This window comes from Limanda limanda, chromosome 16 (assembly GCF_963576545.1).
Source record: "Limanda limanda chromosome 16, fLimLim1.1, whole genome shotgun sequence".
NCBI classification, from domain to species: Eukaryota; Metazoa; Chordata; class Actinopteri; order Pleuronectiformes; family Pleuronectidae; genus Limanda; species Limanda limanda.
Genome location: NC_083651.1, coordinates 13,154,350 through 13,294,671, shown reverse-complemented (window position 1 = coordinate 13,294,671; position 140,322 = coordinate 13,154,350). Strand labels below are relative to the sequence as shown.

At 41.5% G+C, this 140,322-nt stretch overlaps 11 protein-coding genes and 1 non-coding gene across 16 annotated transcripts in view; 7 read left to right on the top strand and 5 right to left on the bottom strand.

Annotated features, from left to right (window-relative positions):
• Positions 1–37,055, top strand: part of sytl5 (synaptotagmin-like 5) — a 42,192-nt gene extending 5,137 nt beyond the window's left edge. The window contains exons 2-17 of one of the 3 annotated variants that reach the window (XM_061088414.1): positions 16,679–17,039; positions 17,124–17,339; positions 18,361–18,479; positions 19,514–19,631; positions 21,149–21,286; positions 22,293–22,395; positions 22,508–22,637; positions 24,589–24,701; positions 25,376–25,471; positions 30,220–30,398; positions 30,826–30,928; positions 31,023–31,184; positions 31,290–31,398; positions 32,978–33,116; positions 33,209–33,417; positions 34,657–37,055. In XM_061088414.1, the coding sequence (XP_060944397.1) occupies positions 16,921–17,039; positions 17,124–17,339; positions 18,361–18,479; positions 19,514–19,631; positions 21,149–21,286; positions 22,293–22,395; positions 22,508–22,637; positions 24,589–24,701; positions 25,376–25,471; positions 30,220–30,398; positions 30,826–30,928; positions 31,023–31,184; positions 31,290–31,398; positions 32,978–33,116; positions 33,209–33,417; positions 34,657–34,799 (2,196 nt within the window). In that variant the 5' untranslated portion in view covers positions 16,679–16,920 and the 3' untranslated portion in view covers positions 34,800–37,055. Of the gene's footprint in view, positions 1–16,678; positions 17,040–17,123; positions 17,340–18,360; positions 18,480–19,513; positions 19,632–21,148; positions 21,287–22,292; positions 22,402–22,507; positions 22,638–24,588; positions 24,702–25,375; positions 25,472–30,219; positions 30,399–30,825; positions 30,929–31,022; positions 31,185–31,289; positions 31,399–32,977; positions 33,117–33,208; positions 33,418–34,656 lie in introns of all 3 variants that reach the window. The other 2 variants (XM_061088415.1, XM_061088413.1) reach the window with 2 other exon arrangements.
• Position 37,056: 1 nt separating this feature from the next.
• On the bottom strand, positions 37,057–54,200 carry srpx (sushi-repeat containing protein X-linked). The gene is made up of 10 exons (XM_061088416.1): positions 54,100–54,200; positions 48,963–49,019; positions 46,165–46,353; positions 44,516–44,692; positions 43,117–43,243; positions 42,908–43,029; positions 41,117–41,296; positions 40,105–40,238; positions 38,771–38,892; positions 37,057–38,486 (listed from the first exon to the last, which is right to left on the bottom strand). The coding sequence occupies exons 1-10, from the start codon at positions 54,152–54,154 to the stop codon at positions 38,303–38,305; spliced, it is 1,347 nt and encodes a 448-aa protein (XP_060944399.1). The 5' UTR covers positions 54,155–54,200; the 3' UTR covers positions 37,057–38,302.
• Positions 54,201–57,788: 3,588 nt separating this feature from the next.
• Positions 57,789–69,862, bottom strand: LOC133021231 (X-linked retinitis pigmentosa GTPase regulator-like). The gene is made up of 16 exons (XM_061088015.1): positions 69,832–69,862; positions 69,285–69,410; positions 69,067–69,159; positions 68,681–68,743; positions 68,439–68,597; positions 68,196–68,345; positions 67,634–67,792; positions 66,947–67,102; positions 66,310–66,434; positions 65,888–66,085; positions 65,084–65,284; positions 61,898–62,027; positions 60,113–61,546; positions 59,625–59,968; positions 58,040–58,718; positions 57,789–57,856 (listed from the first exon to the last, which is right to left on the bottom strand). Exons 1-16 carry the CDS (start codon positions 69,860–69,862, stop codon positions 57,789–57,791), a joined length of 4,116 nt encoding a protein of 1,371 aa, XP_060943998.1.
• Positions 69,863–70,728: 866 nt separating this feature from the next.
• On the top strand, positions 70,729–75,350 carry otc (ornithine transcarbamylase). Its single transcript, XM_061088792.1, has 10 exons — positions 70,729–70,853; positions 70,969–71,107; positions 71,219–71,300; positions 71,937–72,024; positions 72,265–72,418; positions 72,488–72,610; positions 73,514–73,567; positions 73,656–73,805; positions 74,349–74,486; positions 74,601–75,350. The coding sequence occupies exons 1-10, from the start codon at positions 70,771–70,773 to the stop codon at positions 74,658–74,660; spliced, it is 1,071 nt and encodes a 356-aa protein (XP_060944775.1). The 5' UTR covers positions 70,729–70,770; the 3' UTR covers positions 74,661–75,350.
• A 1,511-nt stretch (positions 75,351–76,861) lies between these two features.
• On the top strand, positions 76,862–85,242 carry gpr161a (G protein-coupled receptor 161a). The gene is made up of 6 exons (XM_061088750.1): positions 76,862–76,921; positions 78,329–78,716; positions 80,521–81,242; positions 82,039–82,146; positions 83,073–83,198; positions 83,325–85,242. The coding sequence occupies exons 2-6, from the start codon at positions 78,373–78,375 to the stop codon at positions 83,603–83,605; spliced, it is 1,581 nt and encodes a 526-aa protein (XP_060944733.1). The 5' UTR covers positions 76,862–76,921; positions 78,329–78,372; the 3' UTR covers positions 83,606–85,242.
• On the bottom strand, positions 84,900–104,553 carry dcaf6 (ddb1 and cul4 associated factor 6). Of its 2 annotated transcripts, XM_061088747.1 has the most exons (19): positions 104,166–104,553; positions 100,540–100,601; positions 99,233–99,325; positions 98,486–98,671; positions 98,256–98,369; positions 97,183–97,318; positions 96,650–96,861; positions 95,154–95,247; positions 93,912–94,031; positions 93,407–93,811; positions 91,138–91,197; positions 89,996–90,197; positions 89,582–89,682; positions 89,112–89,433; positions 87,695–87,833; positions 87,362–87,518; positions 87,164–87,252; positions 86,713–86,818; positions 84,900–86,562 (listed from the first exon to the last, which is right to left on the bottom strand). In XM_061088747.1, exons 1-19 carry the CDS (start codon positions 104,251–104,253, stop codon positions 86,504–86,506), a joined length of 2,745 nt encoding a protein of 914 aa, XP_060944730.1. In that variant the 5' UTR covers positions 104,254–104,553; the 3' UTR covers positions 84,900–86,503. The 2 variants fall into 2 exon arrangements, with proteins under 2 accessions (XP_060944730.1, XP_060944732.1); XM_061088749.1 differs by lacking the exon at positions 91,138–91,197.
• Positions 104,554–106,219: 1,666 nt separating this feature from the next.
• mpc2b (mitochondrial pyruvate carrier 2b) lies at positions 106,220–111,787 on the top strand. Its single transcript, XM_061088563.1, has 5 exons — positions 106,220–106,579; positions 108,831–108,871; positions 109,276–109,360; positions 109,833–109,944; positions 110,716–111,787. Exons 1-5 carry the CDS (start codon positions 106,486–106,488, stop codon positions 110,765–110,767), a joined length of 384 nt encoding a protein of 127 aa, XP_060944546.1. The 5' UTR covers positions 106,220–106,485; the 3' UTR covers positions 110,768–111,787.
• A 1,163-nt stretch (positions 111,788–112,950) lies between these two features.
• Positions 112,951–116,741, bottom strand: rpl24 (ribosomal protein L24). Its single transcript, XM_061088562.1, has 6 exons — positions 116,701–116,741; positions 116,499–116,574; positions 115,654–115,764; positions 114,020–114,156; positions 113,265–113,328; positions 112,951–113,076 (listed from the first exon to the last, which is right to left on the bottom strand). Exons 1-6 carry the CDS (start codon positions 116,703–116,705, stop codon positions 112,996–112,998), a joined length of 474 nt encoding a protein of 157 aa, XP_060944545.1. The 5' UTR covers positions 116,706–116,741; the 3' UTR covers positions 112,951–112,995.
• Positions 114,564–114,744, bottom strand: LOC133022262 (small nucleolar RNA SNORA23). Its single transcript, XR_009683011.1, has one exon. It is a non-coding gene; the product is annotated as a small nucleolar RNA SNORA23 (small nucleolar RNA).
• Positions 116,742–118,656: 1,915 nt separating the features above from the next.
• On the top strand, positions 118,657–123,543 carry LOC133021611 (NLR family CARD domain-containing protein 3-like). Of its 2 annotated transcripts, XM_061088525.1 has the most exons (7): positions 118,657–118,760; positions 119,223–119,360; positions 119,662–119,814; positions 120,044–120,246; positions 120,393–122,190; positions 122,599–122,772; positions 123,316–123,543. In XM_061088525.1, the coding sequence occupies exons 2-7, from the start codon at positions 119,230–119,232 to the stop codon at positions 123,536–123,538; spliced, it is 2,682 nt and encodes an 893-aa protein (XP_060944508.1). In that variant the 5' UTR covers positions 118,657–118,760; positions 119,223–119,229; the 3' UTR covers positions 123,539–123,543. The 2 variants fall into 2 exon arrangements, with proteins under 2 accessions (XP_060944508.1, XP_060944509.1); XM_061088526.1 differs by lacking the exons at positions 122,599–122,772; positions 123,316–123,543 and having other exon boundaries at positions 120,393–122,194.
• Positions 123,544–123,550: 7 nt separating this feature from the next.
• Positions 123,551–129,289, top strand: LOC133021632 (ribonuclease inhibitor-like). Its single transcript, XM_061088560.1, has 5 exons — positions 123,551–124,939; positions 125,865–126,041; positions 126,418–126,591; positions 127,008–127,181; positions 128,567–129,289. The coding sequence occupies exons 1-5, from the start codon at positions 124,818–124,820 to the stop codon at positions 128,574–128,576; spliced, it is 657 nt and encodes a 218-aa protein (XP_060944543.1). The 5' UTR covers positions 123,551–124,817; the 3' UTR covers positions 128,577–129,289.
• A 4,076-nt stretch (positions 129,290–133,365) lies between these two features.
• On the top strand, positions 133,366–139,081 carry cep97 (centrosomal protein 97). Its single transcript, XM_061088527.1, has 11 exons — positions 133,366–133,416; positions 134,625–134,764; positions 134,910–135,068; positions 135,206–135,307; positions 135,401–135,514; positions 135,619–135,785; positions 135,872–136,036; positions 136,143–136,321; positions 136,412–137,057; positions 137,210–137,285; positions 137,459–139,081. Exons 1-11 carry the CDS (start codon positions 133,380–133,382, stop codon positions 137,951–137,953), a joined length of 2,280 nt encoding a protein of 759 aa, XP_060944510.1. The 5' UTR covers positions 133,366–133,379; the 3' UTR covers positions 137,954–139,081.
• Positions 139,082–140,322: the final 1,241 nt, after the last annotated feature.

Below are 140,322 nucleotides of genomic sequence, written 5' to 3'. Positions count from 1 at the left end.
GTTTATCTTCTGCTGAGGAAATAGACGATGTTTTATTCTTCATCAGGTCAAAGCGATTGCTCTTATCAAGGCAAGGTAGACGCTCAGATGGATTTATGATGTCATTATAGGTGGAGACCAACAGGTGGAGGATTAAAGGGTAATTCCCAGTGTCGTAATAAGTATTAATCATCAGTTTCAGCAGGATTTCCTGTCAACGCCACCCGTGTTCGTTGTTGAGAGCGAAATCAATAAAGAAACATCTGTATTCATGGTACTGGCTCACAGCTACACATGTGATAGAAGTCAAATTGGCCTCTTTTGCTTTAGTCGTTGACTTCTCTGACCACATCTCGCTCTCTCTGTTTTCCCTTCACATGAGTCGGATCACAAGAGGAGTGGTGTAATTCGCGCACCTCTAGGTGGTCGTTTTATTTCCTTGCGTAGTGAAGTTTCATTGTGCACCTGATTGTAAGAGCCATCTGGAGTGTCAATACTTCCTGGGCTGAATGTTGGTACACACATCTGCTGTGTTTTATGTGCCCATGGCAGTCAGAGCTGAAGGTTGTGGTAACACCTTCTAATAAAATGTTTCTAACCTGGAATAACTGATTTTGTTAATTGTTTGGTGATGCTTTAAAGATTACTTACATTAATAAGTACAAGCTTTGTGTTGGCAAGTTGGTAAAATCCTCCTCCACCAAACTTGTTGCAGAACATCTGGTCTTAACAAGTCGGGCCACTGGGAACAGGCATCGTGCAGCTTGTCTGTCTGTCCTTATGTCCCATTCTTGTGAACACGATATCTCAAGAACGCCTTGAGAGGATGTCTTACAATTTGGTACAAAAATTCACTTGGACTCATGCATGAAGTTCTTAGAATTAGGTTGTCAATGGTCAAAGGTCAATTTAGTGGTGACCTCACAAATCCCTTTTTGACTTAAGAACGTCTCTAAAAAATCTGTTCAAATTTGGCACAAATATTCACTTAGACTTACCGATAAACTGATTAGATTTGGGTGGTCAGAGGTCGAAGTCATGTTGGCTTTACTGAACTTTTTTTGGCCTCTTGTTTAGCATATGTCAAGTCTGTCTTTAGAGAATTTCTTCATATTGGGACCGGTTGTCACATTGGACTCAAAGATGAACTGAATATAGAGTATTTCAGCATTCAAAGGTCCAGTGACCTCATTGTCTGGAAAAGAGTCTGGCTAGTGATAGTTTTTTTTTTTTTGCTTGATACTGTAGATAAATGCAGTCAGAGCTTTTAGAGCTGGAGGATTTAAGTACCACCTGTCTGAAACTGTTTTCCTCTTTGCTGAAAGATGTTAATCCATCGATCCCCTCTCCAGTGTCGGTCAGCTCAGACACCCATCTGTTCTCTAAACGCTGCATTTCATTGTGCATCTGTCTCCTTAATGTGTTAAAACTAAAATGACACAAGGACTAATCTAAAAAAAATATTTAAATCACCATCCATTTGCATCCACTCGGCATCAAACTACACACGTTTTACAGGTTACACTCAGATTAACGCTAACTCAGAAGAGGCCAGAACTGAAAGTGGGTTAATAAGATCCAACCTCTATCTGGAAACCTCTTATCGCTTGTTCTTTAAGTGCTCGTGCAGAGAAGTATTGAACACATGAGGCTGAAAACCAAAAGTGGAAAAAATCTTAGATTTATCTTTTCATAGTTTCTTGAAGACTCTTAAATATCAGTTTTCCATTTGTTTTTGCAGAAGGTGTGCGAGAAATGAAAAATGAAATGGTCATTTTTGTTTCGCTAAAGCAAAAGATTTCAGACAATCTCCAATAACCGTGTAGTTGTGTGTGTGTGTGTGTGTGTGTTTGTGTTACAACCAGTCTGCCGGCACCCGAGCTGCATGCTAAGCCTGACCGTTGCCAGATCGTTGGCATGGACGGCAGATTGTGGAAGATTGTGGCTTGAAATCTGGACCGTTTTCACTGCAGCTCCACAGAATAATCAAGAAGCAAACACACTGGTTTACACAGGGTGCAGATGGGGAAGAAGAAGGGTGAGGAAGGGGGGGTGGATATGACCTGATCTGGTCAATTTTATCACATTTAAGAGTCGATTGCGTTACATATCATGATAAATGATCCAAATCATTATTTCCTTCTAGGCTAAATGTTGAGTTTTGCTTGTTTATTAATGTAGATTTTTAATTGTGGCTCTAATGTATTCTTTATGGTCATGACAAGCACTTGCTCACAACTTTTCTCAAATCCCTGGCAGAACAATCAAAATACGTTAAATGATTTTGAAGTCAAAATGTGCAAAATTAAGTAAAAACCTTCAGTTTTTCTTGTTAATTATCTTGATAGCAAATTATCGTTCCCAATCATTACATGGAAATTAATTCTGTTGAACATTTATCACACATTTGTTATATCATCTAAGGAAAATTATATTACAACAATAATTGTTATTTTATCATCCGGCTCGAACAATTTAATGTGCATTATGCATTGGAGTCATGTGGATTATTTGCTAGAAACATAGACATAAGAAAAGAGAGAAAGAGGTGGATAATTATTGAGTTGTGTCCGTCTCATTTCATAAGATAATTACTGTATTTATCATTTTCATTCAGCGGCATCATCAGGTTCATGCAAAGAGGTTGTAATGTTATCAGTGAAACGGCTGCAGATACAATGAATGAACAATATGCAGCACATTATATGCCAGGCTCTTTGTTTTCCTGCCCCCGACTTAATTTGAACATGACACACTTTACAGTGAAGAGGCTCTCGATGCTCTTTAACGATGCTGGCGCCCTGGCTGCAGAGATGGTACAGATGATGTGTTGTGATTGGTTCTCCACTTTTGTCCAGACAAAATAGCCTGATAACTTCTTCACAGGCAGGGCCGGAGTAACACAATACACGGACCCAGCTGTGGGGTTGGGGTAAGTGTCATCTCATGATGTTTACACCATATTTACAAGCAACCGAGTAGAAAGATTATTATTGTCAGTGTCAAAAACTAACTTTGTTCCATTAACACACTGTAATTCAGCTACAACATTTTAGAGTTGCTATAATCTTCTCATATCCGATTTCACTCGGTTAGAAGCTGCAACACAACAAAAGTGGCTAATGGGCTACTGTGCTAGTTTAGCATTAGCGCTGAAAAACATTTACTTAGATGATCGAATGTGGTAAATGTGTCCCTGCTAAACATAATCATGTTAGCATGTATCATTTTTCAGCTGGAATCACTGCTGTGCTGAAGTCGGAGCTGCTAACTCGGCTGTAGACTCGTGTTTAAGCACCAAACTTGAATTTAAGTTGAATATAAGCTTCATTAGTTTGATGTTCAGTTGGACTGAGCTCTGATTAGTCTTCTTCTTCTCTGCACTGCACAAAGGCTTTTTCGTCATGCTTCACTGGCTTGAGCCTTCGAAGGTCAGGAAATGATCTAAGGCCTTTTTCTTTGTCTTATTCTTGTCTTGTGTAATTCGATTTCATCATATTAGGTTATTTTTTAACGTGAGTACGTTTTGTAGCGCATCATTGTGTAAACAAGGGAGGAACAACAGTTTTTTTAACTTATGAAAGTGTTGAAATAAATAAACCTGAACCTTGTTTAATTTCCCTCACAGAAGTCATTCAGATGAAAGTGGAAAGTATTCAGGAAAAATCTGCTTTATAACTGTGATCACACAATAATTGCTCTGTACGTTATCGGCTAAATGAGGAGGAGGAAAGTCTTGAGCTTTGCTTTAGTCACATTGAGCCTCATTCTTAGATGTGCCGTGACTGAAAATCAGAGATTTCAAGGTCAGAACATTTAACCTGCATTGAAGTCATGGCTGAGTGCCTGTTATATCTGTCTGATTCCTTTTCCCCTTAAAGTCCTGATCTCCTCTGCTTTTATTCCATGAGTCACACCCAGCTGCTCAACACAATCAACTAAAGCAGTCATCCATGCCTAGTCTCCGGCTCTGTGCGTTCTCTGCTGGTCTGCGTGCAGCAGTTGGAGGCCACGCTGTCGTTTCCTCTTAATTATGGCACGAAACGGCACAAACAACCCATCATTGTGAGGACAATCAGCAGCGTTCAGATAAGGAGAGTGAGTCCAGTGAAGGTTAGAGTATAGACGAGCACAACGTGGAGGGAGGACTGCTGCGAAAATAAGAGAGGACAGCTGACAGGGAGGCTGTGGATAAGGTTTTTAGAGGCACTAACTCTGTTGGTTTGTTTTCCCTGTTTTCTGCTCCATCGAGCCCCGCAGGAAACTGTGGAGGCGTGCAGGCCTGATAGGTCATTACTGACAGCAGCTCCTCGGAGAGCTGTAATGTTACGGTGGTAGTGACATGTGCGCGATGGCTGCAAGGCCAGTGCTTCCAGTGTGCAGGATCACGATGCATGTATTCTGGAAAACAACCCTGAAACTTGTGGTGGAAATATTATTTACTTAAATAAATCGACCAACACTGGAGAATACATTTATGTCCTGCCGTGAAAAGGTACTTATTTTTAAGTCTGCGAACTGGCTGCGGTGTTGGTCATCTTCACAGTTCTCACTCTATTTAATTCATCCATGATCTGCTCGTGCTGCCTGAGGGGAATGTCAGTCAATTGTCACTCCAGCCTCCCACTGGTCCTGAGCTTGCTGTTTCATTGTGAGGAGCCACGAGGTCAGAGCTTTGATGCTGTACATAGACTGCATTAGTTATAATATCCAAAAGTCGTGGAATAGCAGTGGAAATAGTATTCATAACATCTTCTAGTAGAAACTCATCTTATTGTGGAGAGGAGCTCTGACTCGAGTATATGGAGTGAAAAATGAAAAACGCTGCAGGAGATTGTCTCGGTCAGATGTGTTCCCAGCAACAGGAACATTTCTGGAACATTCAGTTGAGGGGAAGCGCCTGAGGAGAGCATACAGGAGGCCAAAGCCAGGAGAACAAAAGCTCTGCAATCTCGTTGTCTTTGCCAGTTGACATCTTCGTCTGTGTTTTCTACATGTATGGCTCCTCTTTCTCTTCCTGGGTTATTTATATTCTTTCAGTTTTGAGTCCATCGCGTGTAAGAAACATAATCAACATGCCCGCTCTGACTATTATGGACATTTTACGAGGGAGTTGCCAGGAAAAGTTCCAGTAAATCAAATCAAATCAAAGTTTATTGTCACATGCACCGTAAATGTCAGTAAATGTCCTTAGTAACTGACTCAAACAATTTTATTTTATCTGTCTCTTGTGTACGAACAAGTGCAACATCATGAATGCATTTGCAGAGGCACCATCAGAAAGCAAGTGATGTTATCCCCTTTATCATGTGTGACGTCTCTCCGTGGTAGAAGCCGTTTCACTCTGGTCATTCAGTACTCTGATAAACATTTCTTCCTTTTTCGAGAGTTGAACTGGTGTATTCCAGGACGTCTTTCCACGTCCTTCCTCTCCCCTGAGGGTTAACTCATCTCCGGTGCGAGCATGATTATTTGTCGGCAGCCAATTTAGAGATTAGATCAAAAGCATTGGCTGCTGTTCTGGTGGCAGCTATCTTTCTTTTAGCTGCAACCTGACATCACCACCCTCCCTGTGGACCCATGATTAGAAGCAAAAGGCCAAATCTTGTGAGGACAGAATGCTAGTCACCATTATCCGAGGTGTCAGGCTTGACGTAGGTGAGTTATTCATATCGCTGTCTAATGTCGCTTCATTACCTTTGAGCCAAGCGAGTAATTACGGTTTCAAATTGGATTCTGATTGACAAACCACGACAGGCTGTCTTTCAGCAGAGTTATTGACTTGGGGAGAGTCCGCAGGACCAGGAGCGGTGACGAGAATGTTTGGAGACAGATCCTCGCTTGATTGGAAGTGGCATGGACAGTGTGTCTGACAGGTCTCAAGGCAAGGGAGGGGGGTGCGGATTCGCCCTGAGGAGTGTGTGTGTCTATGAGTCAAGAGAAAGACCGAGAGATCGCCACTTAAACACAAAGTACACACAGGCAGAGATACTTTCCACTTGGACAAACATGTCATGTATCATTGAATGAGTTGTTGCTTTTTCCTTGCTCGCTCAATCCAAACTTCTCCAGCGCATCTCATCTCATCTCATCTTGAGCTTTCCGAGGAGATGATGGCTGCCTATTGATTTCACCTTCGCTGAGAACCCAGGACCACATCCGACCTCCTGAAGTGGATTACATGCGGGGAGATGCACAGCTGAGATAACAGGACAAATGTTATCAGCTTCATTTCCTCTCAGTTGAGATAAGCAGGAAGTTGTTTTTGAGATACAACAACAAGCATGTGGGATGTTTGTCGCTGCACTCAGATATCGTGTGTTTGCTTTCTGCTTTATTTCTGCACTTTCAGTCTGTTGACTCACTGTTGTAGACTCACAATTGTACATTTAATTGTCCTTGCTCTATGAGTTTTATGTGCAGCGGCCCTACTAAGATGCAGCGAGTGTTGCTGCTCTTTCATCATCACTACATCTTTCACGTGATATTTCCCTCTGGATTTTCTCCTTGAATTAATGAATTAGGACATATAACACCTGTCTGGATTTATAGTCCAGTTTGCCCTGCTGCCTTGTGTGCTTCTTCTCTCACATGAGGTAATGAACATGTTGCTTTTATCATAGAGAATTTATTATTAGATCTAAGGAGAATACACTAGTGGTGTAATTAGCTCATAGAGCGTCTGGTTTGAGTCGCACATGTTAAGTTGTTCAAGGGACTTATCTGTGATGCAATTCATTTTGAAGGGTGATATTGCATGGGAAGGAAAACTTTTTACAAAGAATTGAACTAGAATGGCACAGACCCCCACAAAGGCCCAACAATTTAGTGGATGAAACCACATTTAAATCCACTAAATCCGGATTTTTATTTGGATCTGCACCAGGTAAACAAACACTGATCAGGCCCTTACAGAAAGTGATTAAAATTCCCAGATCCAACCTTTTGTCTGGGTCCATGACAAATATCCTCCCTCGTGCTATCCTCCACCAAATCTTGTGGAAATCCCTTCAATCCTGCTGATAAACCATCCAACCAACACACGTAAAACATAACCTCCTTGGCTGAGGAAATCAAGTCAGGTCAATACTTCCACTTACATCCATCAATGCCTATTTAAACCTTGCTATTTTTATGTTCCTTAGGGGGGCTTACCAAAACACAGGATATAATATAAATGCAATTCAAAACGATTAAAGCTTTTAGAGTACACCACCTCACCTGTGGGATGCTTTGGCATTTGGAGCTAAAAGAAACTAATAACTGCAGGTTGAACCAAGTTAAACGGATTCATAAAAATGAAACATCCAACTGACACAGGTTCTCTCTTTGTTCACCACTATAACAGATACAAGGAAAGAGTTTCTTTGAGGGTGGAAAATACTCCTAGAATTGAAACGTAGTACTCTATCTTTTAAATTTGACTGTAAAGGAAAAGCCTGGCTATTCTTATATTTCAATTCCCGTGACAAATCAAGAACCAACTATCATTTCTGTCACACATAACAAATTTTTATTTGTTTTAACAGATTAAGTCTTCTAATTAGATTACTGTAAAACTGTGACATTACTCCAAGATGAGTAAGAAGCGCTGCATAATTTCGGGGGCCAGGCGTTAATCCACATTAGTTTTTTTTAGCAGCAGGACGATATAAATTATGTGGGATGAGTGAGATTATATAAATTATACAACACCCATGTTCACAGACAAGGGACATGTCTGCCAACAACAAAAACACTCAAATATTTGTATAGTTGTGGGATATTTACCGAGCTCATGTGCCAAATAAGACAAAGATACAGTATCAGGCTTTGGCCACACAGCATATTGACTAGTGAGATGAATATTACTGTTGGTTTTGTCCTATGTATTTTATTTGTTGACGAGAAAAAATACAGAAAAGCCTTATCATTTAATGACCTCGAACAGCAGACCTTGGCCGATGCAACGCCTCCGCATTTATTTACAACTACTTTAGCGTCATTAAGCACCAAGACCCCCTCCTCTACATCTTTATCCCCACCCACCATCCATGCATATTCCGCATTCATACTAAATGGGAGTTGCCATAATGACTAGTTTGTCAACTCTATTTACTCCTCACATCAACATCGAGAGAAACCAAACCTCTCAAACGTTCGGATGTTGGACGACATCCAGAAAACCGGCACTTGTTATAGTCGATAGGTCATTTGAATTTGTGGTGTGTGCCATAGCAGTGGTGAAAACAGCTGTGAAGTGTCATTATTGACTTCTATTAATGAATAATTGATGCTCCATACACTTAGAGCATGCTTTTGAATGTATGTGTGTGTCTGCACCATATAAGACCCTGTGTTGCGACCTGCTGTTTAGTGGTCACCAGAGACGCTCTCTGCCACTCATCATCACTGTCTGCTGCCGACTCTGTCGCATTAATGATTCAAGAGGAGAATGTACAGCATCCTGTGTATTATTACCGCAGGATTTAGGGGTTGTAAATTCAAACGAGGTAGTAAAGCCACAGTCCGTTAGAGGCTGCAGGTCCCACCAACTATCATCTGGAAGAAAACCACCTCGACTCATGCCTATGTCTGTTACATGCAACTGGCAATGTGTTTGATTTATTAATGATATGGACTCGCTACTCTCTCCAAGCATTGAGTACTAGTGTACATGCGAAAAACAATGTAACGCCAGGGGAAATTATCTGAAAAACCTTGTCCTCCCTTGGGGATGAAGAATCTGCTGATACGAGGCAAGAGGAGCTACACTACTTTATGATTTATGTACGATCTGTAAAGCAAAAGGGATCTCTTGAGGTTCAGATCCGTGGGGCTCTTCTCTGAACCGACAGGGCTAAAAGCTGAAGTCTAACCTGATGAATATTTCCTTTGAAGAAGACGGGAGTGACCCACATTTCTGGAAGAAAATACCTTACACACCAAACAACGTTCTCTCGACCTTGTTTGCCCGACTTGGATGATCTCAGAGGTTTTGTAACAGATCCAAAATGAGAGTAGGATCCTCACAACAGAATGTCAGTGAAAAAAATACAGAGCTGGGCGATATTTCAATGCAATGGTTAATATCGGATAGCAAATCAATCCTATCGAAATAATTCAATTTCATCAAGGTGTCATCCGCCATCCAAATTAATAGTTCTGTGCAAGCTGTATTTTAAAATGGACATTTTCTTAGCTAGATGATTTTTTTTTTACCTTCATATACAAAGGGGTGTTACAACTACTACACTCTTTTCTACTTGCTAACACTGTATGGTAATGCTGTACCACTTGTTTTGATCTTTCTCTAAGGACGCTGCCCTTTCTCCTCTCGTCTCTCTCCCATTCTTCTTCCTGTCGATGCCCCAAACGCAATCATGATGGTATATATTGCTCAATTAGTGACCATCGGTCGTAAACTACTTGTCACGATGCATTGTGGGTAGGGTTGCAAAGGGGCGGAAAGTTTCCGGTAAATTTCCGGAAACTTTCCGGAAACCTTCCATGGGAAGTTAAGCTCGGGAATTTGGGGAATTTTGAAAAAAAAAAAAAAAAAAACGCAAATTAAACGCTGAGCAATAAATACATCATTCAAAACTCTATTTTAAAGATGTATGGAATGCAGCACACCCTGCACGTTGCATTTCAACCCTCCACTGTGCATTCTTCCATCACATGCACAGATAATTCCCAGCATCCTGCACACTACAGCAGGGCTATTATTGAGGCCTGCTGTAGTGTGCAGAACTAGTTATGTAAGTTTCGATGATATTACTGGGGAAAATATATTAGCATGCTGATTGAGGATTGTTCAACTGTTCATCTAGCCTATTTCCATGGATTTATCCATCAATTGTAAAATATGTTTACAGACTATTCTAATTGTTTGGCTAACTATTTATATCTCTGGCATTGCATTAGTGTGTTTTTACAAACTTTTTTCTCATCTTATTCTACAGAACAATGCCACGTGCACTATCTCATGTGTGGAGGCATTTCACCCCATCCAATGTAGAAGGAAAGTCTGTGTACATTTGCAAATACTGTGCAAAGACCTATGTTAAGAATGACACAACGATGCAGAAGCATTTAGTCAAGTGCCCAATGTTTCCTCAGGGCTCAAATCAGCCTATGACAAAACAAAATGTTTATATTTATGTCTGTATATGACAAGGTAAATACAGTTAGTATAAATTACCCACAACATTTCCAGTTTATTCCTGTTAATTCCCGTTAATTCCCTTATATTTCCGTTAATTCCCATATATTCCCGTTAATTCCCATGGAAAGTTTCCAACTTTGAAAATTCCCAGAATTTTGCAACCCTAATTGTGGGAAACAAGAAGTCCACTATATATGCAAACATTCAGACAGCACTTCAAAATGGCGACTATATAGATTTATAGATATATATAAATTTGATCAAGGTATTTGTCTGTTTGGAAGCAGAGAAACAAAAGGCAGAGTAAATAAAGCATGATGGCAAAGTTAAAGCTCATTTATTTAAAAAAACAGCTTTAAGTCGTCTTGGGTGACACACTAAGCACATGGATTTAAGCAGTTTATTTACCAATTTCTTCTTCAGCAAATCCTCCCAAGCATCGTCACATTGATGTGACGCATCTGAGCCGCCCTCCTCAGGTCTCTCCTTGGATCTTGAGCTGTGGTGTTGAGTCTGGGCTTCGGCTGGGCCACTCAAGGACAGTTAGTGACTACTGGGCCACTCCAGTGTTTTTCTGGCGTCATGCTTCAGGTTGTTGTCTTGCTGAAAGGTGAACCCAATCTCACTTGGGAGCAGGTTTTCTTTAAGGACCTTGCTGTATTTTGCTGCATTCATTCTGACCAGTGTCCTTGTCCCTGATGCTGAGCTGCACCACTATAACCTAAAATCATACACCTTTAACACAAAATTGAATCTGTGTCGCTGGTCTACCACAGGCCCTTTTCACAGCAGACATTTTGGCATGACAGAATGAAAAGCACAGGATTATATAACAAAATGAAAAACAGCCAAATCCTTTTTTGCACACATTTGACAATCTAATAGGACATGTGTGCTATAAAGACCTGATTGAAGGAGTGCAGATGAGATGGGTGTCCTTCTGGCAGGTTTTCCAATTTCTGAAGCTCCGTTAGTGACCGTTCGGTTCTCGATCACCTCCCTGAACCAAGCTCATCACTCCCCCGGCTGCAAACGTCCTCCATCTCACAATTATTATTATTGATGCTACTGTTCTCCGAGGAACACTCAAAGCTTTAGAAATGGTTTCATGCCCGTGCCCTGATCAATGCCTCATAACAATTTTATCGCTGAGGTCCACGTGGAATTCCTTGGACTGACATGCTGACACGCTGATATGCAGTGAAGTGTCGGTCCCTATAGAAAACATGCACGTGTGCCTTTTATAGACGATCATTTAGTTTAATGATAATTAACTGTTTCTAACACATGCTTTCACTGCGTCATTATAGGTTATCGAGTATAGATTGATGGGCACGTTTTTTTTTACATGTTATCAATTTAGAATTAAATGTACAACACAATAAAATGGGTAAAAGGGTCTGACTACTTTACAAATCATTGTGATTTGACATTTGACGGTAACCACATTAATATTGTGGATATTTCAACCACATCAAGAAGCTCTGATTCTGCCTGAAATAAGTGTCTTTAGTTTCCACATTAACCATAGGCCATTTTACAGGAACTATTTTCTGCGGCACATGTGGCTATTTTATGTGTTTTTTTAATGGTTTGTAGACAGCACTAGAGAGAAATAACTTATATCAGGCTTTGGCTGCACAGACAATGGCAATAAAAAACGGATAATAAAAATGTAAATTATGAACAGAATTATCCTATAAGTCTGACAGGGCAGCTATTCACAGAGTGCACCCATCCAAAGCCGAACATAACCCGGTGTGAAAAGCACAAGCGTGGACCCTTTGACGTTAATAAAATAAAATAAGTCATCTGACACAGTATATGGTTCTTCTGGAAGAACAGTCCAGTATTAAACCTTATACTAAAGTAGTGAAGGGCAGATGCTGTTGGAGGCTACGTGTGGCCCTGGGTTCTGACTTCATAGGTTATCTGCTCATTTGTGCGACCACTGAATGTTTAGTAATGAATGTGTTTCATGTTTCTCATCCACATTTACTTTGCTTTTATGCCAATTGTGGCAGCTCACCTGTGATCTGTAACTTTCAGATCGGTTGTGCTGTCTGTGAGCACCACACTGACTGGTGGTAGAATGCAACGGTTACAAAACACCTGTTGTTGTGACAAATGATCCAGTATGTCTTTGAACAACGTGTCCGTATGAGAATCAGAATTTTTTTATTTGCCAAGTATATTTGCACATACAGGAAATTTCCTTGGCGTGGTTGCTGCACTGTACATAAAACATAAAACAACAATGGGACATGAAACAACAATAGATACAGTAAGAAACAATAAGTCATGGGAACGTGGGGTGCTAAGGTGCAGTGGTGGTTTCTGGGGGCAGTGTGATGCAGGGGGCTTGTTTGTGAGCCCCACTGCCATGGGGAGAAAAAAAAGTGGAGAAGATGCAAACTTTCCTCTCACACTGTGTTGAGAGTGCGGTGAGTCACCGTGCTTCCCTCGGAGCTGGGTTGTATTTTCAGGGGCATTTCCTGCTCAGCAGTTTTACTGTCTCCTCCTCGCTGCTGTTTGCTCAGGGCAGAGAGCGCGGCAGGGGGAATGTGCGCTGTGTGTGCTCAGGGAGGGCTGCGTCAGACACCACGCCTACTGCAGCACACAATTCAAACTCTGCTCTCACAGCACAGATATAATATGATAGAAGCTCAGATAAATGTTAGCTCTGCTGCACTGATGTTGTTGACCAAGTGTTAGTCATGTGTGTCCGGTACATCAGGAAGATCATGTGCCCGCAGTTTCTCAGCTGCCGGGAAATCCATGTGCTGTTACAACCTTTTTTTCTGAGGTTGTGATGGCTTAGATTGGATTTATTTAAGTCTGCATATTCAGTTTTTCTTATTTCAGTCTGTGTAGTGGTGTCTGGTGTGTATCCATAATGTTGAAGTAGGGAAGCAAGCCTCTCCTAGTCTCCTGATACCTGGACTTTAGGTAATGAGTAACACTGAGTATCGATCTGATACCAGTGCCTAACTTTACTTAGCCTAAAGTTGTGTTATAACTTAAAGTGCTGCTGCCACCCATTAAACATTGCATGTACATATTCTGCAGGTAGCTGTGAAGCCGTTAGCATACCTCCAAACTGCTGACCATCATTTTTAGCTTCGTTTAGTTACATATGAGTCTACCAGTGTATTGCTGACTCACAATAACAGAAAATGGAAAAGTCGAAGTAGACGTCAAATACATTTTTCTCAAAGATGCCTTCTTTCATTGCATGTAGTTCACACCACACTGTTTGTCCAGTAAGTAAGGTTTAAATAACTTATTGCTATAAACTATAGAAACAAATTAACACAAGATGGCGGCATCCACATCCAGGCTCTTTTGGCTTCAATTCAATGTTCAATAAGAGTAGGTGGAGGCGCGTCGTACATCTTTATGTCCATGGGAAGAACTTGTGAAGAAGTTGTCATAACCTCTCTTTGTTTTGAGCTCCCTCCACATTATGTTAGCTCTCCTTTTAGAAAAACACACGTTTACCAGTGTGCAGCTGATTCACAACATAGCAGGCACCCATACACGTAAACATAAGAATAATGTTGAATTTCATTAAGTGGACTGAGCCCATAGATTGGCCCTATCGCTACGATACTTACGTATTGAATATATATTGAAGTGATATCACTGTCAGTGCATCACCAGTTTAAAGTCCAGATTACTGAGAGGTTACTGTGATATTGTTGAGATTGAGAGATGAACAACTGTGGATATTTCCAAACACTTTCTCCTGGAAGACATTGTTGCACTCATTATCAATAGTTGAGTGAAGAATGAAAACTCCGGGCCCAACAGTCCCCTTAAATTCATTCAAGCTGCACCAATTGCAGCAACTGATAGAAATTCATCCTGTGAATATGCCTGATTTTTCTTCCATCAAGATGCAAAAACTACAGGAGGGATAGACATGAATCTGTCTATCCCTCCTGTAGTTTTTGCGCAATCTTCCTGACAATAAAACTAACGGGTGAAAACCTTTCTTCTTTGGCGGAGGTAAGAAAGCACTCGAAAGGGAATTTCAAACATATAAAATGCGAAGGTACTGTATTTGCACGTGTTTGTTATTTTTCCTCTATCAATTCTCTACCTTCCAGAAGGAAAATCTCCTTGTTTGCCACAATGCAGCTGCAGTTCAGTTTAAAATGCTATAATCGTAGATGTCATGATGTGCTTCTGGCTGCAAATGAAGCTGAGATGATGTCTGCCGGTTCATTAGTGCTAATTCATGTAAAGTGGAGGGAAGAGAGGGAGAGAGGACCAGGATGAAAGCGACGGTAATGAAGAAGGACTGAAGGGGGCTGGTGTGGGCTTATGCAGATCCCTCCACTTCATTCTACTTTTATTTCCCAACTTCATTTTTTTGTCTCTCTCCTCAGTTCCTCATATAACCCTGTATTAGTTTGTGATCTCCACGGTTTATTGACAGCATGGAAAGCTTATTTTTGTGCAAATCAGGTTATTCACAGCAGTTAACTTGTTCAGCTGCTGCAGTAATAGAGAATCGTGTCTCTTTTTCTGTGTGTGTGTGTGTGTGTGTGTACTCCTTGTTTTTGTTCCTCTGTGGGACTGCTTTTCCAGCACAAACACCGACCCCTGTCAGGACCAGTAGACCTCATGTGGCCAACAGCTCATAGCTAATGAAGCAAGGCATTATTTCTGAGGTTAAGGTTAGGGGAAAGATGTGAATCATAATTAATCAGGTTAGGTTAAGGTTAGATTTATGCATGGATTGGTCATGGTTAAGGTTAACGTTTTGGTGACGCAAATGTGCTTGCGTGTGTGTGTGTGTGGCATTCAAAGCACATCATTTATCTCAATATCTCACAGAGACCTGATGTGAAATCAGAGCCGTTTGGCATTTCCACAGCACTGGTGGGAGTGACATTTCTATTGCTTTACCCTGCATCGTTTATCATCATCAGCTCTTAGAGCCGTGATCCGAAGGGTTGTCGCTTCTCCCGTCCATATGTCATAGTCTCTACAAATATGTAAAGATAGTTAACTACAAAAACGCTGCTAATAGTTGGGTGTAAACAAGAGTCTACAATCCACTCAATAATTATTGAGACATTTCACCCAAAACGACAAAAAAAATCATCCTTTGACGATCACCAAAGATTAAAGGCTTTGTTCTATCTGCACCATTTCCCAGCAGATCTCAACGGCTGCTGAGGTATTTCATTCTGAACCGACTGATGGGCAGACTTTGTGATCCCTGCAGAGGCTTGCTTAATAAGTCTCTTCACACAGAGGCATATGCCAAACGAATGTAACGTAGCTCAGTAGCGTTGGCATGCAGGTGTGCACATAATTAGTACACGTCTTGCTGTGTATATCGGACGGAGCTTCGCTAATGGAAGCTGAGAAATGTCGATATGAATGTCAGGCTCTGAGCCTAATTGGACGGTGGTTAAGATGCTGTGGAGCCGTCAAATGTCTTCCAATTACTTGTCCTTTTCCTTGTACGTCGGCAAATCATCTTTCTCTCATTCATGCAAGCACAATAACCTGGACTTTTACTGGACCCATATTCAAACACATTTTTTCCCTGTAAAAGTTAATCATAAATGGCTCGTTTGCCTATATGTTGAATGTATTTTATATCTGATTGTGACACAGAGACGTCCGTCCCTTTGCTCTAATAGTGACGCCTGAAGCATGAGGGGCGCTGCTTGTTTCTGTTTGAGGAGATCAATAGACAAGCAGACAGACCATGTGACTTGGTTCAGTTTCTTAGTCGAAATGCTTCTCTTGGGTTGTGAATGGAATTTCCAGCCATAATTCCATTTTACTCCAATTCCAGTTATCCACTGACACAGGGGAAACAACAGGGCGGTGAGGGGAAACAGAGGGAGCTGCCAGCCTTAAACAACCACTTCATCCCCTGCTGATTATCGTGACTGGTCTACTTAGTGAATGTAAACAAATCATTGTTCGTTCATTATGACAGCACTGTTTGTCCAATGTTCTCCAGACACTGTGGGGTTTTCGATGCACTCGTAGACTGTATTTAAGCTAGATGGATGATGTTTCATTTCCTGAAAGCTGAACTATCCTGGATACCAACACTGCCATCTTGCCCAGTCCTCCCATTGTTTAAGCCAAAATATCCAGGAACAGATGCTTGTGCTTTTGATGAAAATAGGATGTTGATCAGTGTGCGCACCCGAGGTATGGAGGTCCCATTGATACATTTGCTCAACAGAGTCAGTCATGGCCTGAAATAAAGTCTTAAAACCAAACTTCTCAGCAAAATTAGCGTGAAACCTTGAGATTTTTTATGTTCTTTGACTTTCTAGTTTGATCTATGTCCTCTCCACTAAAATGGAGGCGGCAGCGTTTATGACTTATTCTGCAGCCAGCAGAGTCTGTGTTATGACTCTGTAACTAACCTGCTGAAACCCCCTCGCTGTGTTCTGGGAACTTTTAATTTACAAATTATTAACTGCCTCTGATCCATTTACAGTTTCTACTAAATTATTAACCTCATATGTGTTTCATTGGCCTCTTCTTGTGTCTTGTGTCTCCTCTAAGCTTCCTGTAAGTGGTCGTCTCTCGTCAGATTTCTCTAAGAATCCGAAGATTGGAAGAGGAGGAAAGACTAGTGCGGCGCTGGGGAAGTTCAGGCTATGCCGGCACTCAAAGAACAAGAACAACCCGAGCGTTAGCAGAACAGAACGTGGAGCACTTTGTATCAGGATGTAGTTCTTTCTGACTCCCTTCATGTAACTTCGCTGCTGGCTGTTGTGACTGCCTGCGTCTTAACTGAGGGATCAATGGAGCAGGCTGATAAGGATCTGAACCTCTCCTTTCTGCTGGAACATGAGAGAGACATGATCCTGAAGGTGCTGCAGAAAGACGAGAAACTGAGGAAACGAGAGGAGAAGAGGATACGGTGAGGACTCCAGCTCGACAAATGTTCACCTCACTCTGACTTTTCTTAACATCGCTCCTCATGTCCTCCTCTTTCCTTTTCCAGGAAGCTGAAGAATGAGCTGCTGGAGATCAGACGAAAGGGAACCCGTCGGCCCCAGGATCTGGGCGAGCGACAGTGCGCCCGCTGCCTGAAGACGCTGGGCCTGATTTTCGACCGCGGGGAGCTCTGCGAGGAGTGTCAGCTGCGGGTCTGCAACAACTGTCGGGTTACGATCCACAAGGAACGCCAGTGGAGGTGCAACGTGTGTGCCAAGATCACGTAAGTGCGATGCCTGCAGGGGCCAAATCGATGTCTAGTATTTGGAAGACGAACGGAGTCCAGATGGTTTGGATTAGATGGTAAATGACACAACATCTGGCTCTGTTTGTCACTGACAGCCTCAGGTGTCTCGCTGCTGGGATCTTCTCCAAGGCTTAAAGGAAAAATCCACCTTAACCTCCTAAAGACACTTGAGAGCTATTTCTCATTTATTTATAACAGTGGTTCACTGCTGCATTTAATAGTAGTATAATAGCTGAAGCATTTGCTATTTGTTGTTTTGTGTTGATTTTGTTAACTTCTCTGACAGTTATTTCTGCTAATGAGGCGTTCAAGTGTTGAGCGGCTACTCTGCTGTTTCACTTTAAGTTTGACTCTGCCTCCCTCTGAGCTCCGTTTACAGGCGGGTTATGTTACTATGGCAACTACCGCCTGTCTTACAGTATCATTAAAACAGTTTTTAATGCTGCGATTTAGAGATTCTTCCATTGTAAAAACATAAAGTGATATTTTTGTGGGTGAAAATGTCAACCTCACTTTTGTAGGATGAAGGATTATTTAAGAAACTAATAAGTCTTGCAGCACCCAGCCTGTCATCAACGCTTCCACTTTGAGTTTTATTCGGTAGAATTACCAATGCAACAACTAATGTCTGATATAATAGTTTTGCAGAAAATCTATACCGCTTTGCCTGAAAGATTTATGAAAACTATTTCAGAAACATAACAAACTGCAGCTTTCTTAATGATTTTAAAGTTTAATCATCATCCCTCCAGAATATTTTCCATAAAAATTCAAGATTACAAACATCATGATGGAAAAATGTATGGCAGGACTTCTGACTGAGACATTTCCAGCTCTGCTACAGTGGGAATTATTCAGCACCAACTAAAATATAACTGGTTGTCTGCTCTCAGTGGGTTTTGTCTGATTACACCAATGAATAACTGATGATAATATCCAACAGTGTGACCTGGTGTTTTGAGGAGTTGAATTCTCAGTCAGCTTTGTGTTTTTGCAGGGAGCTGAAGGTGGTGACAGGCGAGTGGTTCCTGGAAGAAAGGTCCAAGCGCTTTGAGCAGGTAGCGCTGGGCACCGACGTGATCAAACAGACGATCCTCAGCAGCCCACCACTAATCAGTGAGTCCCACCACTAACATACACAGATCTAGAAAACTGTAAACTATCTATAATGAGCACTTTATTAGGAACACAGAGCGCCTCTAATGGCTTCAAAAACAGCCTTGATTCTGCGTGGGATGGATTCCATCAACATTTCTCTAAGATTCTGCTCCATGTCGACATGATTGCATCATAAAATCTCTGCAGATCTGTCGGCTGTGGCATTGAGACAAAGATTGATTGGTATTATCAGGCCCCAAATGTGTCAAGAAGACATTCCTCACAGCATTAGACCACCAGCAGCATCCTGGTCTGTTGACAAGGCAGGTTTGGTCCATGGATTCCTGCTGTTGTCGTCAAATTCAGACCTTGTCACTTGCAGTCTCATTAGAAATCAGACCAGGCTGTGGTTAATGGTCAAATGTAAATGTGCTGTACTTGTACTTTTCCAGTTATATTAACCACTCAAAGCGCTTCACTGTACAAGTCTCATACGCCCAAGGAGACTCCAGAAAGCAGTTTGGAGGGATCCATCTCTTCCTCCTGGGACTCAGCCGCTCCCATTTTCCCATTCTTTTTTTTTCTGTCCAGAGTTGATGAACCTGTGTCCACTGCAGCCTCAGGTTTCTGCTCATGACTGACAGTATAACCTCATGTGGGTTTCTGCTGCAATAGTCAATCTGCCTCAAGGATTCACAAGTTGTACTTTCTTAAAAAAACTTTTTTGCTCACCACAGTTGTAAAGAGTTGTTATCTGAGATACTGTGACCCAGTTATTTCACCTCCAATCTGCATCTCCTCTTGTTTCCATCCATTTATCTGTCGTTCACAACATTGTGAGTAAACTATGTGTGAAAAGAGATCAACAATTTTAAACTTAAATGTCACGTAACAATAACTAAAGCTCCTGGCCGGTACCTGCACGATTGGACAGTAATTATGAGTATGCAGATGTGCAGGTTTCCTGATAAAGTGCTCGGTGAGTGCAGTAGGTGAAGTTGTCGGATATGTGTCGATTGTATTAATGCTTTATTGGTGGTTTTCATCCCAAGTTGTAGATGAAAAGCCTCCAGAGAACGTACCGGCCCCTTCCGAGTCGGAGCGATCCTCTACGCCAAGATCCAAGAGGAGTGCGATACGCAGCGCTATGGACGGTGTCAGGAAAAAAGAGTAAGATGTTAACAAAGACTGACAGCTGAGTTTATATTCATGCAAATTTGAATTTAATAGGGTTTACTCAGTGACTTATTCCACAGCATGAAAACACAAAAGAAGCGTGACAGAAGAGAGGGCACCAGATAAGATCTGAAGAAATCTGCAGGGTGTTGAAGGCTCACTTCAGCACAAAGGCCTTAGATAAGATCAAATGGATGCTCCAGTGAATCCTGAGGCTCTGAATGCAGTTTAAATCACATTTAGAAAAGCAACACGACAATAATTGGATTGTGCAGGCTAACATCACCACATCTTGTCTGCACTCTAATGGTTCCTGAAGGCATCGCAGTGCCTCAGTCAAAGACGCTGCACAGACAAAAAGCAGAAAAGATCTGATTAACAATACATGTTAGAGCCATTCTGTCAAAAAGAAATTTACTCAATTTGCTGCTTTGACTTCAAAATATCAAGGAACGATAACTAATTCATCAGAGCGGTGCCAGCTGAGTTCTCTCTAATACAGCAAATAATCCATTGATTAAAAAGTAATAATTCCAACAATTTACTTCATAACAAATAATAAATACTACAGCAATATTAATAGTATTATCAAATAAACATTTTACGTGCTTTGAATATGGAAATTGTGGTAGCACAGAAAAATCTGCATATCAATATATATATATTCAAATGCTGAATTGAATATATATATATATATGTATATGTGTTTCAACCTCAGAAACAGTAGTGATAGACAATCAGGGGGTTCATAGGTTGTTCAGGTAGTGAAAGAAGAACAGACAGAAAAGTTTTTTGTTTCACCAATCCCCACACTTTGGCTTCACTTTTGGAGAGCTGCCATGACATCCTGTAGGGTTGAAACATTTCATTAAGAAACGAACATAGTCCACACTTATGTAAATGTATATTTGGGAGCATCCCCTTCCAATCTGTCAGAGCGAGGATGCAAATAAAACATTTTCCTTCCTGTGGGGAAGCAAATCACTGCAGGGCTTTGGGTGGAGTTCAACTTTGGTGAACTTTGACTGACCCCTAATGGTGATGCTAGAGGAAAAGTCAATGGATCACTGAAATATGACGGATTCATTCTCTGGGGAGCATGATCACTGTACACAATCTTTTGGCAATAATATAATACAATAACAGATGGTATTTCTCAGTGTGGACCCAAGTGGTGGATCAACCAACAGATCCTCACCGTCATGTAAACAGTTATTCAGCTAACGTGGGTACAAATTTTAGATCTGCAAAATCTGGAACATCGCAGATCACTTAATCAGCAGACTTCAGGACGGGACAGAAAATAACCTATTTAGTGGAAATAATTGAATAAAATATTGATGTACCAGGGCTGTACGTCTCTGCAGGATACCAAGATGATCCTGATAAAGTAGAGAGAACAGACAGACACAGATTAATGACTCAAGTAATGGACATGACCTTGTATCTCTAATACACATTAGATAACTGGCTCTGTGTATGTATGTGTGTGTTTGTGTGTGTGCTTGCAGAAGGATGAATAAAAAGGGCAACCGACTCACCTTGAAGCCACACAACGGAGTCTACAGTGCCAGCGTCAGATCTGGCTCGGACGGAGACGTTCAGAGTGTGCGAAGCGTTCGCTCTGCTCCGAGTCCACGTTCAAACAGGTAATAATATACTTATAATACTGGATTGTATTTATCATCTTTCATACATAAAATGCAGCTCAAAGTGCTTTACAATAAAATCAAAGACATGAAATAAGATATATCAATAAGAACACGTTAGCAAGTAAACAAAGACTTAAGATAAAAACATAAAACTAGCAAAAGGTATTGAAAGAAGTGAAAAATAACAATGGTGTTAAAAGAAATATCAAATTAATTAAAACCAAGGTGTCAATAAACATGTATATTGATATAACACTTATTTAAGTGTTGATCATTTTAAAATGTAATTCCATATTCACAACACGGTGACACAGTAATAAGAAATAAAATTAATATAATGATGTATAAGAAAGCAATAAAAAGTGTCTTCTCATGTGGACACGTGTTATAGCTCATTAGAAGATTAACACAGATTTGGAATCAGTCGATGTAGATCCCTGTTTAGCAGAGACAACAGCAGATGTTCTCAGAGCTCATCCTGCCAGTGTTGGTGCAGCCTCAGTCTCTTCAGTATAAAAACTACAGTGTAAAACCTCATGTGAATGGAGCGGATGTTTTCGGTGGCTGAAAAAGTAAAATACAGTTCATGTTTTTGAAAGTTCAGTCACATTGAAGCATCTGCTAAAGTGATATTTAAATAAATCCAACTACTGCAGCCTCAGACAGGTTATTTCAAGTGTTAAGACGACTGTTCAAATCTTAAAATGTTGTCACTGGTACTGAATACGTGCGAGTTGTGAACCTGCCTGTTTGACCTGGGCTGTTTGTTTGTCCTGTGGTGATGCTGGTGTGCAGTTTACTTTCTGAATCTGCATAAGTGACCTGCAGTTATTTAGCCTGCTGGACTCTGACGCTGCACCACCACTGCTGCACAAAGAGCTGTTCATCTGTTCGACTGAACGGGAGATTTCTGGAATAACCAGACCGATTTCATGCAAAATGCTCTTTGACAAGTGCTCAATACTTGTTGATGTCGTTTGACTCAGATCTTTCTGGTTTTCAGGAGCGGGGTTGTTGCCGTGGAGTCCTCAGGGATGCCCACAGTCCTTAACAACATGCGATCCAAAACTCCGGACACATTGTCCATTGCCAACGACAACCGGAGGGTCAGGGTCAGCAAATCATACACACACATAGAAACACACACATTCTATATTAAAATGTTCTTTTTACAGTTTTGGTGTTGACGTGTGTGTTTGTGTTTGTGTTTGCAAACAGCCCGACGGAGCGGAGAGCGTTGCCAGTTTACAGTCCAGCGACAGTGCGCCCGAGAAGAGAGGTGTCGGCCATCAAAGGACGAACTCTGGCACTCCGACTATTTCTGTGTCCAAGGCCTCAGTCTCCTCAGGTAACTCCATCAGATCCCACTCCTCCTGTTACTTCTACTTCTTCTTTTTTCTTCTACATTAGCTCAACTTGCCTCCTGCTGTTGTCTCACAGCTTCACAGCTCACACACAAACATTTCCCCATCAGAGTCACAGTTTGAAAATGTGTCAGAGGAAGCAGTATCACATCAGAAGGGATGTCAGACAGGCTAATCAGGGCTGCGGCACAGACTGCTAAGTATCTTTTATAGGTCGAGATTATTCCCTACTCCAGATGGTACGTTTGCAGAAATTACACTATTGACTTTCGCTCCCCGTCACTCGCTGCTGCTCTTCTTTATGTGTGGAGCTCTCTCCTTTTAAAGTATAATCATCTTCACTTTCTGTCTGTGTCAAACTCTTTATCTCTGCGAGTAGCAGCTGTGTGTGAAGAGTTTGAAGTGGCTCCGCTTAGTATCTCCACTTTCACCCACAGAAGTGTCACACCGTATCTTCAACAGTATATAAAAAGCTAGTACTTTTTTATATATATATATATATAAATATATATATATATATATATATCATTTTTTCATATATTTAATTTTTGTGTCCAGAATTTTACTTTTAAGCATGTCCCTTACTACATGGTTTCTTTCTTTAAAGACATTTTGAAACTGGAATAGCACTCATGAGAGCACATACCTCTGCCTTCTATTCAATCAAGCTGCAGCAAAATCCACACGCCCATAGAATTCAGTCCCCATAAATATTCCTGACTTTTATTATTCAGATCCATAAATGATTCCCTAGGAAATCATTGAAAATGTCAACAAAATGCTATATCTCACAATGTTAGAGAAAGCTAATAATTCCTGGATCCGACCCCTGATCCAGATCCGCACATCCTTCCACCAAGTCTCATTAAAATCCGTTTAGCGGTTTTTGTGTAATGATGCTTACGATCACACACACACCAACCAACTCAGCATGCATTTTGAAGCTAACTACAAGTTCATGAAAATACCATGAATTACTCATTTGTTGCATTAGTCACTGCAAGCCCGAGCTCAGCAGGCACCCCAGACAACGGCTGATTACGTTAGTCCACAGTAACTTTGTGATAACCCCATTAAACTCTATCATTTGCTATGTACAGGAGACTGTAATGAAATGATCAGAGCAACTCTTGTTCTACCTAACAAGGTTAGATAATGGGGCCCACAGGTTCCCTTTTGCCCGGGGCTCCCAAAGTCCTTTGAAACACTCCTGCCTGCAGGTTTTGGGGTTTTCTTGTCAGGCATCTTCAAGGATTCTGACTTTAACTGTGTTGACTGGAGTTTTGTCAACACACACACACACACACACACACACACACACACACACACACACACAAACAAACACACAAATAGATATTGTGGCTGAAAGTCTCGCCAACTCTCCCTCTTCATCAGCCTCCTCCTCTCTCTCCACATTAAAAAATAATGACTGAGCTCATGAAGAAGAAAAAGTGTGACTGTCAACCACAACGGCTAATGCAGTACTCGTACCAATACAGCCTAATGATGGTGATGCACTTGCAGGAACGCGACCACATTAAATTTCGACTCGCACACATTCAATAAATGGCTGCATATGAAAACAGGATGGGAAACGAATAATTTCAAAACGAGCCTGGTTCAGATGTTGGTTCTGATGTCGCTGACGAAATGGTCTAAATCAAACAAATTGAGCTTTATTTCTTGTACGTGAAGTGCAAAATAAATTGAGTTTATTGCCTTTATTATTTTTGCAAGAATTGTATTCACAGTCGTGTTCTTTATCCAAGCAGAACCATGGTCATGATCATTAGTTTCCTGCCTCTTTCACTGTCTGCTTCTGTTTCTCAGTGTTTTGCCTCCATGTCCCTCATTCCCTTCAAACACCATCTTTGAAACAACTTTTTCTCTCCCTCACCCCCCCTGCCCCACCCGTTTCCCTCTCCTCTCTCCCAGATCACAGTCGCTCAGAGATGGATCTATCAGTTCCCGGTTCTGAACCCAGCAGTGAGGAGGCCCTCAGCCTCAGAAGCCGCTCGGTCCCCGGGCTCAACGAAAAAGTAAACAGCGTCAGTACATGTCTTCTTCCTGTGTTCCTACTGTGCCCCCCCAGACACACACACACACGCTGATCCCATATTCCTGCAGCGGTGACGCCGCAGATTCTCTTCACAGCCGGAGCTTTTCAGTGTGAAATTTACAGAGACACTTAGATATTTCAGGCCGTGCCCCTTTTGTAAATCCATAAATGCTGTTTGTCCATATCCAGCTCAGGATCTGTGGCTGATCGTGATGCGTCAGAGATGTGGGGCTGAATGTTAATTTCACTTCAGAGCTCACTTCAAAGAGTATGAGGAGCATCTAAACGGCTGTAGGCTGAAAACAGGTGGAGGATGAGGCGCCTGTACGTGGCGGCTCGGTCTTTGTGTTTACTGAGTTTTCATTTGCATTCAGAGCTCTTCATGGATATACAAACACAGGGTCATACTCTCACCCCTCCACACACACACAAACACACACGCTATTTGGTCATAAAAGTACTCCTTCATTCAAGCCAACAGGTTTACTGTACACCCAGTGACATTTTGATTTTGCTGGTGAAAAACAATTGTCCATGACTTGTCTGATTGAATTTACGGGAACTGGCTGAATCCACCCACACAGAGCAAATCATAAAGAGGCACTGGCCAGCTTTCCAGATGTTGCCTCCCTTTTGATTAAAACCGAGCGCTATCATCTGCAGGAGTTTTCTGATGAGGATGCGGAGGAAGACATCGATCTCCTGATGGTGACCCACAGCCAGACGGCCCGGGGACACCTCAGCAACGCAGTGTCAACGGTAAAGCCCGTGTTCAAGCTACTGCAAACACAAAAATATGAAGAATATATTCTGTGTCCTGTGTGCTCATAAAAAGCTTGTGTATATGCGCTCTCTGTATACACATCACATCAGTGTCACCTGAAGAGTGAGTCAGGACTGTACGCTCCAGTGTTGACTGTGTAAACATCATGTGAGCTGTGGGGCCAATTTGTGTCATGGACACCTGCAACACAAATATAACAGCCTGGGGAAACCTGCTGCATTTATAAAACTCGTAGTAGTATGTTAATGCGAAACATTACTGCTTTGTGTATGAAAGTAATGTGTATTGTAGAAGTGTTTCTGTAGGTTAATACAGCAATTTAACAGTTTATATTTTAAACATCTTACTCAAATGAACCCTTGTGGCATCTGTAGTTATGTATTTTTTTTTGGTATTTTTAGCAAAATGGTTGTCTTTAAAACCTATTTCTAAACCCTAAAACAATGACCCTCAGCATCAAGACCCTATTTTCTCAGAAATCAACGAAAATGTTACAGAAAGAGCAAATATAATTCCTTTTTTTGATTTCTGATCCAAATCAGAAAACATCTTTACCTTCCACCAAATTTCAAGGAAATCTGTAGTTTTTGCTTTTCCTGCTAACTAAATAACTACCTAACAAACGCAGATGAAAACATAACCTCATCTTACAATCCTTAAGCTAATTGTTTTTTTGCTTTTGTTTTTCGGGCCAATAACTTTATTGCTTTTCTTTGCTCTTAATATCGTTTTGATTTAAGAAATAGTTCTGATCGCTCTCAGCTCTCAGACCCAAGGAGCAGGCACACGCAGCTAGAAACAGGCTGGTGAACAAAGTGCAGTGCATGCACAGGAGACGGTGGATGAAAAATCAACATGGGTTAATGAATATCAGGCTTGGGTGTGTAAATTGGGTACAAACTGTCACAGCTCCATCTCCAGTTAGCGGCACTAACTCAGGACCTGGAGCTGAGAACTGAAAACTGAATTGAAATGTGTTGTGCTGACAGAGATGATGTATGGATTTCCAAGCATCAGCACATTAACCCAAAGCTCTCTTTGTGGTTAAATATGATATTAAATACCATGGACCCTTTGACTTTCCCATGTTTACTCATTGGCCCACGTGATCAGCTATAACTTATCCTGGCAGAAAATCCTGTTATTCAAATGACCAACATAATTGTCTTTTGTCATGACTCATGGTACCGTCGGAGTGTTTGTGTGAGTGTGTAATTTGAGAAGTAGGCAGCCAAGACAGATGCGCTTCCTGTCTCATTTATTATGTCGTATAATAACGGCCGTCGCCAACCTGCTGTTGGTAGAGTGAATGGAATTGGAAGGAGGTGATGAGGGACATTATGCAGATAGATGAGTCCCTCATGATTCAATCTCTGATATACTCTGCCCACTAATACATGGTTGTGTCATAGAGGGCTCTGGGTGGATAATGAAAGCACAACTGTTGTGCTGTTTAGTGCCATTGATTATACTGTAGTGCAATTTACTGTGTGTCATAGTGTTGTCAAGCTTTAGAGAAATGATTATTTCTATTCTATTAATCAAGTTTTGCTGCTGCATCCAATAAGCAATAAATATATTTATTTGAATGATCTGGTAAAGGTTGAGGTGAAATAAGAGTGTACAGCCTCAGAGCTCTGTAAGGCTACATGTGTCTGAACATCACTCTCTCTTAATCATTGTGAGCTAGTACTACATTTACTCTCCACCATTTTATTTCCATTGTATCGGATGTTTTAAAATGCCCTTAATACACTGCAGAGGATTGACAATGTACTTTCTAATAACAAGCTCACAATGAAACATGCAGCATTTTATAGATTTAAAGATGCTTGTTCTTCTGCTCTCAGTGATGAGACAGAATAATGACGATGAGTAGAAATACATCACTCTGTGCTGAGTGTGTGTTATGATTTTTAACATTCAGAGTTTTAGGTCTGTAGTCGGACCTCAGAAACTGACATTACCACATGGCACATCAGAGGAAGGGACGTCTTTGTTGAGGGAAAGGAGAAGACATAAGACAAACAAGACGCACCCCTGGTCAAATAGCAATCTTGACCTGACGCTGATGCTTAATTAAACCTTAAAGCAACACCAAATGTATTTCTATTCATCCCAAGTGGATCATATAATTTCTTTACAGAATTCCAATGCAAAGAATCCACCAGTTGTTTAGATTTTTCTGTCTGATCAAATGATTGTCATTCTAGAGCTAACCTGGCTGAAATGAATGGTTTTCAAATGAATAAAATATAAAGTAATTTGAGAAACCAATCATCTCTCTGGTTCTGGCTGCTACTCTGTGTGTGTGTGTGTGTGTGTGTGTTTGTGTCTGTGTGTTGATTTTGCCGCTGCTGTTTCCAGATCAGTTGTAATCTCTTGTTTCATCTGATAATCACCATGGTGACTGAGTGTAATGGGGTTTCTGGCTTTTCTGCCGGAGACTGGGCTTTGTGCAGCTCCTCCTCAGGGGCCGGGGGACTGTGCTCGGGGTCTGCCTCTATCACTAACACATCAAAAGCTCTGATGTCTCTCCTTCCCCTCTCTTTCTGCCTTCCGTCTTTCCTTCCTGTCTCTTAAATGAATCGGCTGCTAGTGTTCCACTCCTGGCTCAGAGAGAAGGTGGGGGTACCTGAATATCCCAGACTCAGATGCTGAGACTGTAAGTCTCCTCTTCCACGTTTGTGCATGCGTTTATATTCACCACTGCATTATAGAAGAGTGAAGAGAGCTACATAGATATAGATATACATAGATTTGATTTAAACATACCGGTTTACGCCAAAGGAAGCTGCATGTTAGGTATGTGTTTGTGCTCATTCGTGTTGTGGTTTTATCCTCATCTCTTGCCATTAAGTCTAACCCCTTACATTGAAGTAGTCATTTATCCCTATGGCTCCCTGGAGGAGATAAACAAGTTACCTTCTCCAGTATTCCTGTCTTCCCTGGATAGGAATACCATTATCAGTGGATTATACCAGTTATTTCCTGTCCTGAACACTCATGTTAGCCTGCTTCCCCAGAAATGCTGGATTTATAATTACCTGCTGGGGTCTTTTGTTCATGAAATGGGTTTTCCAGGTAAACAATATGAGGAAGTGAAATTGGTTTTGCGAGCTAGTTTGTGGAAGAATTATGACTTTTTAATTTTGTAATCTATGAAACTCAGGGGGTGTAGACATACTCTGTCTCTTAACTCACACAGATACAGGAGATGTAAAGTTAACGTTCTGGATTTAACTGGTGACAACAAGAAGACAAGACAAGTTTCAATCTTGTGTGTGTGTTTTTACTGTCGACTGTTTCCTTTTTTTGTTTCTGTCGTTTTTTCGGTTTATTCTTCTGGTTATACACTTGTATATAATATACACATTTATTTAAAGGGGAATTGCAGTATTTTTTCAATTTGGGCCTCATGTTTATAAATGTGTGTAAATGTATGGTTCATACTAAAACATTTGGAATCAGTCTAGTAGCTCGTCTCTTCTAGCAGCTGTGGCACAGTTACAGGCTACCATGGCCACCTATTGGGGAAACTATAACAGTCCACGAAATGGCCACTAAAATTGCTGGTTTCCACCAATAAAAGGCTCAAATTGTTATTCTGGAACTTTGCTAAGAGTCTGGCAACATTACACTGTTATGTTTATACATTTTGATGACTGCCACAGTTGCCTCATAAGATTATATTGTAGTCACTACAACTGGAGGAGGCAAACTACTGAACCTACTCTAAAAATATTTTGTAAGTAGCATTAATTTATAAGCATATAGCCCACGTTGATTTTACGAACTAAAATCTCCAAGTTTCAAAATAAGAGGAGCTCCAGGTGTGATGTGCTTTATGTGATAGTACATTAAATATCTTTTATTCATCTTTTCTTAAGCAATTTGAGAAGATTTAAATATTGTAACAGCCATTTTTCTCGACTTTGAATTTCAAAGATCAGTAGTTAAGGACAAATAATTGACAAGTTGAAAGACAAAAAGGGAAACAAACAAATACATGGGAATCACTGTCACTAATGCACTTTCATGTCACTCTCTCGGTTGTGTGCATGCATCACTTCAGGGGAAAGGCTTTGCTGATCATCCTGACACATGACGTCATTTCATGTGCAGTAACCTTTCCAAACGTTGTCACTTATTCCTGAAAAAGGGGAGCGTCACAGGCGTCTTTCAGTCTCTCTCTTCTATCTTTTGTGAATAATAATAATCCACAAAGACAAATGATACCGTAATTTCTGCACATGATACAAACTGCAAACTTACACTGTGTAAAAGTGAATCTTCCTACAGAAATGTTTGGAATTTGGTCAACAGTGTTTGACCTTTTTCCATTTATTTACCGAGGGAAGCTTCAGTGAGGGCAGCGCTCTCTGTCATGAAGGTCATGCTCACATCTCTACAAGGTGTTGTCCACTGGAAGTCTTCTGTAGACAGTATGAGCCCCTTGGGATTCAGTAGTAGTGATGTAATATCTTATTCTTAATCTTAATGTGGATCGACACATATTTGTACTCTATTCATGTTCATTAAGGGCTGCAAAGTATTTCCACCATGTTTCATCAGCAATTTGCTAAACTTTAAGAATAACAAAGGTATTTTCGCCATCTCCATCTCTTCTGGCCCGTACCGCTCGTGTAACCTGTCTTTTCTTTACCTCTTCCTCCCTCTTTCCCTCCTTTGACCTCATCCTCCTCCCATGTCTCTCTAACAGAGTAGTATAAACAGCATGATGAGCATGTATAGCGAGACTGGTGACTATGGCAACGCCAGGGTGAGCGGCGAGATCCTGCTGAACATCAGCTACAGCTACAAGACCGGTGCGCTCAACATCCTGGTCAAAGAGTGTCACAATCTGGCCACGGGGGACGAGAGGAAGCAGCGCACGGACGCGTAGGAGTGCACACACACGCATACACACACAAACACACACTCACACACAAACACACACACACACACTCACACACACAGATATCGATACCCATATCATACATTTTTTCATGCTTTATTTGGATGGCTGATAGCAGCTGCAGATATTTGCTAATATCACTGTCACTCTTCATAGTAACATTTATTGATTTAATATCCGACTTCATGTCATTGTTTCAATCGACAAATTTGATGAATTCTTGCCAAACATTGCTCTTTCTGTAAAAAAGCATTTGAATTCAAAATAAGTTTAGTATTTTATTGATATTGGCCATAAAGACCCATAATTGCCTGTGCAAGAATCTGCTGTAATATAGATGAGACAGCAAGAATCTGCATGTGATTTCCTCAGATGGGGCTCGACTGAGTGTCCGTGTTGTTTTCACTGCAGATATGTGAAGACTTACCTGCTGCCAGACATGTCCCGACAGAGCAAGAGGAAGACGAGCATCAAGGCCAACAACATTAACCCTGTTTTCAATGAGAATCTGAGGGTCAGTGGCTGAAAAACTCCCCAACGTTCAGTCGTGATCTATGAAGCTTCATTCTTCTATTAAAGCTCCTGTGTTTCCTCATCATGTCGTGCAGTACGTGATCAGCCACTCGCAGCTGGAGACTCGAACCCTGCAGGCGTCCGTGTGGCACCACGACCGCTTCGGACACAACAGCTTCCTGGGAGAAGTGGAGCTGTCGTTGGACACCTGCGAGTTTGATTCCCAGATTGAGGAGTGGTACTCGCTGCAGCCTAAGGTAGCAACCCCAAATCAGCACGTACACAGGTTGTCTTCTTCTCCTGTGTTATACATTTACAAACACACAAGTGCCTGAGAGGTTTGTGAAAATGTGTTTGTGTAGATGGAGAGCGGTGTAGACTCTACCATGCAGTATAAAGGAGAACTGACAGTCGTGTTGAAGTATATACCTGCAGAGAAGAACCTCACACTGCCTCTGGACCAAGTGCAAGGTACACTCACAACTGTGATGTCTATTATTTATTATATTTTGGAACAGGTTGCATGGATGTTTAATGGGTCAGGAAAGAACCCATAAATTATGGAGTGGATCCAGATCAAGGGGCTGATGTAGGATGTTTTTTCACTTTCTTTAAAACTGTTAGATTGTTTTTTTTTGGACGATTTCACCAATTTCCCAGTGAATAATTTATTGATGAAACTGACACATTTTCGGGAGCTGATATTTAAGAGTATGTGGAATTTTGTGCAGTTGCAGTTGAAAGGAACTTTCAGGCTTTGGTATGCTATTACATTTTTTCCAATTTTGACTGAGAGAAATGAATTGTCAGTGTCTCCCATTTGTTCAATACCTTACATGGTTTTATAGATCCTCTAATTCCATATGGTCTGAAGGTTGCATCTTCATTATTCTTTTAATCAGGTCGTTCCAACTCTTCATTGAAGTTCTATATTTAGATTCTCTCAAGTAAAGCTCACTGTGTGTACTAAGTTCAATTTGAAAGATGTTTTCAGAATCTTCTGCAAATTTAATGAAAATTGAAAGACTGAAATCTCTCATTTACAAATGTGCACAAAGGTTATGTCTGGTCCGTTGTTGAAGACACTTTCACAGAAATTACCTCTTTGAATCTTCACGGGTTACAAGCAGATCATCTCAGCGTCTGTTAGCCGCTCTCTTCAGGCCTCTACAGATGTTCTAGGCTCTGGCCCCTCGATGACAGTCAGAGACTTGAAGCCTCTCCAGTATTTTCTTTGCTTAAGACTTAAGCAAAGAAAACACTGGAGAGGCATAAGCCTTAAGTGAACCTTCACCTCATTCTCAGGCCGTGTGCACTCTGGAGCAGGTTTTCTTCAAGGACCTCTCTGTATTTGGCTGCACTCATCCTTCCTTCCACTCAATACCATGCTTCACTGCAGGGACGGTTTTAGTCAGGTGATGAACTGAACGCGACAAAGCACATTCCGAAAATACGTCTACGCAAAATAATTAACACATAACGCTGCAACGAATCCAATTATTTTCTATCCTCTCTCCTCGCTCATTATGTCCAGAAAGCAAGAACTATAAACGCCATCACCGGATACCAGACATACTTCTGTGTGTGGTAACATATTCATCCGCGAGGCTTTACTTCTCATTAATTCAATTTCTAGCTTGATTTTCAAACTGTAGAATTAGCCATTTCTTTGTTGTTCAAATGTTAAAGCTCCCTTGGGTGATGTCAAACAAAAAGCTTTCTCTCACCTCTACCTTTCTCAATAATTTGTCCGGTACTCTAATTTGTGTTTTAATTTCATTGATTGATTGACTGTTTGAGTCTAAATTACCTGTTGATTTGACCTATTGTTTTCCTTACATCTACAGCCTATTCATTGTTGTGTGGTTTGTAACACCTGAGTATGGCTTCCTGTTGAAAAACACAAGTACATGTCGTGCGTCCATGTGTTTGTCTTTGTACACACTTGTGTTCATATGCTTTCCATGTAAAGTACATACTACAGACCTGTTTACATGAATAAATAAATGATTTGTTTGCTCTCTCTGTGTTTGCCTCTCTCCCTCCTCAGTGAAGAAAGGGTTCATGAAAGGCAAGAAGAAGAGCAGCTTCACCCTTCCTCAAGGGGGCATGGTTGAGCTGCTCGTCAAAGGAGCCAAAAATCTAACGGCTGTGAAGTCTGGAGGAACGTCTGATCCGTTTGTAAAAGGGTGAGTTGCTCCCTGCTGGTTACGTGACCTGTGATTTACAAAGAAACAGCCTCAACACTGAGCAGTAATTGTCACTCTCACCTTCATCCCAGGTACCTGCTTCCGGACAGCAACAAGTCGACCAAGCACAAGACGGCGGTGGAGCGACGCACAGTGCAGCCGCAGTGGAACCACACCTTCACCTACTGTGGCCTGCAGCCAGGAGACCTCGACAACGTCTGCCTGGAGCTCACCGTGTGGGACAAAGAGGCTCTGGCCAGCAACGTCTTCCTGGGAGGAGTCAGGCTGGGAGCCGGCACAGGTATGTGTAAGAAAAAGTAAAATATCTGGATAGACCTTGTTGGTAAAGCTACTTTCAGACATGCACTGAACTGTGAGCTGTATGAGAACGCATTTGTCCAAATCAATTGCTCCGGACAACGAGTAAAGCGCAGGAAAATGTCAGACACACAAAGCTGGAAAAAACCTACATTATACAAAGATCTCAGGATGACGAGGAGGAGCCAGAAACGTGGAAGACGGAGACGAAGATGTCACCTTTGAGAAACAACGAGATTTAAACGCTTTTGGCCTCGATGCCAGTATGAATTTGTGTTGTAAACAAAAACATGTGATTTCTCTAACAGAATATTTTTCATTACGACCCCTCGTCGTATTTAAGCTGTTTTTCAGTGTTCGGGCAAACAGATTAGTTTGGTTCTTCAAATATTGACATTTATTTATTTTGAACTCATTAAGATTTCTTTAATACTAGAGGATGTAGAATAGAATGTGACAGACTTTTTTTACTCAATTACTGTGCGTTACTACAATTTAGACATAATTAAACTATACTTTGACAGTCTGGTATATTTGTTTGTATGCTTGTTGCCAAGAAGCTTGATAATCATTTTTTTGTGTGTACAGTAAATATGAAGCTGGAGCGGTAATCCAGTGAGCGTAGCTTTGCATAAAGACAACGAAGAGGGGGAATGGTTGTCAAAAAGATAAAGATAAAATCAGACCATATTTAAATCAGTTTTATTCCTGTACCCTAATAGTTTGAAACTGTTGTTTACTTTTTCCTGTTACCTTCACCGAGGAGGCGGTTTTCATTGGTCTTTGTTTGCTTTTTATTTAAAAGGCTTATTCAAAATACTTAATACAAAACCAGTGAACAGATTAAACATTTGGTTAGAATCCAGATCAGAGGGCATATCCATGAATCTTTTCACTTTCTTTAACATTGTCTTTTTCAACATTTTCTCAGACATGCTATTTATGAGTTTGTGCAATTTGGTTCAGATCCAAATAAAAAATCTGGATCGAGCAAATTCAAATATGCATTTTACTGATGCCCTTATAGTTCTATGAAAATGTGTTGTTTTGTGAGCCCAGGGCCTCAACACTTAATTCATTCATCCATTCATTTACAATTCATCAAATATTAAAAAGTGAGCGGAGTGCCGAGGGAGCGTTTGTCTCCTCGGGGCTTCGCAGCACGAGTAGTTCTAGGAAACTAAAACAAATGTTTGCTTGTTTGTTTGTTTCTCCCCTGAAGGGAAAAGCTATGGGAGCGAGGTAGACTGGATGGACTCCTACGGGGAGGAACAGCTGGTGTGGCAACGCATGACTGACAACCCAGAGGTCCCTCAGGAGTGCACACTGATGCTGCGATCCAGCATGCGCAAACGTGAGACATGAGCCGGACCAAAGCCCAGAGGATGAAGGATAAAGAAGGAGGGAGAGGAGGAAGAGAAAAAGAAGAGGTTTGAGTGGTTGGAGACTGGTCCCGACTTGTCCTCCACCCTGAGATGTTCAGATCCAGAACAGCCAGTCATGCCTTACACACTCATCTACATGTGTCCCTCAGCATCTTGTCTTGACCAAACACTGCTGTTCACCGCTGAATATTAAAAAAAGAAACCTGTATGTAACTTACTATAGCTACAGAATAAGCACACGGTGTGACTCCTGATGCGTCCGTCCTCGTCTCTGTGATACATTTACTAGAGTAATTTCCTTGTGTAGTAACGGCTGAAGTAGACCACAGTCAACAATGCACCAACCAATAATGTAGAAACGTAGACGTTCCCTTTACAACGAAGCTGCATCCCGGTCTGAAGCACACAATGGTGCCTCATTAACAGCTGTGTTCAGGGGTGGAAAGTGACTGGTGTTAGTGCGACTGTGCCATCCTACTCCAATTAATTATAACTGAGGCAGAGTGATGATCGACTGAGAACACTTGAAGACTCCTCAGAGTACGTACACACTGTGTGGTCACTGCAATACGTCTGTTTCAGATGTATGAGGAATCCAAATAGAGAAATCCTCTATAAACCTTTGGTTTTGCAGAGGGTAGCACTGTAGCCTGGTTCCTGGTTTGACTCCCTGTTGTTTGGGGTTTTCTCCCAGAGTCGATGTTAATTGTTGATTTGAAGAGGGTATGTTGGCCTTGCGATACCCTGACGACATGTCCAGGGCGTACGTCCCCCCTTGACCCTCACAGGATAAGTGTTATAGATTCTATTCAATTTAATTCAGTTTTATTTGTATAGCCCAAATCATAAGAAGGCACTTAACATCGTAAGGTCGAGACCATACAAATACACAGGTAATGGATGGAAGTACAACAAAATTATACTAGGGTTGAAAGTAGAAATACTTCACTCAGATACTTTTACTCAAACTCCACCAACCAGTCAGTCACTCTGAATAATGGTCGAAATATTCATCTTTTTTAATCATCATTTTTAATTTGTAATTTTATAAATTTTTGACATTTCTGTTCAGTTTTGTCATATTTCACTTGTGAATTCTTGAATTAAATATTTCAAAAATAATTGCAAGGTCATAATGACCTTTGACCAATAAATCATTATCCGTCAACTGTACAATTGCTCACATGTTAAATGCGTCGCTCTGTGGCTCAGGCACAATTTGGTCCAGGTTTAAACATAGAATGGATTCAGATGAAATTCTGGTCAGACGTTTATTGTCCCCAGAGGATGAATCTGTGTGAGATGATCAGCCAAAGAACATTAGTGGCAATCAGTCCAATTGAGGGTTATTCATTATTATTTTGGTGATTTATGAATGTCTCTGCAGCGCCATCATCAGGTCAAATTTTGCCAAATTCTAAAACCTTTTTCACCCTGAAATTAAACTTCATGACACTGAACCTTATACCTGATTAGCATTCCCATGCTAGCACCGTCATTGTGAGCAAGTCAAGTAACAGGAGTATTCCCACTCAGTTCCTTTCCACCCCTGACTGTCTGGTAAAAAATAATCTGTGGCACAAAGTCTGGATGGATCCATGATTTAGACTAGATTCAATGTAAATTATCATGACACTGTATCAGTGTGATAATAGATATGCATGGTACTGTATTAGACAAGAACAAAAGGAGGTTATTAAAAGCACTGATAATGACATCACTTTACACTCAGAAGAGGACGTGTGATTTGCGGTGCATTCCCAGGAACCCTGAGGGCCGCCGCTGTGTGATAGTGAGTCAGCACTGAGCAATGCTGTGTTCGTCTCGGGGGGGAGGGGGGCCCTTTAACGTGTCAGTGGCAGTCACCTTGTCCCTGTCACCCACGGCTTCGCGAATCACACAGTTCACAAAAAGATGAATAAAAAGGTTCCTCCAGTTTAAAACCCTGCTCATCCATTTTTCATATTATTTTGCCAGTTTCTGAACGCCCGTCCTTGGCAAAACCGAACTAGCAGAGCAAAATAGTTTCACACTCCACACTTAAAGTAATAACTCATGGTGTTCACTGTACAATGTATTTTAGATGAGAGGCTCGTGCAATACCCGATTAACTGAAGAAGCTCTTGATGTACATCATGTGGTGTCTCTGCTCCAAACATCAGATTCACTCCATTCAAGCCTTTTTGTCCAAAATATGTTACAGGAATATTTTGAAATAAACACATCTTTCCATAGACTCACTGTTTGATTGATTTATTGAATGTTTCCAATTTTTCTAAATGTATACTAGACTATTTCAGTGTTTTCTTTGTAAGTGCTAGCTCCAACAGTATTTGGGTATTTCTGACTGAAGGAGTGTACAAAATATTTTTCAGTCATTTATAATTGTAATTTCCTTCCCAGTCGGAGGTTTTTTGAGTTTCAAAAACTCAAAGTTAAAGAAGTTCATTGATATGCGATAAACGTGGAAAATATTCACATTGAAATTCTTTTTTTTAAACAGTACGTCACAGGGATTTTGTCAAATTAAAAGAACGGTGGGATGATCAAAGGAGCTGCTGATTTATTTTCTGTCAAACTTTAAAGTGTTTGATTAATTTCTGTGACCCAAACCAAACTATTTTACCTAAAGATTATTCACAGTCTGAGTCGTTTTCATCATCAGCTTGTGTAACAGACTTTAACTCAACTCTGCTTTATGGTTTCATCAGAATAAAGTCAATGAGGGTTAAACCATCTGTTGGAGGAAAAAGTTTTAAACTATATCCATCTTTACTTCCAGACCTAGATGAGAAAGTATATTTCTTAATTAATTCATGTACATTATACTTTTCATGTAAGTTAAAAACGGTATTTACCTGTCGTCCCGGTTACTTAATTGTCCTGATTTGCCCTTCAGGGCCACCGTAATTTTTTGTCACACACCTCTTGCGTGCACTCTCACTAACACACTGAAGATCACGTCCTCCATGAAAAACATTTTTAATCAGTGTTTTGTAAATTCTGACATATGTACTTAACAGTTTTCCAGGGAGTGTCAGAGAACATCATTATCCAAGAAATGAGATATAAATATTAAGACAGGGAAAAGGATTTCTACAGTAAAAATACTTTTTGTACAAAATAGTAATACATATTTCTGATTGAAAATAATAATAACAAAACATACAGAAAGACGTGACTGAGGAATCAATATGATTGTAATGTACTGTATGAACCACTTAGTAATCTCCATGACTCAGCTTTTGATGGCACACACACAAACACACACACACACACACCTTAGGATACAGGACTGAAATGACTTCTCATTGGATGAGTAGTTGGGATGTTGCAGTGTTACCTGTGTGAGTTTAGGTAGAGTGGGACATGTGGACAGATACAGAAGGTCAGAGCAGGTCCTGTCTGCTCTCACTGGGGAGGGGAAAGGATCAAAGATGGCAGACAGTCCGCAGATGTGCACTGAAGAAGGCAGCCGTGTGTTTATGATTGACAGCCATGTCCCGCCTCCTGCTGGAGCAACATCTCGTCCTGGCGGAGCGGGAAGGTGTCGATGGTGGTGAATATTTCGGCCGCGGTGATGGGGAACGGGTAGCGTTGCTTGTCCATGCCCTGCTTGTCCACCAGCACCATTTGGAAAGACCTCTGTGTGATCTGGAGCAGTAACCTAGGAAACACACATCAGCCCAGTGAGCAGCTGTGGATTGTTTGTGTGTGTGTGTGTGTGTGTGTGTGTGTGTGTGTGTGTGTGTGTGTGTGTGTGTGTGTGTGTGTGCGTGCGTGTGCTCCAGGTATACTGTGTATCTGTTAACACGATCACATTATTGGGACTTGTCTTCCTTAAGGGGTTTTAAAAAGGCCCGTAACATAGATAATATAGTTTTAAGTTGGAGACTTGTTTTTAGGTTTACGGTAAACGGTTTGTGTGTGTGTGTGGGTGGGTGTGTGTACCTGATTTGCAGGGACAGCGCCGGGGTGAGCAGCTGGTGTCGAATCCGTCCAATCTGAGCAGGGTAAGTCCCGACCAGCTCGATCACTGTCACATGCCTCAGGTCCAGTCCACACTGGGCGTGCTGCTCCCACAGGACAGACGGAGGAAAACAAGACAGATCCATAACTTTTATAACTTTGCTATTGATTCCAGTGCAGCACAAACCAAACTGAGCACAGCTCCAAGTCCAGAGGGTATTAAACTCTGTTAAACTAAGTTTAGACAGCGCTCAGGCTGCAAGTAATGATTGTTTTCATGATTTATTCAATTCCTCCGTAACTCAAAAATGTGTTTTTACTCATTATTTCACTCGGATGCTCCATTTTCACTGAGCAGAATGATGTATGTGCAGAGTCTGATTGTATCATTACATTAACTTCCTCAATAAATCTTAAAAGGTTAAGTATTATATATATAACAATAATGAAACTGGTTTATACCAAAAAAACACACTTTGTGTTTGTAATTTCTGTTATATAAACACACATCACAGACTTATTCATATATAATTTAATAAATATATGGTTTACACGGTATAATGTAGCTATAAACAGATCCGTGTTTAGTAATGTATTTGTTTACTACAGTTGCTCCTTTTGAAGCTGCTATTTAAACTTGATGGACGACACATAGACTGTAAATAAAGAGGGACAACATGTCGGATTCAGGCAAAATGTATTGATCGCCACCTGGTGGCTGGCTGCAGTAAAGGACAAGTTATAGATTTCTATCTGATAGATATAGATAAATAAATAAAAAATAATTGGTTTTAAATGTGCCACAGAGACAGCATTAATTCAGAATTTAATTATACAAAATAATAATAATTTTCCAGAGCTCAAAAGGTTACATTTGTTCCTTTCAGCTGAAATTGCAAATCTTTGACATTTTATTTATTGGCTATCAAAATAGTTTCTGATTCGAAATAAGACAAACTTTTATTATTTGTTTGTCTTCCAGCTGATAACCCAGTCGCTCTGAAAGGTCGGGCGTTTAGAGACAGTTCAGACTTAATGGATTGTGACGAGCTCGGGAACATCCATCTCCGACACCGCCTTATCACAGCCAGCGTCAGTATCATTTATTCATCGCCTTGACATTTTCTCTTCATCACCGCACCCCCGCCCTCCTATTCTTCTGCTGCTCTATCCCACTTGGGCGGCTGAGCAAGAGTAAACCCAACACACAAACACACACACACAAACTGCGGTTCTCCGTGGGAGCAGATATGACACCAATCACTGCAATCGCCTCTAAGCTCCTGCTCGTTTTCTGTCTTTATGTCGTGTCTCACCTGTAAGTTCGTCATCTGGAAGCGGTAATTATGATTGGCAGCCGTTGGCGCCGAGATGATGAGGAGCCGTCGCTTCTCATAGAACTGGTCCAGCAGCGCCGCAGCTGTCCGGACGCCCACGTTGATGTTCATGGCTGCGATGACAATGAATGCACGATTAAGAGATAATGTAGAAGGGACGACGCACAGGGAATTTATCACAGCACAATATGATGAGGAGATGCCGCATGATTTTATAATGTTTATTCCGTCTGTAAGTGAATTCAGCAGTGAATTGAACACTACATTAATTGCTAATCGTCTGTTGAGCTGCAACACAGGCTGCCAAACACTACTTTTTTTTCTTTCTCACAGATACAGATGTTCGGTTGGCGAGCATCCGACATTGGTTTTCCAGATCGATGGAAAGCAGCGGGGGCCATTTTCACTTCAACTGAACTTCTCACAGGGAGAGCAGTTAAGCACAGGTAGATAAATACAAGCATCTGCAACATGATATTTTGAACTAAAAAAAAATGGAAAAACTAGATTTAATACTCTGCGTTTATGTGCATCCACCAACCAGTGCAGTCCCTTAAGGCAGACTTAAGATATCATGTTCAAGAGGCCAAAATTATGTTTTGTCTCAGTGAACATTTGTGCCAAATGTGAAAGGTTTCTCTTGAGGTGTTCTTAGAATTAGATCTTCATGAGGCGGAAAAGGATTATGTGAGGTCAGTTACTTTAACCTTTGTGGATGGACAACCTGAAAACTGTGGTCGGACGAATGATGAAAACAGAACCAGAGCAAAGAGATGTTTTTTGGTGATGAAGTAATTTCTCTCATAAATAATAATTATCCTTGCAAATAAACCCCAATGCTGCAGATCCTTCATTGATCAAACATTCATTTTTAAAAATTGCTATGGTAAATATTCAAATAAATAATAGGTTTAACTCTAAATACCAGCTTGTTTGTGACATCTGTGTGTTAGTGGATGAGTGTGTGTTCATCATCATGCAGTATACGTACCTGCACAGGCCGTGTCTGTGCCAGACCAGGTGAGTCCGTACTGACACACTCTGGCAGCGCTGCCACGCAGCTCGAAGCCGCCTGTGCACGTGAACGCACACGTGGCGCCGTAGTTGTCTCCGTCACTGTTGCACTTCATGTAACCGTTGTCAGGGGCGAACAGGGAGCTGCAGCGGCGCACTGAACACAGAGACGCACACAAGGCACACAATGGGAGCTCAGTCAGACAACTCACGTTTGAACATTTATTGCAGCATTACAACAGGTTTAGTGTTTAGGCTCCAACTTAATCACTCCCCCATATGATTACACTGGAATGATGGGACTGATGAACAAATACTTGTAACCCCCTGTTGGAGCGTACAGGTGGATGCTGGGGTGGTGGAGGGGCTGAAGCAACTGGTGGCCATACTGCAGCAGCAGTGCGAGCAAGAGGGGTTGATGGGAAATGTCTCTCTGGTTAAATAGACCACCTGATAGGGGTGGGTGTGTAATATAGATGGTTGTGGAGAGTGAGGTATGTCACATGATGTATGTCACATGATTGGTGCAGCGCAGCTCGAGTTGCCAAAAAGAACTAGCTTGCCGGCGTCACCACATAAGTCTGACTTTTTACAAAGAAGGGAGGAGTTTAATTGTTGCACTTCAACTGGAGGACTGAGGTTAAAATGAAAAGTAGTTCTGTCTAAATTCAGAGGCCTGATTTTTTAAAGTCTGTATGATTGGATGGCATCATGAATTAATCATTACTGTATACTACAGCTGACCTCATTCCAAAGGCTCTGACAGACGCAGCTGTTTACCTCAGTGTGTTAATCCAGGAAATATCACATTATCACCTAGTAAATCTCTGGTGCTTGTTGGTACAGGTGCTCATCAAAGCCGGGTGTGTACATCACCTTATGAGTATGATGGAGGACACAGATTCCACTGAATCCATTAAATCCCTTAACCAGAGATAATATGGGGATATTTCTCATCAAACAGCTTCACCCTTGAACCGCTGTGTGTTTGGTTTTTGTCATAAATTTTACTCAGAACTCAAAACTTTGAGCTTGAAAAGTTCTGACTCAAGCTGAAGAAGACACATCAACCACAGATCCTTAGTTCTCGTCTCTAGGAGGCAGAATCATCACATTTATGGAGAAGGAGCAGCTTCATCACAGCTGAGAGAAAAACCTCTGACCTTCTTCCAAAGAAATAACTTCCATCATACAATATCCAAACCAACATATTCCTAGAAAAGCTCCTATAAGTAAATAATTAAATCAAATTTAAACTACAATATTTTTGAGTTGTACTTCCCATTTATTTAACTTTTTTCCCCATTAAGCTGACCTGCTGTGCTCTAACCAAATGTAGGTTACACTAGCAATTGAACAAGGTCTGTTTCCTCTTTAAGTAGAACCTGTTACGATCTGCTTTGATTGCTGCACCCTGATGTGCTTCACCTCAGTCTAATCATCCTGGCCTCTTTGTGTATTTCATCTCTGTGCTCTTCTGTTCGGTTCCCCAGTGTTTCCTCACATTTCTTGTTCCCTGATGGGTTTGGTTAATCTGTCCTCTGCTGGAGTTTTGCCTCTTTGCAACCTGAGTTGGTTTTTTGATTGGATTCCCTGCATTTCTGCCTCCAACAAAGACTGTAAGCAGGCTGTTGTTTTGAGGTTTATTTCAAAATGTCACAGTTATTAAAGACTCTCCAGGAGACCACTTGGAAATAACCTCTTATAGTAAAGTTTTACTGAGACCCTGCCCCACACAGACAATCAGACACCGTCTTCAGAAACCCACCTCGCACTCTGACTGTGAAGCGGCAGGATCCTTTGTTCCCTGCTCGGTCAAACACGGTGTAGGACATCTTGTGGAGCGCCTCTGGGAAGTCTGATTTGGAAGGTTTCCCTTTCAGGATAACGCTGCAAAAGACGGGCTCAGGTTTAATCTTTCACTGTGATCTGGCTGCTTCGAGGGGGAATAACAAGTGTGTTGGGGATTAGACTGACTCTGTGAGGATTCCATCTGCAGTGTCGACCCCCTCCGGTGTGTCCCAGCTCACCCTCGCTGTCAGCTTTCCTGGCTCTGCCCACTTATCCTTTACAGTAGGACACTTAATTTTGGGAGGATCGATATCTACAGTGAGAGCAAGAGAAAACAAATGGTCGACATTTAAATGTACATGTTTTAGCCAGAAGATAATTGTACCAAATTCACTAATCCTGAACCCTTTTCACTGTTGTTATGCGTTCATGTGGTGTTGGAGAAAATGTGTGCACAACTGGGAGAATACATGTGAATCATGTTAAAAACCACAACTTCATCACTTATAGACCAATTAACACAATTTCACAATCAGCTCTAAATAGTAGCTTCTAAGTGAACTTGTTGTAATTGTCACGATGAATCACACGTGTTGGTTACATCCCATGAACTGTGTGTTTTTTAAGATGGAGACTCTGTATTTATAGAAGACAGAGGAAGCGCATTGTTAATTTATGTTTTTTCTTCTTACAGGAGATTCGAGGTTTGTAGATCGTCTCCTCTTTTTCAACTTGTGTAATAATTTGTTGATCCATCCATCCATTATCGGTCCCCCTTAATGTTTTGAGGGTTGGGGGGGAATTTAATTAAATTTAAATTCGATTATTTAAATAAATAAATAAGAAAACCTCATCTTAGCAACTACAGGCAGCGCTTACCTGTAGAAATCACCTCTCAAATACAAAATTTAGTTATCGAGACATAGAGACGCTGAGAGACAGGTTGATATGAAATGTTTCAATTATTTAAGAGAATTGTGTGGAGACTGGGTTTCAATAGTCACGGCCTGTTTTTAGGGCAATAACCGAAAAGAAAAATGCCTCATCGCTGTAAGGAGAATGAATCTTAACAGATGAGAAAGGAGATTCAATGTCATTTCACAAACATCGGTGAGTATATGCTTGCTGTGTTGCAGTAACATCTGAAGCTGTGTGTCTGTCTTTTTGTGTGTGTGTGTGTGTGTGTGTGTGTGTGTGTGTGTGTGTGTGTGTGTGTGTGTGTGTGTGTGTGTGTGTGTGTGTGTGTGTGTGTGTGTGTGTGTGTGTGTGTGTGTGTGTGTGTGTGTGTGTGTGTTATGATTGCCCACTGTTACCAAGGCTGCAGGACTTTGCAGCCATTTCTTTGTTCAGCTGAGTGCCTGAGTCTTATTTCTCATCTTTTCACAAAAAACTGTCAGTTTCAGGCTCAAGCTACAAAGACATGAAATACATTCATATGTTTTGCTGGTGTGTGTGTCTGTGTTTCTTTGTATAATGAATAATATAAATATAAACATGTAATTTAACCAGTCTCTCTCCACTGTAGGTTTTTCCAAGGCTTCCAGTCCTGTGGCGGAGCACGAAAGACGGACACACACAGTCTTACCGACACAGGTGGGAACAGCAGCGCTCCACACTTTGGTGTGCTGGCAGGTCGCCGTCTTCTGGCCCTTCTGACTAAATCCAGGAGAGCAGAAGAACTCGCAGCGAGAGTTGAAGTAAGAGCCGTCCGAGCACTTGTAGAATCCGTTGACGGGCATGTCCAGCTTAGGACAGCGGATCTCTGTCAGAGAAGAGTTCAATTCACAACTTTGTCTAAGGTCGTTGAGAATCGTTACACCCAAACACGACATCTTCCACCTACTGTAGCCCAATAAAACCAATAAGAGAAATACAACAAACTAAAAAGTCAAGACACTGGTTATATTATTAGCATATCAAACTATAACTTTGGAACCCTCGTATGAAAGAGAGTCAACATTCCTTCACAGTCATTTCCAGGTTTAAAGTCAATATCTTGCTCTATATCTATCTCTTTAAAATCCAGACAAATTAAAATCGTCCAAATCAGTACAATGATTCATAAAAAATAGTTCAGACTGTTAACGATGAGTCATACTGAACTAGATAAGTCAATCTCTAGCTTTTACTAAACAAATCCCTTCGAACATCCTCCCACACACCGAGAAGTTTCTTCACCTCCCTCTTTGCTTGCTAATGACTTGAGGAATAAAGCTTCTCTTCTTCAGTCTTTTCACGTACTTGAAATAATTTAAACCTGGTGCATTCATTCACTGATATTGGCCTTTAATTAAAAGATATCAACCACTTTGTGTTGACCTTTTAAAGTTATGGTTTTCATTTTGCTTGATTATATCATTATTGCAGAACTAATCAGCCCCACTCTGTCGAGAAAAGCCACTTCATTTATTCTGGAGCAGCCGTGGGGGTTTAAGATTTAGTAGCAGTGGCAGTAATTTTCCATCAGTGTCTGAGTTACAATGGAGCAGTTTAATGCCTCATGTCTCATAAATACTGTTTCTTTCCAAAGAGGCTTCACACTTGCCAAGAAGAGACTCCGGGGAGCCGTAATGGATCCAGGATATTGTTTACGAATTTGACTGATTAAAAAAAAATCTGCTGCAGATACGTCTTGGAAAACCAGCATCTTCCGACACTTCACCCCAAGAAATAAACGTTGAAGCTCAGGAATGTAAAGGATTATTGTTTTAAATCCACTTTAGACAAAGCTTGTATATTAAGAGATGTTATGTATGTGTCAGAGTTTCTGCAGGTTTTAAAAAGTCAAATTTCAGACCTTTTAAGACCACAAAGAAAACATTTTAAATCGAGGTGAAGTAGGACAGATATGAAGGAATACTCTCAGGGATATGAGCTCTATTGGGTGCCATTCAAGTTTAAGATAAAGGGACGCAGATAAGTAGTGAATAACCTAGGATCATAATCTCTTTAACTACAGACACACAATAGTTATCCATCCAATTCTGACCAGAGTGTTTGTAGATGATCAGTTATCAGTTCAAAGATGGTCTGATTTGTAGTTTTATTACAGTGTGCTAATATCTGACTATGCATGCCGCCAAAACAACCTCTAAAATGGCGACAGAAGTGGTGTTAAATCAACATTATCGTAATTTAGACCTAGTATGTAACCTTTTAAGGCCTGAAATTCAGATTATAACATTCATACGCATACACCTCAGAAAACCCAGCTGTGTGGATGTTAGTTCTCACCTCTGCAGGCGTAGTTAGAGGACCAGTGTTTGCTCGCCATGCACACCACCTCCGGGCTCTGGACCTCGTATCCCTGCTTACAGCGGATTTTACAGCGCGTCCCCATCACGCTCTTGTGGGACTCTCCTCTGGGTGTGCGGCAGCTCACATCGCCGTGCTTTATCTTAATGGGCGCGCACCACGGGGCCCCTAAAAATGGAGGACAGATTACGACACTGACTTCCTTTCCACAGCATCAAGGCAATTCAGTTTTTTTTATAGTTCAACACCACACTACTGGAGAAAGGGTTTGCGTTATCAGTGTTTAGTATGAGCTCAATAATATCTTACCTGAAGACTGTAAAAGCTAAGAAAGACTTCCCTGTGCTCTAAGTGTGAAAATGCAGAAACACGCCCATCGTCTGAGTTCAGACAGATACGGTGGATTTCTTATTACCTTGTCTGAGACTTCCCATAATCCAACAGTGTCTGATGAGGCAAAGAAGATGGTCTCACTTGAGGAAAAGATAATGATGTGAAGAGGGCACTTACATTTCTGAATGTGTGTGTGTGTGATAGAGGTTAAGATAAAAGTCTGTGTTTGGAGTGCGGCCATATTTTTACTCTCAGCTCTGGTTATTATGCGTCTGCTTCCATTTTCGCCTCTCTGAGATTTTATCACTGCAGAATTACAACCCTGATTACACCGAGCACAAACACATCTGTTGTATTTTAGTCCTCATTAAAGTGAAATCATGCACATCCACGACTGCCCTGTGAATATTAAGAGGTCTCAAAAAATTGTGGTCGATAAAAACATTCAATGTTATCTCTTTTTTTTATAAGCTAGATTTGACATGAAAGTCATGTGCTTCATGTACGCCTTGATTTATCACTAACTCTTTCTATTGCCCTGCATTGCATTCGTTATTATTATTATTATTATTATTAATAATTATAAACACACTTTTCCACCTCAGCCAAGTGTAAGACATTTGTTAACATATTTTGAGCTAAGGCTCAGTCAAAAGTAACAAAATTCACATCTGAAGATCGTACATATGTCTGCTGTATCTCATGACATTTTATGGGGGATTATATTATGGACTACTTCAGCTGGAAATCCAGGAATTTACTGGTCCAGACCAAAGCTGCTTTCAGACACGCACTGACGTCCAGACATTCTCTTAACATTTTCCATGGGGTCTGTACGTGAGAAAGGAAATGTCAGAGTCAGCTGCTCTGGACATTTGCAAAACTTTTCCTGCTAGGCCCCTTGAAAAATGGTCGAATGAACCCACTTGAGACTGGAAAAAACTAAAAGAATACAAATGTCTCTGAATAAAAAAGACAAGAAGACGCAGACGAATACGCCAACTTGGACAGATGAGATTTAAGAGCTTTTGACGATAGGGACCATGTTCAAGCGCTGTAAATGTTCCTGTTGCTGTTGCTTTAACATGTCTGACACAACATCCTGTTGCATAGAAATAGTCCAGCACACAATCCCTTGATTGAGCAAAACAAAAAGTGTCCCATCGGTCTAAAACTTCTCTTCTTGTCTCCTCCCATGGAAGACACGGCTGCCATCTCTACAACGCTTGCGTAAGAATCCCTTGTCTGATGCCAAGTATGAGAGGCAACAAGGTTTGTTTCCAGAACACAGAAATCCAGACCTGCAGTTTGTTTCCTGCTGGCTCAGGACAAACTCCAACCCACAGGACCAACGCATTGTCTGCACACACTCGGAGAGGACACGCACCATATTAGGCAGATTTTCAGTTGGAATGAAAAGGAGATTCATTACACAGCAAACCTCCCTCGCTCCCTCTTTCTCTCTCTCTCTCTCTCTCTCTGCATGTGTGTGTGCGAGTGTGTGTTGGCAGAGTCTCAAGAGCCGCTGAGTAAGAGAGAAAATAATACTACATTTCAGCTTTTACACACAGAGAGAGTTTGGTTTGGCCTGGACGATAATGTTCCGTATCTAAGTGAGCCTGAATTTAAAGTTGGAAGCTACTTTGACGAAACTGTGTCAGTTTACAAAACTGGTAGAATGAGCTGGTATTAAATTACGACTCTTTAAAGATGTAGTTAAATGAAAAATACAGTTTTTCTCATTTAACCCTGTCACTGTGACTTGCTGCTCTTAGTATATAACAATCCTTTGACTTTTTTTCTCTTGCTGTAAAACTTTAAAGCAACACTGTGTAATGTTTACTGAGCAGCAGCACCCTCTGCAGTCCCAATCACTGAACTGAAACCCAAATGAACGGTGGGTATTACCCATAATCCCCAGGTTCCAGAACCAGGAGAGCTGCAGCTGTAACAAATCCCCCAAACTCTGTTTAGAATTGTTCATATTGCCAACGTTTCCTGCTGAATATTGGAGATAAGAATAAGTAGTTTTTAATGACTTTTAAGTCTTTTTAACTGATGGTTGAGCATTACTGTTGAACTCGTTTTTGGATCTGAGACTTTGCTGGCATTTCAAAATCTAGATGTCTTTCTTATTTATTTTCTGATCTTACAATGATGATCAAGGAGGTAGGAAAGTTTACAGCACCACATATATCACTTCAAATCTACCACCCACGTCACCAGCACTTTTGAGCAATCCAATTAAATCTAAGAGATTTTATTTAAATCCCCTTCATTACCCTGCAACATCTCGAGAAGAGAAGAAGATGCTCCAAGTGCCATTTCACTATGATTCATCAGGACGAGAGGAACTGTACTTAACAGCAAAGAGCAGCTGCTCCTGATAAACAATAAACACTCCCTGGACATAAATAACTGTTTGTGTATCTGCATGTTGTCACCTTTATATCGACGAGAATACGAGTCCTCATCGTCTCCGTAGGCGTACTGTCCTGACCCTGGGGGGGAGAGAGAAAAAAGAAAGAAAAAGCAACTACTATGACGAAAAGAGCTGCGTCCAAGATGTTAGGCAACGTTTGACAGCATCGTCCTGGGCTGAACTGTCGGCCTTTTTTTTATTGTCAGCCACACAGCACCAAGAGAAGGCTGCAAATCATTACTTAACTTTTCATTTGTACCAAACTCCAGGCTGTCGATATGAATCTTTTGGACAGGACACATCCAGAGAGGATGAACCCGTAAAGATCCCTGTTTTCCCCCCTGATGATTAGGAAAAATTGATAAGTGATTCGTTCTGCGACCCCCATTTTCTGTTTGGTAGAAATGAAAGAAGAAGCTCCATTTATTTTGAAACTATTTGTTCCAAAACAGCTCAGATAGATCCTACTTACCATAGGCAGTAATTTCATTTGAGTTAACTTTGAGCAGATTTATCAGATGGAGCAAAAGTTAATTCAGATGCTAAAACTTGCAGCGTTCAAGAAGTGAAATGATTCCCAGAGCTGCTGCGGGACACAGCTGAGCCGCGCTGGTAGAAGACAAATGTGAGGAGAATTGTGATGAGCAAGGAGGATTATTTTGGGAAAGAGGAAGAAGGGATCAGGAGGAGCAGGTCAAGATGCAATAAAAACGAAGAGGGAAAAGGGAAATGGGTGAGGAAGGGGTTAAAGTCGGGGGGAGGGGTGTTCAACCTTGGCCCAGGGATGTTCTGAACCTCGGTGTGAATGTGTCCTCTGTTCGGGCTCCACAAGGGAGGAGTGTTCGAGCTCCTCCAGCTCCACATATCAGCCGTGTGTTGATCAATGAACCTGATACTGTGGTGAGCACATCTCCCGTCCCCCATTTCTCCTCATGGCTTTTCTGTCAGTTTAATCAAAAAAGTGTCTGGACCCAAAACGCTGCAAGTCACACACACACACACAACAAGCTTTGAGGTTTCAGCAGTCAGATCACACAGCGTGGATTGTGCAGCGCAAACCCACACACTGAGTGAGTCATATTCAGAGGTCTAATGGGAAAAAGTCTAGTAACAGCTTCTTAATGGGGAGAATGAGGCAGAGAAATGCATGGAAAACTAATAACAGGTGTGTGTGTGTGTTTGTGTGTGTTTGTGTGTGTCTTCTTCATAATAAGCCTTAGTTTGAGACTAAATCTCCAGAAAACGAATCAGTTAGAGTTCTGTAACATCGGATATAACAACGTACACCATGTCAGACGGAGGCAACCTGTTTCTGATTGGCTGGTACATGTTACAATAAACAATGAAGAACTTCTAATCTCCTCCAAATGTAAAAAACAATGGATATGTTAAAACAACTTCACAGTCACATGTGTCTTTGAATGTCTTGTTTTGACCGAGCAAGAGTCCAAACACTAAAGATATTCAGTTTACTTTGTTCTCATCAGAAAACATCTGTCACTTTTTCACCGATTTTCCTTGTTATTGAAAAAATCACTTCTCAAAATGATTAATTCATAAATGAGAAATCTAAATGTATTCTCCAAGTATCCCTCTAAACAGACGTCTTCATTGTTAGAGGCACAGCCCCACATACGTAAACCTCAGTTCAGACATATAATCGATATCTCTCCTCTGATGGAAGAGCACCCTCCAAAAGCCCATTAAAGAAATTGACCAATAAAAATTGCATCATTTTGTCCCTGTAGCATCCTGCAGCTAATAAATGCCCAAACATAAAAAATCTACTTGTGTTGCAAGTCCAGTCGTTGCCTTTCACTTTAACACTCATTATAGATGAACCAGGAGACAAGTTAGCTAAGCAATTGTTAAATTGTATTCATTTTTCTCTAATAAACATTATGAGCTGGGGTTTTCAGTCACAATGATAATTGCCTATAAAATATTTAGATGTCTGAAGCCAAACAATAAACAATAATTTGAGCAGTTACAAACAAAACAGAACGATAGATCCAGAGGAACAATTAAACGGAAGTTTATTGTTATTTGTCTTGAGCTGTTTTCTTGTGGCCCTCTTATTTCTCCAAAGAAGAACATATAAATATTTAACATGAAATGAGCTTTAGCAAAAAAAAAGCGAATTAATTAAAGAAATCAAACAGAACTCTCTATTTTGATGATGTGTGAAGTCACCTTTGTGATAAAGGACACTGAGGAAAGCTTACAGGGCCATGAATGTGTGTTAAGCACCAACTAAAACTCTATTTTTGTTTTGTTTTTCATGCTCTAATGATAAGGTTCATGGAAATAGATGATATCATCCTTTGTTTCATATATTCTTAATGTCTTTATTTGTAGACCTAAACGGTTGCTGCAGTTATTTGTCTTGCCTTTAGCTGGAAGGGGCCTTGCTGGACTATTGACTATGTATAAAAAATAGACAACATGACTGCACTATAGGTCATTCATTTAAAAAAAGTCAAAGTACATGTCAAGACAAGGTTTAGTGTCATGATTGACCGCTGAAACTGACTCGTTATTGGTCAAGCTTGTGTATCTATGGGATTTCGCTAACTTGACTCCATTCCCTGATCGTAACTGCTCAGACTCTAAATGAGCAAGAGGACAGTGTTCGTATTCGGGATACTTCATCTTCATTTCTGAATATTCAGAAGAAGTGGAGACATGTCGTCTATCTTTATGTGGAGGGTGTCATCTGGACCTGCAGGCTCGACACTTCTCGGTCTGCAGCTCTGCATTTGGATTAACTTGACTGAACCAATTCTCCTACTTTTAAAAGAGAAAGATGCCTCAGTGGCAGAAGTGCAGACAGCAGAAAACCTCTGGGACTGAGTAAGCTTTAAATTACAGAGGCTGATATTCCAATTAGCTTTTCTCTGCGGGTCTGTAATACACACTGTCATTATGTGAAGTCAGTTGAAGTATGGCTACAGGCTATCGGAGCAGGGGAGACGCCATGATTGCACAGTTATGTAATATTTTTCTCCAGCACTAATGATATCTGTTCCAGTTATACTGTATTTACCAACACATCCACTCCTGCAACCGTCTGTAAGAGTTGCTTCTTATGTCGCCATTAGTGGTTCAAAATAAAATTGTTTCAATGTTACAATAATGTCACATATTTATCTATGTTTATCCTTTATGTGAATCTATTTACACGTTATCCCATGATCCCGATATCAATTAAATCTAATTCATATGTACATTATGATGTCAGAGTTCTGCTGCTGGGATCTGAGTGATGAAATAAAGCTGCATTTCCAGTAAAGGCTCAGATGCATATCATCACCATCTGAGGTGAGACGAAACTAAGTATATTTACTTAGTTACTGTACTAAGTACATTTTGGCACCTTAATGGTGTATCCCTATTTTATTTCAGGTTAAATATGCTGAGTGGCCTTCATCGGAAACATAAATCTGAATTACTCATAACGCTGCTGGATGGTTTGCAGCTGTTTGCAAAGACATTCATTAAATCAGTTTTATCAGGTGATAAAGTATCGATGTTGTGTTTACGGCTTGTTCTGCTGCTCCTGGTTAATGCAGCTTTAAGTTATACACTGTAATATCAGCTATTCATTAATAAACACTCAGCTCCTGATCTGTTGCTCAGGCCACATTTCTCTGTCAGACACACACACACACACGTCTGGAGTCACTGTTTTATAGTGATTGTGCTCTGCAGGCATTTCCTCAGGTTACTCACTGTGATCTCTCTGCTGCTGAACCACATCAGTACAAGACTCATCATGGAAAATGTGATCGGCCTTTAATGAAAACTTGCTACAGAACAGTTCTCAGACAATTCCTACCCAGTTTTAGGCATCCACACACAACTGAGAATTGAGCCTACTGACCCCTAAAACAAACACAAACATACCCCTGTAAAATAAACACACACACACACACAGAGGAGCACAGAGCGAGAGAGGGAGAGAGAGAGAGAGAGAGTCGTGACTGTCGGCTCGACGAGCAGTTTTTAGTCTGTCAGTGTAAATCTGCTCTGCAGTTTTGTTCATGTTGCAGCCTGTATGATCATACAGCAGCAGTGAGCCACTCTCATACCATCTATAGGCACAAAGCCACGACACACACACACACACACACACACACACACACACACTGTTATGCACTTTCTGGCTTCATCATCTTCTTTGATTGGATGTTACACTTTCCTCTATTTCATTATTGCTTAATATGGCAATTATTTATATTTTTGACTAATGATTTCATCTAAACATGTCATCATTCATCCGTGTGTGTGTGTGCTTGATTTGTCAGGGAGCTTCTCCAGTAGATCTCATGGGAACCAAAGCCTGGTCCCAATGGAGTAAAACGTCCTTTCTGAAGTCCTGGTTCATGTTGGTGGTGAGATGTGAACTGTGGTTAGGTTTGGGTTAGGGCTAGAAGTGGTAAAGGTTAAGGTTTTGGTTCCAAGGCTTGCTTTAAGGTTAAGTTAAGGTTAAGGTTAAGTTGAGGGTTAGGGTTAGAGAAGTAGTAACTACAGTAATGGTTAAAGTAATACTTCAACCAATGTAGGTAAATGTTATGTCATCTGAAGTTATGCAGAAGTGTGTGTGTTCCTAACCCTAACCCTAGTGAGAGAGGGAGACCGAGACCTTCTGTGTTTGCTCAACACCAGGACAGAACCTCATCAGTACAGTAAAACACTCCCAGACCTCATGCACTCTCAAGTTGAGGAAGTTTTTTATCCAGTATTTAAAATCGAATAACTGATGATTTGATCATTATTAACTCTATAGAGACCACAGACATGTGAAAGGATCAAATGAAAAGTTACAGTGCTGGTGGAGGGTTTTCATCAGAGCCTCAGCACAGAAACGTCCCCCAGATGCACACTGCACTCCCCCCGCTGTCTGTCCCCCCCCTCCACGTAAACACAACCGCGGCTCACCAAGACCCAGCGGTGACAGGAAGCCTCGGTCTTGTGCGTAAAAAGTGGAACGAAAGGTCTTCCTTTGGGACAAACCTTTATACCTCGGCCTCCATCCTCCAGACCAGTGACTTCACACGTTTTCCACATTTAGTGCAAAGATCAGACGGTTGATTATTTTTGGGGGTTAATCGATAAAGTCCCTGCGGTGGATGACAGGCCCCTCGGTCGGTGCTTACCTTCGTACCCGGAGCAGAGACAGAGCTGGACGAGCAGGAGCAGCAGCGGCCACATGTCTGAACCGAGCGGGCTGCGGGACGGTCGCTGTTCAACACGTGAAGCGGAGCCTGCAGGAAAACTTACAGCGCATTCCTGCTTCCAAAGGCCCGCCTCTCCGTCCTCACACAAGGGAGGACTCTCCTCAGGCAGCCCGGACCGCCGGTGCGCAGGACACTGACACACTGTTTCTGTGCGTAAAACGCTCACATCTATCTCAATTACATCCACTGGAGAAATCTGATGTTTTCACTTTTAGTCCAGGCAAAGTAGCCCATTTTGGAGCCAAAAATAGAAGTAATTGTAAAAGAATTTTTTTCAGCATAGATTATTTCTATGAGGTGTCCAGAACAACATACTAAAAGTCCTAAGAAATCGTAGCTGAGGAAATATGTTTAATTCTCATCAATGTGTGCATATAAGGCCCGGCAACAATACACCCCAAAAAGACTATTTTTTTCCTTTACTCCTATCAAAATGAAACTTTACACAATGAAAGTAGCCATGAAACGTAACATTTTTTGTATTACAAGTTTCTTTGAAAATGAATTTATGTATGTATTTGCAATACATTTGAATGGTGTTTGCCTATGCAAATTAGGACATATTCAATAAGTGTGGAGCTCATGTGCTTGTCAAATTCATTTCAAAAGAAACTTGTAATACAAAAAATGTTACGTTTCATGGTTACTTTCATTGTGTAAAGTTTTATTTTGATTGGAGTAAAGGAAAAAAATAGTCTTTTTGGGGTGTATTGTTGCTGGGCCTTATTGGCACACATTGATGATAATTAAACATATTTCCTCAACTAGGATTTCTTAGGACTTTTAGTATGTTGTTCTGGACACCTCATAGAAATGATCTATGCTGAAAAAAATTCTTTTACAATTAGTCGGTCGTAAAACGCTACTTTGCCTGGACTATTTACCTGAAAACCTTAAAAACAAACGAGCAGCAAATCAGATTCAAAGAAACCATATGAATTATACCTATGTTGTCCAATAGGAGGGATGAGAACCCATTAATAGGTCACAAGATAAAACTGAAGGGTCCTAAACAAGGATAGTTCATAACACGAGATCAAACTTTATTGATCCTCAAAATTAGGGAAGTTCAGAATGAGGTAGACAAGAGAATAAACAATAAAAGACTATAAAGTGCAGATTGTACACAACATCTACATTTCACAAGATAAATATTGTTTGTACACAGATGTTATTGAGTAAAGTGCAGTGGCACAAGATACAACCTGACAGCTCCCCAAAAGTTAAACCAAAATGTCTCTATCGCCACCTGGTGGCTTGCTGTAGCACAGGTTATAAACATTGCCTCCTCCATGTTTGCATATGGGACATACACCAAACTAAAAACTCAAATGTACGTCAAATATATTTTTCTCAAAGATGTTTCTGTGATTTAGGTATTTGTCACTCAGACATATGTTTAAGTTTTAATTTTTCCAGTAAGTTTGGTTGGAATGAGTTTTTTGATCCTATAAAAACTTTGTGTTTTCTGTTTCCTGTTCTATTTTGTAGTCTCGCTTTCCTTGTGTGTTGTTCCAGCTTCTCTGGTGTGTCACTTCCTGTCTTGTTGATTGTCTTCCCCAATCCTCATGTGTTGCACCTGTGGCTAATTACCCCTGCCTTCCCTGTATCTCTTTATTAAGATTAAGATACATTTAACAAGATACATTTATTTGTCCCAAACACATGCACAGACATGCACAAGCACACTCATGCAATTGAAGGAAAATTTAACCTCTGCTTCTTAACCATCCGGTGCAGGACACACAGAGCAGTGAGCAGCCATGCCTTGCCTAGTCCACTGCCTCTGTGTTCCCCTTTGTCCCTAGTCGGTTCGCTACTCATTTTACTCGTTGTCGCATAAGGTTTGTCTTGTCTCGCTGTCTTGTCCAGCTTTCCCGTCCCGGATCTTCTGTGTTCTCTGTGCGCCTTGTCGCTTGGATTCTGCTCCTCGTGTTCTTGTTCCCCCCAGTGTTACCTGTTAGTGTTTATTTTTTGTTTTTGTCTTTTTAAAAGACTCTTGTTATATTAAATACATTTTCTGTTTAAACCTCTGGGTCTATCTCCTTCAACAAACCGTGACATCTCACTTGTTTTTGCATTTTCCTATCTCATCTCATGAGGGCTTTACCTTCACCAACAGGGTCAAGTTTTGTCTCCTGTCCAGTAGTTTACCCAAAATTCTGTTGACAAACAAACCAACCAACAAACAGAAACGGATGAACTCATAACCTCATGAGCTGTTAACCAAACAGCTAATTGTGCCCAAGAAATCTCTTTTGTTCATCTTTAAATATATAAGTATTAAGCCATTAGGAGCATATGAGATTGACTGTAGTGAGCTCCACTCTGTGTTTTGGATGATTTACTGAATGTCCTAGAGGCTTTTCAATTTCTATCTGCAGATGTGAAGATCTTACAGTAAATCTAGTTGGATCCAAGTTTAGAGTGTCTTTAGAATATTTATTAACCGAAGTAGATTGATACTGGCTCGACGTGTTTATAGCAGACAGCTGATTATTCTTCTGTTTCATAAGAGCTGCTTGTGTAAACAAACATGCACAGCGGAAAGGTTTACAGAAAGTTCAGCCCTGGTGAAAGAATAATCAGTGTTTAATTTCTTCTTCCACAAGCATGAAGTCGGTTATAGAGTGTCTGTGGGGGTCTGTGTGCGTGCTCGTGGAGGCGAGTCCACACATGAAGGTGTTGAATCGTTCCGTGTCTTGACTGGAAACAGGAAAAGGAGGTGTGTGGGACGATCCCCTGAGCTGTAATTACACAAGGGTTCGGCCAACGGTTAACGCCTGCATGAGCCTCAACCTGGCTCTTAGGTCAGGGGAAGAAAGAGTTGAAGACTGAACTGACTCCATCTTTGCTCACCTGGCTCTGAGGGATTGGTCTGACAACGTTAATGTGGTGTTACAGGCAATGATTTGGGATTGAGGCCGTCTCTGGGCTTTATCTTGTTGTTTTTAACTGTTGTTTACAGTTAAACTGAGTTGGTGCTCTCACTGGGTATATTTTGAAGAATGTTTAAAGGTTTAAGTATTTGAATTTATGTTTTTAACTCCAACGTACATACAGTATGCACTTTAGTTTAAACATAATAATTATACAAAATACAGGCAAAAAGAAGGAGTACAAATATGATCAGGAAGAACAAACAATTTATATATACAATTTAATGAGTAAAACAAATCATTCCAATAATGTACAGATAACCAAAATGTTAATTTAACTTGTTAAATCAAACGTTTCTTTATTTTAAACCAAATATATATTTTTAAAGGATGTTCTGTGATAGTCTGTTTTTTCTAACTGTCAACAAATCCCTTGAAATGACTAAAACCAGCATTAAATTGCCTTGGTAACATGTACTCAAGTGTTTCCAGAGCCTGAAAAATGATTATTATTATTTATCTTTAACAAGATCCACTGCTGTATGCACAATCGTTTTTTTACACCTATGAAATATGTATTTTTTGAATTTACAAAATATCTCTTCAGCTACTCAATATATATATATATATAATATTCAAAAAATATATTTTTACAAAAAATAAAACGTTCTCCTGCTCTAAAAACCACTTGAATACCTTTTGCCTGTTCAGGAGCATTGAGCTGAGCCTTCACTGCAGGTCCAGATACTGTGGTAGAACATTGTTCCAGAACTTCTTCTCCTCTGGGTTCTTCTCTCCTGCAGTTCTCGGCCTCGTTCTCGGAGCTGGTTCTGGTTTTTCTCTCTGCTGCTTCTCTTTTCTGTCTGGAGGCAACTTCTGTGTGTCCTGTCTTTTTGTTTGGGTCTTTTTCGTTTCTTCTTCCTTATCTTCTTCTCCTTCTTTTTCTTCTTCTTCTCCTTCCTCCTCTTCCTCCTCCTCACTCTCATTTTCTTCTGCGGCCACCGTTGAAACCTTTCCTTTTTCCAGACGCTCCTCTCCTTCCTCCTCTTCTCCTTCCTCCTCTTCTTCCTCATCTTCTCCTTCCTCCTCCTCTTCCTCCTCCTCACTTTTATTTTCTTCCTCAGGCCCCTTTGCAACTTTTCCTCTTTCCCGATGCTCTTCTCCTTCCTCATCTTCTCCTTCCTCCTCTTCTTCCTCATCTTCTCCTTCCTCCTCCTCTTCCTCCTCACTTTTATGTTCTTCCTCAGGCCCCTGTGCAAGTTTTCCTCTTTCCCGACCCTCTTCTCCTTCCTCCTCTTCTTCCTCATCTTCTCCTTCCTCCTCCTCTTCCTCCTCCTCACTTTCATTTTCTTCCTCAGCCACCTTTGCAGCCTTTCCTCTTTCCCGACCCTCTTCTCCTTCCTCCTCTTCTCCTTCCTCCTCTTCTTCTTCCTCCTCCTCTTCCTCCTCCTCACTTTCATTTTCTTCCTCAGCCACCTTTGCAACCTTTCCTCTTTCCTGGCCCTCTTCTCCTTCCTCCTCCCCTTCTTCCTCCTCTTCACTCTCATGGTTGTCCTCAGCCACCTTTGCAGCCTTTCCTCTTTCCCGACCCTCTTCTCCTTCCTCCTCTTCTCCTTCATCCTCTTCTTCCTCATCTTCTCCTTCCTCGTCCTCTTCCTCCTCCTCACTTTTATGTTCTTCATCAGGCCCCTTTGCAACTTTTCCTCTTTCCCGACCCTCTTCTCCTTCCTCCTCTTCTTCCTCATCTTCTCCTTCCTCCTCCTCTTCCTCCTCCTCACTTTCATTTTCTTCCTCAGCCACCTTTGCAACCTTTCCTCTTTCCTGGCCCTCTTCTCCTTCCTCCTCCTCTTCTTCCTCCTCCACACTCTCATGGTTGTCCTCAGCCACCTTTACAGCCTTTCCTCTTTCCCGACCCTCTTCTCCTTCCTCCTCTTCTCCTTCATCCTCTTCTTCCTCATCTTCGCCTTCCTCCTCCTCTTCCTCCTCCTCACTTTCATTTTCTTCCTCAGCCACCTTTGCAACCACTCCTCTTTCCAGACCCTCTTCTTCTTCCTCCTCTTCTCCTTCCCCCTCTTCTTTCTCATCTTCTCCTTCCTCCTCCTCTTCCTCTTCCTCACTCTCATGTTCTTCTTTGTCCACTTTTGCAACCTTTCCTCTTTCCCGACCCTCTTGTCCTTCCTCCTCTTCTTCCTCCTCTTCACTCTCATGTTCGTCCTCAGCCACCTTTGCAACCTTTCCTCTTTCCCAACCCGCTTCTTCTCCCCCTTCATCCTCACTCTTTTGTTTACCTTGTTCCTGTCTCAGATTTTTTGGTCTTGTTGTCAGTTTAACCATTGTTTCATTCTCTTCTTCGTCACCATCCTCTTCCTCATCCCCTTCCTCACCCTCTTCTTCTTCATCTGCTGTAACAATCTCTTTTTCATCCTCTCTCTCACTTTCCCCCTCATCCGACAACTCCTCTTCCTCACACGCCTCATCTTCTTTTTCACTTTTTTCATCTTGCTCCTCCTCCTCTTCATCACTCTTGCTATCCTCCTCTTCCTCCTCTTCAATCTCAACACTCACTTCATGGTTCTCATCATCTTTCTCCTCTCCTATGCTCTCATCTGACTCTTCATCTTCTGAGTCTTTCTCCTCATCCTCACTTTCTGTGGAATCTTGATCATCATTTTGCTCTTCAGTTTCACCCTCTTCCTCTACTTCTTCGTCTTCCTCTTCATCACTTCCTGCAGACTCTGCAGTGTCACTTCCCTTTTTCTGTTCCTTCTCTTCTTCTTCTTCACTCTTGCTGCCAATTGTGCTCCCTGACTCTTCAACACTTTCATCTTCTTCGTCCTCACTCACCTCACTTTCATCCTCTTCCCCTTCCTCTTCATTGGACTGTTCACTTCCCTCCTCCTCCTCTTCAACTGCTTCAGACTCACTTTCACCTTCACCCATCGCTTCACTGCTTCCTTCCTCTTCTCCTTCTTCCTCCTCTTCAATCTCAATACTATTGTTCTCTTCAGTCCCTTTATCCTCTTCCTCACTGCTAGAGTTTGTTTCCTCCTCACCCTCTTCTTCCTCCGAGTCATCATCTCCCTCTTGCCCACCCTCTCCAGAAACGCTCTCTTCTTCATCCTTTTTGTCACAGCTACTTTTTCCTCTATCCTCCTCCTCTTCTTCCTCTTCATCATCCACATTGCTTACACTCTCTCCCTTTTCCTCCTCATCCTCAGTTTCTCTGTATTCTCCCTTTTTACTCTCATCATCCTCTCCTACATCTTCTCTGGAGACCTTGGAGGTTTTCTGATCTTCATCCTCCTCCTCTTCGTGGTCTTGCTGGGACATTTTCAAGGTGTGTACTTCTGTTTGTGAACAGTCTTCATCCCCTGTCTGCTTGGTCGCGTCACTTTTCACAGCCTCATGTTCAGACTGATCACGATCATCGCAGTCTTCTTCTTGAACTCTATTCTGAGACTCTAACGGGACACTGACTCGAGAGTGTTTTTTTGCGTTCTCTTCTTCCTGATTTAACGATTCTGCAGAGGACAATGAGGAGGCGAAGGAAGGCTGCCTAATCGCACTTTGCTTTGTGAACTGTTTCCCTCGACTGGATGCTTTGGACGGTGTTGAGATGGCTGTGTCGCTGATGTCCGCCTGTACACTTGTAACTGCCTCAGCGAGGACCTCCACAGCTGCACCTACCATCCCAGCAGCGGGCAGAACAACGACTGCGTCACTGAGAATTTGTGCCCATCTTGGTTTATCCTCCGCTTCCTTGTTTTCGCTCTGTGAAAAGTGCAGATCTCTATCAGCATGTTCAAAGGCCTGCAGGAATTTGGCACCGCTGACAGAAACCTCCTCTGTTCTCTGAGTGGTTTGTGAGGAAAGTGTGTTGCCCACCACAGGTGTAGGTGTATCCTGCTGTGGAGATACAGTCTTTTTACTCCTCAGCTTGGCCCCTTTATTATCCCTAGTGCCTGCCTCACCTTTATCCTTGATCTCCTCTCCTTTTTCCCACACAGGCTTTTCCTGTGCTTTCTTTTCATCAGGTAACTTCTGCTCGTCTGCAGGTTTACCTTTCATTTTCTGATCCGTGCTATTGACAGATTTATCTGCACCGTGTCCTTCACTTCTACTTTGAACTGCATTATTTTCTACATGTTGACTTTGGACTGGTGTGGATTTGAGCTGTTGTTGCTTCCCTTTGACTTTCACAGGTGTGGACGTCACACTCAGGGCTTTCTTAGGGGTGGTGACATGTGTATTTCCTTTATTCACAGATAACAGCTTTTTACTTTGACCTTTCCCTGCTGCAGATTTAACCTTGTCCACATCTCTCGTTGGGGCCAGTTTGATGTCTGTTTTTTTCATCTGGATTGGTGCACGTTTGACGTCTTCCTCTGCAGCATTTCCCTTGAAAGTTGAACTTCCTCTTTGGACAGACATGCTGCTTGTTTCATTTCCTTCTGTGACCTTGATAACAGGAGATGTCTTGTCCAAAGCTGAAAAGTTAGAATCCCCTTGGTTTGCTGTCCTTATCAATTCTATCACATCCTCTTGGTTTATGTGGCCTTCTTGCAAATCTGTACTTTTCCTTCCACTTTCCTTCATTGCAGCCGCTCTCTGACCTGCTTTAGCCAGGTGAATAGATTGTGGAGCTTGTTCATTTAACTCTGATGGTTTATTCCTACTGTGTTTTGTGGATTTAACATGGTAGAGCTCCTTTTGTGCCTTTTTCTCATCTTGATGTGGGATTTTATTGGGCTGCTTTGTGATGTTCTCTTTTCCTTTGGATGTGACTTTGTGGTTATTTTTCTTTGTTGTAGTAGATGCTATTTTCTTTAAAGAGCTACAGCCTTTCAGGAGCTCGGCGGGGAAGGCCCCGTGAGAAGTTTTTTCTATTTTCCCTCCGGACTGGAACAGCTCAGCAAACGCAGCGTCGTCTTTTGTTGTTCTTCTGAGAGCTTGGCCTATTTTCTTTTCCTGAAATAAATCAAAGAGAAAGCAGAGATTTGTTTAAATGTGAAATTTAAAATAAAACAGGCAGAAAAAGGTCATATGCTGAGTTAAAAAAAAGTTGAACAAGTACAGCAACAGGCCTGCAATCAATGTGACTGGACATGTATAATTATGACATTTTACTGCCAAATTTCATCTGACTGTATAATTTCAGATGTGGCTGTTATTCATTAACAATATTTACATAAGATATTTTTGATATAACAATATATATACACCATCATGTCAGCAACAACACAAAAATACCTTATTTTGTATATTTTTAGATTAACTGTACAATTACATTTCTGTGGTGTGGCTGTTATTCATTAACAATATTTACATAAGATATTTTTGATATAACAATATATATACACCATCATGTCAGCAACAACACAAAAATACCTTATTTTGTATATTTTTAGATTAACTGTACAATTACATTTCTGCACAGTTTAATTTTTTTACAAAAAAGTATAAAGGAAGTCGTGGCTTGTTATGGCGTTTAGGTAGATTTCAATTATACTACCAAGAATATCACAGAACATATGTTGATTGCGGGCAAACTTAACAAATCAGTCATCAACAAATCTGTTGCTGGTGTGGGTGTGAGAAAAAACCATGGTGACGGTGGAGAAAAGAAGAGTCAACCTTATTTTTTCCTTTGACAGGGGAGATCAACAGATGGTGGTTAACTAGCGTCAGGTAGGAGATGTTTAATTAGGCGCAGAATTATCTTTTGTACTTCTCTAAATTATTACTCTCTCACATCAAGGCCTACACAACAGAGCAAATGAGAGGTACAGCCACTGGAATACTACAGCATATAATATTGAGTTTCTTGTATTTCAAATGGATGCAACTTTATATACTACACTTCACTACATTTCTAGGGGTAATATCCACTTTAGACTACACAACAATTTTGGACATTTAAAGTGACTTGCAGATTACATTCTAACATTCAAAACATACAATGTAAAAGGAGTCACTCACAGTAAAACATTGTGCTGGTTTATCAACAAAAATCAGCCAGCATAGCCAGATTGATGGAGCCTTTGTACTTGCAGTCTATGGAGCTGGCAGAATGCCTCAGTATCTCTGATAACCTGACTTATCAGAGATAAGCTGAGTTATCAGAGTCACTGTGTCATTTTCAGCCACCACAGGAAGCTGAAAAGGCTCCAAAATCCCCAATGTGCACTAAATGCTCAGCACCACACAGATAAAGGTACAGACTGTATGGTGAATATAGTGGAGAATAGCAGTGAAAGAGACAGGTAGTTCTCTCAGTGGCTGGTGGAGACCAAAAACAGAGATAATAGAGATTAAAATATTTGACATACAGTCTTCATGTCACCAGAAACATGACTCAATGTGATGAAAACTACTAAATGTGTAAATAAGGAATTGTTTGATGATGAATTCATGATGGCTGGCGGCTGTGGCTGAGGCCAATGGGGTAGAGCGGTCCTCTTCTAACCAGAAGGTTAGTGGTTTGATCCCTGTCTTCCCCAGTCTTGGGCAAGATACTGAATCCCACATTACTGCTCGTAGAAAAAAGACTGCCCATAGATGCACTGTGTGAATGCTGTCAGATTTGCAGAACTCAATTATATAAGAAAAGAAAATGCCAACATGTGACTCACTTTTTCATTTTAGTAACTTAATTCTATTGTTTTAATCTCTGGTGAAGCACTTTGAAACTTTGTAAAGAAAAGTGCTACACAAATAAAGCGTGTTATCTTTATTATTGTTATTATTATTTATGAGTAGGAGTTGTAAAAAATACCTCTGTACTTTTAAAAACTACAGCCAGGAGAGGAAGGAGTTACTGAGCACCACATGTTCATACATTACTCCACAGCTTGCTTCATCCCTGGCAGTGGAAACGCTGATGAGATGTGGCAAAGTTCCTGCCAACTCTTCCAAAGCATTGTGTGTGTGTATATATGTAAGTGTGTGTGTGTGTGTGTGTGTGTGTGTGTGTGTATGTATGTAAGTGTGTGTGTGTGTGTGTGTGTGTGTGTGTGTGTGTGTGTGTGTGTGTGTGTGTGTGTGTGTGTGTGTGTGTGTGTGTGTGTGTGTGTGTGTGTGTGTGTGTGTGTATGTGTGTGTGTGTGTGCATATATGTGTGCATGTGTGTGTAGCCCAACAACACCTGTTTATTGGTAGAATCAATCCAAACTAACGAGCAAATGAATGTGAAATATTGAGACACTAAAACACATAAACACACAGGCTGCAGACACACACACAAACACACAGACACACACACAAACACACACACACACAGATTGCTGAACTATGCACATTTCTTGGAAAACTCAGTGAGTGTTCAACATTGCCTCTTCCTGCCCTGGAGTGCACACAACCTCAACCACAACCAAGGAGCCTACAGGGGAAAATAACGTCCAACTATGAACAATGTGCTACACGCACCCATTATGAACTCCACTTCACTCTAGTTTGAGTCACGTAACTGCAAAATTCATTCTGCCTGTTTAATCCAATGTCTTAAGTTCCACTGTATATATTCGTATCTGCTTGTTTTTATTCTATTTATGTATTTCTTCTCTCTCACCGTATCTGGCAAAATGTCAGAGTCGACTCCTCTTCTGTTCTGCAAATCCTCACTCATCACTTGTCTCTGAACATTTTCTCCCTCTGAAACATAAGGCAAGAGTGTGTTTAACATCTGTAACATCTATTATTTGCTATGGATTTTCATGGATCTGCAACAGGCACTGTTAAAATTACATGTGTAATATACCTGATGGTGATGAGGCGAGGCCTTCTCTCTCTCTGAGACATGTAGTGTGTGATGACATTCTGCCATTTAAGGCCTTTTTAGCACCCGACACGTGTTGGTTTTTTCCAATCCTCTTTGGGAAGAGAACGTTTGGATTACGTTTAGTTACAGACTTTGGCGACGGTATGGAAGAGGGAAAGTCTTCTGGATCAGACGTAGAGGAGGAGACTCTATGGGATTTACTCTGAAGTGATGATTGAGAATGTAAGCTTGATGGCTTGGAGGATACAGATTCGGACAGAGGTGAGAGTGGCGGGCTTGGATGTGCGTCCGACAGGGGTTTGGGGGGTGATGAAGGGGTGGTCACGTCCTTTGAACGTGTCGTGGGGGTTGAGACGTTTCTGGATGTTTGCCAGGATGTGTTGAGGAAGTCAGAGTTCAAACGTGGGAGATTCTGGAACATTTCTCCAAAGAGATCCACAGAGCTCTCCTGAAACATAAAGAGGAGGTAAACAGCAAAATAATCATTACTGAGCTAAAGGTTTATTTCACATCTATTGAGCTCCTCCAACAGTTAGGTAGTGGCACTACAGCAGAGGCACATGTTGGTGCAACACTGTCCTCTACTGGATTTTAAAAATGATTACAATTATCTGAAGCAAAAACAAAAAAAAGAAAATATATTTCTAAGATTTGAGAAGGAGACTGTAACATACGTTTAACACATGAAAGCCAGTTAAATACCTTCATCATATATATATATCATTATACCATCCAAATTATGATGAGAAACCACGAAGGCATAAATTATTTATTCGTCTTATCATATATTTTCAGTACTACCCAGCAGATAGAAACATTAATTTCCAATGTTTTAAATGTTTTAAATGAAAGCGACCTGGACACAGTTAAATGGTATGAATGGATTGATTGATTTTTCATCTTGTACGTTTGAATCCTGCAGTTTTCTCAACAACCTCTCATTCAAAAAACATTACAGTCAAAACTGCCCTTTGAAACTGATGTTGAGAAAATTGAAATAGAGACGGACTGTTTCGTCATTTTATGGTTAGAATTAGAAGTAGGTTCTCACTTTCTCTCTGTGGCGAGCTCGAGCAGCGAGGGCCGACTTTGGGACCAGTGGCGTTGGATCTGTCAAAGTTTCTAACAGGAACATTTCTAAACGCAACAAGTTGTCATCGATGGTGACATCCTTCTCTGGCACCCCCTCCTGGCTCGCTGGTGGTCTGGGTGCAGCCACTACCAGCATGTGGTTACAACCGCAGGACACCTGAATGTAGAACACATGGAGTTTATAACTGTGTGCTGTATGATTCCTCTAATTGGCCTCCACAACCACTTAGACTGATTTACTCTCAGACACAAAGGATATACCACCTAGGAGATAGACAGCAGTTACACAGCGATACAAGCTGCAGAGCTTCGGGGTTATTGTTTTGCTAAAATGTAGTCACAGGCACACACTTGAAGCTTCAGATGAAACGATCCACTTACTAACTGAACGTTGTATTTGAGGAAACGTCTACAAAGTGTTGGGCTGAACTGGTTTGTGAAGTGCTCCTCCCCTGAGCCCAGTTTTCCATGACGACTGTCACCAAATGTATAGAGCAGCCCATTCTCTGCAGAGGAGGGAGAGGTACATGAAATAAGATTTAAAGGTTGTGTTATTAACCTCTAACTGTTGTTGTAATGGAATAATATGTGGATTCATCCATATGTCAACAAACTCAAAATGATCGAAAAATGTAGAAGAGTGATTATTTCTCAGACAAAAATGTCCCACTGTTTCTCAGAAGGCTACAACGGCTATGAAGGCTCCCAAAAGTGAAGAAAATGCGCCTTGATTAACCCCTGGTTGGTGCAGTAAAGGCCACAAATTCCTGCCTCCTCCATGTTAGTGGATGGGAAATGAATCAAACTTTCTTTTCCTAAAAAATGGTTTCTGTCATTTTAGGTTTGATTTCAAGATAAACAGCTGGAACTGAATCAGTTTCCCCGTCCACATAAAAAAAAAAACCATTATTTCGAAGTCTTGAGTAAAATGTACAGTATTCAAAACATGCCTAAACAACCCCGAAGGTGAACAGGCTTTACTGTTTTACATTCTATTCTGTGACAAGATAAAACGTACCAGTGATCACAGCAGTGTGGTTCTCTCCACAGGAGACATGTCTGATGCTGTTGTTAGAAAAGTGCTCCAGTGGTTTGGGCAAATCGACCTCAAACAGAAAGGTTCCATGGCCCAGCTGACCGTACTGGCCCCTGCCGAACGTGTACACGCTCTCCTCTGGCAGAGACACAGACAAACAAACAGGCCATACTGGTTATATACAGTTAAGACCAGTGGTACTATATTTCAAAAGAAGCATAGTTGTTTTTACATCATTACATTTATCTGAGTGATTGAGTTACTCCTTAGATTTAGATTTTTGAAATGTCCGTTACACAGTTTCGCGTCAGTTGACAGAGCAGTAAGATAAAACCGCTGTAGAGCACCAGTCATCCCAATTCCTCGTTAGTATAGTGGATAGTATCCCCGCCTGTCACGCGGGAGACCGGGGTTCAATTCCCCGACGGGGAGGAAAAAACTTTTACCAGCAGCATCAATTTTGATACTTCATTTTGATCAAAATCTACCAATAATGTACTTTAACTTGGATAAAACCTTCAAAACAAACAAATTAAGTATCATTCATTTCACTACAATCGTTAAAGGATCTGAATTCTTGCACCTATGATTACAAGGAGGTCAAATATTTGTGTGTTTAGTTCAAACAGAGGAGTATATTAAATTAATGATGATGTCTGTAACACCTACCAGTAAGTGCTGCAGTGTGCTCCCCTCCACAGGACACCTGGATGACACGACCCAGAATCCCTTGCACCCTCTGGGGGACTCTGTGATTGGCCAGCTGCTCTGTCTGGAGACCAAGTCGTCCATTCGCACTTTCACCAAACGTGTAAAGACCTCCATCCACTGGAAACCAACACAATAGTCCCAACACGAGGAATCATGTTTTAGACATCTGAATGTAAAATATTGATGTAGGATCACGCTGAATGGGATTTCATTTTTTTTCTATAAATAGTTTATTGATTCCTAAAGTGGCAAAAGCACACATGTAAATAGTTAATTGAAAAATACATGTTTAAAAAAAGAGTTGAAATACACAATGATGAATCTGTAGTTTCCCAGCTACAGATTTATCTTTCAGTATTATTATTATAGAAAACGTGTCAAACTTATTGTATCTATTAAGATAAACTGCCTGTTTAAATGTCTATTTGCTAATCATGTGCTACAGAGGTTGTTTGACACAATAAAATGATTCAGTATTGTGCTGTGTTTGTGTTGTGTTTGTGTTGTGTTTGTGTTGTACCTGTGACAAATGCTGAGTGGTGGTATCCACAGGAGACCCACACCACCGCCTTTCCAACATCCACCTCTCTGGGCTCTGCTGCTGATCCCTCCTCCCCTAAACCAAGCTGACCAACGGAGTTGTCTCCCCACATGAACAGCCTGCCGTCCTCTGCCAACACACAGAAACAGTAGTACCACAACTACACACACACTCATAAAGTTTGGGCAATGTGTAGCAATTAATTCTCGCGGGTGTTTTAACCTGTTAAGGCAGCTGAGGTGTTGCCCCCTGCAGAGAGCATCCTGACTGGTGCATGGTCACAGAAGGGAGGCAGCAGGGCGAAGGACGTTGTGTTGCTGCAGTTATCCAAACCGAGCTGCCCCTCCTGGTTACTGCCAGCACCGTACACACAACCCTGCCCTGGGAACATGCACAACCTTGTTCAACACGAGAACAACCACTGAGCACAAACTATTCACCAAATTGGTCATTATTGATCTTACATGTGTAGACAATTGTGTGATCTCTCCCACAAGCTACAAGCTTCACCGTCTCTGACTTAAAGGCTGAAAAAGAGAAACATAGCTGTTATTACTACAAACAACGTAATTTGTTAGTCAGATGACAAAATTAATCAAAAACAATATAAATGTATTGCTGCAAACATACTTCTGAGCCAAGATAACAAATACTGTTGGATTTCAACAAGTCAGTTGTGACGTTTTGCCGATTTCCTTTGTCATAAGTGATTCTAAACTGTACACTGTTGGCTTTCGGACTGTTAAGTGATTCCGAGGTGTAACCTAGGGCCTTTTCGCTGTTAATTAAGGATTTACTCAGGAAATAATTCAGCTTATTATAGTTACAGTCCGAATGTGAAGTGACGTACCTTTCACAGAGGCAGGTTTACTGGCTGCACGTTTAAATCCCAGTCCCAGTTGGCCGCAGGTGTTGGCACCAAACATGAGGATCCTCCCATTGTCTGCATAACCACAACAGATGTGAAAGTTTGACTTGGCTGAAGAAAATGTCTTTTTGTCCATAAGTGAGCAAGGTTAGTATTCATTTAAAAAAAAAATATATATATATATATATATATATATGTACCTGTGATGACAGCAGTGTGCGCCCCACCACAGGATATATGCACTGGATGGTCGTTCTTCAACCAGAATTTACTGGGTACATTGTCTGCAAAGCTGCTCTTTCCAAATGTGAAGATGGTTCCTGTCTCTTTAGGAAACAGAATAAAAAGTTTTCTTGTCTTGTTCTATCTACCCACACACACACAGACACACACACACACACACACATTCAGTATGCATGCTGGGCAAGGCACATCATTTCTGCACTGCACAGAGCTGACTCTACTGTTCTGCTGACGAATGTGAGGTTCAACACGAGACCTGAAGGCAGCACTGTCTGACTGACTGCTCTCTAATTTAACACGGAACATGAATGCAGAACTGTCTGACTGACTGCTCTCTAACACCGGCTAAATCCCGGCCTAGCCTGCTGTCACGTCTCAACTCTTTAAGAGGCAGCCTGACAGAAATAGCAACAGGTTTTTACAACACACACATACATTAGCAGTATGTTAAGGTAAATAGGACCCTACAGAGATGAAGGCTGTATGTGTAGAGAACAGTCTCACCAGGTATGTCTGCATCAGTCTGTCCAGTCATCTCCTCCACTGCCCCCCCTCACATGTCACATGTAGCTCTGTGCTCAGACCGGCAGCTGAAGGAGAGGTCAGGGAGGGGAGGACCAGGAAGATCATCCTGGTTTTAATCAGGGATCAAGTCTTGGGCAATGATATTTTTGATTATATAAAGAGCAAGTGTTTTGTATTTGGTATGGAGTGAAATAAAAAAGATCTACATAAAGATTTTCCAACACATTAGATCCCATGAAATCCAGGATATTAGATGGATGCATATTTTTAATCCTCATTAAAACATGGCTCAAAAAAATTTGACTTTCTTTATGAGAGTCAGAGGATGTTTAAATGGAAATAGAGACCTTTCAGAAAAAGGGGAACACATTTGTACAATATCTAATTGTACTTACAGGATTTATAAGTAAGTACAGGATTTATAAGTAAGTACAAGACAAAGAGATTAGATATTTTGATTCTAAGAACATAAAATACACATTTCATTTAGAAAACAGAAAACAGGAAAACTGTTTTTGTTGTTAAATAACCTAGTTTGATTCAAAAAAAAAACAGAAAAGATGCTGAATTTGATTGAAAAGTAAAAAAATAAATCTTGAACCCAAAGGAAAAAAAACACAGATTCAAGAAACACAATCAAGTCCAGTTGCCTTTAAGTTCACATGTTAAACTCCTTCACAGATGATGTATAATATGTAGAGATGTGTTCTCAGTGCAGGCTTTGGTTTCTAGTATTACATCATCCTGCATCTCGAAGCCCCGCCTCCTCTCCTCCCCCTGCACTGACGTCACCAGCAACCTCGCTGTCGGTTGGCTGTTGACCCTCCGGCTGCATGTGGCTGAGAGGCACTGAATCAAAGCTGATGAAACTTTGAATCAAAACAAGCGCCTCCACTGAATTTGTATTTTGAAGCTGCAATGTTTGTTAAACTGTTTTCCGTCAACAGCCCAGTTTTCAAATGTCTGAAAACTTTGCACAGCCGCTCTGTCCGCGGGTTTAGGTGAGAAGCTGCGCATGAGTTATTTTGAACTTTTCACGTTCGTTTTCAGGTTATTCTGCATTTAAAGTGACGAGAATGTTTCATGCTTTGCGATTTCATTTGTTCCCCTGCTCAGCTGTGGAGCTGCTTCCTTCGCCCCGGTGAGTTTGAAAGGTCGCAGTTGTCTCACTCTGAAAGATTTCAGCTCAGATGAGATCAAGAGGTTGTTGTGGGTGTCAGCAGATTTGAAACACAGGATCAAACATGAGAAACAGGTATGTTGCTGTCATAACTAAGGTTGTGTATTCATTATCAATTTTTTTAAAGTGTTCTCAGTGTGGGTATCCTCTATGCGGGTCACAAACTTAATATCATTTCTATTTTAGTATCTTCCTCTTCTGCAAGGAAAGTCCATTGCTATGATATTTGAGAAGAGGAGCACCAGAACAAGAATGTCCACAGAAACAGGTGTGGGGCTGTTATCTGCTCTGGTGTGTGCCATGTGGCTCAGTTAGACTTTCACATGAATGATAGTGGAGGTGGGTCATTTGAGGTAAAACCAAGAAATGCACTGGACAGTTTTCATTTGTTAAGTTCATACAAATTACCATCATTACATTTATGTGCCCGCTCGTAGAAGAATGTGACTTCCCACTGTTTGCTGGGCTCAAAGTTCTTGTTGTATGGACACAAAAGAACTGCTGAAAGGACAACTTTCAGTGCATCCCTGTAACAAAGCCTCTGTGCAGCAGTAACACAAACACACACATAGCCATGTCTCCATGACTTCAAAGAACATTACTTTGCCTAACATAGGAACTCTAATCTTAACCATGGTAACTACTTCCCTAACCCTAACCTTAACTTAAACTTAACCAAAACCAAACCTAAAAACGTGTCTTCACGTAAAAATTTAGTGATTTAGATTATGGGGGTTCGTCTCCAGTCTCCATAATGTAACCTATGTGAACAGATCTAGGTCCCCCACAACATGAATGTATGAAAAATAACTGGACCACATCCACACACACTTGAGCTAAATCATCTAAATGTATTTTCAAGCTCTGTAGGCAAATTGAAGTTGTCTAAATATCATTATTGCAGGTTTTGCTCTGCTGGGTGGACACCCCTGTTTCCTCACCTCTCAGGACATCCACCTGGGAGTGAATGAGAGCAGTGCAGACACAGCCAGGTGAGTCTTGAGTCAGTTAAGTCAGGTACTTAAGTCAGGAGGTGATATGGTCCAGATGGTCTCAAGCACTATCCTCCTGTTCTTTTTGATGCCAATTGAATTAGACTTAGATTTTGACATTGTCTTAGCAGTGAACTTTTCTTTTAGGTAACGATCCTTATTTTTGAAGTGACAGAGCCATGTGTCTGATCACGTATATGAACCTCAGTCCCATGTTTAATGTTTCGTCCTCCTCCTCAGGGTTCTCTCAGGATTCTGTGATATTGTCTTGGCCCGAGTTTACAGTCACTCCACATTAGAGGAGCTGGATAAGGATGCCTCCGTCCCCATCATCAACGGTCTGTCCGACCTCTACCACCCAATCCAAATCCTGGCCGACTTCCTCACTTTACAGGTATCTAACTTCACTTTACTCAATAAATGATAATGATGTAGTGTTTTAAAACTGACCTCTCTGCTACAGGAGCATTATGGGTCCCTCAGTGGATTAACAGTGAGCTGGATTGGAGACGGCAACAACGTCCTCCACTCCTTCATGATGACTGCAGCCAAACTGGGCGTTCATCTTAAGATTGCTACACCAAAGGTTTGTCTCGTCATACACCATCGCAAGCATTTGTCTTCTCTTTGAGTCCACTTTTATAATTTCTGTTTGCAGATTGTCGTTTTAAGTTTGCAGGTGTAGAGGCAGGCAGAGAACTGTCAGCGGCTCTTGGATGATTGAGAGAAAGGGTTTGGTTTGTCCCCAGTTCAGCCACAAGTCCAAGTAGAAATGTGCAAAACTAAAAATGATCCAATACTTGGGACACTTGTAGGAACTTAACATTATAGCAAAAATGCCTAGAAATGTGCCACACTTTTGGTTCGGGAAGTGCAATACTTGGGACACTTCTAGGCACTTTACATTATAGCAGAATGCCTAGAAATATCCAGACCAATCAGAATGAGCCGGACACTTCTAGGCACTTAACATTATAGCAAAAATGCCTAGAAATGTCCCAACCAATCAGAATGAGCCGGACACTTCTAGGCACTTATCATTGAGGCAAAATGCCTAGAAATGTCCCACTCTTGGTGTTAGGGAGGTACAATATGTGGGACACTTGTAGGCACTTAACATTAAAGCAAAATGCCTAGAAATGTGCCACACTAGTGGTTACGGAAGTGCAATACTTGGGACACTTCTAGGCACTAATCATAGTAGCAAAATGCCTAGAAATGTCCCGACCAATCAGAATTAGCCGGACACTTCTAGGGACTTATCATTGAGGCAAAATGCCTAGAAATTTCCTATATCTTTTAGTCTTGAATGTTTCAACCTCGATCTTTGTTGGTTGCTCTGTTCTGAGATTTTTGCAATAAAAGATATAATCCCATATAGTCTTGAGAGAGGAAATGCTTGAGGAACAAAATCATTAAGAATCTTAATCGCCATCTACATCAGCTTTTCTAACCAGAAATTAACCTAAAACTCTTTCTTCATTTACAGGGGTATGAGCCAGAGAGGAGTGTTATTCAAGAGGCACAGAAACTCTGCAAAGAGGTGAGTTTGTCATTAGGCGTCATTCCTATAAACATACCTGAGGTCTGATAACATGTAAAATTAGTATGATGGTTTATTTTTGTCTCAGCACGGGACACAGCTTGTTTTGACCTCTGACCCGAAGGAGGCCGCAAGCGGCAGCAACGTTTTGGTGACTGACACCTGGGTCAGCATGGGACAGGAGGAGGAGAAGAAAAAGAGGCTCAAAGACTTTCATGGTTACCAGATTACAATGAAGGTAAAATCTATTGGAGTATTTTTATTCATATTTAAGGAAGAATCCAACATCTTGACTTTTTCAGACTGTGTTTGGTACAGAACGCAGAAAGGGCCACCCACCAACATGCCTGTCACTTAGGTGAAATAAGCAGGAGCCTGTTCCCACGCAACTGTACACACACTATTACTGAAAAACACCCACTATGTCTCAAACCGGCTTCTGTAAGAATAGATGACTCTAAACAAGGCAGCAGCATTTAACTGTGTGTTAAGTGTGTGTTACTTTATTTATATGAACAAGGAACCAACGTCAAAATTAACTCAGATGCACTTTTTATAAACTGAGAAAATTCTTTGCACGGTAGTTACCATATGAACAAAACTGCCTGTGTGATATTATCTGTAAAAGTGCACATAAAAATCGATCAGTCAATACAAATACTGAATTTCTGTTACTGTCCAAAGGCACTTAAAAAAATTCTGTGAATAAAATAACTAGATGTGGAGGAATTGTAAACTGGTTCATACTTCATTAAGACCTTTGTATTTTGGGTCATTTCAGACAGGAAGTGTAGCCAAACCAGACTGGACCTTCCTTCACTGTCTCCCCCGTAAAATGGAGGAGGTGGATGATGAGGTTTTCTACTCCTCCCGCTCCCTGGTCTTCCCCGAGGCTGAGAACAGGAAGTGGACAATCATGGTGAGATGAAACGCAGGTTTCACAGGAACCTTGTGTGCGTTAAATTAGATCCTCTCAGTCGTTAACCTCCTTCACATTCATGCTATTAATCTGCATGTTTCTCTTCTCTCTCAGGGTCTGATGGTTTCTCTTCTGACTGACTACACTCCACAGATCCCCATGCCCAAATTCTAACCTCAGGTCTTAACGTGGTGTTATAGTCCAGCTACAGGGGATTCTGCAGGATGAGACAATTTCTTGTTCACCATCTTAGCCCAAGATGGATGAGTCCAAAATTTTTGTGTCAACATCTTTTTGATTTAGAGCACAGATGGCATGGTTTGCCTGACCCTGCTCCTCAATATGAGACCGCTGCTGTCATGGTTTTCCGTTTACATTCTAAATTTACTGTGACTGAGAGCAATGATTGTGGCAAGTTTACAGCGGAAATGTAGCTTTTCAATGTTTGTTACTGAAAGAGAAAAGATTAGCAACTTGTGCGACACGTTAGGCCGAGCGTGATCATACCAAAACCACTGTTTTAATATATCTCAGCCAGTTTATGACAATTATAAACATTATGTTACTGCAGACTCATTTCCAGGATGGATCCAATATAAAAGTATTGTTTATAACAGTAAGAAAATCTATTGATAGATTGGATTTTCGTTTATTTTATTTTAATTAAACATGCCCAGATAGAAAGAAAGACCAAAATCCAAAATGGCGACATAATTAACAGATAATACTAAAAAAATAATCCCTGCTGACTCACAGCAGCAGTATGGATTACATGTGATAATCATTTATACAGTTGTTGTTGATTGCTATAATGTAAAATGTTTACACGTTTTAGCAAATGGACTAAAAAAATTTAAAAAAGACCTGGGCAATGTAGAAATATTGAAATAAATAAATATTTAGTTTTTCAATAAATATCTTTATCCAGTGGTTTAATATGTCGTCATGCCATTTTTTGTGAGTGCAAATATCAGTTTTTTTATGTTTTCTCTGAGTTTTGTCCCTTAAGATTTGATGCCGAATCATTGGACGAATAGGAATACCAAACATTATAAATAATTTCAGTCCTTACAAACACTGCCAGAAGGCAAGAGCTGCCTTTTGTTTCTTGTCCTTTCCAAATAATACATTTATTAATGAAGAGATTCATTCATAATGAAAATTCAACATCATGGAGTCAGATTTGGATCACATGAAGAGACAGAGGACACTGAGACAGTACAGACATTGAGTTAAGAACTAACATTGTACTGTATATTCTACACCCAACCACAGCTGCTTTCATAGGGCTTAACAAGGTGCAATGTCCTCTGTTCTTAACCCTTAACAATAGCGTGTTAAAAACTACCAAAAAACAAACCTAGTAACAGAGTGGAATCAAAGTAGAAACCTCATCAACAAAATTAAAATATTTACAACATCGATGAGAGGAAACAGTTTTTAGCATAATGGAGAAGTGTGTCAATGTTTAAAGTATTTTTCATAAGAAAATGTCTGATAGAAATGAAGGGAGCAGCGATAACAATTGAAATGGAGCAGTTATTGCCAATAATAATAGAATATGTGAGAATATCAAGCAGTCTTGTAATCAGTCCAGGATCAGCTGCCACCACGAGTTATGAAATACACAAAACACAAGCAATGCAATAAAACACAAATACTGATCATAACACACATATGTAGGATTTACTGCATTAGTTTTACCTTAGCGCTTCTTATTCTATATATTATATCTATATTTAAAAAGCAGTATGGTTTTATCTACATGCATCTGTTGTTACGTAGATATTATAATGATATTACAATATTCATATTTATCAGCCTCAGATTGAGTGTCACCCTGGGTGCATCGCCAGGCAGACTGCGCCACCATATGGACGGAATCCGTATTGCTTCCCTGCTTCTCATTGGCTGACGAAGGATGACGCGTTAGTGCGGGAAGCTTTGATCCTCGTGGGTGGTCCGGCTGGGAAAAAAACGAGGCTTCATTCACAAATATCAACACATCGTCACCGAAGACACATGTATACGTTTATATCGTGTTTATATTGTTATTTCTGATATGAAATCAGACGCTTGAGCTTCACGTTGAACCACAGGACGGATTCAAATGTCCTCTAAGAGGTTTTAAGAAAGCCTGAAGCTGTAGCGATGTAAAAACAAGACACTATCGCTGGAGGCTGAATAAGTGCTGGAGACAACACGGCTGGACCACCCACCCACCCACCGGAGGAGGGGGGTGGGAGGAGGACGCCATTGCAGCCGCAGCTAGTCGAGTGTGATTCGGCTCCGATGTGTCCAGACCCCGCGGTGTCCCGGGTCCTCCAGAGACCCTCCAGCCCCCCGTCCCGGCGGGTCCCAGCGTGAAGGCGGAAGATGGAGGTTGTGTCCCCGCAGGGCCGAACATGTGGCGCCGCTGAGCCGAGCCCGAGCAGGTGAGAGCCGGGGGGGAGAAGCGGACAATGGGAGAAAGTTTTGAAGCTAACCCGGGCTAACTAACGGTGAAAGTCGTAGCTAGCGATGTGTTCTCCCTCTTTTCTTCTTTCGACACTTTGATAAAGTTGATGTGTGTCAGAACTGAGATGAGGAAGAGGACAACATCGCGTTTTAAAGTTTACTTTCACTCCCGTAGTTTTACTGTGAGCAGTTTGACTTGAACCGAGCGGAGAGATGCTAACGAATCCGCTGGAAAACAACGTAAAGTAACGAGGCTGACGTGACAGTGTCGGGGTTAACAACTTCACTAGTTTCTTCTGAAACTGCGAACTTTTACTTTTAATAGGGTTTAATCCTCCAGACTCTTGAGCTCCACTTTTAAAGCTTGGACAGAAGTAGCAGCTCAGTTGTGGGTCCTGTGTTTGACTCAAAACCCAACGATGGTGATGCATGTAAACTTGTGATAGAGGAAATTCAGATGAGTTTTTTTTTTCATAAAACAAAAGTATGGTGTCATGTATGTGATTTAATATCAGTAGAGTTGGACCTGGACATTTTGATCATAGATTATTTGTTTCTGTCATTTGTCATTTGCTGAGAAATCTGTTTACATTTCACAAATGATTTGTCGGGGAAGCGATGAACTGACAATGGTCATTAGTTACAGCCCTTTATATTATGTGATGACATCATTATTATAACTAATGCATAAACATGTAATAATCATTTAAATGTTGAAGCTGGTTAAGTTTGAGAACTTAATACTTAAATGTAGTGTTTGGCATTTGTTTAAACTTATAAATTAGCCTGAATAAAATCTAGGAGAGGAGAGAAGTAAATGTAAAGATATGTATGTATATAAAAGGTGTGTCCCTTTTTTCCACATGTTCTGTATATATAAAACTGGAAGAGTGAGTGTGTGTGTGTGTGTAAATAGGGGCGTCTTGTATTCCCCGGCTGGATGCGTTGACATGATACAGAAATAAAAAACGTGTGTGTGTACTATGTATACTAACTAGGCTTGGCTGAGGGCTAGAGCGGTCGACCTCCAACCTGAAGGTCGGCAGTTCGATCCCCAGTCTTCCCCATCTGCATGCCGAAGTGTCCTGGGGCTTTGAGTGGTCAAGACTAGAAAATCACACTATAAATACAAAACCATCACCCAAACCACTAGGTCATTTTCTATATAACAATAAAAACTGTAGGTTTTTATAAGTACAATTTTTATCTGCATAGAAATATACAGCTGCCATATCAGTAGTGGGGAGTTTCAGTCCTGCAGATGAAACAGGAAAGTTAAGTCCAGCAACGGATTTGTATTTAAGGATCCAAAACATGCAAACAGGAGTGTCTCCTGTCATTTCTCTGACCATCTTTCATTTTGTCCATGTCTTGTTCTTCAACAGTCTCCTACCATTCCTTCACCTGTCCGGTGGCCCAACCTCTCACCATGAACACCAGTAGGAACTGCACCGCAGCCGGCAATGGTGAGGGCCTGGCCGCCCTGGAGTCGGTCTCCATAGTGACCATCACGCTCCTCGCCTGCCTGGGGAACCTCTTGGTCGTGGTCACCCTTTACCGCCGGCCTTATCTGCTCACGCCCAGCAACAAGTTTGTGTTCAGCCTGACCCTGTCCAACCTGCTGCTGTCCACGCTGGTGCTGCCGTTCGTGGCCGTGAGCTCGGCAAAGAGGGAGTGGGTGTTCGGCGTGGTGTGGTGCAACTTCACCGCCCTGCTCTACCTGCTCATCAGCTCTGCCAGCATGCTCACCCTCGGCGCCATCGCCATTGACAGGTTGGTGCTGAGTTCTGATAAGTTGCATGGTGTAACTCTTGACATCTATTGCACTTCTGTCCGTCCTGGGAGAGGGATCCCTCACATGTGGCACTCTGAGGTTTCTACGTATTTTTATTCTGTTAAATGTTTTTTTTAGTAGTTTTCCTTACTCTTGTTGACGGTTAAAGACAGAGGATGTCACACCTTTTAAAGCCCTATGAGACAAATTGTGATTTGTGAATATGGGCTATACAAATAACATTTGATTGATTGAAAACAAGAGCCGGGGGCAACTGTCGTTTGATAACAATTCTCATTACAAACTCTTCTAATTAAACGTGATGCATTATTCATATTATCGGTTGTAAATGTTTGAATGGGGTGTATTTAAATTCAGACTTTTTTTGTCGTTCGGAGAAAACAGTGGTTTGAGGTAAACAGAGGAACGTTTGTGTGGTCAGGATTTGTTCCCGTGCCTTTGATTAGGACCGTTAACTCCCACCATAACCAGTGCAGCTGCATCGGATTGTTTTCAGCAGCTTCCACGTGTTGGTGAGCGTGAGGCAGGTTACTGCTGAGAAGGAATGTTTAACTTCCTTAATACACATTCTTATTTGTGCCACTGTAATTCAATTGAGTCTAATCACTGGAAACATGGCCCAGCATTTGTCAGCAGTGGAGCAGCCTTTTCATGGACAAATAAAAACAGTTATAAAGCCCGTTGGCTGTACGTGTATATTCTATAGTTTAGCCCCTAAACTTAATTGATGATTACAGTTGTACACAAGGCTGGGGATGGCAGGAAATTATTTATTGCGTACATTTTTGAAGGGACATTAAACATTTATATTTCTTCAAATATTCATGTTAATGTTCCATTCCTTATGCAGCAGTAAGTTCCCTCACTGACTGGCAAATAATTTCCCATAAGTTATGAGGCTTTTTTTCCTTCTGTGAGCAACAAACCTGTTGTGTTAAATTCAAACTGCCTGTTTACCTCTGTCTATATCATAGCGTGTTTCTGCTGTAGTGGACTCTGAGAGAAACACGTGTATGCTCACTTACTCAATAAGTCTAGTTTTTTTCCCTTCAGCCTGCATCATTGTAAATAAGATTAGTTAACAACCCACTTAGTTCACGGTATTTTCCTAGAGATTTTCCCAACTCAAGTGACAAGCATTAGACAGACTTACACAGAGCAAGCTCAAATGGCCTCTGACCTGAATGCACCATTCATCTGTAGAGCCCGGGTTATTTCAATTAAAAATGTATTTAATTGTTATTCAATGTTTAATCTTATTTACAATAAATCAAATAAAATATTTAATTTGATTAACTGTTTAAATTGTGTTTCTTGTAAAAAAAAATAATAAACATTCCCTTGATATGGGTTTTCTCGGTTTTATGTCAATTGGAAATTTTATATCAGTCTGGTTTGTTTGTTCAAGCACACACAACACTGGATAAATTGTGATTTTCTTTGTGTAATTGTAATTGTAAAATTCTCAGTGTAATTGTGCAGTGCATGATGACAAATTACTGTATTACAACTTTACTGCCAGTAACTTAGCCCTCCTGTTAATGTTCTCTGTAACATACAATCCCTACTGTTCTCACTGCTGTTCTAATTACCACAACAACCTCGGGTGATACAGTACATGCTTTTGTTCTCGGTTTCTCCTCTGTTTTCAGAAATCATTGTTAAAGAGGAAAGTGCAGCCTTGTGTTCCTGTTTCACACGTTCAGATCGGCTCCTTGAAAAAAGGTGTTAAGTCGCCCTACCTGGTGCTTTCCTTACTAGTTTCCTCTTTTGTCGGAACAGGTACTACGCAGTGCTCTACCCGATGATCTACCCCATGAAGATCACAGGAAACCGGGCTGTCGTGGTCATCGCCTACGTGTGGTTACACTCTCTGATTGGCTGTGTGCCTCCTCTGTTCGGCTGGTCCTCCTTCGAGTTCGACTGCTACAAGTGGACCTGCGTTGCGTCTTGGCACCGAGAGCCGAGCTACACGGCCTTCTGGGTCAGCTGGTGCATCCTCCCGCCGCTGATCGTAATGCTGGCCTGCTACGGTGTCATTTTCCGCGTCGCCCGCATGAAAGCCCGTAAAGTCCACTGCGGCACAGTCGTGGTGAATCAGGACGACTCCAGTGGAGCTCAGAAGAACGGACGCAAGAACTCCAGCACATCGAATTCCTCCAGTGGGAGCCGGCGGAGCCTTGTGTACGCAGGGAGCCAATGCAAGGCCTTTGTCACCATTTTAGTGGTGATAGGCACCTTCCTGGTGACGTGGGGGCCGTACGCCAGCGTGGTGTGCACCGAGGCTCTGTGGGGACAGGGGAGCGTATCTCAGGGGCTGGAGACTCTGGTAGCCTGGCTTTCCTTTTGCAGCGCCGCGTGCCACCCACTCATCTATGGTTTGTGGAATAAAACGGTGAGGAAGGAGCTGCTGGGGATGTTCTTTGGAGACCGCTACTACAGAGAGTCGTTTGCTACTCGGCATAGGACGTCCCGACTCTTCAGCATCTCCAATAGAATCACAGGTGGGGGAGTTTCCTGGGCAGCTCAGTATGAATGAGGATGTTGGTATATCTATATATTTTCGATTTACGACTTTTTCATGGTAAAGGTTCAGGGTGTAAGATTTAGGAAGAAAGGCAGAAATTGAATATAAAATAATCCTAGTGATGTTTTCACTAGTATGTAATTGTATTACCCATTATATTTAAAAACTTTATGGTTACATCGGGGACGGGTCCTCTCTAGTGAGGCCGCCATGTTTTTTTACAGTAGCCCAGACTGGACAAACTAAACACCTTTTTGAGTTTTTATGACAATTGAAGCCTGCCATTGGTTTTCATTCCTGTTGGAAGGGGAGGGTGTGGTGAGGGGTATTCAGCTGCAACATACAACTTCACCACAAGATGTCACTAAATTCTACATGCTGAACCTTTAATGTGTCATATTTGACTAAATGTGGTTAAAAATGTTTCAAAATACAAAGAGTTTGAATCTGGTTTCTAGTTGCTGTCAGTGTGTGTGTAGACACCAAACCAAAACAATGTTCAGATAAACTAAATTATTTTTATAACATCTGCTAAATATTTTTTCAATGAATTTGTAGTGGGGGGTGTCAGAACAAAATATTGCATTTGATTAATATTGTCCAGAAAATGTAAGTTTGGTAGTGAATGCAATGATTAACTTTAATACATTCAGGGCAGTTCAATATATTATATCCATGTATAACGTTTTGTGTTGTGGTGTTGATTTTTATTTGACGGATTTTATGTGATGTGTATTATTTTCGTATTATAAGAATTGCTTGTGTTCTTTCAGACTTGGGTATGTCTCCACACCTGACGGCCATGTTGGCTGGTGGAGGGCATCTGTTGGCCCCTGGTAGCAGCACAGGAGACACCGGCTTCAGTTTCACTCAGGACTCGTGTAAGTGTCGCACACAGGAAGCAGCGGGATTAAAAAAGCAATGTCCGACTAACGCCATCAGTTATTCTGATTAAAAAAGTTTGCATCTATGATTAGCTCCACACCTCAAATAGACCATATGGTTTCTGATGTTACATGAGATACAGCCAACACAACACCCAATTTCAAGGCTGGATGACAAATTAATGACATTCTGAGAATCTTCTGCCAACTTGGCATTTGCAGTGACTAGCCGATGCTCTAAATCAATAACATACCTATAACCACGACTTCCAAAATGATGTTCAACAAACTTCACAAGTACACGTGTAGAACATACTAATCAAACACCAGTGTGATTGGAAAATATGTTAGTGGCTCTTTTTTGTGGGGTTGACTTGCTTAAATACCTTGACCATAAAATCTAAAGATTATAATATTTCTCCATCTGTAAACCATGTTTTCACTTGGCCACAAACTCAGCCACAGCTGCAACTCACTATGATTCATTTGTATTCATTCAGTGTCTTATAAACTGCCCAAAAACAATCCAGACCTCAAAAACATTTAATTTTCAATTGTATAAAGCAGAGAAACTGGAATAAACAATTTCGTCTGTCGTCCAGTGATAGTTCATATTATAAATTAACTGAGTTGTCATTTGGTTTTTACCAGTGGAAGTTGGATGTTTCCCAACAAACGTTTCATTCATGCCGTTTAATTGTGTCTATTCCACTTTAGAAAACTATAGTTGATCTTTACTTCTTAAAATGGAGACAAGGTTATAAACATGTGTGTAATGTCGTAACATGGTCTTACTAACCCTATGGCGTCATACTCCCTGAGCTTTGTTACCACAGGCTCCACATTCCTGTGTCACAGCTCATGTTTTTAATTACTTGTAAAGTTTTTCTTTCCGTGAACAAAGATTTTGTTTCCCCCCACAGGCACAGACGTGATGCTGCTGGATGACTTCTCTGTTGACGGCTCCTCCCAACAACAGCAGCACGGGAATCTCTCCGGAAAGAGGAGGAGCTCGGTCACTTTTGAAGACCAGGTGGAACATTCCAAAGGTATCTGTCATTTCCTCTCTTTCCCAACAGATAAGACAGGGGGATTAACGTTGTATTCACTGAGGATTTGAAAAATAAATAAACATAAGTCAACAAATAATTCAATACCTACACTTTTCTCCACAGCTGAAAACGTCAACGCATCCTCGGTCCAAGTCCACGCAGAGGAGCACAAATCTCTCGACACCTTTGCCTCCTGCCTGGCGATGGCCATAGAGAGTGATGCTAAGCTCACTCTGTTTGGCGAGGGTCTGGCTCTGCCGGGGGGGCTGTTTGTGACGAGGGCGGTGCCGAGACCTAGATACTTGGACGGTCAGAGACTGAGGCTGGAGAGTATCGATGAAGGGATCGTCAAAGACGACAGAGATGAAGAAGAAGAGCAGGACATAGAGGAGAAACCAGTCTGAAAGATGCGGCTCGTCTGGTAACTTGTCGGACATCCTTCGACCATACTCAGTTTATTATCGGTGAACTGTGCTGGTTTCACACCCTCAACGCTGTCATGTGACCGGTCCGAGCGGGACACATGATGAAGTCTCGTGACACATTGGTACACCATACTTGAAATGATAAGGAAGAGGTACATTTCCACTTGGTCTGACAACACTCAGTGCTCATCAGCAGTTTCTTTCCAAGCTTTTATATGGATTCATGTCATCACATAACTACGGTCACCTGAATGGTGTTGTGTAGTAAACCGTTCATAACATATTATTATTGTTGGTCCTCAGAATCAACAGGAACGGATGCGACATCAGGGCTGAGCTGTATGAAACAATATTAACTTCTATCTTCACAAAATTGTTATCAGATCCCTTTAAAACTTTAACCTATTTACATAAAGACACGTTTGTTTTGAGCTCAGTTTGTCTGTTGCGTAGAAACAGATTTGGAGCCAAGTTGTGTTTGTACTTCACATCAGTAGTTCACATACACACTATGTATGACAAGGACGTGATGATCAGGGGCATTTTAGGGTTACAACTCAGGTCTTTTCAACATCAATTCTATATCTGCAGATTATTTACATGATTGAATATTTATTTGTCTATAAAATGACAGAAAACTGGAGAAATTCCTGTTATAACCAACTCTCTATAACCCAAAGACATTCGGTTTATTAGCATTTTTCCAAAAAGTTGAAAGCATCAGAATTTTAGTTGCCTAGATAATTAAAATGTTGGTGTGAATACAGAATGAATTGTATTAGAAACAGATGAATTGGGTGTGGAGATACAACAGTGATCACAGTGTATCTTTGTACTACTCAGCCCTGAGCTTCACCATATCAACACAATCTGTGGCCCAATATCTCTAGTATTAGTAAAGTATATAAAGTGTGTTGCTTGTTGTGTAGATACTGGCAGGGACAGTCCCGACATTTCATGCTTATCTGCTTCAGACGACTGTGGACGTACCAGTGATTGCACTTGAACACGTGGCATGTGCTCATTCCCACAGAAACCACTCTAGTGTCATGTCGGAGGAGGAGGTGATTGTTACTGTTAAGTCAGCGTTATTTCATATGTAAAGCAGAATAATAGCAGAACCAAATGAGGTAAGAGGAGAACAGAATAATGAGATTGTTATATTAATGGAAACACATCAGCAGGGGCCCATGTTTCATTATGTCGTGACCCTACTGGGTGACTGTCAGAAATAAGTCACTGTATTTTCCTTTATTGGTCATTAAGAGTCAACTCACTGAAAAATAAATTTAATTCATTGTGGAATCAGAGGACAAGTAAAGTCTTAATGAAAAGTAAAGGTCTTTAACTACAAAGTTTTGTTCTTGTTATCTAGTACATGTACATTTACCTCAGTTTCTACACTTCATCCTTTCTTTCACTCTCATTAAAGGAATTCTGAGATTTATGAGTAGAGCACGACTTTGGTGCTTCAGTCTTACCTCGTATTTTCGTACTATGTTTGCACAGGTACTACTTTTGTAAGAAAAAGCTGTTTACCTGAGAAGTGATGTAACCTTTTGATTTATTTTTTACTATACAGAAAGTATTAATACCCATATTTGCATTAAAGTTTTGTATCAAGATTCTTATATTAAAAGTTTTTTTTAACTTAATTACTGCACAAGCTTGTTGTCCTTATTACGAGCTGCTGGGATTTGAAATCGTTACCATGTCTGCAATTCAACTAGTTCCCACAATAAAAAGCCTCAAAAGGTTTTAAAACTCCTTTTCCTGTCCATCAAGCAGGATTTCCAAATTTCTAATTTTTGTGATATAAACGGATGAACTTTGTGTTATTCTGGAGTTTCATTTACCTTGGTTACTCTGTATAGGTGGACTTAACCGCTTCAGAAATCTGATGTGCAAAAAAGAAGCATTTTTAAATAAAACTACATTTTTTTTTATAGTCAACATTAACCCAAAATCTTTCAGAAGCCATTTCGCTTTATTTTTTTCCAAATGTTGTAAAAGATAATAATTTAGTAACAACCCTTTGAGAAGAAGCACAACCGAGTATTAGAGCCACTTAAAAAGGAAAAGAAATCTGAGATCGAGAAAAGGTCGTAATATCACTAGAAAGGTCATAATATTTTATTCATAATTAGGAGTGCTGTAATCGATTGTTTTGATCTGCGTCTTTTACAGATTTTTTTATTGCAAAACTTTGAAGGAGTAAAACTCAGGCGAGCACAGGTTATACCTGCTTGTAATTTCCTTAAAATGTTTTATCTATCCTTGTAATATTTTGACTTGTAAACTATAGACTATATTATGACTTGTTTCTCATTTAAATATATAACTTAATATATCATTATCGAAATTGATATTTTCTTCTTAAATATGGCTCTAATACTCCGTCATAGAGATCCACAGCTTTTTTCCTTATTTTTTTCTCAACAACAAAAATTTTACATTATTCAAAATGTGTTTTACTGAAACTCCTTGTTCACATGCGTAACTGCACATCAACATCTCTTAGCTTTGTGCTACAAATTCAAAATGTCACACGTTAACACTGATCAAAGTTCACTCTCTCCTAACAAAATATTGCACTTTACATCCTCTCACACCAGCCGCCGTTATTCTCACACATAATATATATATATATATACTGTATATACTGACGTCCTTTCCTTTTGCATTCACACAGTTTATCCTCGTACAGAAACATCAGTAAGAAAGTGATCTTAAAAAAACACAAGGGGGCCAAGAAATTGTACTAATTTCCGAAAGGAAGTATTCTACACTATACTTGTACAAATCAGTTTTTTTTTTTTTTCAAGTGCTATACAGCAAGAAGAAATGATGTTTTCTGTAAAATAAAATCCCAGCAGGCTACTGCTCTTCCTCGTTCTCCTGACCCGAACCTTCAGAGCGGTCGCCCTCTAGTCGATCTACAGGACAGAAAAGGCATAAAAACAAGACATTTACAAAAAATCGTGAGAAAAGCATAAGAAGAAAATAGTTTCTGTGGTCGGACATGAATATGCACAAATATTCCAATGACTTGCATGAAGTTTAAACAGCATAGTTCTGAACTGTACCTGATCTGATGTGGTTCAGAGAGGCCAACATCCGTAGCATGAAAGAGGCCGGGACTGTGATTGTGTTTCTCGTTTCTTCTAACATCAGCTCGTTCCGAGTTATGACCTTAAAAGAAAAGGGGAGGACAACAGCAGAAAAGAGGTGTGTCAATAAGAGTGAGGAGCAACTTCAATTGGACGGACCAAAGGAAGTGTTTGGAGGGAATATCTAAAGACAATCCTGGTTGGTTGTCACAATCTTGTCACGAGGGATACGCTTAGCAGAACAACCTCCTAGCTCCTCGTGCAGCTACATCAAATAACCACGACTCTGTGAAGAACTGGCTGTTTTATGAGACACGTTTCAGTGTTAAAAGTTATTATGCACCAGGAATCGTTTAGCTAAACCTAGAGATGAATCTGGTACAGGGCAGGATTTCCAAGTCAGAGAGATATCAGTGATCTCCTGTACCTCATTAGCGAGGACTCTGTTGAATGATGGCGAAACTTCCAGCGGCGACCAAACCTTGATGTCGTAGTCTATCCCTGAAGAAGCAAGAACTGAAACAGACCAGAAAACGAAAAAGTTAAGGCCGTGTTCGACGTCATGGCGACACCTTTAGGTTTATAGACAGGATGATGGTAAGGGTGAGGCTGGGGCTGGACTCACTGGGGTCGTAGGGGTGCGGCTGCAGGCAGTTGACCACGTGGTTGTCGGCTTCGAGCAGCATCAGGTGCTCGGCCGTGTGTCTGTCCCAGATGAAGATGTGGCCGCAGTCGGAGCCGCTCATCACAAAGTTGTTGCCCCAGAAACACGACTCCTTTATCTGCGCATAAAGAAAATGAAGGAAGTTCTGATTGAATACTAAAATACACCTTTTATTTACCAATTTCTGAACTAGCTAATTTTTTCGACAAAAAGTAGAAGTCTGGCTTTAAGAGGATTTTTCACAAGGTCTCTAAACTCCTCCAACTAATGTGATACAAGCGGCCTGAGGTTTACCATTGTCCTGGAGTTGCGGTGGCCCTTGTAGACCATCTTGACCGAGGGTCTCCTGATGTTCTGGGTCTCGCTCTCCTCCATCTCCCTTCTTTCTTTCCTCCTGCGAAACAGCTCCTGGATGCGAGCTGCTGCCGAGCGTCTGACAAACACAACAATAAAAATAACATGTGTAAATATAAAGCACACAACAGAAGGAGACTAGACACCCCACATGCTGTCGCTGATGCTCATGAACGCCATGCTTTGAATTGATGAGGGATTTTTCTAAACCAGTAACAAGCTATTTAAAACTTGGAGGCAGCCACTTTAAAAAGAAAAATCACCTGCTTGCTCTGTCATAGCTGAATTAAGCCATTTAACGTGTTGTGCAAAGCGCCGTCTACTCACTACACGACAACAGCGTGACTGAATTCAGTCAGATAAACATGTGCATCACGTGGTTTTTCAAAGATGTCCGACTGGGGAAATCAAAACAGTGCTTCGGCTCTTTTTCACCAGGATGTCATGCACTCGCACGGATTCGTTATTCACTCCTCATTCCTAACTTTTCTCCAGTGTAACATCTTCAAAATGCTCACACCGTGTTCAGAGTCAGTACTGACATGCACAACACTCTGTGAACTGTGTGTTTGTTAGTGTGAGGGAAGCGATCAAACCAACACAAAAACCTTTCTCTTCATTCTACACAGTGTTGGGTTTTAAAGCGGCAGGTCACTGACATAGGCTGTGTGTAAAGATGGACGACTTGACAGCGGCCCCAAAAGTTAACCCAAGTTAAAATACATGTTAACTGAAATGTTTCTTTGAAATGGTTTCTGTCATGTCAGGCGTTTATCACACTAATGTATGTCCAAATTTAAAATGTTTTGCTAAGTCTGGTTAAGTAGTTATTTGATGTTATAAAGTTGGAGGGAAATGCCATGACTGACAGCTGAGACTGACTCACGATTGGTCAAGTATGAGAATCGGTGGGACCTCAATACTTTGGCTTTATCCCCCCCATTGCTACTGCACAGACTCTGGCTCCAAATAACATTGATAGTGCAAGATGGCAGTGTTTGCATCCGGGTTACTTAAGCTTGTTTTTGGACAACAGGAGGAAGTGGAGGCTTGTCGTCCATCTTTATAAACAGTCTATGGTCACACGCCTGACAGGTTAGATGCTTTGAGCTGCCAGTGCAAACATTTTACCTGATCATCCTATCTCCTACTGCAGATCCTCTGGTACTAAGTCTATATTTGTAGTAAAACAGTCAATTGCACAGTATCACAAAAAATAATCCAAATCAGGTTAACCACTGTAAAAAAGTGAGCAGCATTTAGATCTAAGAGAAAAATCATCTGACATCGAACCCATGAGGGTGTTTTCCTGCTCGTAGAATATGAAGAAACGAGAGTGACATCTTGTCAGACGTACCTCTGTCCCTGTCCTCTGATCCTCGTGGACGGGATGAGGATGGGATCGTCATCGCTGTCATCAGAGTCCTGGTTGCCCCGGGCGGGCTGACTCTGGCCCTCCCACTCTGACGGGAGCGGGCCGCATTGGCTCTCCCCGGTTGGCTCCGCCCTCCTGCAGCCTCCCGACGTGTCCTCCGCCCCCTCCGGCTGACTCCTCTCCGTGCCGTCCCCCTGGGAGGAGCCCTCCGCCGCAGCTGGAGGCGTCGAGCTGCAGGAGGCGTCACACGGTGGCTCTGCAGCGGCGGCCGGCAAACTCTGCTGCCTCGAGGGCTCAGAGGGAACTGAGGGGGAAATATATTATCATAAATTTGGTTTCTATTTTTACTCCTTAATTGGATTTGGCTTGCATTGCTGTTTTCTGGTGTCACAATAGCCTTGCTTGTATAATACAAACAATACATTCAAAAAAAGCTGGATGAGACGACTCACTTTGCCCTGATGCTGAACTCTCCGTCGACACACTCGCTCGGCTCTGCGCAACCTCAGATGTTTTGTGAGCTCCGCTGCCCATAGTGCCAGAAGTGCTGCTCCTGTAGGAGAAAAAACAGTAATTGAGTCCCTCAAGCTTCTAATGTGTTTTCAACTGTTCCTCAATAATAAAAGAAAATCTTACGAGATCGATTTTGCATCTATATCTACCACATTTGTGTCAATTTTTACATACAGAACAATTCAAAGGGGGAAGGTTCTGTAAATCACTGAATGTAGATATAAGGAAAAAGAAACTCTGCCCCCTGTTGGTCAGCTGTAAATATCACATGTTTTCTGGAATAAAGAACTACTCTGTAAACAAAAGACAATTTATGGATTCCCTAAGAGAGACTCTCTCAGCCGACGACTCACCACTCATCAGTGAAGTCCAGCTTGATGGTGCTGGTGGTGGTTCCCTCTGAGCTGTAATGTAGGCTGAGGACCGGCTCTGCTGCACTGGGTCGACTGGTGCCGATCGAGGTGGAGGAGGAGGGAGCACTGGTGCTGCTGCTGCTGCTGCCAACTAGCGCAGATACAGATTCACCAGGAGCTGAGGCTGCAGCTTCTGCTCCTCCTGAGACGAAGACACAAGCAAACACAGATTTACTGGTGTGGTAGAAAAATACCAGTTCTTGTGTTTAAATTAATAATTTTGATTAAAGCATGAAACACGTTTCATTCAACTATTATTCACGTCATGTAAAGCACACTGGAAATAGCAACCATCTGTTGCATCACTTCCCAGCGATTCAAAGCACTGAACACAGATGGGAACATGCAGCGCACGTTATCGGAGCAAACACACTAACAGACACGAATCGACGACCAGCAGCCACACACAGGGACACAAGATACACAAGTCAGAGGCTTTGAATGATCGCTACACACCTCAGTTGGTTTGTAACAATCATGTCACAGAGATTCAACCTGGACTATATTACACAAGTTTTTGGAGCCATGTTGAGTTTAAAAAAATTGTCAACCTAGGCAAACAATAATATATTTTCTATTCATGCTTGTTATTAATATATGAAAAACAAATCTCGTTAATAGAACAAATTAGGTTCACATCTGCAATAATTGGTTACTTAATACATTTGTAAGTAAAGGGACAATTCATAGTTTTTAACTTTCATGTATCAATAAGTATCAGTTGTCCCCCTCTAGCATGAACAGTTTTTTTCATGTTCCGTTTGGATATTAATTATACAACAAAGAACAATAGATTTTTTGTCGTTTTAATTTGGGTGAGCTAATCTTAACAGTTCAAATAAATGTATTAATTCAGTAAATAAGTCAACATTGATGTCTATTGATGAGTTATTATTGAGTTGTTATTTGCATTATCTGTGGTGGACAGATAATGTGAAAGTTAATCTGTGGATGACAAAGTATGAAAAGACAGAGAGTGAAGGTAATGGAGGACACACTGGAGAGGTTCAACATGAGGAAAGGTGTTTTTTAAGGGTGAGGAAGACAAAGTGAGAGGCAGGGTGGTGGGGGAGAGGACGCACCCTGCTGTTCATCAAGAGTCATGGATCCCAGCTGTTTGTTAACCACAGACGAGGGGGAATCTGGAACACAAATGAGACCCTCTGAATATTGGACACAGAGGTCAAACCTGAGCGCTCACACAGGCAACGAGCAAGAGCGTTTGAGACAGAAACAACAAACACGATCCAACGCCAAGCAAGGGAAGCTGTAATAATCAGCAAGTCCGATTCAAAACATTAAAAATGACAAGTCTACGACTACAAAAGTACTATTTGACCACCTCCGCCAAGGAGGTTATGTTTTCACCCCTGTCCCCTGTTTGTCGGTTTGTTTGTAAGAAGGATTACACAAAAACCACGGGACAGATTTCCACAAACATTGGTGGAAGGATGCAGTGTGGGTCAGGGAAGAACCCTTTAAATCTTTGTGCAGATGCTGGAATTATTTTCTTTAAAATTACAAAGCATTTTTCAGAATTTTCCCTTTAACTTCTCAGAGAATGGAATCAGGAATCCATCTCTAATGAAATATAGTTTCATAAGGTGACTTTTGGGCCTTGGCGGAGGTATCCACTCTACTGAGTGTCATGCTAGTTTATCAATGATTTAGACCTGTGATGTTATATAAGTCCGGTAATCACAACCATCAACATTTACCTATTCTGAGATCAATGCATTACCAAGTCTGCAACATGTTTTATATGAATAAAATATCCTTTGCTCTGCTTCTCTTGTGACGGCTGGTTTCAACTTAAACAAGCAATGACTCTTTATTCTCTCATTGAAGCACTGGTGTCAGATTAATTCCTGTTTGAGTAAAACAAGCTCCTTTCAGACACGAGACCACATGACATAAACATGACGGCAATTTCATACTGTGTGCAAATATGAAGTTCAACACGGCAACATGTCCGGAAACAAAAGAAATACCAGCACTCACTACCTATTCATTGTTTTATGTAAACTGCATGGATGAATATATATTTATTTCCAGCCACTTGACACATTCAATAGGAGAGCCCCAAATTAACATATTGCCATTCAACATTATAGAAATAAGCACTTGCATTTGATCTCTGATAAATAATGAAACTGAGAATGTGGATTCACTTTGAGAAGCATTTGTGAGCCTCCCAAGCTCACTGCGGTCATTAATTAAGGCTCAGGCTGCAACATTTGTATTTAAAAACCACCACTGATGCAGCCTGAGAATAAGCTCATCCCTTCATACGACCACTTTAAACCTTTTACTGTCCGAGCACCACATGCCAAATGTTATCTGAGTATTGTCGCTCTTTGTGTAAAGCTTCCGTCATTTCACATCAATGTTCCGTGTCTGAAAAGGGCTTCAGTTAGGATTCCTTGAGTTGCAGTGAGATCAAAACCAAAGAGAATCAGTCCCTGTATTATGGTCACTGGTGTGTATCATCAAACACGGGTGAACAACCACATGAGCCATGAGGATGCCAAAGCAGAGTGTCATACGTCAGCTGGTGCCGCTCCAACCGGAGGGTATGCAGGTGAAAAGTCAAGCGACAGGGGGAGCGATGGAGAGAGAGCGTTAGTGAGTGAGGGGCCGAACAAACAGCAGAGAACCTATAGGGGTTAATAAGTACAAGGTGCATTATTGAAAAATGGAAAGGGGATCACTGTGGGATTAGTGGTAAGTTCTGGTTCTCTCTACAGCATGACTGTCTCTTCAAGCAGACATGTCAGCTGAGCCTAAGGGTAAGATGGCAGGCGGGGTGCTGTTGGGGGGTTTGGAGGGGAGGGTAACCTGTACGGGGGGGCGTCTCAGCAGCGGCGGCAGCAGCAGAGGTAGCAGCTCTTTGTGACTGTCTTGCTCTCTCTGCAGAGGAGGAAGATGGCCCCGCCCGCTGACCGTGTCCCGGGGGGTCGGCCAGCCGGAGTAACCTCTGCAAACGCCTACACACTAAACTTATGGGAAGCCGGTGGGGACCGTACTCTGACAGAGAGGCAGAGGAGAAGAGGGGAGAGTGAACGAAGCCATTAGCAGACTGAGAGGAGGAGGATGTGAGGAAAAAGGTCAGGAGCAGAGAGTCAGGCACAGAAAATGAGGATGAGGAGGAAGAGGAGGACAACAGGATGCTGAAGGAGAGAAAGAGTGGAGTGAGGCAGCTGCTTGAGTGGAGATGCTCCAACAAACACACACTTATTCACCCTCCAATACTGATAAGGAGAGGATGCATACTCACGTAAAGAGCAAAATGTCTGTGACTATTTGTGAAAACTTGACAGGTGAGTGGTGTGTGTTTTTTTAATCGTTTACCTGAGACTGCAGCTTCTGAGGTGGACGCGCCCCCCGGCGTGGGGGTCCTGGTCGTACCTGCCTGACTCCTCTGCTCTGAGTCAGGGGAGGAGGTGAGGAGGGAGGTGGAAGGGACCGAACTCTCCTCTGACGTGGAGCTGGAGGGAGTGGGTGCTGTAACTGTTGATGAAGACCCTGAGGAGGAAGAGAAGGTGGACTTGGGCATGGGGGCAGCATCGGCGGTGGCAGCAGCGGTGGCAGCGGCAGGTGCATCGGCTGTGGCAGCGGCAGGAGCAGCAGGTTCCACTGAAGTGTCTGTCGTCACAGGCCTCTCGGGGGCACTGGGGTTCTGACTGGAGTCTCCTGCCGGGGCAGCTGGAGGATTTGACGAGGCCTCGGGACGGCCGGCTGTTCCTGGAAGCGAGACTAATAACAGATACTTTGTCAGCATGGAAAAGGTGTTCACTAAAGCTGCTTTCAGACCTGCACTGGAGTCTGTGGAAGACTGTGGAAGACGTCCTCTCACCTCTGGGCCGTGTCTGTGGCCGCGTTCCTCTGCTGCTCTGAGCTTCGCTGGCCTCCTCAAACCAACGAGACAACATGTCCGACATCCTCTGCATCAGAGACACGTTTGGGCTCTGCTCACCTACAAGAGTGAAGGAAACACAAAAACACCGTAAGATGTTGTCAACTGTTCATACATCTAAAATTCACAGAACATCATGTTGACATGCAGTTTTAAATAGGAACCTGCTGCAAGAACAAAAATTTGATATTTATTCTTCCCTTAGAAATAAATGGGAGAGTTAAGTTCAGAAAGTATTGATAAATGAATGGTAATAAGTTGTAGCTATACAAAACAGGGACCTTGTTGGTGAAGGAGCTAAATAACAAAGCATTTGAAAAACAAATAAAAAAAACTACAGGTGGTGAGAATCCGACCCAGGTGATTTTCCCAGTTTTTTGTTTGTTTTGGTATTTAAAAAAATATAAAGCATGTTAATTCTGAACCTGAAAAATAAAGTGTCATCTCCCTGGACGCTTGTAGCGATCAGACCGCAAAATGTTTAATTTTACTCCTGGAGGACAGCTTTCTCCTTGCAGATGGGACAGACGGACAAAAACACAAGTGGCTAAAATCTATATTAATATTAACAATTAATGTGACGTGAAAGTTATCATTCATAGGGACAGTTGTCCTCAGTTCTGCAGAACTTTATGGTTTATGGCTCCAACTTTAGTACTTTGGTTCACTGTCACTGCTCTCACAGTGCTGATCTGAAAACGACCTGCTCAGCAGCAGACAGGCGACAGACACACGACCGGCTGGTGAACATAATGGAGCATTAAGCAGCTAAAGAGCCAGATATCTGGATTAGGAACTGATGGGGACATGAAACAGAGCTTAAACCAGAGTGAATACTGGGCTTTTAATCTAGAAACACAACTCCAAATGAATGACAACGTTGTTACTGTTAAAAAATTATAAAAAAGCCTTTAATTCAAGTTTGTATCTATTTAGGTTAGCACGGTTAAGCACAGTTTGGTAACAGGGAAGTCAAAGAGGAAAAAAGTATGTTCTGATTTTGCACCATAATCTGGAAATTACCAGGTTATTCTAAATTAGCAAAAAGTGTGAGAAAATGAATGTATGATGGGCAACATCTAACAGTAATATGGAGATGACCTTCTTTAATGTTCTCAGGGGCCTGATGTGTCACTTGAGACCTCTGCTTTAAACTAAACATACATGTCACTGGGATCTTACCGTCTCTCTCCCTCTCACTCTCCGGGCGAGCTCGGGGTCCAGTGTCAGACCAGTCCCCTCGTAGTCGGAGGCGTTTCACTGGAGGCTGCCTCAGCTGGGGAATCACACACACACACACACACACACACACACACACACACACACACACACACACGCACACGCACACGCACACGCACACACATGGAAATATAAGAACCTTGTCAGTCAAAGCAAGATCAAAATTAGCTCCGCTGCCAAAGCAAAACACAGCACCACTGACAGAGGTCAGTGTCCTCTTTTGAGTGCCCCCCCCTCCTTCCTCACTGCACGACTGAGGTTGCAATCACTTTCCAGTCCCCTGGCTCGCACTGCTACAGGGCAACAGGCTGCCGGCCAGAAATAGAAAAAGGGGGTCTTAGTGCAGCGACTATCAGCTGCTTTACTTAAGAAATGTCATCGGGTCGGCACATGGGCTGGAGGTGGTGAAAGGGAGCAAGAGGATGAATGAGATAGTAGCAGGAGGGGGGAGGGGGGGATAGCCCCTGAATAAATGGGGTCACAGGTAGAAAAAAAGGGGGAAGGCTGGGTAATGAGCTTCTTCTTGGCTGGCACCCCCCACCCCACTCATCCTGAACTATTTTGGAGGACAGAGGAACACTGCCTGCGTCAGTCGCTGAATTTGGAAAGGAATGTGTGTGGTGGTTGCATCCCGACACAGCTGAACTCACCACGAGGCTTTGAAACGCTGGCACCATGATCCAGCACATTCACTCACATGTGCGGCAGAGACTGGTTCTCACCATGAACACCTGTGTTTATCTGAGGTCCGGTTCAACTGGCTGTTCATTTATCTGATCTCCAAACTCAGCCCTCAACCAGGCAGATATACAATGCCCAAAACATACAGCCTAAGAACATACTCAGGCTGTAGATTTGATTTTTTACTAATTTTCCATCATGTATTTCTTTCCTTCTTCATCACTGCACTTCTTCCCCCTCACCTCCGTCCTCCTTGTCTCTCTCTCCGGGGTTTTGCTCCCCTCACTGCACTGCATCAGCCAGTACAGATTTAGCTCTGATGTCCGCAGTGCTCTCAAGGAAGCAGACAGCAACAACAAGCAGATTTCGGCTCTGTTCACAACACACAATCCTTCCATGGCTCCCACAGGTTGTTTCCTACTGACCAATGATCCTCAGGTCATTAACTTTAGCTTTAATATTTGTTTTCAAAGCCAAACACCTGCAAAACCGATTATATTCCCATCAGCCTCAGTTCTACTTTGCATTTCGCTTATTCAAGTAAAACATGTTAAGATCAAGGTGACTACAAGTCAAATAATCCTTTGGATTCATCCTCAGGGCACCATGAATATCTGAGTAAAGTTGTAATGGCGATCAATCCAAACATTGTTGGGATATTCATGTCGGCAAAGCTAAGCCGCTAGCATGACTAAAAATACCCGTCCGGACTCGTGTGATGTGTGATGACACTACTGGAGTCTGTCCTGCACGCTCACCTCCTCCCTCCTCTCCTCGGACGGGCCCTTCAGCTCCCGGGCCTTGTCATCTTTGGGATTGAACAGGTAGATGTAATCGGAGGAGTAGCTGACCAGCACCTCCTGCCCGTCCTCGCTGTAGCAGAGGGACGTCACCCGGCACGACTTGTTGGTCAGGTGAGCGGGAACAAAACGAACGCACATGCCCGTCGTCCCCCGGCCCATGTAGTTACCTGAGGGAGAGAAACGGGGAGATATTCAGAAACTCTTCATGTCTGCTTCATCCCCTCCATCGGTCCCCCTCACTTACTAATACATAACTGCAAAGGCCAATTGTGAGAATAATTGAAAATAATGATTATAAGTAATACAAATTCCTCTTTGTGGTTATGTGAACCATATATTTTCCATCTCAAGAACATCTGTAGTCGATTAGGGATTTATAACTTGATTGTTCAGATGTTCTCGACAAATTCAATCACATCCAAAAAGGCAGCACAACTCCACTTCATCAATATGAATATCGAGAATGCAGAGTGAATAAGTGAATTGACCTGTCGTTCTGGTTCCCAGCATACGTCTGTCGTAGATTCGCACGGAGCTGTCGGAGCAGCCCACAGCCAGATAATATGGCACCAGTGGAGAGATGGATATAGAGGTTGCTGCCCTCCGACAGTTAATCAGGATGTCCTGGAATCCAAGAAAACACAACGTGATGAACTTTAAAGAGCTTAAATATCAGAAAACAAAGAAGTGGCACTTCAAGATTTGGGGTATTTGCAGTTAATTGTAGGTAATCACTATAAACACCTGGTTACCAGTTTATTGGGTAGTCCAAGATTCAACTAAATCAGTCTAATACAACTGTCTTAAATCAAATCTTACCTTCATTAAGGTAATAATTAGTTATTTTAATGAGAAGTTGATTTAACTTTATGGTTTTTAAATTAGGTCCAGACAGATGGACGGACGGACGGAGAAACAATTAGGTCAAGTTGAGCAAATCGGAAAAAAACATTTTCAAATAATTGTAGTTTTTTCCAGCTGTGGACATGTTGTAGGATAACTAAGAGAGAGAAGTAAGCATGAAACAGGAGAAGAGGCAACACAATCTGGGATACACACGCACGCACGCACACACACACAGATAGATACACACACACAACATCCATGTTTCCATCAGGCATTGGGCCTCCTCTGATGCAGACTGGCTTAGAAACATGGATCACTCCAGAGACAGAAAGATGTTTGTGACAGAGAGCAATGCTGAGGACAAACTCATATCGGAAATGTCTTGGAAAAATACTCAATATCTGCTACTAAGATCAATTGAAAATACAGAAAATTTAAATTTAGGATATATGACAATAACAGGAATCCTAAAAATTTCTGATGCAGAAAAAAGTTATTCATGAGCAGCTAATTATGTGCAAACATTTCAATTGTATCGCTAAAGATTAAGTCCAACGACCTGTGAAGAACATAATATAATTGTCATTGTAAATGTGCCAGATTTTTTACATTTATTTAAAAATGTATCCTCTCGATAATCAGTAGACATAGTTGGAGACCCTAATGTGATTTCTGCTCCCTGATTGGAGAACAGATATCCCAGTTGTCACCGTACATCTTTGCAGTCTTCTTTATTGCAGCTCGTCTTCGTGCGAAGATCGAACCATCGCACGGTGCCGTCCTCCCCACACGACAGAAACGTGTAGGGGTCATTTGGTACCGTCATAATCTGACACGGGAAAAAAGGAAGGTTACGATTAATAAACAAAACTGAAAACATAAGTGAGATATGTTATTTCTACAGCACAGGTTCTGTGTTGCGTTAACATTTCTCTGGTTCAGTACCTCATAAGCTGTCCCATAGTGACAGGTGAACTGGCATTGTCTGTTGAACTCAGGACTCTTCTCAGTGTGGGTGTAGTAGATGATGCCATCTCCAGAGCAGGAGATGATCTCCTGGTCGTTGGTGTGCGGCATGAACTTCGCACTGAAGATGTTTGCCCGATGACCTGAACGTATCGATTTCTTAACCTGAAGAAAAGCAAATGCGTGAATGTCGGTTGGGACAATCTTTAACATATTTAAACTACCTCTGAACATTTAAAAAAAGAGAAAGTATGGATACATTTTTTGAATTTTACTAATGACTATTAAAGTGCTTTCCTTTCCAGGAAACTATTAGCAGAGAATCACAACAATGCTTAAGACATGAGGTGATTCTTCCACTTTTTATCTACTGTTGGTATATTTGTTTTTGGGCAAACAAACACTCAGGAAAATCCATTTCAAACACCATTTAGTGTCTCTTCAGGTATCTCAGTGTGATCACTAGCTTGTTAAAGCCAGGTTGGTGGTTTGACGGTTATATTTTTGGGGATATTACAAACACGTAAAATTTGTAATAAAATAGGCATCCAAAGCTTTCAGTATAAGAAATCTATTAGTGGTCAAGTACGGTTAGGTTTCATCTACTCTTCACACATAGAAAAGAATGATTTTACCTCCTTATCGTATTCCTAAATTTTAAAAAAGTCAGAGTAAAGTGAAACTGTGTATTTATCTGTGATAACTTCTTAATTGATTAAGACCAACCTTCTTGTTGTATGGGTTCGTAATAACCAAAAATGTGTCGTCTGATCCTGACAGGATGTATTCGCCTGTCTCATTCCAGGATATCGTGTTGACCTGTGGAGACACAACAACTTGGATGAAGACAAGACAGAAATGCAGTTTACATTTAGACTGAAAGTATTCATTAATTCATTGTTTAGTGATTCCAGTTTCTCGGACGTGAGGATCCGCAGATTTCATACCTCTACTCTTCAATGTAAACTGATATGGTACAAGCATTTTCAAAACATCACATTTCACATGATATTTTATAGAGGATAAACCAAGTGGCTCCCAAACTGGACGTCATCACATACAATTACATTTGTTTTCAGAACCTGTGCTTCTTGTGAGGTATTGTGTACTTTCAGTTTTGCAGGTCTCTAACATTATTTACAAATATTTACTTCCCACCATGAGTCAGCAGGAATTCAGAGACATTCAGACCAACTTTCTCTTCTAGTTTTTCTTTCTCCTCTGTTTATGCATTCAGCAGTGGCAGGCCATGGTGCATCAGTAGATCCAGCTCTTAGTATCCATCCTCTGCATTTTAGTTAATACTCCACTGGTGCGGTCTCTATAATTTATGACTTCCTGTGGAGAAGCTGCTGCATCATCTTTTCTTCAAAGCTGCAAACTCATGTGGCCTAATATACCTGTGTTTTCAAAGCGCTGATTAACCTTGTTTTAATTTACAGCATTAATGGCAATCTTCAAAATAAAAAGACCCATTTGTTTCCCAATTTTTGCTGCATATAACGAGAAAGCAGCAAATGCACATACTTTCAACAAATATTTCCAATTAAAACATTTCTCTCATTTGTGAATTGACTAATTGTTTCAGCACTTTTCCAATAATAGTCCTGCCTTTAACGGCCCTTAGTTTTTACATAGAATAACTCAGCTCGTCTATATATAGATTAAGCATCTAGTATATTTCTATTATGTATTAAAAAAATATTCCTCTGATCCTCGTTACTGTAGCAGTTTTGATTTACACAGGGCAGACATTAACTGCTGCTCTCCAGGGCCTTGTATGCTTGTTGTTGTTGTTGTTGGGGTGTTTTGCTGGGTCAGACAGCCGTGCTGATACTGAGACAGGACGCGTGACTGTTAACCCGTCAGCTTCAGGTTTCTAAGGGGTCAGAGATCTGCTCACTGTTCGGACAGCGAGGTCTCAAACTGGCCGAGGAACTGATGAGGCTAAACGGTTTCCTTCCAAGAGGACATATGCAAATAAAACAAGAACAACAATTAATAGATATATAAGAAATAGGTGGAGCACTTACACAGCCATCGTGTACATTCAGTGTCGCTTCAAGTTTAAGCCTCTGGACAAATTCTCTTCTACCTGTGAAAAGAGAAAAACACAAATTGTTAAAAAATATCACATTTTTGTATTGTTTCCCCGTCCGTCCATCTGTCTAAAATCATGCTGCTGTAAAATCAGACTATAAATGCAGGAAATAAAATGGTTTGATCTCGGAATCAATTCTTTAGGACGACGTTATCACTTCTTTGTGATATTTAAAAGACTTTCTTTTAAAAAGATATTAAAAGTTAATAATATCCCTGTGGGATCTATTATTTTCAACACAGAGTCCACTTGTTGCTCTGTTACAAGACTCTTCCTGGTCTTGATCATAACTGTTTACACGAAGCACGATACATTATTCTAACAGTACCCAGGGTTCTCGTCATCTGTGTTGTGTCTTGATTTCACATCATCTCAGCCTCTATGTTCCTAATCAACCAGGAAGATCAGGTCCTGACATGTCACACAATCCTGTTTTCTATCATTGCCCCAATATCCAGAATAAAGCTTTATTTTGGGTTTCTGAAACCAGGATGCACAGAGCGAGGATGCTCCTCCAAACCTCTGATCTGATCAAAACCAGGATACTACCACATAAACACACACTGTTTTACTAATAGACTGGTGGAATTTTCAGTTTAGACTCCTCTTGCAAATCATTATTGATTAATCTGCTGATTCTTTTCTGGATTGATATAATATAAATGTAATAAAAGGATGAAGCAGCTGCAACTTCCTTCCTTCAAGTTGCTCATCATGTTTTTAAATGATAAATCAAACGTCTTGTAAAGCAGTTGCACAAGTTACAGCGAGAGTTGCCTGATCTATTGGGCAAACAGGTCTGTGCTACAACCAGAGGCTGTATGTACCCAACCTGCTCCAGCAGGTTTTAGAAGCAGTGGAGGAATTGTCCTCTGGCAGCAGCAGAGTAGGAAAAGGCCTGACTTCAGAGCGCTTTATATAACTGACAGTCAAGCTCAAACTCACAGGGACTAACATTAGCATGTATAAATATTAAAATGAATCTATAGATCAGATACTGTGTTAGAGTTTTTTAGTCCCTCATCATCAGGTAAAACAGCAGCCAATGACGAAAACAACACATAATATTTCTAAAGTTCATGGAAAGTCCAACAGCTTTGACTGGATGAACACATGTAAATGTGCAACACAGTTATTTTCCTCTGGGAGTTTCTCTGGTGGAAATTAATATAGACCACTACTTGCTACCCACCAACCTCCCACCCCCTTCTAAGAGCTAAATATAACCCACAAGAGCTCTGACCCACACCTCTCTGCATGTCTCCTCTACTCACGCACAATAACAGCTCACACCGTATCAGTCCTGCTAAAAGCAGCAGTGACTAAACCCCAGTGGCCCCTGCCCCACCTCTGCAGGCTTGTAAATCTTCATTCAACCACTGTCAGGTGCTGACTTTTTGACACACTGCAGAAGAGCCCTCAAAACCCTCTCTGCCTGCACCAGGAGCCCAGTCCTCTGTTTCCTCTGCAGTCACCTCCACTCTTACGTGTTGTTCCCTCGAGAGCGACACGGAGACTTACATCTAGATCTTTACCGACACGTCTTCAATGAGAACTATATATCCACAGGAAAACTCAGACTGGTTCATTATTTAGCAATAGTCTTTGTAACCTCATGCAATCACCCACAGGATATGAAATAAAAATACAAAACTGCATAATATTTATACACCACATTTTACAGCTACTTTTTCCACATTCAAACACAGACCGTGTACGTTTCAGGGGATCCAGTACACTGGCAAGTAATAATCAATCAACACAATGCATTTACTAAAACATTTAATTCATTAAAATGTATTAAAATATTGTTATGTGGAGGGGGGGGGGTATTGTATGATGTGTAGGATTGGGCAATAAAAGAAAGAAAATATTGGAAAATGTCATTATTACACTATAAAAAATTGTAATTACATGTCTATAAATCACTTATGCATTGTGCACAGTGAGGACTTCCAATATATGAACTATATGAACTACATTCACGCAGCATCTATTGCTCCTGTCCATCCTGGAAGAGGGATCCCTCACATGTGTGTCTCTCTAGTCTAGAGGATTATATGTTTTTTTCCTCTGTTATTTGGGTTTTGTAGGTCGTTTTTCCTGACTCTTGCTGAGGGTTAAAGACATGTTTTGCTTTATGAGAATAATTTTGATTGATTAATCTACCTTCGATTTTCTAAATTTTTTGCTGTTCATTAAGTGTCAAGTCATTCTGTGTCCATAAGAAGCTCACAGAGGAGCAAAAACCTGTGTTTAAACTTCACGGACATAATCAAGTGACATGCATTGAGATAAAGATCAACATTGACTAATATGACCATTTTTATCTTGATTAAAAAAAAAATTGGGCCATGTATAGTCCGACCCTCTAGAAGTGCTGCTGTCATGGTTAAGACAAACTGTTGTAGTTTGGATACAAGACTTAAACCACACGTCACAGCTACATTCCAACAAAGAAACATAAAGCTACTAATCCCTCAGGGAACACAGTATGTTAAATATGATCTTGTTTGTATGATCAGCGTCAATATTTAAAAAGATCATCATCTTGTCTGACAAGTTCAACACGTAAGGTTTCTAAAGATATGAAGTGCACGTAGAAGCATTTCCATCTATGAGGGTTTTATTTATAAATGAATGACGACACTTTGTTGCTGGGAGCATTTTGAACTGTTCACTTTGTTGAGCATGGTTTCCTTTAAATCGTTTAACACATTAAACGCTTTGAATGATCGATCCCTGTTTTTACTCGTATATATATATTCATATATAACAAACAAAACACAAACTCAAACAAAAAACTCTAATGTCAGCGAGAGACTGCTTGGACTTGTGAAATCAGAATCTCACAGAATTTTACATAGATTTTTAAATCTCTTTATGATACTGGATTAAGTTACATGGTTTCTTTGATTTTTTTTTCTGAATCTCATGGTGTTAAATGAAATCTTAAACATTACCACTCTGGATGATTGAGTTATTCTGTGATGATGCATCTTAAAAATGACGAGAAGTTGGAGATTATATTCACATATATATATATATAATATTTAGTCATATATTTTCAGGCCATGTTACTGGTGAACTTCAGAGTTCAGATAGTGTGGGGGTCTCGCCTGCTGATGGCTCCCTTGCTCTGCATTACCCACCTGCGCAAATCCTGCGATTGCACGAAAATTGCATCCGTGCTGCGATTCGTGTGCAATGTTCTGTGAAAGAGGATATGTATATGTGTGTGATGTTGTTCTGGCAGAGAGCTGCAGTGCTTCTGTAACACATAACACTTAATCCCATGTATGTGGCTGCTTTAGCTGGGAACTCTCACGTGTCTTCCTTGACTCCACTTCGTTATATTTACATGTGGAGGGATGTGCTCTCTCGCCTTATATAAGAACAACACAATGCACACGAAGAAGCAGCTCAGAGGCCATGTTGAGTTCGGCTGTCACTTCATCTGACTCCTCTGCCACAAGCGATCACACAACAACACACATCCCCTGCTCGCCTCCTCCTCCGCTGCACCGCTAGCATCGCATAGCTTCCTTTTGTTCTTACCTAAGTAGTTGGTCCTGATGGTGTTGGGCTCGCTGTATCCGATCAGGCGTTTATTTACATCCCACACCAGGTTCCCGGAGCAGGACATCGTGACCAGATGTGCTTTCGACTGACAATAACATTGAAACTAAGCGAACCGCTTTCCTGTGGATGTCGCCTTGTCTCTCTCTCTATCGTCGGTCGATCGTCGGTTCTGCCATGGTCCGCGGGGACGGTGCTAACGTTAGCTAGCTGCGACACTCGCTGTTTGCATTGTGGGTTGAAAACACGCCTCGCTCCGGTGCTGGCTCCGCGGTGCCGCTGGGTGTGTGCGACCCGTCCCCCGCTCAGTGGGCTGCTAAGTGTCCGGGCTGCTAGCTGCTAGCCTGGGTTAGTCCTGCTCGCAGACAGCGGTCAGCTGTGTCCACACAACGCGAGACAAACACACGGGCGCTCGTTTTAACACACCGAGCAGCCGGCGGAGGGGCGGGGTGAGGCGCGGAGTCGACCTCAGCTGGAAAATGTTTGGCTTTATTACCACAATAAAAGAACAGTCTTTATATCTTAATAGATCAGCCAAGGAAGATATGTTATTCTCATCTGCGCTTGGTTGTCACAGGGGCGGAACCAGGGCCCTGGCCAGGGGGCACTGGCCCCAGCTGAAATCCGATTGACCCTTCCTGTCTTATCAGTGGTCATTATAAAAAACATAATAATAATAATAATAATAATAATAATAATAATAATAATAATAATAATAATAATAATGACTCAAGTCTGTTCTTAAATGAAAAATATGAATGTAACCTATTGTAATATCACATTTACTACATTACGTATCATTTAGCTGATGCTTTTATCCAAAGCGACCGACAATAAGTGCATTCAACCATGGTAGAGACTCAGAACAGCAAGAATCAGGTATGTACAATAGCTTAAAAAAAGCCAAACTACAAGTGCTACATGTAGGAGCAATACATCAGTGCAACTAGCTTTTTTTTATATAAACACCAGAGTTGACAATTGTTATAAGACGTTATCTTCTCAACCAAGGTATTATGAAATGAAACGTCCATGGGTTAAACATTGCTCAAGATGCCACTTCTGTGGAGAACCTAAACCCCTGAACCAGCACATTGTCAACCATTCCGAGACGTGCCTCTTAACATAAACATAACCTCCTTATTTGGAGGTAATAAAGCAAGATGTATTATATCAGGCTGTTTGTTAGGTTTTGACAGAGTGGGCACTCTATAAAATAAGACCACTAACAGGACTTACCATGATATTTAACTTTAGAGGTGAACATTTTACACCTATTATAACAAATTTGCATAGATAAAAACAAACAGCCCAAAGTGAATCTGCCTGTTTGGAGCCCAGGATCCATTTTGTGCAAATATTCTGTTGTAGACTCAGAGTAAACATCAATAATTTGTCTAAACAAAGACTTGGGGGCCTCGCCTAAACACAAAGAAAATCAAAGTAAGTTATAATAGTAAAGTAACACAAAAATCTCAAAATATGATACAATTTTGGATTTAAGCATTTAGCACTAACATGGAGGGTACAACCAAAATCATACAAGCGCAAATATAAAAAAGGAAAAATATACAAACTATTACATGTGGAATATAGTGCTTGTGTGTGTGTATGTGTACGGTTGGTTGGATTTGAGATGTTTTGTAATATTTAACTGTGTATAAATATTCTATTTAAATGTGTGGGAATTTTACAGAGTTTATACAATTAACACCAACACCATATTTGTTAGAATAAATTCATAAGATCAAAGAAATTGCAACAAAATATGGGCAAAAAAATATTTATATTCCTTTGTAGTGCGTCATCTTTCAACAAAAATCACAGTTATTATTTTAAAATAAAAAAAATGTATGGAAGAGGATTATTAGTACCCACCCACTTGGGATATGCCGGGCACAAAATGTAGCGCCGTAATCTGAACCAATCATATTGAGGTTCCGAGCTGGCCGGCCAATGAGAACAAAGGAAACCGAGAGCCCCGCCTCTCGCATGGTAGGTTGCGTCGCACAGAAAGTCACCTCAGTGTCGGTCAGAGGAAGCAGCTACAGACGGTTAGCATCGCTAGCATGGTGAGAGAAACACCGGGCGAAGGTCGACAGTAGGACGGCAGCATCCAGCGCTTCTCCTCCCCCGCCCGCCGCTCCTTTATTCGTCGACACCTTACGAACAGGTTCAGATAAGTGGAGTTTATTAACTTAGTGGCTGCTAAAGGAAAGGAGAGTAGCAAGCTAGCCCCCTGAGCTAGCTACAAGTTAGGTTCAGTGTCCTCATCTCTGTGCGTGAAACATCCACGATCATGGCTGCGCTGAGAGCCTCCTACCACCGGGTCCTGGACCGGATCGAGCACATCCTGCCCGGCAAACTGAGACCCATGTACAACCACCCGGCAGGTAATGCAGATGAGCAGACTGGGTGTGTGTGTTTGTGGTTGTGGGTGACGTGTGTGTGGGGCTCTGTCCGGCTGGGATCGAGGTGATGCGGATGCACTAACCCGGCTTTCCCCTCATCCTGGAGGGGAGAAGCCCCTGCACCTGCCACCTGAGCTGCATGGAAGTCACTGTGTGAATACCGTGACTGGGAGACACTAATCTGCCTGGATGACAAACAACAGCTCTACACTTCAAACAAGTTCAGATGTCCTGTTAAGTTCCTTGCTTCGATCGAAAGTCCAAATGTGATCATTTCGAAATAGTTTATTCGAAGCTTAGAGCAAAGCTGCAGATCTTGACATCAACTTATTGTTGTAGTGTGAAATTGTAGCATTCCGAAATTTGTGTGAGGTATTTTAAAGTGTATTAGCCACTCCAGTTGTGACAAATCCCACCTTCACAAAGCTTTATTTGGTCGTCTCATTTCTAAATCTAAATCTATCAGGAACACCTCACAGTTAAACGCACCACAAACAACAGAATATTGAACAAAACATGTCTAAAAGAGTTAAAACAAAAGACTGAGGATGATCATACTGTATTGTTTTCACTGAGGCGTACCTAATAGACTGAGCATTTGTTTACACACACATATGATCTCTGTGACACTGATATTTAGAGGGGGCTGAGATTAAGGAGTCTCAGGCGCCATTGGGCTCAGTTTGGTTTGTTTGGTCTGTGCAAGGGTACAGCAAGGACTTTCTAAACAGGTACAAGGGGCGGGGACAGAAAGCTAACTCGCTCTGTGATGATTTGCCAGCAGACGTCCTCCTCCACACTCGGCATTGGTCAGGAATGTGGTTAAAAGCTGGTTTTGCCTCCTGTGCAAAAGGTGTCAGAGTGTCTGTTAGATAGATACCCAGGCCTCGCTGCCGGGGGTTATGTCTAATCCTTCAACTCATTAGAGAAGCCTGGCAGGAAGTTAACTACCTTCACTTAAGGAGTAAAACCTCGGTGACACTCATTGTCATGTCACATCTAATGGTGACACACTTTCCAACCTGTGTGTGTGTTTTTATTGATGTTCGGGGGTTCCTTATCAGGCTGATGGCGTGATAGTCCATGTTATTGCTTTGGAACATTTTGTCCTAAAATGACCTTAACAGATTGTGTAATTAAGACCTGACTTTGAGAGAAGTTCAGAATTTCTGCCATCAAAGGACAAATCGAAAATTGTCGGGTGCTTAAACCAACAGGTTTACGATCTGGTCACTTGTGTGGGCCTCAGCTGCGGCTCACCATTATTGATCTATCCGTCATTTCTTTTCTCGATTAATCATTGATTTGTTTTTAGAGATGCAAACGAAATGGCCATCACAAAGACAAGTTTATATTGACTGGTTACAAAAATAATCCTTTTAATTGGTGTCTTTGTGATATTGTCTCTTATTAGTCACTGTTTTGTTCTAAGTCCCGTTGCATCAATGAATCGGGAGTGCAGACTGTTATCAATCTGTTTACTTTACATCTGATTTTCCTCTTTGAGAAGTTCTTGGAAGAGAGTTCTTATATGACGACAGAAGGTTTCAGAGCAGCAGATTTTTATGCTCCTTCACATTTTCCGTTCCCGTGTTAAATAGTAAACGACCCAGAGCTGTTTACGTCGATGGGTCTTCTCCCAGTGGCTTTGGACACTGAGACGTCTGAGTGTCTGTTTCCCTGATACTCACAAACACTGACTACGTTTACACGGACACCAATAATCTCACTATTGACCTTATTCTGAACAAGACAGTTGCTAATAGAATATTCTATTAAAATTCCCATGTATTTGTAACAGAGCATTGTCGGATTATGGCTCGTGTCAATGTTACATCCACAACGTTTCTGCCAGGATTATAGAATTCTAACCTGCATCAGTGAGTCTTTTCATTTTAAATATGATAAACTTCTTGTTGTTTTTACATCTTGTTTATTACTCTTGAACCCGATGTTTCTTATGTCGAGAAATGCCGTGAAAACTCAACAGGGATTTATCACGTTATTAAAACACTAAATTAATTCAGGAAATGCTGTTGACATGGTAGTGACCTATTTTGATTATTGTCTTAATCTGGGTAATATCACAATATTGCTGTCCATGTAAACCTTGTCTACTGAGATTAGTTACCTCTGAGAGAAAACCTTATAATTAAACTACATAATGTTACTTCCATTGTTTCAAAATGATTATGAAATTCACATTTCCAATTTCTTTTGTTTTTGATTCCAGGTCCAAAAACAATTTTCTTCTGGGCCCCAGTGTTTAAATGGGTAATTGAATTTTTCACTCAACTACTTCAACTTGAATTTCATCTGTTAGAGAAACGGTTCCCAACCTTTTTGGATTTTGACCCTTTATTATAAAGATTTGTCTACTTGTCTAAATCTGTTTGTAGCAGCCACTTAAGTCAGTGATGCAATCTGTATTATTTTAACTGTTTTAGTTGCCTGTTGATACAAATTGATCCAATTAGACCTAATAAACACAAATTTGTATTTTTAGAAATGCTTCCATGTGTTATGAAACATGTCACAACCCGTTTGGGAGGCACAACAGGTTGCTCCGGTTGGGAACAGTCGAACAGTTTAAAATTGGTTGTTATATTGTAACAAAAGTAGAAAATCCTCCACACCAGATTTAATGGAATAAAGACAATGTGGCGTCTTTTCTACAGGGTCTGGTCGGAGCCGGTTTTGCTGATATGACTCGACCAGCAGACAAGCTCAGTAAATCCCAGTCTGCAGTGCTGACTGCCACAGGTGAGAAGAGATTTGAAACTGCATTTGTCACAAAATTATCGCCTGAAACATGTTTTTCTTTTGTTTTAAACCAAAATCGTGTGATCGAGGAAAATGTAGGTGGCGCTCCAAAATGTTGCATGTTCCAATTACCTACCTCCCACCTAAACTCCAACAATTTTTAAGATAGGAAATCATATTTAAAAAAACTGCTCAAGACACCCATGTATGAAGTATTGAAAATATGGTTTCGTGCTTTGTGTGTGTATTTGAAACTTGGATTCTTCATTAACATTTCCTAACGGTCGGTTTATGATTTTGCCTCCTCTGTGCTAAAGGTCCCCTGATGCGTCTGCTTTGGCAATATGTATCTTTAAACAAATCTTATCTCCCTACTTCTTTGCCAAAGCACAGACTCTGTTCTCATGAGCGACCGCTGGTTGAGTATTAGTGTGCATAACCTTCACTTGTACCTGCTGTCCTTCTCCACCAGGGCTCATCTGGTCCAGATACTCACTGGTCATCATCCCCAAGAACTGGTTCCTGTTTGCTGTCAACTTCTTCGTCGGCGGCGCAGGAGCCTCCCAGCTCTGGAGGATCTGGAGGTTTGTTTTTCATCTCTCAGTAATACTTAGGAATCTAAGATAAGTGAACAGTAGCTTTCTGTTCAATATGTGTTCCTCACTCATTGCTGATATGAAATCATGGCAGCAGGTTAATGTGTAAGTGCACTGCAGCTGATACAGTAAGAGTTGTAAATGTGTAACATACAGTAGTTGACACGAGGGCTTCATTTTCCAGTGTCCACATTTAACGGATCTCCACCAGAGAAATGGGCTCAAACAAGGGGTGTACGATTCTGAAAGCCAGAAAAACTAAACAATGTTCACAGTCAAGATACATGATAGAACCTCGATACCAAAGATCCACCCCTCGATAATATGCTTGTTGAACCTTTCAGGATTGAGGGGGTACTGTATTGATTGACACATTTGTGACAGTAGAGCTGACACGTCCTCTAAAGCACAACAGTCTCCTTAAATGCAATCAAGCTGCACCACATTTCACACACATCAGTTCCCTCAATATGCTCAATAGGATCCATGAATGATTCCCTGGGAAAGTAGTGAAAATGTCAAAATCATATATTATCTCTTAAATTTAAGAAGGGAAAATAAAATTCCTGGATCTGCCCGTTTGCTCAGAACCACGTCATACTTTAATGGGCCCTTTCCACTGTGGTTTGGTGGAAATATCAAACACACATGGGACATTAGAGCTTGCATATTTTGCTTTCTCTTTAAGGAGCCGGTGGCGAATAAATGTAGGTTTTATGAACAGTTGGATCTTAATTTACATATTTGTTTCTCTAACAGGTACGAGCAGGATAAGAAGGCAGAGGAGGCTAAAGAAGCTGCTGAATCCTGAGTGTTTTCTGTTGCCGGTGCTCCACCTGCAGAGGACTGAAAGGGAGACTTGAGACCAGGCACCGACCTGCCCCCTCATCACCATCATCATCATCATCATCTCTGTCTTCATTATATCCATGCCATAACCACGATTCTACCACATCAAGCCTGTCGTCCCTGTTGGAATTGTGCACTTTTCCTTAAGTTTCGAATTTCCTCAGGGTTTAAAAAAACAACATACATTTTTTGTCAACTGTAGTCAACACATTCAAGCATGGCGGTCATCAGCGCACAAGTACAACTTGTTCAACAAGTTGAATGATTGTACATTAAGTTCATGCTTTATATATCATGCACTAATTTGGAAGTTTAGCTTTTTCCATCATTGTTTTTCAGGTGTTGCAAATCGGTACCTCATATAATAATTTCCCAAAAAATATAACTTGACTCTTGAGTTTGTGTTGACCGTGGTAGAAAGAATGTTTCCAAATGAAATTTAAGAAGGACGCCATCCGGTTAGTTTTTTCTACCACTTATTTAAATTCGGTTTAGTCGCATCTGTACCTCAGTGATGATTTAATAAGTGTTTCATTACCATGTAACCTTCCTCCCATCTCAACGGCTTTAAAGTATTTTAATCTGCGTGTGAGCAAATCCTAATTTATGAATCACTTGATTTATGTCTAGTTCAAAGTGTATAGAAAGATGCTGTTATTTTCTGATATTGACACCAATGCCACATATTTAACATGTGCAGCTTTTTATTGATTGTTACGACAGAGTGAACCAGTAAAACTGTTACTGATACGCTAACTCTTTGATTTTAAACCCCTCACTCTTGATGCCTCTTCGTTCTTAGAAAATATATTAGATATTTTTTTCTTTGACATGTTTCCACTGTCGTTACACTGAATATCCCCACTTGATTTTAGCAATAATTGGTGTTGTCACTTGAGTATTTCTTGATCTGCTGTGAGAAAAATGGCACTAGGAAGGTCAATCATTGTGGCTCTCTAATAAATCATATTTAACACCTACAGTGGATTTCAGTTATGGACATTTTATAGTTAAACAAGTGACTGATATATATTGGTCGATGAAATCAGCTCTGAAACAATAGAAGATGAGTTAACGTGTGATGGTGGAAAAAGTGAGCAGTTAATGCAGGAGGCTTTGAAGGTCTCTATTTGTATCGCCGGCTGCAGGACATGTGAGCCACTGTTTCCAATATAAACAATACATCTCTTTAAAGCCTCACCTGAGGAGCCTCTGTAGTATTTACCAATAGACTCTAATACCTGTGTCATAGTTAAACAATGACCTTGAATCCACCGGTTATAATAGGACTACAATTCAGTATTTTACTGTTTTATCAAATTTTGTGTTGCTAGAAAAAATGGATACGTTTTTGCTAAAAGATGTATGCCCACTTATGGTCAAAGCAGCCTTGCTAATTGCAGTAGTGTTTTTAAAAAACATGGGAATAATGTTACTGTCTGCAACAGGGAAGAAATATTTAATATTACAGACTAACTATTAAGATCTAATTTCATGGTTTGAGATTCTAACTTTTCAAGACCTGGGGACAGACAAGCTGAACATCGCCCCCTTTTGCTCAAACTCTGAATTACAGTAGCATCTTAGGATCTACCATCCTAAACAGTATAGTTCTTATCCAACAATGTAGTTCACAAAGAACCCCCCAAAAAACCACATCCACCTCAGGGTGAATTTGTTATGACAGTACAGGAATTTTAAGGTTACGGTAGTATTAGGCAATATTTAGACAGTCAAAGACCCAGCACACCTCCTTGGGAATTACTTATTTAACCCAAGCTTGCATTAAAGTAGAATTGTTATTTTTAGTGACATCCGGTCTTTATAACAATCAAGAACTGTTGTCACGAACAGACCTAACAGGAAAGCCACGGTCAGTCTGTATGGCACCAAAGGCAGAGGACTGCCATCCACAAATTTCATATTTCAAATATTAAAACAGGAGTATTCGTGTTGATTCAGCCAATCAGAAATCAATTAGTTTCCCTTTATTCCCTCAACACTGATACATTCAAAATCCTGTCTGTGAACTTAGCACGTTACTGGTGCGGTGTTCCTTATCTTGTACAGCAGGGTCACAGATATTTGTGACACAAGGTTCTCAGTCTCACCATCTTGTCTTCAAATTTAAAAAAAAAGCACAAATGATGGTTAACCACAAAATTTTATTCACAACCCTAAATCATGAGCTTAGCGCTTTCCACCAACACGGGGTGCGCTGATCTTCATGGTCTTGGCAACCTTGGGTTTCTGTGCAGTCTTGGTGGCGGACTGGAGGAGGAGAAATGCATTTAATACATCATACAATACAGAAATACATCATACAATTCAGAAATAGGTCATAATTTAAAAAAAAGGAAGTGGCTAAAATATCCATTATAGACGAAACTACACTTCCAGTCATTTGAAACCATGTTGCCGAGCTCAGATGGAAGAACCAACACATCAGGGGATCTTACCTTTGCACTTGGGGCAGCGGGCTTCCTGGAGGCCTGCTTCACCTTCTTGACCTCCTTGGCAGCTCTGAGAGTATAATTAACAACTTTAGCAAACAAGTAAATTAAATCCTATTGTCATCTAAGTCATGTTATAGTGTGACAGTAAAAAATGGGGGGGGGATTCAATTGAGCAAATTACCGAACATCTAGCAAATAAGCAGTCTTGCTCATACATTTGAAATATGTCCCTTAATGATCTCATACACTCACCAATATAGCTGTATATATTTTTAGAGTACATACAGGTATAGAAATGTACAGTAAGTGGTGTTTAACTGTAGTTTATTCCACATGTCAAACAACATGGATGTAAACCTTGATTCCTTGGTGCCACTGTACTGATTATTTACACTGATTCCGACTTGAGAACACAAAGGAAACTATAACTGAAGTTCAGTACAATGTTATGCTGTAGATTTGAGCTCAAAGAGGCAACTCTGATGTTCCACTCACTATCATGTTTACTGTAAATAGATGTCATAGGTCACCCCCACATTTAAAAGGCTAAGTTAGATGATAACATGCAGAGGTGTCGGAAAAGTTTTCTACAAAATGTCCCACTACCATTAGTAATGCGGGTGACACAGACTACATATGGTCCTATACTCCTGGGCTTGGAGTTTTGCAAGTTAAGATAAATCAATGAGTCAGATTTTCAGTGAGGGGAAAGAACCTCTAAAATCAGATAATAATGTAAAGTTTGTGTTGTGTCTTACCTGATGGCCTGTTCCCTCTGAGCCTTACGGACCTCAGGCTTCTGGTTCCTCTTGGCCATGATCTCAGCCAGGGAGGCCCCAGTGATGGCCCTCTGGAATTTGACAGCACGACGGGTGCGCTTCTTGCTCACCTCTTCCTGTTAAAAAAAATACACACTAACGTTTATTTGTGGCCCAATATCACAATCGCAGTTATTTCAGAGATGCACATGGCAACATGTCCAATCCAATTACAGGTTGAAATTGTCTCTAAAAGGGAGAGAAATGGTCTCAAACCATCAGAAAAAAGTCCATTTGTGTTTAGCGATACCTCACTCGCCACATGAACATCAATAACCTTACATACCGACTTTGCTGTTACTATGACAAGTCAATTAACAGGAACCATGTTAAATTAGAATTATGGTGGTAATGAACTTTCCGCATAATTAATAAAATAAATTATGCACTGCAGTTAACACTTGAAATGCTGTTTTTTTAAACTGCAGCTGGCGAAACTGAAATCAAACTATACATATGACAATTACATGTGATAAGTATTGTAGCGTGTCAGAGAATTTGGAGGCTGATCAATGGTGAGATGTCCATACAGACGTCAAGGACCAGTACTATGATCTCTCGTTTCTCTATGGCTGTAGGTGTGGAGTGAGCACTGCTGCCAAGACTGCAAAACGCAATCCGACAGCAGCACATAACACAGACCAACACTGTGCACACCAGTCACCTGCAGCCAAACTGTGTGAGTGGAAATGAGTGGGAAAAACACATAGTACATGTACCATCTACTGTGATAGCGTGTTAATAGAGCTTTCAATGCATTCAACCGTTGTCATAAATGTAATAGACCAGTGTGACCCGCTGATCATGATAGTGCAAGAACAGTTCAAATGCCAATATCACATTAAACCAAATATCCGCACCTACAGCTAATATAGTATGTAGTCAAATACTTATATTTATACCTCTACTAGACATCATATCATTATATCATACTCTCTGTATATTCTTTGAATATATAAGTCTATATACACATATTTATACATATTATTATTATATTTACTATTATTATTATATATACTGTTGCTGCTGCTATTATTACTATATACTGCTATTATATTGGTATAATTATTACCATCATATATAAATATATATTATGTTATATTATATACTATATATACTGTACTATTTTTATATACTGTGTAACAATAACATTACCATCATATCAGTACTATTACCATCATCTTGCCACTGCACCTTATCTACCTATTTATCTTGTGTTTCTGTTTTTATTCTTTCTACCTCAATATTTTTTATTTTATTCTATTGTATTCAAATATACCGGCTGCTATGACGACTTAATTTCCCTTCGGGGATGAATAAAGTAATCTATCTATCTATCTAATATATTGCTCGACCAACAAATGCTACTTCTTCAGCTGATCCTGGATGCTACAGGAATGTCAGACACTATAACAATGCAGGCTAAAACCTAAATTAGACCATAACGAGGCTCTACGCCCCTGCAGCGGCCCGGGTTCGATTCCGTCGCCCTTTCACCACTAACTCTATCAGATAGAGGCAAAAGAGCACCAGAAATACACAAAAACACTATCCACACGCAGGCAGCTACTTACAGACTGTCCCTTCTTGTGCTTGCGTCTGTACAGCACAGTCCAGTTGATCTGTCGGGGGTTCCTCTTGGACAGGAAAGCAGCCTCGCACTTGTGGTTCAAGAACTGGAACACCTAGAGGAAGACAATGACGTCAGCATTAATAACTTATGGTACACAATTTCCTAAGATCACTCAGTCATCTCAACAGTTTAATGATTTGAGACTCCACACGCTTAATGATCATCTGGATGATTTAGTGACATCAGTCCCGAATGTCTTAATTTGTGAAAATATGTAACAGTTTAAGAAACAGTGTGCCGGGTGTAATGTTTACACAATACTCTTAATTTCACTGGATTTTCAGTGACACTATGAAAGAGAAATTGCAGCAAAATTACCATCTTTATCAAGTAATCTACAACATAAATTACAATGATCAGTAATGGTACACACATAGGAAGTGATTAGGAAAAACGTCAGACATTCAATAGTGGGAAAGAATTACACAACTTTAATGGAGCACATTAGCCAACACACTATTCAAAGGGAGCTGTGGAGTTTGGTCACATGTTTGATACCAAACTGAAAAACTAGAACGTATCGTGACACTTGATTTAGTTCACATGAGCCATTTCTAGAACTGTTCAAAAGCAAAGCCACTGAAAACCTGAGCAATCAGTTACCTTGTTTGGTAGCTACATAGTGACGCTAGCAGCTAACGTTAGCATGCTACATATGATTCAATACAATTAAGCCTCTCCAGAGCTAAAGTTACACACATGTTAGATTACAGAGAGGATCACAACTAGGATTTAATGTGGTTTTCATTCGATCTGCGGACAGTGTGGGGATAAACCGGTGGTTACCTTTCCGTCTATCCTGGCGTATCGGCGGCCATGGCCGGGGTATATCTTATACCCACTGAAACTGCACAACTCGACCCTGAAAACGACAAATACAAACCATCACTAAAAAAGGAGAATACGGGCGAAATATTGATCTGAGTAGGATCGTTAAAATGTTTATTAAAGGGTGAAGATGGCATTTGATAGTTTTCCCTTCACTCACTTCATGATGGCGACGAGAGGGCACACAACCGGAAAGAAAGCTGCCGGATACGGAAACGGACTTGAGAGGGTAAAAATTGGCTTTAATACACAAATTAACACTGAACATTTTTGTGACGTAGTGTTTTGTTAATATTTTCAGCGCTGTATTCACACATACAATATTGTTATAATAAATATTTAAATCACATTACTACTTTAGTTTTTCATTACATTGACGTCACTACCTAGCAGGCGTAGCAGCAGCCTGCCAAGAGTTAATTTCTTACTTTAAAACACCTTAATAAATGAATGGACCGAGCAGATTGAAGGAGATTAAAACAAATAACATAATTGTCGTTAACGTTATTACAAGCTTATTTTGCAATGGGCTGGCGGTTTTCAAGAATCTAGGGCTTTTGTAGTTTTTCCGCAACAATAGGCACCGCTATGCAATGAGACCGACGGTCGTTGGGGACTACATTTCCCAGGAGCCTCTCGGATTAGCTGTTTTGACAAGTGTCAGACGCTTCAGGTTTCTCGCTTCTCTACAGTGGCGGCGGGTGCTTGTCCGGTGTTCCGGTTTAACTGGGGATACTGGCAACTCGTGATTTGTTGTCTTAATCCAAATGTTGTCGGTCGGTGGCAGACTCGGTCGCAGATTCGTAATTTTCACAAAGCGCCTGAGTCTGAAGTTAAAGTTGGAAAGATACTCAAAGATTTGGACTTCCCAGATCAATGAGTCAGAAACGAAACGTTCTTAAAACATAAACGCTGCATAATTCCCATCGTGGTTATGTTGACAATGGGCTTCAGGCCAGTTTTCATCAATATGAGTCGTCCTCCTTGATGGACACAGGACATTGGTGTCTGTGTACAGCCTGCTGTGAAACGAGTAAGAAGGGACCGTCTACAAAGTGCAACACCGAAAAGAGATATTACAAATATACTCAATAACTTCACTCTATGACTTTACATTATCACCAAAATCACGTCACGTATCAAGGGTCACCTGATGGCTATGCTACAGTATTTAATTTCGAAAAAATATATTTTTATAAGGTTGGGATATATATAGTATGATTATTATATTACTTCACTGTAATACTGTATATTTTCACCAACATTATGTCACAGGTCCAGGGTCTCCTGCTGGCTTTGCTAAAGAAATTAGTCAAAAAATAATAATTTAGAATAATTTTGTGAAATATTTTCTATGGAAATTATTCAATAACATCACTGTTATACTGTATATTCTCCCCAAATCATGACACATGTCCAGCAAGTCCTACTGATATGTCTGTGGCATGATTTTGGAGATGATTGGAGCAGTGAAGTTATTGAATATTTTTGTAGTAAATATTTCCAAAACTTATGCTAAATTCCCTTTTCCCAAACTAAGTACTGTAGCAAATCCAGCAGGACTCTATGGACCTGTGACATGATTTTGGTGAAATTATACAGTATTACAGTAAAAGTAATTGAATATTTACCATAATAAGTATTTCCCAAAACTATGCTTAATCACTTTTTCCCAAACGTAGTACTGTAGCATAGCAAGCAGGACTCTCTGCATCTGTGACGTGATTCTGGTGAGAATTTACAGTATAACAGTGAAGTTATGCAATGTTTGCCATAATAAATATTTCCCAAAATTATGCTAAATCACTTTTTCCCCAACTTAGTAATGTAGCATAGCCAGCAGGAGATCTTAGACCTGTGACGAGATTTTAGTGAGAATATACAGTATTACAGTCAAGTTATTGAATAATATATCCCAAACATATGCAAAACACATTTTTCCGAAATTAAATACTGTAACATAGCCAGTAGGTGACCCTGGACCTGTGACATGATACTGGTGAGAATATACAGTAATAGAGTGAAGTTATTGAATCATTTTGTAATATCTCTTTTTGGTGTTGCACTTTGTAGACGGTCCCTGCCCACGTCCCATGATACCTGGCCTGTTGCCTGTTCTTTTCAAGAGTGAACTGGTTCAACACATACTAGGAACATGAGAACAGTGAAGTGTTAGACTCCATTTTCACCTGGATGAGCAGAAGGAAGGAAAGTGAGCAGGTGAGTATGAACACAACTTTCTGAAAGTTTTACTGTTTCACTCTCACACCTGCTGTTAACGTCCGTCTGCTGATCACATGACTCTAAGTTTGTCAGTTCACACCTGGTGACAGACGTAGTTTTATGTGCTCAGATTCCAGAGACAGATGTGAACAGCAGGTCTGGAACAAAGAGTCTTCAAAGGGCTAATTAACAGTGTTAACTCACAGTCTCACTTTTTATCTTCATCACATCTGTTCATCAAGTGTTTAATAACAGAACGTGTTTTCACAATCATACGGTACAGTCACCTGAGTGTGTGTGTGTGTGTGTGTGCGTGCATGTGTGCGTGTGCGTGTGTGTGTGTGTGTGTGCGTGTGTGTGTGTGTGTGTGTGTGTGTCCTTCCTTGGTATTTTTCTCTTGTGTTTCTTAAACAGACGTGTTTGTCCTGATTCCTGAGCTCACAGTGTGTTTCCTCTCAGACTGAAGATGAGTGGTTATCACGAGGACGAGGAGGACAGAGCAGAGTCTCCAGTGTCCTGCTGTGTGTCTCTGAAGAGTGACATGTCCATGGAACTTCCTATACTCTTCAGTAATGAACCTGGACCCTCACAAACAGAGTAAGAGACTGTTTCTACTGTGACCTGCTCTGAAGAGGATTTAGTTTCCTCTAGTGTGGCTTTAATACACAAATTAACACTGAACATTTTTGTGACGTAGTGTTTTGTTAATATTTTCAGCGCTGTATTCACACATACAATATTTTTATAATAAATATTTAAATCACATTACTACTTTAGTTTTTCATTAAATTGACGTCACAGCTGGCGTAGCAGCAACCGGACAAGAGTTAATAGCTTACTTTAAAACACCTTAATAAATGAATTGACCGAGCAGATTGAAGGAGATTAAAACAAATAGTGTGTTTCCTCTCAGACTGAAGATGAGTGGTTATCACGAGGACGAGGAGGACAGAGCAGAGTCTCCAGTGTCCTGCTGTGTGTCTCTGAAGAGTGACATGTCCATGGAACCTCCTATACTCTTCAGTAATGAACCTGGACCCTCACAAACAGAGTAAGAGACTGTTTCTACTGTGACCTGCTCTGAAGAAAATTTAGTTTCCTCTAGTGTGGAAACTAGGACACAGCTTCATTGAAGTTGGTGACTAATCTGTTGTTTTTTCATAATGCCGCTAACGAACCAACCAACACTCAAACATACTGGTTGAAAACTAAACCTCCTTGATAGAAGTAATGACAACCTGTGACTGTGACATGTGAGTTATCAGGAAATGTCTTCGCAGAGAGAGGAAGAGGAGTCATTTTTCTGAGGAGGAGCAGTCGTCCTGTTGTGCTTCGTGTCAGGATGTCCTGAAGGATCCAGTCTCCACCAGCTGTGGACACTGGTTCTGCAGACAGTGCATCACGTCAGACTGGGACCAGTCTGGTTCTTCAGGAGACTCCTCCTGTCACCAGTGTGAACAAGGATCCAGAACAGGAGCTGGAGGTCAGACAGCCCGTCAGAGCAGCACTGTACATGTGTATGCTGATGTCTTTACTTCTGACAACAGCACATGTTGTTTTATTTTGAAAAATATCTGATGAAAACAATCAGCAGATTCTCTGTCTCTGACATTGTTTCTTGTCTTTCAGCAGATCGTGGTCTGCAGGAGGTTTTAGATGAACATATGCTCAGTCTGAGGAGGAGGCATGAACATGTGACTGAAGGAACTGATGAAACAGAGAGTAGAACCCCCCTCAACAGGATCTACACTGAGCTCTACATCACAGAGGGACAGAGTGAAGAGGTTAATACTCAACATGAGGTGAGGCAGCTTGAGACGGCTTCCAAGAGGAAGAGCCTCCACGACACTCCCATCAAGTGCCACGACATCTTCAAAGCCTTAACTGACCAGCAGACCAGCATCAGAGTCGTCCTGACCAACGGCGTCGCTGGCGTTGGAAAAACCTTCTCGGTGCAGAAGTTCACTCTGGACTGGGCAGAGGGTTTAGAAAACCAAGATGTCCGTCTGCTGACTGTGCTTTCGTTCAGGGAGCTGAACCTGGTGAAGGACCAGCAGCACAGTCTCCTCACGCTGCTCCGTGTTTTCCATCCAGCGTTACAGAAGCTCACGGCAGAGAAGCTCACTGTCTGTAAACCTTTGTTCATCTTTGATGGCCTGGATGAAAGCAGACTTTCTCTGGACTTCGACCACAGGGATCTTGTGTCTGATGTCACACAGAGGTCATCAGTCAACGTGCTGCTGACAAACCTCATCCGGGGGAATCTGCTTCCCTCGGCTCTCGTCTGGATAACCTCCAGACCTGCGGCGGCCAATCAGATCCCTCCTAAATGTGTTGACAGGGTCACAGAACTACGAGGCTTCACTGAGGCCCAGAAGGAGACGTACTTCATGAGCAGATTCAGTGATGAAGAGCTGTGCAGCAGAATCATCTCACACATCAAGACGTCCAGGAGCCTCCACATCATGTGTCAAATCCCAGTCTTCTGCTGGATCATTGCTACAGTTCTGGAGCACATGTTGACCACAGACCAGAGAGGAGAGCTGCCCAAGACCCTGTCTGGCCTGTACTCACACTTCCTGCTGGTTCAGACAAAGAGGAAGAACAACAAGTACGATGAGGGACATGAGACGAGTCCACAGAAGCTGACGGGGGCTGACAGGGACGTTCTTCTGAAGCTAGGGAAGCTGGCGTTTAAACATCTCAGGAAAGGAAACATTATGTTCTATCAAGAAGACCTGGAGCAGTGTGGTCTTAATGTCACAGAGGCCTCTGTGTACTCAGGAGTTTGTACTCAGATCTTCAGAAGAGAGTGTGTGATCTTTCAGAAGTCAGTCTACTGCTTTGTTCATCTGAGCGTTCAGGAGTTTCTGGCTGCAGTCTACATGTTGTACCATTACACACTCAACACAGAAGAACTTAACAACTTCTTGAGAATACATGAGGACACAGACAGTACCTTCTCCTTGGATTACCTCCTGAAGAAGACCATGAAGAAATCCCTCACCAGTAGAAATGGTCATCTGGACCTTTTTGTTCGCTTCCTTCACGGCCTCAGTCTGGAGTCCAACCAGAGAGTCTTAGGAGGCCTGCTGGGTCCGACAGAGAACAATCCAAAGATCATCCAGAGAGTCATCAACAACCTGAAGGAGATGCAGAGTGATGACATTTCTCCTGACAGAAGCATCAACATCTTCCACTGTCTGAATGAGATGAACGACCACTCAGTTCATCAGCAGATGCAACTGTTCCTGACGTCAGGGAACAAATCGAAGGAGAAACTCTCTGAGATCCACTGCTCAGCTCTGGCCTACATGCTGCAGATGTCAGAGGAGGTTCTGGATGAGTTGGACCTGAAGAAGTTCAACACATCAAAACAGGGTCGACAGAGACTGATCCCAGCTGTGAGGAGCTGCAGGAAGGCTGTGTGAGTCCAGACATGATCAATAACATGTTCAATCAGTGTGTGTGTGTGTGTGTGTGTGTGTGTGTGTGTGTGTGTGTGTGTGTGTGTGTGTGTGTGTGTGTGAGTGAGTTCCCACCCTGCATTTGTATGCCACCATCAACCAGTGCAGTGTCAGTCCCTCCAGGTTCTTGACATGTTGCACTCACAATAATATGAAGTCACTGTGACCTTTGACCACTGAAATCTAATGAGTTCCTCTGTTAGTCTGAATGAACGCTTGAACCAAATCTGAAAGGATTCTCTTGAGGAGTTTTTAACATTTTCATGAGGCAAAGAGGGGATTTACCAGGGTGAGGGTCACATGATCACATTTTTTATGAATGTTGTTTTTTCTGATTTTATTCTAACTGATGTTTTCTTTAATTACAGACTCGGTGGTTGTGAATTCTCAGAGATTCACTGTGAAGTCGTGGCCTCAGCTCTGAAGTCAGACCCCTCACTTCTGATAGAATTGATTCTGAGTAACAACAAGCTGAAGGATTCAGGAGTGAAGCTGCTGTGTTCTGGACTGAAGAGTCCAAACTGTCGACTGGAGTATCTGAGGTCCTTAAATCCTTGTTCACTTTTCAGACTTTCTTTCTTATTAGGTCATTATTTATTTAAATTGTCTCAGTTCCGCTCTGCTCACTGTTCCTCAGTCATCTGTCACTCACCCAGCCTGTCAGTCAAATCCACCTCATCCACTCCATTCACCTGCACCTAATCACTAAGAAAGTGTCAGTAAATAAGATGTGGACTGAGGCCGAGCACTTGTCCTCCTCAGGTTTTCAAAATAAGACACATTTTTATTGAAACACGTTGGACAATAAGTATATGATAAGTTGATAAGTATAGAAACAAACAGGAAGTGACTGTCAGGAGCCATCCCTACTTTAAACAGTGCTTAATTACACAAACCTGCTCAGTAACCAAACACACAGAGAAGAAGCTGATGATTGAAACAATGGTCCAACATGTCTGATCTGATATTTATCTTCAGGTCACAGACTGGACTGAGGTCCGCAGGATGTTGAGAGTCTGTGTTGACATGATGACGATCCACAACAACAGGAGGAAACATTCAAATATTCATCTTTCTTTTTCCAGGTTGGATCGCTGCAGTCTGTCAGAGATCAGCTTTTCGTCTCTGGCTTCAGCTCTGAGGTCAAACCCCTCTCATCTGAGAGAACTGGATCTGAGTAACAACAACCTGCAGGACTCAGGAGTGAAGGAGCTGTGTGGTTTTCTACAGAGTCCAACCTGTCGACTGGAGCATCTAGCGTCAGACATCATGTTTAATGTTAAAGCTTCAGTGTGTAGGATTTACTGATATCTAGTGGTGAAGTATCATGTTGCAGCTAATGATAAGGCAAAGGGACTCCGGGGAAGAAGTCAAGTCAGCAATATGTATTGGCAACCTGCGACTCTTCAGCCCCTCTGCAGTGGATCCCTGTACAGTGCGTGTTGCGCATATTGTTCGCGAACGGTGAACTTAACGAATCAGTTTTCATATGATGAACGTGAGTGAACGTCGCGTTCACGTTCATTTTTTAAGTCATCATCGTATCAGCCCGTCATGAAATACCAGGAGCGAGTGAATGTGTGTGTGTGTGTTTGCCCTCCCAGATAGTGGACACACACACACACTGGCCCCGGGGCTCCGCCCCGCGCCCTGCTCACTCGCTCAAAGACTTACGTCCGGTGTGAACCTGGCATCACACCGTGAGATCAGAGCTCGTTCACGTGAAGCTCAGTGACTGACCGGCTGCTTCTTAACAGTGAAAACACAGAGTTTCTCTGGTCTCAGCTGCTCAGAGATCAGCGCTGCAGCTTCTTGATCAGTAATAGTTATAATTTTATCATTAAAGAAGTTCATAAAGATATTGCTATTCAAGGAAGAAGGGATACTGGGTTCGGTGGAGGTGTGACTCTCTGTCAGCTACAGTGCTTAAGAGAAACCTGGGGTTGTTTGTATTTTCTTCTAGTAATGTACATTACTAGAAGAAAATACACATGTGGAGTAGTTGGCAGCTCTGGCTTTGTGGAGCCTGTTTATAAACTTCAACACTACTCTTCCAGGCTAGGAGATATTCAACACGGTGGCTGGAGCGCCACTTCCTTTCTATTTTTCTTGACGCTTGTTTTAATTCATGAGTCTTGGAATTATATCACGTAGCTAATTTGCTTTGTTTACTCTTTTCTTTTTTAGAGGCCCTTGAGTCTAATGTAAATCGTAATGAGTCTGCAGAGCTATAGCGGAGAGGGTCGATCTCAGTGGAGCTAGGGTTTTTAAAGAATTCTTTGGTTATATCGACAGATAATATGGTGATTGAATGAAATTGGAAATATTTCCTTACATTCACCTGCTATATTCTCACATGGACTCACTCAGAAACTTTATTAGGAGGCTGCAGGAAAAGTTCTAGAAAATGTGCAGAACAACTTGACTCAGATTTCAGGTCTGAAAACAGAGACAGTGATGTTTAGTCAAAGTCCTTTATTTCCACACATGAACTCAGTTTAATTTACAGTTAAGTTTTATTCTTTTATTCAGGTTGTGGGGCGGCGGTCTGTCAGAAAACCGCTGTTCTTCTCTGGCTTCAGCTCTGATGTCAAACCCCTCTCATCTGAGAGGACTGTATCTGGGCTTCGCCAACGACCCCCAGGACTCAGGAGTGAAGGAGCTGTGTGGTTTTCTACAGAGTCCAACCTGTCGACTGGAGACTCTGGGGTCAGTTCACTGTCTGACTTTTGTAGATCTCATATTTATAATACAAAATGTATACACAATTTATCTAATTTAATCCTGATTTAACTTAATTCCTCTTCATACATAACTTGAATCTATTCATTAATTAATCTGTGGAGGTGAGTGCTACTGGGCGATAGTCGTTCAGGCAGAGGATTTTTGTTTTCTTGGGAACAGAGACAAGGATGGTCTCTTTGACACATGCAGGGACTATAGACTGGAGCAGTGACAGGTTGAAGATGTCTGTGAACACATCTGCCAGCTGATCTGCACACACCTTTAGAGCTCAGCCAGGGATGCCATCAGGGTCAGGAAGCAGTCCCGTAGAGCCGAGTCTGATTGGTCGGTCCACCGCTGAATGGTCCGAGTCACCGGTCTGTCACGTTTGAGTTTCTGCCTATAGGAAGGCAGCAGCAGAACTGATTCGATGTGCCGAATGGGGGGCGAGGGAGGGCCTTATACGCATCCTGGTAGGGAGTGTAAACATGGTCGAGTGTGTTCACACCGTGATTTGGACAGCTGATGTGCTGATGGTATCTCGGCAGGACTTTCCTCATGTTGGCGTTGTTAAAATCACTGGCCACAATAAACGCAGCCTTAGGCAGTGATGTCTCTGTCCTGTCGACAACCGCATGCAGCTCATCCAGTGCCTGGTTAGTGTTGGCATGTGGTGGAATGTACACCGCTGTTATAATGACCGATGTAACCTCCCTCGGGATTTAATAAGGTCAGCATCTGATCATGAGGTGCTCCAGGTCCGGAGAACAGCCCGAAGAAATAATCTCTACATCTGAGCATCACAGATCGTTCACCATGCAGCAGCCACCTCCTCGTCACAGAGTATGTGTCTGTTATTTTCACACATGAACTCAATTTAATTTACAATTAAGTTTTATTCTTTATTCAGGTTGTGTGGCAGCAGACTGTCAGAGATCAGCTTTTCTTCTCTGGCTTCAGCTCTGAGGTCAAACCCCTCTCATATGAGACAACTGAATCTGAGCTACAACTACAACATGCAGGACTCAGGAATGAAGGAGCTGTGTGGTTTTCTACAGAGTCCAACCTGTCGACTGGAGTCTTTGAGGTCAGTTCACTGACTAAATTTTGTAGATCTTAAATCTATAATACAGCATTTATACACAATTTATCTCATTTAATCCTAATTTAACATAATTCCTCATCATACGTAACATGAATATTCATTAATTTATCTGACATTTTAAATATTCAGCTACTTGTTAAAACACTGAGTTTAGTTCTGGATTTCCTAAACTGATCTGCAGGACAGAGACCGGGTCCAAATAATCTCTTTGTACTGAATCCGGACTCGTTTTTAGTCCAACATGTCTGATTTCATATTTATCTTCCATGTTATGAGTCTGTGCTGACATGAATATGTGTCTGTTATTTTCACACATGAACTCAGTTTAATTTACAGTTAAGTTTTATTCTTTATCCAGGTTGGAGCAATGCGGACTGTCGCAGATCAGCTTTTCGTCTCTGGCTTCAGCTCTGAGGTCAAACCCCTCTCATCTGAGAGAACTGAATCTGACTAACAACTACCTGCAGGACTCAGGAGTGAAGGAGCTGTGTGGTTTTCTACAGAGTCCAACCTGTCGACTGGAGACTTTGAGGTCAGTTCACTGACTAAATTTTGTAGATCGCATATCTATAATACAGCATTTATACACAATTTATCATTTAATTATAATTTAACATAATTCCACTTCATACATAACTTGAATCCATTCATTAATTAATCTGTGACATTTTAAATACTCAGCTACTTGTTATAACACTGAGTTTAGTTTTGGATTTCCTAAACTGATCTTCAGGACAGAGACCGGGTTCAAATAATCTATTTGGACTGAATCAGGACTGGTTTTTAGTCCAACATGTCTGATTTCATATTTATTTTCCATGTTATGAGTCTTTATCTTCAGGTCACAGACTGGACTGAGGTCCGCAGGATGTTGAGAGTCTGTGTTGACATGATGATGTTCCACAACAACAGGAGGAAACATTCAAATATTCATATTTCTTTTTCCAGGTTAGATCGCTGCAGTCTGTCAGAGATCAGCTGTTCTTCTCTGGCTTCAGCTCTGAGGTCAAACCCCTCTCATCTAAGAAGACTGTATCTGAGTAACAACCTCCTGCAGGACTCAGGAGTGAAGGAGCTGCTTGATCTACAGCAGAGTTCAACCTGTCGACTTGAGACTGTGAGGTCAGTAGATGGTTGGAGTCAGTCCACGCTGCTTTCATCAGTATTTTACTTAACACGGTCAGTATCACAGTACGGATCCAGGGTCTGTGCTACCAAGCAGGATTTGTGGTTATCAGGTTAACTTCAGGTTTAGTTTTTTCAGTCCAACAAAGCTCGTCCACTTCTTAACGAGGTAAATCACCATGGTAACTTCTGATGAACGGCTAGCTGCAGGTTAAGTTGGAGATCAACCTGTATAAAAGCTCCGCCCACTGACCACAGTGACTCTATATTGTTGTGTGGTGCACATTCTCCTTAAAGGGAAGGATAAGGGAAGTTTAAATCAACATCTGGTTGGTTCAGTTGATCTCTAACTCACCCAGTAAATCTCAATCTCTCCAGACTTATCCTGTCACCAAAACACCATATGCTCAGTCAGCGCGTGTGTGACAGTGTGTGTCCTCAGAGTCAGTGAGACAGTGTCTGTCCTCAGAGACAGTGTGTGTCCACAGAGGCAGTGAGACAGTGTGTGTCCTCAGAGATTGTGTGTCAGTCAAACTGTCCATGTCTGCGATTATTCACAGTAGACCCCGCCCCTTTTATGTGCACGTTCAGATCTCGATGAGGAAAACCTGAGTTAACTTAACGAGTTGATAACCAGCGTCATGTTACCACTTAGCCTGACTGTGTCTGTCAGGTTAAGTTGAGCTGGATCTCAGAAAGATCTCCTGGACATGTTGAAGTGTCTTTGTAATTCAGGCCTGAGTGTTTTCTCAGTGAAGCTGTGAGAGGACAATGAGGACAGACGTCAGGATTGGACAGAAACATAGAGAGACAACAGTCGGCCAATCAGACGAGCCACAAGCTGCTTTGGATCATTTGATTGAGTTGACGTGAAGACGTCAGTTGTTGTTGTTTTCATGTGAACAGGAAATGAAGCTGGACCACAGCTGACAGCCTCACACGTGGAACAGAGACGGTGTCGTCTTCATCTGATCTGAGAGTTTGTTCTCTCACTTCATCAGTGAAGAACTGATCAGGTGGATCTTTGTCACAGCTCTGAGATCAGTGGGACTGAAGCCTCTCATCATCACCATGGTAACCAGGAGCTCTTTATACAGAGCTGAACCTCTGCTGAGGTCCACCTGTCTCATCTGGTCCCAGTTTGTCAGAAGCAGATGTTCATCAACACACAGTGACACATGGCTTCCCCTGTAACAGCAGTAAATCACCTCTCAGGTGTTCACTCTGCACTTTGACATGCAGAAGAAAACACACTTAGCTCTTATCGTGTTTATTCCAACACGTGAAGTCCCTGCTGCTCTTTCTACTGGATGTGCTGCATCACTGACTCACAGCTGATGAAGTGAGTCTCTGAAAACACTGATGTCTTCTTCTCTCAACAGCTGGAAGTGATCTTTGTTTAGCTGAGTGTGAAGAGGACAGTGTGTGTGGACGGAGGCTGAGTTGTGTCCTGAGGATCCAGAGGCTGAAGCAGCAGCAGCTTGTGTGTAGAGCGGCTCTGACTGGGCCTTGTTGCTCCAGAGGAATAAGAGGAGGTTGTTGTAATATGTAACTCCACCACAAGATGGCCCTCCCTACGATTTTGTTTATTCACATGAAAAATGTGTTTATTGAAATGACACAACACAAGCAGAATATATAAACCCTCTATAAAGAGTCACATGTGTGTTTAAGTTTCCTTTATTCTGTTCCACTTTTGTCCCTCAGTATGTCTCCATGTGTGTAGAACTACATTCTCTTTGTTTGTGAGCTGAAAGTTCCTGGATTCACGTCACTAATTGATTTAGTTCAACACGAAGTTAAACACAATCAATTCACTTTGAGTTTGAAATCAGACTTTGGTCTTTGACACTAAAGATCAAAACTCTGGACTTAAAAATGGGACGTTTTCATTTCTGCATCACGTTTGACCCACAGGTGGCGCTGTAGTATAACAGCAGAACATCCCAGTCAATGCCTTTATATTCAGTCTATGAGTCAAACACATGGATAATTTCCTCTGTGACAAACCAGATGTAATGAGAAGAATAACATCTCAGAGAGAAAAGTTCTGTTTCTACTTGTCTCTGCTTTAATGCTCAATAAACATCCTTCCAACAACTTCACTGGAATCATGACTCTGGTTTTCTTTCCTCTTGCAAACAAACAGGTGGAAACATCTCGTCCGGGATTGATTGTTCTTTTTGTCCTCATCTCTGCTTGTTTGTTTGGCAGTTTTTTCTGTTGTGGGGGGTGGCAATTATGGAGTTTAAATTGGAAGAGTTTACTTCAAGTCCGTCGATTGAGACATTAAAAAAATGTAAGAAAGCTGATTTAATTTTGATTGCAGAGTTTTTTTTGAGGTGGATGTGCCAGGCAAATTTAAAAAGCAGGAGTTAAAGGAGCTCCTACTGGAAAAACTGTCTGAAGAGGGGCTTGTTGGAGGAGCCATCTCCTGTAGTGGGAGCTGAGCAGGGTGTACTGGCTGGCACTCCTGCCCCACTCTATGCCCTCCCCATACAGACTGGTAAGTCTACAGAGGAATTGTCAGTGACACTGCGCATAAGGGAGTTGGAGGTGGAGGCCATGCATCTTAGGTTGAGGGCTCTTGAGATGGAGCAAGGAGCTGCGGTTGCGGCCCGTCCCTCAACCACCCAGTCACCCTCCCCGACGCCCCAGGACAGTTTTGATGAATCTGAAGTGCCAGAGGCTTATAGGCAAAAATTCATAATTCAGAAAATGTGAAAAAACTGCCACCCAAACATATGGGGAGTTTGCAAGGGAAAAAGGTGCTCTGTTTGACAAATGGTGCCACTCTTGCAAAGTTAAAACCTTTGAGGGCCTGTGTGAGCTCTTGCTATTTGAAGAGAGTTAAAGTAGGGCTTTCGTCGTGTAAGACACAGGACCTGTCTGAGTATTTGTAGGAGAAATCATTTATCCGAGTGAAGGTAGGATAAATCATTGTATTTATCCGAGTTAAGGTATGGGTTTTCGTGGTATAATCCGAGTTGTAAGATATACAAAATATCTGAGTTTATGTAGGACAATCGTCGTATTGATCCGAGTTGTAAGACACGTTACCTGTCTGAGTATTTGTAGGAGAAATCTTTGTATTAATCCGAGTTAAACATTTTAAATAATGTCTGAATAAAAGGTGCAAGCCATCATTGATTGATTTTTGACGTGCTCAATGAATCAAATATTTATTAGGGGATAAATGTTTGATTTTTAGGTGGGGAGATGTTACGACCCTGTGTGTATATGTGATCCTGTTCTGTTCCTCCTCCTAGAATGTGAACAGTCTTCCTTGAGTGTGTGCGTGTGTGGCCTGATTGATAGCAGGTGGGACCTGCTGATTGCTGCTCCTGGATTGGCCAGAGTGAGGAGAGGAGCCTACTTGAGGAGCTGACTGACTGCACTCTCCCTCTTTCCACCGAATCGCCCACATCCAACCAGGACCAGTGTCTGTATGCAGTATTGTTTTGTTGTGTATATATGTAAGTCTTTGAGTGTGGGTGGTAGCCCTGTAGGAGGAAGAAGCTTTTTCTTTTACCCTTGTTTTCTCCTGTGTTTTCCTGAGTTAGGAGTTAGATAAGCTTTTGTCTTTTTGTTAACCTGTTTGGTTTGTAGCACGAAGTTAGGGCGATAGATGGTTTTGTTTGTCGTGTTGGCCTTTTCTTCCTCTAAAGTGAAAATAAAAAGCTACCCCTAAACGAAAATACCTGGTGACACTGGCCTGCTTGGGAGTGGGAAGAATGGGGAGAGCGCCACATGTTATGTCTCTATGTTCCCCTAGACTAGGGGCGTAACACAGGTAAAAGAACAAAAATACCAGTTTGACAAAAGAAACAACCAGAAGAAAAGTGAATGAGACATTTACAGTATGAAGAGTCGATGAAGAGCCTGTAGCCCGTTGTCCACCTTACTACGGTGGGAATTATGCAGTGTTTGTGCTTTAACAACTTTTCGCTTATGACTTATTGATCTAGGGAAGTCCTAATCTGTTAATATCTTTCCAACTTTACTGAACTGTCTCAAACTGATGCTCCTCTTCGTAGGAGACACAGGAATTGTGAAGAATACATACGCGTGGCCAGCTCCATGCCGGTGATCATTATAGTGCATACACACCAAACACGTGTAATATGAAAACATCCCAGCACATCTATGAGGGGGAGGCAAATCTGGAAAACTATCTTAATGTCTTCATTGACCAACAACGTGTTGTGTATTTCTTCTCTCCTCTCAGGTGACTACGTGTGGACTTAGTAAAATACCCTGTGTAAACATGACAACTCTGGTTGTGTGTATTCACTGATTATGCATTTCATGTTAAAACGGATTGTGGTCGTGTTGCATAGTTTGCTATGTGTCCCCATGCGAGGTGCGCATGCTTAACGATGATTCATCTACAGCAGGTTACTGGAGAAGTCTCCTTATGATGGCACCAGTTCAGTGTAGAAGAGGAGATGCTCTTCCACACGTTAACCCTTTGATGCGCAAGCTATGCAAGCCCCTTCTTTGATGATAAAGACGACTCTTATTTGGAAGTCATCAAAGGAGCCTTTTTCATTTAGGAGAGCTGGATTCCAGGACACACCCACAACTGGAGGATGATCCTGTAGAACAAAGTCGAGGTCCACAGTATAGATTTCAGACTCAGAATCAAGACCAAGAAGTTCTTCCTCATTTTCCTCATCCTGTTCTTCATGCAGCATCTTTATGGCCATAAAGATACTTAAGGGTTGTAAGCAACAAACCAACCGTAAGTCTGGAATGAATGTGACCAGCCATATGAACATTCTGGATACAGAAAATCAAAAGCATATCTTCAAATGCATATCAATCAGTCTATTAAGTATATAATGTTATATTTCGATTCTTATTTTTGTTGATCTAGCTATGGTTTGTTAGCCAGAAAAGAAGCAAGCTAACTAACAGATAGTTAGTATTGCACATATTTCTCTTTCTCACTAGTAATGGATTGTAAAATATGACTTGCATGCATCACATGTGCAAAAGCAGCCGTGTGAAATAATTGGCTATTTCGTGGTGAATAAATACTGTATGGGTAATTTTGAGCCATGTGTGTAAAAGTGATGTAGAAATACAAATTTAGTTTGTTTATAAAGTAAGAAAGTTGAAGGAAAAATAGCGTAGTGCATGGATACATGACATACACCGTGAGGGGATATATAGCAAAACCAATAAGATGCTTTAACTGTCAGGGATTTGGTCATACTGCTATGACATGTAAGGAAAAGAAGGTGTGCTCTATGCTGTTAGAATCATGAGTATGAACAGTGTGGGAAAGGGATGCCACCAAAATGCTGTAACTGTGGAGGAAACCATAGTGTAGCATATGGAGGATGTGAAGTAATGAAGAGGGAGATAGAGATTCAACAGGTCAGCATATGCAGATGCTGTCAAGATGGTGAACCAGAGGAGAGATAAATAAATGAATAACAACATATATAAGAACAACCAAAAGAGGGCAAAGTGTGGGTTGATTTAAAGAAACTAGTCACTTTTATAGCAGGAGTCATAAATGCAGCATGAGAAACTGAATCACAAACCGAATACAAATAATAAAAGCAGCTGCAAATCATCTGAACATGAATGAACTAACTTGGGAGGAAGTGAGAAAGGATCTCAATTCACAGGCAAGCCAAGAGGCAGCATGGGTTGGATAACACTTGGTTTAAATATCACAATGGAATGCAAGGAGATTGGTAGCAAATGGAAAGGAACTTAAAAAACTGTATTTGTCAGTTATCCAGTCCTCGACATTGTTTGTGTGCAGGAAACACACCAAATCTGGACTATAGAATCCTCAGTTATACAGCGGTTAGGTGTGATAGGGTAGAGGGGATAGGAGGAGGGTGCTCTACATTTATCAAGGTCATTCAGAGTTCTCAGTAAGGGGAAAGAATACTAATATATGGACGGAGCAAAACAAGATACAAAGAAATAACAGTAATATAACTATAAGTAACTGGTTTCATGAAGAGGATTTAGGTTATTTTAATTTATTTAAATTTTAATTTATTCATATATATTTTATTTATTTATGTATTTCCGCAGACTAACACTAGGTGGCGGTAGTGCGCCTTTAACGTCAGGTGTCACCCGCCATTAAAAAAACAAAAAGAAGAAGTATAACCCGAAGAAGAAGACACAGGCTCCCCAGTTAACCTGGAACACCGGGACGACAGGATGGGTGTAGCAGATTTAAAGTTTGATACCGATGCCGGTAAGAGCCTCGCTGGTTTGTTGTGGTCAGACGAACTGGATCCTGTCGCGTTTGCTTCCAGGGAGCCGGTGTGTTGTTGTAGCTAGCTAACGTTAGCTCTAGCGTGAGTAACCGCCGCGGAGCCTAGCCTCGTCCTCAGGATCCACATCAAAACATCATGTGTCAGACTTGTGGCGATGATCAAACCTATTCACTCGCCTGTGTGTTCTGAGGATTAACAGATCGTAGCGGTGTGTAAACTTGGCAGTACCTTGACTTCCTCACTGTCCTTGATAGTCCTCAGATATCATATGTCCTGCAGAACAATAGCACTGGAGTGTACTTCAACAGATCCGTTAAACCGGTTGAAACGACTCAGATACTGTCTCATGTTACTATGATCCACACCTGATTACCGTAAACCAGCGCTGCCTTTAGTGCAGCAGGGTTTTCTCTCTACTGCTCCTAAAGATGAGGCCAGTTTGTTTGTGTAGCACGTTATAACAACAAGTCAATTCAAAATACTGCACACACAATATAAACAGGCTTCGTGAGCAATCGTGAAGGCAACATATGATCATGAGAAAGAGCGTTTTAAAAAGAGTTGCCTCGAGAAAATTAAGAAATAAATGAATAAATTAAAGAGTGAAAGAAGTGCATTGTATGAAATGAAAAACAAGTATGGCTCTCAGTGGAGCGCATACCTTCAACAGTCCCCTTAAATTCAATCAAGCACCCAGTTCCCTGGGAGCTGGTTCCTCATGTGTGCAGCTTAAAAACTTAACGCTGCTTCTCCTTGTTTTGATTTTTACTCTGAAGACAGAAAGCAGACTTGACAGGTCTAGTTGGTTCCTAACGTAGCAACAGATCAGTAATCTATTATGGCCCAAAACCAAGAAGTGCTTAATAAACCAACAGCAGGAGTTTCAAGTAAATTCTTTGAGAGGACTCTGCGGTTTTGAACTTGAGCGTTGAACTTTAAAATCCTAAAGTTACTTTGCTGTTCCGATTCTTGAAGCAGTGAATCGTTCTCGAGTCAAGCTTCACAGAGAAGCTCCCTCATCTTTTCTGTCAAATATTTAAGCCGAGTGCAGTACCCCTCTGTATAATGTGTATGTGCGTAGCTGCGTAAAGACATAGTGTTTTGTGTAGTCATGGTGATGATCCGCTCACAGTTGTTGTTGTGGTTGTCCAGTCTGTGTAAGCTCCGCCCTCTCTTCTCTCACCAGGCCCTGTGGTGGATCTGTCGGCCCAGGGGATGCAGAAGCTGGATCCCAGTTTCACCTCTGACGACACACACACTCTCGTCCTGGACCGGAACCACATCATGAAGCTGGACTATCTGGAGCGGAGCCCGGGCCTGCAGCAGGTAGTGACCACTCTGAAATATTTGTCTGATTTTTAACTCTTTGTCTAACAGAATTATAGCTTAGTCATACAGGTTTGTTGATGTGAATACTGTCTAGTTTACTGGTTGGACGTCCTGTGGTAATTCCTGGTCTTTTCCTCTTCAGCTGTCGGTGGCAGGAAACCGTCTGGTGAGAATGATGGGTGTGTCTCGGCTGACAGAGCTGAGAGTCCTCAATCTCCCCAACAACAGTATAGGGTATATCGAGGGGCTAAGAGATCTGCCTCACCTCCAGTGGCTCAACCTGTCTGGAAACAATATTAAGGTGAGTTATAGAGAGATTCTCACACATTAACTTACAAATCATCATTTATTTACAAATATGTAAGTGCACCGATTAGTCTCAGTCTCATTTGTTGATATGTTAAACCGACTGTACTTTTTTTTTTTTTTTTTACACAGGTCATTGAACAACTCACCAACTGTGTTTCCCTGCAACACCTGGATCTGTCTGACAATAACATATCAACTATCGGTGACATCACGAAACTGGTGGCATTAAAGGTGGGTGCTTCGCCATCGAGGTCAAAATCAAGCTCAAATAAAACAAAGAACTGTTATTAAATCCGATTTCTGCACTGGTTCATATTCTTATAGACACTTTTACTCCATGGAAACAGCATCACAGCACTCCGCAGTGTTCCTGCCCACCTGCCTGCCCTCCTATCCATTCTCTCCCTGGCAGAGAACGAGATAAGAGATCTCAATGAGGTAATGGTCTTGTTCTACGACTCCACACAGCAACAGTGATCATCATTTAAATACATTAGGGGCTTCACACATTTATGTTTTTTTCTTCAATTTCTGCTGCGTAGGTGTCATACCTGTCACCGCTGCGTGACCTGGAGCAGCTGTCTATAATGAGCAACCCTTGTGTTATGGCGACCCCGTCATTGCCAGAGTTTGACTATCGGCCTTATATCATGAGCTGGTGCCTTAACCTAAAGGTCCTGGACGGCTACGTGGTGTCACAAAAAGAAGGGTGTGTACACGTCTATGGTGGAGTAACAGAGAGTATCCACATGTTTGATTTTTCTAATGTCTCGTGTGTAATTGTCACAACTACAGTCTTAAAGCGGAGTGGCTGTACAGTCAAGGAAAAGGACGCTTGTATCGACCGGGTCAGCACGTGCAGCTCGTCCAGTACCTCACCACTGTTTGCCCTCTGACCTCATCGCCAGCCTTGGAGACGGCAGAAGACGCCAAGCTGGAGAAGATCCTCAATAAGCAGAGGTATCCTGTCAATCTGATCAGGCTTTTAACACTGCACTTCTGATGAAGGAAAACATTTACTCCAACGACCTTTTGTTGTGCTGCCGTGTTTTTTTTTCCCTTTCAGGTTTCACCAAAAGCAGCTGTTGGAGGAGACGCAGGGGAGCGGGGACAGTCCTCCTCGTCCGACTCATCTTGATGTGGAGATGCACCGTCCTCAGGTTGCCGCACCACAGGAGGGAGCCAGAGAGGCGAAGAAAAACACTGCAGCTGGACCAGATGTGGCTCCATCAGTCTCAGAGTCAGGTGGGAGAGTTTTGACTTAATACTATGGCTGCTCCAGGAAAGTAGTTGTTTTTATGAGTATATTTACGCCTTTTGTGTTTTAACCTCCAGAGCCAGTTGTGCAGGTCAACACTTGGGTTAGCGGGGATTCCTCCCAGCCGTCACTGCCGACAGTTCGCTGCGCAAAGCTCAGAGAGGAGCACTTGTCTTTGGAGGACGTTCACACAGATGAGGATAAACTCAATGGCAGCATGCTGTCCTCAGACTCCACCTATCTCCCCTTCATGTCTGACGTGGAGTCACTGACGATCCAGTCCGACAGCGAGGACGAGACAGAGACATTCGAGCCCGATTCCTTGGCCCCGAGGCGTCCAGCTCAGCCCAAAAAGCACAACACAAACGAGAAACAGAATTCGCCTCCGGTGGATACGCCAGAGAGGAAGACTCACGAAGAAGATGGTGAAGCTGCAACAGTTATCTCACCGGGAGTCAGAGTTAGCGTAGCACAAGATGACCTGGAAACATCCTCTGATTGCGTTGAAGGGGAGATGAAGGAACTCCCCAAGCAGGAAGACGCTGGTATGTGTGCCAGCAAATCCAGTGCGATGGGAGCCGAGAGGGCGGCAGTGAGAATACAGTCCTGGTGGAGGGGACACTACACTCGACACTGTCACCACATGGCCCGAGAGGTGCGCAGCGAGATCCGCCTGAGCAGGATGCAAGAGCACATCCTGTTCCTGTCTGAGAAGCTGGACAGGTAACTGACCGAGCATCAGCAATAATAAACTGTTTCTGTAACAGTATTCAGTCTTTTTTTTATTTGTCTGTTTCATTTATGGCGTAACCGTGGCTTCTTGTGTATACATGTTGACTTTATTGAACTAAAAGGTCAAACTTATGTGTTTGCAGTGCGCAGAAGCAGTATGAGGAAGAGAGACTACAAAGGCTTGTTCAGGAGGAGGCTGTGAAGTTTCTGTGGAAAGAGGTCGGTGATTGAAGATGGCTATTTTAAAATGTCCTTCTCGTTCACTTCACTTCATTCATTATTTACGTCGTATAATAACAGCTCTTCTGCAGCATCATGTCCAGGAATACTCTCTGAACTTGTGCGATTTCCAGCCTAATTAGTTTGAAACCTTTCTTGTGTTTAACATGCAGCTCCAGTCGATGCAGCAGTGGAGGACGTCTGTGGAGCAGCAGCTGGCTGACATCGCTCAGGCTGCCTCCCTGAATCCGACCTCATCTCCTGGACCGTGTGAGGCCGCGACCCCAGTTGCCTCCAGCACAACGAAGCCGCCTAGCACCGACGTTTCCTTCCCAGACTCTGGTTTCCAGTCGACGAGCAATCAGCAGGCCATGCTGGAGGACAGCTTCCTGAGCAGCGGGACAGAAGACTCCCTGAAGACGGTGCGAGCACTGAGCCCCGGTCCTAGCGGCTTCGCTGGTGTGGACAGCGCAGACTGCAGCCTGCTGGAGCAGTACCTCTCCTCTGTGCAGCAGAGAGAGGAGGCGGAGGAGGTGGAGGAGGTGATCAGTGATAGAACAGCAGAATCACAGCCTTCATCGCCAGTGTCACCTGGTAAAACAGCACAGTCCCACTCCCCCCAGCAGAGGGCAGTAGAAGAGCAAAGAACGGAGGGAACGTCTGTCTGACAGTCAACACCTTTACAGAACTCCTGAGTCTGTGTAAATAGACACTGAGTGACCTGCACTCATCTTGATTCCTGACCCAGTTATCAAGCAACTGCACCCACGAGTCTGAGCCCAGCTCAGGCTTGAAAACAAGTACTTTACTGTGAATGTAACCCGAGTTTTATACTGTATACTCTTATTTAAGTGACACTTTCCTCTTTGTGTGAAGACAATGATTGTGAGGTAGATTCAGAAGTAGCTTGAAATCAGTTTTTTATTCATCTACAGTCAGAAGGTTTCTTCCTCTTCGTATGAAAAGACCGGGCACATTCACAGACATATCCACTGAATTATTAATAACCTGCAATAAATAAGAAAAGATGCTGATGTTTTAAACGTAGCACACATCCAACCACAGATGTATCTATACCTGAGCAACGACATGCATACTATCTATCAAGTCACAGATTAATAGTTAACCTGACATACGAGAAAAGTGTAAATAAATATGCAATTAGAATTTTTCACACATTCGTTTGCACTTAACAATTATTTTATGAACAATTAAGTTGTTCAGCGAATCCTTTAGTGTGTGTTCAAAGTTAAAATTAAAAAGAAATTTAAATTAGAAACCAAAGCACACTGATAAATTAACAGCTGTAAATATATAGTGATAAACAGTAGCGTAAGCAGCACCATCCATCATTAATGACGTTGATTGTAGCTGTGACAAGTCAAACTGTCCTGTAAAGAAAGTATATTGCTAAAAATATTCATTTTTCTGTGAACAGAGTAATTTATGAGTTGAAAAAATGTTTCAGCTCATCAGGAGAGTCTTTTCCCTTCTATTAAGCTCTAATTCTTTTCAGAGACCTCGGACTTGCTCTTTAATCTTCTGACAAAGGATTGAAATCTGTTTATGAAGTGCTGATTAACATTTACAACTCTACTATAACCATTTATTAACTTATACAGAGTTTGACCAGCTGGTAATATGTTTGCAAAATGTGTAACGGTGTGCGAATGTAAAAGGACTAGTTCAGTAGATGTGAAATGTTGATGATAAGAGGTGTTTTATTATATTTATATGTAAAGACGTTCCCATTCCGGTTCTGTGTCCTGCTGAAATAAAAGATTTTTTCATAATAACATGGCCCTGCAGTGTTTCTATGCAGTAAAAATATAGTACGACTATTGGTTAATTAGCAGCAGTAACTAGGAGGAACAAGCCCCTGCCCTCTCCTGTCTGCATCGGTGGGACGGATGTGGAGGTGGTGTCGGCATACAAGTACCTGGGTGTCACACTGGACAATAAACTGGACTGGTCCACCAACACACAGGCCGTCTACAAGAAGGGCCTGAGCCGGCTTTACTTCCTGAGGAGGCTCAGGTCCTTCCACGTCTGCAACAAGATGCTGCAGATGTTCTATAAGTCTGTTGTGGCGAGCACCATCTTCTTTGCTGTGGTGTCCTGGGGTGCGGGCATCAAGGCAAAGGACTCCAACAGACTGAGAAAACTTATCAGGAAGGCAGAGTCTGTGGTTGGCTCTAAGCTTGTCACCCTGGAGGAGGTGGTGGAGGACAGGATGCTGGCAAAACTGCTGGCAATCATGTTGTAAATGACGATTTGAATGTCGGGGCTTACGGATGACACCACAGGAGCAGCATGGAGGCATTTAAGGTTTGTTTGTTGATGTTTATTTACGTCTGAAGAATCTGTCGCCATTTACTTCAATTGGATTGGATTTGGCTGCAACGCTGACGATGGGTGGATTTTCTATTTACGGTGAACTATCCCTGAAAGGTAAAACCAAAACAAACCAACTAAAACCCTGGTATGGTTTATTAGGGCCCGAGCACCGAATGGTGAGAGGCCCTATTGAAATTGTAAGGATTATTAGGGCCCGAGCACCGAATGGTGAGAGGCCCTATTGAAATTGTAAGGATTATTCTTATTATTAGGGCCCGAGCACCGAATGGTGAGAGGCCCTATTGAAATTGTAAGGATTATTAGGGCCCGAGCACCGAATGGTGAGAGGCCCTATTGAAATTGTAAGGATTATTCTTATTATTATTAGGGCCCGAGCACCGAATGGTGAGAGGCCCTATTGAAATTGTAAGGATTATTCTTATTATTATTAGGGCCCGAGCACCGAATGGTGAGAGGCCCTATTGAAATTGTAATGATTATTATTAGGGCCCGAGCACCGAATGGTGAGAGGCCCTATTGAAATTGTAAGGATTATTCTTATTATTATTATTATTATTGTGACTAAAGTGAATTGGCTTTTTGAGAGCTTTAACATGCTGAACTTCTTACCAAACTTTGCAGTAAATTAGTAAGTGGTGAAAATTTACGTATTCTGGAGTATTTGGAAATGGGCGTGGCA

What these genes read in the sequence shown, in the direction of transcription:
- srpx (XM_061088416.1), bottom strand. Translation starts at nt 54,154, where the DNA reads ATGTGGCCGCTGCTGCTCCTGCTCGTCCAGCTCTGTCTCTGCTCCGGG. An exon ending in CTTCACAGTCAGAGTGCGAG is followed by an intron (nt 41,297 to 42,907) that starts GTGGGTTTCTGA and finishes CTCTGTGTTCAG; the next exon opens with TGCGCCGCTGCAGCTCCCTG. An exon ending in TCCAGATGACGAACTTACAG is followed by an intron (nt 38,893 to 40,104) that starts GTGAGACACGAC and finishes CTGTGGGAGCAG; the next exon opens with CACGCCCAGTGTGGACTGGA.
- LOC133021231 (XM_061088015.1), bottom strand. Translation starts at nt 69,862, where the DNA reads ATGACTGGACAGACTGATGCAGACATACCTG. An exon ending in GAGCTCGCCACAGAGAGAAA is followed by an intron (nt 65,285 to 65,887) that starts GTGAGAACCTAC and finishes TTTATGTTTCAG; the next exon opens with GAGAGCTCTGTGGATCTCTT. An exon ending in CGCCGAGCTCCTGAAAGGCT is followed by an intron (nt 61,547 to 61,897) that starts GTAGCTCTTTAA and finishes CTAACTTTTCAG; the next exon opens with CTTTGGACAAGACATCTCCT.
- otc (XM_061088792.1), top strand. Translation starts at nt 70,771, where the DNA reads ATGTTTGTTAAACTGTTTTCCGTCAACAGCCCAGTTTTCAAATGTCTG. An exon ending in TTAAGATTGCTACACCAAAG is followed by an intron (nt 72,611 to 73,513) that starts GTTTGTCTCGTC and finishes CTTCATTTACAG; the next exon opens with GGGTATGAGCCAGAGAGGAG. An exon ending in CACAGAAACTCTGCAAAGAG is followed by an intron (nt 73,568 to 73,655) that starts GTGAGTTTGTCA and finishes TTTTTGTCTCAG; the next exon opens with CACGGGACACAGCTTGTTTT.
- gpr161a (XM_061088750.1), top strand. Translation starts at nt 78,373, where the DNA reads ATGAACACCAGTAGGAACTGCACCGCAGCCGGCAATGGTGAGGGCCTG. An exon ending in CATCTCCAATAGAATCACAG is followed by an intron (nt 81,243 to 82,038) that starts GTGGGGGAGTTT and finishes GTGTTCTTTCAG; the next exon opens with ACTTGGGTATGTCTCCACAC. An exon ending in CAGTTTCACTCAGGACTCGT is followed by an intron (nt 82,147 to 83,072) that starts GTAAGTGTCGCA and finishes TTCCCCCCACAG; the next exon opens with GCACAGACGTGATGCTGCTG.
- dcaf6 (XM_061088747.1), bottom strand. Translation starts at nt 104,253, where the DNA reads ATGTCCTGCTCCGGGAACCTGGTGTGGGATGTAAATAAACGCCTGATC. An exon ending in CCGAGGAGAGGAGGGAGGAG is followed by an intron (nt 95,248 to 96,649) that starts GTGAGCGTGCAG and finishes GTGATTCCCCAG; the next exon opens with CTGAGGCAGCCTCCAGTGAA. An exon ending in ACCGCAACTCCAGGACAATG is followed by an intron (nt 87,519 to 87,694) that starts GTAAACCTCAGG and finishes CTTTATGCGCAG; the next exon opens with ATAAAGGAGTCGTGTTTCTG.
- mpc2b (XM_061088563.1), top strand. Translation starts at nt 106,486, where the DNA reads ATGGCTGCGCTGAGAGCCTCCTACCACCGGGTCCTGGACCGGATCGAG. An exon ending in CATGTACAACCACCCGGCAG is followed by an intron (nt 106,580 to 108,830) that starts GTAATGCAGATG and finishes TTTTGATTCCAG; the next exon opens with GTCCAAAAACAATTTTCTTC. An exon ending in GGGCCCCAGTGTTTAAATGG is followed by an intron (nt 108,872 to 109,275) that starts GTAATTGAATTT and finishes TCTTTTCTACAG; the next exon opens with GGTCTGGTCGGAGCCGGTTT.
- rpl24 (XM_061088562.1), bottom strand. An exon ending in ACGCCAGGATAGACGGAAAG is followed by an intron (nt 115,765 to 116,498) that starts GTAACCACCGGT and finishes GTCTTCCTCTAG; the next exon opens with GTGTTCCAGTTCTTGAACCA. An exon ending in AGCACAAGAAGGGACAGTCT is followed by an intron (nt 114,157 to 115,653) that starts GTAAGTAGCTGC and finishes TTTTTTTAACAG; the next exon opens with GAAGAGGTGAGCAAGAAGCG.
- LOC133021611 (XM_061088525.1), top strand. Translation starts at nt 119,230, where the DNA reads ATGAGTGGTTATCACGAGGACGAGGAGGACAGAGCAGAGTCTCCAGTG. An exon ending in CCTGGACCCTCACAAACAGA is followed by an intron (nt 119,361 to 119,661) that starts GTAAGAGACTGT and finishes TAAAACAAATAG; the next exon opens with TGTGTTTCCTCTCAGACTGA. An exon ending in CCTGGACCCTCACAAACAGA is followed by an intron (nt 119,815 to 120,043) that starts GTAAGAGACTGT and finishes ATGTCTTCGCAG; the next exon opens with AGAGAGGAAGAGGAGTCATT.
- LOC133021632 (XM_061088560.1), top strand. Translation starts at nt 124,818, where the DNA reads ATGTCAAACCCCTCTCATCTGAGAGGACTGTATCTGGGCTTCGCCAAC. An exon ending in TGTCGACTGGAGTCTTTGAG is followed by an intron (nt 126,042 to 126,417) that starts GTCAGTTCACTG and finishes TTCTTTATCCAG; the next exon opens with GTTGGAGCAATGCGGACTGT. An exon ending in TGTCGACTGGAGACTTTGAG is followed by an intron (nt 126,592 to 127,007) that starts GTCAGTTCACTG and finishes TTCTTTTTCCAG; the next exon opens with GTTAGATCGCTGCAGTCTGT.
- cep97 (XM_061088527.1), top strand. Translation starts at nt 133,380, where the DNA reads ATGGGTGTAGCAGATTTAAAGTTTGATACCGATGCCG. An exon ending in CGAAACTGGTGGCATTAAAG is followed by an intron (nt 135,308 to 135,400) that starts GTGGGTGCTTCG and finishes ATATTCTTATAG; the next exon opens with ACACTTTTACTCCATGGAAA. An exon ending in CTGTCTGAGAAGCTGGACAG is followed by an intron (nt 137,058 to 137,209) that starts GTAACTGACCGA and finishes ATGTGTTTGCAG; the next exon opens with TGCGCAGAAGCAGTATGAGG.